The following is a 144,179-nucleotide window of genomic DNA, read 5'->3' on the forward strand; positions in this document are numbered from 1 at the left end:
GACAATCTACACTGACTTTTCCTCCCTGGGGGCTGAAAGTGGAGTTGTTGCTGAGTTTCAACTAAATGAGCCTTCTTTAGATCCAGATGCTGTTCTCCCTGCACCTTCTTTAATGCATGGCTTATCAAGTGAATTATATGCTGAGGACCTCTAGGGAGGGGAGCTGGGAAGAAAATATCTTTCTTCATGCCTGTCAGAAGGTAGGTCTGCCCCATTCAGGACTGCTTTGGTACTTCGTAGTCTGGAGCAGCTCGCTCTTTCTTACTCCAGTATGTGTTGGTGGATTATTTCAGAAAATTCAAGTGCTCCTGGATTTACTGCCATCTGTTACCAAAATTGTTCACTGTGCTGGAACTGAGAAATCAGACAGGGAGATGAGCTTTGCTGCAGGTGGGGGGGCCTGCTCCATGTTCTGCTTGCCCAGCCCAACCCTGCCCTTGGCCAACAGTTGCCACAGCCTGTGTAGATGAGCAAGCAGGATTTGTTTCCAGGGGATATACACTGTGGAGTTCTTGGCCTCTCTTCTTGAAGTGTGGTCTGACAACCACCGTCTGGACAAAAAGTCCTCAGCACTGAGAGCTCACTCTTCTCTCTAACTCACAAATGGTATACTCCAAAATTGTGCTTGTTTGTTGAGGTGTTTTGTTTTTGTTTTTTTTTCCTCAGAGATCAGTCATTTCAGAAATACCTGCTATTTTCTGAAAGACCCCCAAAAATGTGATTTGGAAACAAAGTTAAGGAGTTGAAAGATGCAGTGGTAACATAGGACAGATTTTTGGCTGAGGCTTTTTCAATAGCATAGAAATTGCTTCATCAACCAGATTTTGTCCAAAATGTGGTAGGTGGTTGTCCCTGTAAATTGTGAGGACATGATAGAGGCACCTTGGGTTCTTAAAAATAGTGTGCCAGCTCATACAGTTACTACTATAAAATGGCTGTGGTGGCCCCCTTCTTCCCTCTAAATTCCATTTCAATAAAAAAGCCCAAGTGATGAAAGAAGAAAGCTAGACTTTAGAAATTGGTTTTGGACTGAGACTAAACATGAGAAATTTTGTCTTGGATCTTTTAGATAGTAATATAGAAAAAGATAGTATTTTAAGACTAAGTTAAGGCTCTGATGTGTTTGGGTTTTTTTTCTCACAACTCAGTAAGAGTCTTCTGAGCAGAAGAGGACAGACTGTATTAAGATGGTTGATTTCAATGCAAATAGAGAACCCTCATGTTCTTCCATAGTGTCCTGAATTTGGTAAAAACGTGTTTTTTACTTCCCATTGAAAAAATAGCTTACTGTGCCAAAGACCTCTAAGTATGTTTAGATTTATTCCATTTGCACTCAGACAAGATGAGATACTGCCCTATTCCAAGAGAAGACCTACAAATACCAGAATCTGTGCAAAAATCAAGGAACCAATCAGTATTGTAATAAACCCTCTTGGTTTCTTGCCCTTTTGCAAGGATGGCAAGGAAAAAACCCTGTTGATAAATGCCTATGAAAGGCATTTAAATTATTTTGTTAAACTACCTGCAAGTATGTTGCCTTATATTATGCTATTGTGGATGGCATCATCTGGTGATGGTGGCCACTAGAGCTGCATCCTCTCATCAGCTCTGAGCTGTTCTGTGTGACCCTGAGTGGGGGCATATTGAGATTTTTTTCAAATAATCTTGTTTCTATTTAGAAGCAGAAATACGTAGCAGCCTTCTTGTGGACTTAAGTTTCCCGTGACTTCACTGATCTTTAGTGTGCTTTTTTTTTTAACTCCCACAGATGTTTCACTGTGTCTGTAGTTTGAAAATTACTACAGTCACTTTTATTACAGAGGGGATAAAGTTGATTCCTGCTGTCTAAAACCTGCCTGCATGGACTTTCTAGGTGTTCTCAGTGAAGGATTCGGTATCAGTAGTAGCGAATTTAGAGGGAAACAGTGCAGCTTCTGAGAACTTCACTGAATTTCTAACCAGTTCTCGTACTGAACGTAAAATGCCATAGTCTGTGGGAAAAAGAGACTGTTCCTACCTTCCAGTGCTTCCAATATTAAAAAAAATATATATAGATAGCTAAATAAATATATATATATATAAAAGAGAAAAGTGGTAAAGTAGCACATAAGTTTTTGCGGTAACTAGAGGAGACAGATGCGCTTCGGAGTGTTTCACCCAAGCCAATGCTTTCAAACTTGATTGGCGGTTGATAAACAAGGTTCAGAAAGTTTGCCCTTGCCCCATGGTACTGTGGTTAGACATGTAGCCTGCTATCTTGTGTCCCTGTACCTGTTCTGAGGGTGTTATTGTCAGCAGAATAATGTCCTATTTACTGGGTTTTGGAGGTATTGGGGACTTACCAAAGGGATCTGTCACTCCTTATTTTTCCTTCTTCTCTCCCAATAGCGTCTGGCTTGCCTTGGTGATGGAAAAGGTTGGTACATGGAAAATCCTGAGACTGACTGTCAAGAACAGTAACAGTTTGAGATAGTGAAAACCAGTTTCAAGACATTATAAAGAGCTAGGGGAAGCTTTCTGGGAAGGGAACTGAAGCTAACCAAAGAGAAGTCTGGACTATTAAATTAATTAGCCTGTCATGAGGTTTTGAAAGCAAAGATGGAGCTCTATTAGCATGTTGGCTTCATAGCAAGTGAGAGCTGGCTGGAGCCTGCTCATCTGCATGTAGTTTTGGGATGAATTAAAGTCTTAAAGCCTGTGGGTTTTGTTGAAAAATGACATTTTGAAAGAGGCAAGTTGGCTGCTAGGAGTCAGAATCAAAACAGAGCCAAAATAAGCTTCATATTTCTTAACCCCCATGTCGCTGTGAAGTCCAGACTTTCCCAGATGATGTGCAAAGGCACAAGGACTGAGCATTGAGAGCTGCCAGGTTTTAGTGAGAGCGGGGAAAAGAAAATAAACTACAGTTGTCCATTATGTAAATACACGGCAGGTATGAAGAAGACTGACCTAATTCAGACCTGATCATGTTTATGAGGGAAGGGAGGAGGCAGCTATAGAATAAGAAAATGAGGTAGGGATGTGAGTAAACTGAAAACTCAGGCTATGACTTCAGTGTTTGGCACAAGTCAGAAGAATAAATAAAGCACTGAGGTGGTAGGGGGCAGGGAAAAGAGAAGCGTCAAGAGTAGCGTAAACAGTGAGTCCCAAGCCAGCGTGCTGTGCATTGTGTTAGTAGGCATCAAGCTGGATTTGTGGGAAAGATGGATAATGGCAAAAGGAACAAAAGGGTTTGAATGGAGGGGACCAAAAGATTGCTGTGCTCCGGTCATTTTTGTACTCTGGTATGAAACGGATGCAGCTCCGTGGGACTTCAAAGAGGAATACTGACGTAATGCTAAGAGAGAAATAGGCTTTCTTTTTATTAGAAAAGATGCGGATTAGATAAAATTGTGATTTATATGATTCCATGTACGTGGGGAGCTGACATCAAGGGCTGAGAAACTAACAAACTAAAAAGGCCCAAAGAGAAACAGAACAGGATCCTGAGGGACTGCTTATTCTCTCCTGATACAAAATGATCATTAAGAAAGATAAACTTAATAAAATTAGGTAGTAAACATAATTTGGGGCAGATTGTAGCCAGCGTTGCTCATGACCTACTTCACGTACATGTGAACGGGAGATGAGCCTAAATGCCTTAGGATCTTCAACGCTGATAGTAGCAGCTCCGGGTAGGTCAAGCTGGAAGGGTGGCAGGCGTCCTCCGGTGCCTCTGTGTTCCTTTTCCAGGTATTGCTGACCTTTTCAGACGGTGAACGGTTTTACATGTCCTCCTGAAGAGCTATTCTGAGCATGGGTAAAGTTCTGCTTCAAGGTTGCTGTTGGATAAAGGCAACACAGCAGAGAGGGATGAAGGGTGTTAAATACGTGGCTGGATACAGTACTGATCCGAAAGGCAGGGAAAGGATATTGTGCCCAGCCCTTCAGGGGCTCCTCTTTCATGTGGCTCCTGCCCCTTGCTTCAGTAAATCTGAGGGACACCATTTTTTATTGTTTTGTGTTTTCATGCAATTTGATCAGGGAATGCGTAGTTCCTGCTAAAGAAAGAAAACTAATGTTCAGATTAACTCTTTCTAGGCAGGAAAAGCCTGGGCAGATCAAATAGCAATGCAAAATTATTGCATTGTTCCATCTTCTGTTTAAAAAAAAATATTATTTTTTTGGTTTACAGTGCAGGACATCAATTACAGGATACCCGGTATCTACCCTCAGAGTTCTTAGAATCGCTTGTGAAAGTTTCCCCATTACATATAGTCTTGGACCAAGAATCTTCAAAGTGAAGATCCTGAAGCTGTGCCAGCAGGCCCTGTTTCGCAGTTTTATAAATGCTTCCAATCATCACAAGCGTTGAATTCCTCGAACAATGTTGAGTCAGTATGACAGGGGGATAAAGTTGAGCTTAGAGTTCTTTTGATGCAAAGGTAATAATAGGGTGACATCTTAGTAAAATGTTAATAAAAAAACCAAAACAACTTACTGAAAAGAATGTGGTTAAAACGCTTAAGATTGGCAAAACCTTGTAAACTTATTGGGTAAGTTGTCCATGCAGAATATACGGGTAAAGACTGCACGTTACGTGTTTTGTGTGTACAATTACCTGTATACGTATCATGAATGTATTTAAAACAAGGGATTTAAAAAATTTAGATCTAAGCAAAATTTATTTCCCACTTGCTTTTACTGACAGCTGGGTGTCTAAACCTCATGATTACTGTCAGAAAGAGCAAACTTCACCACTGTCTTAGAGTATAGGTTTATTAATTTACACAAATAAAAAAAGTAGGGATGGAGGAAAACCTGTAGCTAAGATTTTTGAAAAGTTGGAAGTTATTTTGCTTTGCTCCAGGGCCATGCAAACTGTAATATGCTTGTCAGTTAAACTGGTTTGGGGTTGTTTACCCATTCTGGGCATCTAGCCAGCCTAACTTACAAAACTGCAATTATCATGATTGTTAGGAATAGTTCCACTTCTTCCCTTGGATTTCTTCTGCCTTGCTTCTTTTCTTCTTCGAGGAAGTCTTAAATTTTCCTGTCAGTTCTGAGGAGACCCTAATTTTCCCCTTAGGAGTTCCCACAGAGACACGGAGTCGCAGAGGCTCTCCGACAAATCTAATCTTTCCACAGAGGCAGCAACAAGGAAGAGTGTTGGTCCTCAGGATCAAATCCCTGCTGGCCCCAACCAACAAAGCTGGGTCTTGCTGCTAGGAGACCCGCAGGGCTCAGGGTTTTTTAATTTTATGGTTTAACACAGAATTTCTAAATATACATCAAATTTGAAGGCTGCGAGGCTTTGGCATTCACATCATTCCTCGTTTGTGGCCACACGGTTTCTGTGGCGCTTGACAGCAGTTGGTCGGTGAACGCTTCTGAAGTATTCTGATGCCCCTTCACAAAACATGAATCGAAAGGAAAGAACTGTCACCAGGTGCTGGCCACCCAGCAGCTTTTTGACTGCAAGTCCTGTGAGGTACCCATGGTTTGAAGGCTCTCGTGTAGCAGTGTCTACTGTGCTGTTGCCCCTGGCCTCACAGTCTCCAGGAGGAATAATAAGCTGTCTGGCTCCTAGAAAACTCAGCTCTTTCCAAATTGCCACTGTGGCTAGATGTAGATGTCTTTAGTTACCAAGGAGAGGATGTTGGAAGGTGCAGTTTCTCGTTGCTGGCGTGAGCTGGGGTCGCAGCTTCCTTGTTGAGAAAGCCTGCGGGGTGGTGATAGTGTGTTGATCTAGTGGGGAAACCAGGCGAGTCTGTAATCTTAGCAGTGTTGTACTCTGCTGTTTTATCATCAGTGATTTGCAGGGTCAAGTATGGCAGCAGTCCAGGCACAGGCGCATGGAGGCCTTTGCACAGCTCTTCGAACAGAGCTCCTGTTGTGCACGATAGGAAAAACAGATGTAAAAGATCTTTAATCTCAGCTGTCATCCTCGCAGAGGAGCTGCGTCTCTCTTCCGTGCGTTTCATGTAGCTTCTGGGTGGGATGCTCTGATTCTCCTTTGCCTGTGCAAGTGGTTTCAGTTTGTGAGGAGGCGGTGGTCAGAGAAAATCCAGCTCTTATCTCGCTTGTGCCTTGTACTGCTGGGCTGCCGTGTCTTCAGTGATAACACATTTCTGGGGAATGTGCCGTCTGTCCCTGCCGTTAGTGCTGCGGCTTTTCTCAGGTTGCAGCTGCTCTTTGTCAGTATGAACTTAGAGGAGCACCAGAGGAGTGAAAGATGGGGAAATAATGATGGCGTGTCAGGTTATTGTCTGGCCAGAAATTTTCTATCAGGGAATTTCCTGGATTCAAACCAACTTCTTGGGGTACAAAACTCTACTGAAGATTTCTGAAGTTTCTGAATGTAAAGTTGGGGACTCCGTGCATGTCTTTTTGATGCTGGCAAAATCACATTTATTTTCAGCCAACCAACCTCTCTCAGGGACTTCTGGACAATTTTTATATGGCTTATTTGTTTAATTATTTTTTGTGTATATATATATATATATATTTGGTTTTGAAAGTTCAGTAATCAAAATCAACTTACCAGAGAGGGAATTGAAAAAGAGAGATCTTAAGTGACACGCTGAGAATCAGTGATAACTTGTTCAGTGGCAAAATTGTGGTTTTAATGCCTCAAGAGTGTCAAGAACTGTCTGGAGGCAGTGGTGCTGCACCTCTTGTTCAGGAAGTTTTTTTCCCCAAAATATTAACTTACTGCAGGAGCATTGGATGAGCCTATCCTGCTTTTAGGAAGTGTAGCGAGGGAACTGAATGGCGTTTTGATATAGGCTAACCAGAGAGTTCCAGAAACTCCTCACATATTTTCAGGTTTTGAGGTAACCAACAGCATTCTTGTGCACTTAGTTCTTTTTTTTTTTTTCTTCTTATTGAAAACTACTTTTTCAACCAATTATGTTTAAACTATTTAATGTCTGTGAAGAATCTATTTGCTGAGTCATGATGTCTAAATCTGTAGCAGAATATAAAGGTATTGAGTGAATGTGAAAAACTACTTATCTGAATGGTCGGTAGTGACGCTGGGGGTATCCATTGTAGGGGAACCAGAACTGTAGACCTTGGGGCTGCATCTTTTTAAGGATGAAGTGCAATCGCCTATCTTCTCGTGCCAGGACTTTTCAGAAGCGCTGGGGGTCTGAATTATTTTTTAAGTGTTTATTCTACTTCAGAGCTGGGTTATGTGAGGTCTCCAAATTTCCTGCTTTACACCATTAGGACTAACAATTTGCGAAGGTCTTCTGTTGATGGAATTAGAAATAATTCTGCTGCTCCACAGACTAATACAAATAATTTCAGATGCTTATGATTCTAGGGGAAAATAAAGCTGTTCTCATGAGCCCAAAATGTCCAGAAGATTGTGAAGTTGTTTCCCCTGGTTTCTCCATCAGAATGGCTGTTGTGGTTAATTTTGTTTCAAGAAAATTGATGTCAAGACCTGACTTTTTTTCTTTCCCTTCCCTTGGATGCATGGACTTGCTTCATTTCCATCTAGAATACGATTTTTCTGTTAGCATGAATGAACATGTAATTCCTTCAGAACCTTTCAAAAATAGAAGTGTGACTTCAACTGTTCCTAGACAAAATATAATCCTGGCTTCACAGATACTTCTGTGAGTTGTTACAGCCCAGCTCTTGAGAATACAAAGTTAAGTTTGCAGATGTTTTGGCATGATTGGTCTTGAGAAGCCTACCAAGAAGCAAGCAGAAAAACTTTTGGTGGACAAGGTGAGTTACCTTTGCCTTTCTTATTTTGATCCCCTTGATTCAAGGGGTCATTGAGTTTAAAAATTCCCAGCTTTGCATTGTTTTAATTTTGTTAACCCTTATTTAGCATCCAAAAGAATACTTCCTGCACATAAGTTTGGGTTTATCAGGTTTCCAGCTTCAATCCCCACCACTCTTTCTGAGCATAAAGCCTGGGATGGTGAGGGCATGGTGGAGAGAAGAATGGGAAGAAACATGGGGATGAGTCTGTCTTTTGACATTTGAATGTGGTAAGAAAACTACATTATTTTGTCATTTTTACTTTATATCATGTAGTGCAAGCATGATTTCTGTAAATGTGTGTGTCTCAGTTATTCCTGGCTTAGCGGGTGTGTTTAGGTTGCATTTTTTTTTGTTGTGTGGTTTGGGTTTTTTTTGTTGTTTTGGGGTTTTTGTTGTTGTTGTTTTCTTTTTTTTTTAATAATACTGTTTGATTGAAGATCCTAGTCCTACTTGAGAAGCTCAGTGAATTCCAAAAACATTATATTTGTAAGGAACAGCATCTGCATTTCACAAAAGTTGCTGCTGGCAGCAGCCAGTTTGCCCAGCACGTGATTTGGTGACTTTGAGAGTGGCCTCAGTGAGTGCCTTTTCCTACTGAGACAGATGGTACAGTGTGCATTTAGTGAAAATTAATGAATAAGGGGGACCAGGAAAGACAATCAGGACTTTGAAGATTGTTTATATTCTAGATTTTGTCTAGCAATCATTACTTTTATCTCCAGAAAAACGTTAAGTGTTATAATGAACGAATCTTGGAAAACACCATCTAGGAAATACTGTTTTATTACAGCATTATGAGTTGACGTCTCACCCTGCAGAGTTATGTAGTTGCTCTATAGCATGTGTTTAGTAAGTTATATCCAGAGGACATAGTACAGATGTGTTACATTGGACCTAAAGGCTCATGCTATGTGCTGTTCTCTTGAGTAGGCCACGTGGTTACGTTTCAGTATGACTACCAGTGCCTGGATTACGCTTCAGCTTGATTGATTGAGGCAGATCTTGGAAAAAATGCAAAATTTCAAGGAGCTGCTGAGGCCAAAGCAATGTTTCAGGTACCTGTGAAAGGCGTGTATTTGTTTTGTTTAACTCTTGCAATCCTGTTTATCCTCGAATAAACAAATAAATCCTTTTTCTTTATGCTTTTTAACAGAGTAAAGGGTGATCCCTGTCTTACCCGAAACATGTGAGCTGATCTGTACTTATCTCTGTTCTGGGTGATTTTGTACTATCCAGCACAAGGTGTTGGGTTCTCAAAGACTAAAGCATGTGGTATTGCAGAGCCTGATGAGCCCACAGTTCTAGCCATAGAGGTTGTTTGGTGGAAGATGACTGGATAGTTGGAAAATGAATGAAAGTGGTTTGGTTTTTTTTTTTTTTAGAGAGTGGTTAAGGTTGGAAGGGACCTCTGGAGGTCATCTGGTTCCACTCCCCTGCTCAAGCAGAGCCACCTAGAGCAGGTTGCCCAGGACTATAGGACACAGGGTAATGGCTTCAAACTGAAAGACGGGAGATTTAGATTGGATATCAGGAAGAAATTCTTTACTGTGAGGGTGGTGAGACACTGGAACAGGTTGCCCAGAGAAGCTGTGGATGCTCCATCCCTGGAAGTGTTCAAGGCCAGGCTGGATGGGGCTTTGAGCAGCCTGGTCTAGTGGGAGGTGTCCCTGCCCATGGCAGGGGGGTTGGAACTAGGTGGTCTTTAAGGTCCCTTCCAACCCAAACCATTCTATGATATTCGGAAGTTTGAGTATCTCCAAGGATGGAGACTGCAGCCTCTCTGGACAACCTGTGCTAATTCTTGGTCACACTCACAGTAAGAAAGTGTTTCCTGATGTTCAGGGGGAGCCTTCTCTCTTTCCACTTGTGCCCGTTGCCTCTGGTCTTGTCACTGGGCACCACTGAAAGGAGTCTGACTCCATCCTCTTTGCACCCTCCCTTCAGGCATTTATGCACATTGATGAGATCCCCTGAGCCTGCTCTTCTCTGTCCTGTTAGAAACCTTGGTGGTTTCTAATTCCTGTTATTTGTTGTATTTTTCCCTGTGCAGGAGGGATGAGGAGGACCAAAAGAACTCCATCACCATCTTCTCATTTTGTATTGCATTTCAGAATCTTTGCACATCGAACCACTCTTCATCCTGTGAGTACCTCATGAGGTAATTATATTCGGGTTTCGTTTGTTTGCAAGCCTGCTGCATGACTTACTTAATCTTCCACTCATGTCCCTCACGAGTAAGACGAAAAAATAAATGCAGCGACCTGTGAGTGAAATATTCTCTTGGGAAATCTGAGGGGCTGTACAGAACAGGATTGTGGTGATCTTGTGCACTACAGGGTCTCTACCCGAGATACTTGTTCCCTTAGAAAGGAAAATTCAACTGTGCCACCTTCAGTTTAACTGAGCTCCCATGCTGTGTGACTTAAGGTTGCCAACTCAGCCTCTGCTACAGCCGTGCAGTAAGACAGCCTGTGTGGTGACAGCTGTTGGCAGTTCCTTAGGATGGAAAATCATATGGCAAACTGTAATTGAGCTAACAGGTATCTCCTCTCTCCTACTCTCTTCAGAAGCATATTTGTGATGTCCCAGATGAACATGAAGTGCCTCAATTTCCACCAACAAACCTGGGTAGAGCATTGGCTCCATTTATTGAAGAAAGTCTCTCCTGTCCGCTTGGCCAGAAATGTTTTGTTTGCTGCCTCATTCCCTAGATATTTGCCGTCCAATTTTATCCACTGTTTGGATAAAGTATGAAATATATCAGTGTAAAGTTAAGCAGTTTATAGCTCAGTATTATGTGGGGCTTTTTTTTTCTATTCTTTTCCAGTATGCCTGACTTTAAGAAATGAATCTCGCCTAAAAAGATGATTTAATTCCCTTGAGCCTTATTTTCAGAAGGATAATGGTGCAGCTTCTAAAGCACAGAAAACTATCTTTTAGCAATGTCAGCAATCCAGTGAAGGACTCACTGAAGGAAACTGCTTCAAATCCTGGCTTCATGCAAATTAGGAAGTTTGAACAAGGAAAAGACCTATAGGTGAGTTCAGCTCTTCAGATTACCCCAAAATACCTTTTGTTGTATTCTAGTTTACCCAGAGCTAAACCCCTTGCTCTGCTTTCTATTTCTGTTCAAGCTAAACTAAAGTGTCAACAGAAGGTGTGGTTAAGTGTACACAGGTGCCTTTCAAACAGTTCCAAGGAAATTCAACCTCTGGTGCTCTGGTACTGTTTCCTGACCAGGAGAAGAGTTCTCTTATTTACTTCCAAAAATAAACTTGAATGTGATGAAGCTTTTGTGGGGAAAGCGTACCCTATGGCCTCACTGCAGTCCAGTTGCCAGTGCTTGTCGGTTTGCTGTTTGCTATCACCTAGTTCAAGAAGAGAACTAGAATGTCATGGAGAGATTCCTACAGTGCGTTATTAAGGCTCCTTGATACAACATGTTCTCTGCACTCTGTAAGGAATGGGGCAGGCTGTGTAGTACAGGGATGCAATGAAGATAGCAGACAGTCTTGATGGGAGACCTGGGGGTCAGGACTGAGCAAGGCTAAAGCTAGCTGACATTTATATTCTGATATCGTTATTCAGCCACTGACTACTAGACTTCTGCCACCCAAACAGGTGCTGTGATTTGCCTTCATGCCTGAAGGAGGGAAAAACCTGCGTAATTTGTTAATAGTGTAAAGCTGGTTACTGCTTTTAATACAAACGTAGGGCCATGGCGCAGTGACACCAACAGCATATATGAATTGGTCTGAGGCAAGGACTTTTTCCAGTCAAGGACAGGAATTTACATGGTCACCAACTTATTCACATCTTAATATGCAAATCGTAGGCAGCACAGCAGGCTGACTGATAATAACACAAAAATAAAGAAAGTAGAATGGTTTTCTATTTGAATTGCCTGCACCGTCAACTGATTTAGTTTTTCTTAAATATCTCCAGCTCCAGTCTTCCATTATGGTGAAATTCTTTGATGTTTAAGGCAAGCGTAAGTATTCCTCCAGCTGAAATAGATGCAATCTACGCCTAAGTACTTCTTATGGATGCCAACAAAGGGATCTTTCTTACTATAAATTTGAGTCGAACTCCAAGAGGTTTAACATTACGGAACTGTAGATAGATAAGGTATCTTTCCTTCTCCCTTTCAATAAAATCAAATTCAACTAGGGAATTCTCACTTCACCACAGCGTTGTAGGGAAGATGACCCGTTTTTAGGAGATGGCAAAGAAACATTTACTGAATGTTCTTTTAGAACTGTAACAAAAATAATTAAGAGTAGAATAACTTCCTATGTGTCTTCTTTCTCCAACCACCTCTTCTAAGAGAAAACTTCTATGTCGTTTACAACAATAAATTAATTTTCAACTTCTCCTTTGAAGGAAATTGTTAAACTTATATAAGCTCTTATCAATACAAAACATAAATACTGAAGTTTTTAATTTGCAAGATTTGTTTAAGCAATTCTTACTTTAAAATCAGAACTGAAATGTCTTTGAAAAAGACAACTCTATGAGAGAACCACATTTAAAATGTGTTAAGAAATATTAGTTTTATTTAACCAGTTTTCACAGCTGAATATTTATTCTATAAAAACTTTACAGATTGTACAGTTTATATATAGTTCAAACTACTAGAACAAAAAAGTAGGTCCCACAGATGCAAAAATACTGTACCAATCCAAGGTAAAGGCAGATTTACACACTGTACAGCTCTCCACTGGGAAGGGGAGGTGGGTCAGTTCCAAGTAAAAACTTTAAAACTGTACAAAAATAAGGTTTGATTTCTTTTTCATTCTTCATAATACATTCAATAAGATTGCAAGCACAGATACCCAACTAATAATAGATATCTGCAGTCAGGAATCAATAACCACTCCTGAAAGGAATGCAAAATAGGTCTATTTACACAGGGCACTCTTTTACACCATACTGTATATAGTGTATATTTAAAATAATAAAAAAGCGTAGACAAAGAACATTAAACATCTAATTAAGGTAGTTGTTTTTTTTTTTAAAGGAGTTTTTTTTTTTTGCTTAATAGTGTGCCAAAAGAATTTTAACTTATTAAATAATATATTCTAAGTGAACCTAAACTTTATGAACATAAAATGCATTTTTGGTGTAATACATCAATTAAACCAGCAACTAGGAAAAAAAGAACCAAAACCAAAACCCAAACTGTATATAAAGTAGTATTCTCACCCAGCAACAGAAGCACTTATGTAGTTATTTAAAAAAAAAAAAAGAAAAAAAAACAAACAAAAAACCCCCAAAACAAAAATAACAAAAACAAAAAAACAAACCCAGAGAGACTATTTAAAAACCCACTAAAACTAACTTATAACTTAGGATATTCATATATAGATATTCAGTGATTCACTAATACTGCAAAACAAGCTTTTTTGTTGGTTGGTTGGTTGTTGGTTTTTTTTTTTTTTTTTTTTTTCCTTTCTTCCCCCTTCCATTTCCCTCCCACTTCCCCTCATTCCCCTTCCCCAAGAGACAGTGGTTTCTTCATGCTATCTGGGTAAGAATTCAATGTATTCCTGCCCCCTTCCTCCCACCCCTCTATACCTCCTCCCCCCCAAAAAGGAGAGCGTTTCCTTAGCATTAATCCTGAGCACACTCTCTTTTTGGGGATAGATGTGTGATTTAATCTTAACAGGGTTCAATTCCCCCAAATTTTAGAATGTTCCATTACTTGAGGTATTTCAACCTTCTTCTGAGACAATGCCTTGTATCTTAGCTGACTCGTTGGGCAGTGAAAGTAAGGGCTGGCTAATACCCGTTTCAGTTCTGTATTCTAATGAAAAAGAAAAGCATTATTCCAGACTTCCCTGCCACACAGAAAATAATGCAACACCATTCACTTTTTAATCCATTCTCTATTTGATACAGTACTAGCCAAAGATAACAAAAACTAGAGCCTTAAAAGAGATGTTTGGTAGTGCACTCTATCTTTTTTGTTTAGCTTGTGTGTGTGTGTCTACATACACACTCTCACACACATATTACATTATATATATATAAAAGACATATATATGCACCCACATACACTTGTGTGCGTGTATATATATCTATATGTAACAATCAGGGAGAAAGGAGTTTTGTTCAAATTTAAGTGATACAGTACTTTTAAACCCCTTGACAATAAAAGGGGTGGGGGGAGGGGAGGTCCACTCCTGTTCCCAAGCTGAGCAAGGAGTGAGTTTATATAGGATTTTTAAATGGGCATATTTTGTTTGCCCGGATGTCCAAGAAATACAATTCCAGTGTCAATGGGCATCTCATCAGAACTCATCAATTTTCTTCTGCAGATACTTTAACATTGAGTCCATCCCTTGTGCTGAGCCCCAGATTTTCTTCAAAACTTCACACTCCTTTTCATTTGCTTGTTCCAAGTCCACCTTCATGATATTACGTACTAAAGCTTTGGATTCTTCAAGTACCTAGGCCAAAAAAAAAAAAAAAAAAAAAAAAAAGGGAGTTGGGTTAGAGAACCGAGCAACATGTGCACTTATAGGTTTATATGGGCAAATCCTGAAGCTGATTATGAACTTAAGCTTATCAATTTATGGATATACTATGACCTAAGAAACGTTTGTCAACAGTTTCTCATAGAGTCTTTTTTGTAGCATCACACAGGACTTCCTTTGTCCACTGCATAAGAATGTGGAAATAACAAAAATCATAAAGGCATAACTATGAATATATGAATGCTTTTATACTGATAACTAGAGACAACTCCAACTCCATTTTGGTGAGGGCTAATCACTACTTGCCAGTAGTGCACACAACCACAAGTGCACTAGCCATTAGTTGTAAAACCATAAAGTTCAACATAATGTCAAAGACTGCATTTATTTCCTTAATAACTTAAATTACAATTCAAGATAACTCAAGATTTCTGTGTATCTGTGCAGTTCTCAGGGCACCTGTTTACACTGTTCATTTGAATAAGTTGGACTTACGCTACCATGTTAAAACCAAAATATATTGTAAAGAGGTCCAATACTGTTCTAATGTTCTTCACCACAATGTACTATGGCATATTATACAGTCAGATACAAACTTTAAAAAAAAAATCCTCAAAAACTCAGAAACAAAAAATACCTAAGAATGTGTTAAAAGGTGTTGCTAAATGTGGTCCTTGTTTCATGAAAATGGTCTTTTTTTTTTTTAGAAGGACATAATGATGTAGTCTAATAATACTTAGATTAATTCTTATTAATCTAATTATAAAAGTGTATTGTCAGAAAATAAAGGAGACTTACAACTGAATTACACGTGACAAGTTCCTTAATCCGAAGCATTACTTCTTGTGTGAACGTTCCTGGCCAAAATACTTGAGAGACGAGTCCTTTGGCACAAGCTTCCTGCGCAGTCAACTTCCTTCCACTGAACAACATTTCATTGGCCTGAAGGGATAAAAAGTTACTTCTGGTATGAAATGTAAATGAGACAAAACTCATTAAAGGAAAAATGTTCAAAACAAATAAGGAAAATGCCTGCACTATTTGAAATAGGTTTATTATAGCTCTTCCAACTTTTAAATAATAAAGACTTGCCTGCCTACAGATAGCTGGTTGGTGGTGTTGACTGTACTACGTCAGTAGTTATAAAAATACGGAGGCCTATGATTAAGGGTTAAACATGAAAATGGCTTTTGTCATTTCCCAGTCATGAATGTTCAATAGCGCCAGCTTTCTCGCAATATTGCTGACTTGATTAACTGTACAGGTGGTAATAGGTTGTAATGCCTGGCAGATCTGTAAAAGAGCAATGAATACATCAGCTTGCCCTTTATGATAACGTTAGTTGCAGCAATGATATCTTTGCTAAAAATCTACATTATGTGTAAAATCATAAAGATAACCCAGTTTTGGTAGTAGACCTCCTGGGAACTGTCAGTCTTGGTAGAAAAAAACAAGTTAAATATCTAGCAACTAAAATGTGTTTTAGTACTGGAAATGTTTGAAACTTAAATATAAGGTTTATTTTCAGTACTTTTCAAAACTCTTCAGCAGTAAAATAGCTGGATCATCTTAGAATTTGACCTATAAAACCCACTGAAGTGAGCAGGATATATTCCAATTTCTGAACAAATTCATACAAAATAAATATTTCCATTTTATTCAGGAGCTCAATATTGAACTGAATAAATCCTTTCAAAAGATGATTTAGCAGTCTTATTTAAAAAAAAAAAAAAAAAAGCCCAGTATGTAAAAGGTCTTGTATATAGTTTAAAGGTACAGAACAGAGTACGCTATTCTATGCAATAAGGTGACCTCTAGTTCTGTAAATCTTTTTGATTTGTAATTATCATACACTTCACTATTCATCAGCTTCCCCATTCAAACTTCCTCCTACAACTATTTATGCTTAAGCTTTAATTCTACCTTTAATGAAGTTTCTTATATAGTTAAACTTTTTGTTTGCAGTGACACCTGCATGGAAACAGCCAGTGAGGATTAAAAAGTCAGAGTAATTGTCAACCTCAAAAAAAATATCACTTTTACTGTTTCCTAATGACTAATTTACATTGAAAATATGACAAACCCATCACTGGACTCTTGGAATACAGGAAATAAGGCTCTTACAAAACACCCAAACCTGACAGGTGTAGCATTTCTGAGGACAAAATTCTGAGGTTTTTTACGTTTTCTAATACTGGAAATTTTGGTAATTACTACAGCAACTTTCTGTTAAGGATGTCAAGTTATTTATTTGCTGTAGATGATGGTGCTAGCATTGCCATTTTACACGTGAAGAAATCCGAAAACTCGGAGGTCTATTACTTGCCCCTCTGTAAAGAAATACAAAGGCTGGGTTCTACTGGCAGTTTGATTGCTGACTCCCAGTCCATTACGCATGCAAAAAAAGAGATATTTCCTCGTATCTTTTACATAAAATTTATCATCAGGACATCTGTCATAAGTTAACATGGAAAGTTGTGATTCACATATATTAGTTTAAAAAAACAAGTCTCAAACTAAAGGTACAAATTATATACCCCTATAGTTCTGCCTTCTGTGAAAGCAAAATCAAATATACAAAGTTCATTATCACAACTATACCTTCTAATTTTCCAGATTATATATGAATGATACTAACCTGAAACACTAGCCAAAAAATGTGATATACACAAGTCTGTCTAAAAACAGGAATCATTTTCTCCTAAGGAGAGGTGGAAAAAAAAAAAATCTTCCAAAATAATTTTAAAAGATACTTAACATTTATATCAAAGATCAAAACGTGAAGTCAATCTAACTGGGAGTTAGGAAAGTCAAAAATTTAAGTCAACTAGGAACATCTATGTAATCTTCATGTGTCTCTTTGGTGATAAGAATAAAGATGAATGCTAGAAAACCTTAACAATTTTTTTTTTCCTAAAACTCAATAGCAACTGCTGAATTCTCCCAAATGTGAAAAACCACAAATGATACTAGTGCAGTTACCTTATTTCTCCCAGCTGTAACACAGCATGAGCAGAAAACCTTACATGAAATGAGCACTCCAATTAGTGTTCTCAGTTGACAGGTTTTGAAGGGGAATGGTTTGCTCTTGCATCTTCACTTTTGATCTACACACGCTTCGTGCCAGAGACCCACTGCTAAACAAGTTTTAATCATATAAACATGCCTTGTATCTGCTGTGAAAACTAACATGGTTACTTTCCAAGAAATATAATCATGGAAGCATAGAATAGTTTGGGTTGGAAGGGACCTTTAAAGGTCATCTAGTTCAACCCCCCCCTGCCACCTACAATGAGCAGGGACATCTTCATAGAATGGTTTGCAAGGGACCTTAAGGATCATCTGGTCCCAACCCCCCTGCCCTGGGCAGGGACACCTCCCACTAGACCAAGTTGCTCAAAGCCCCATCCAGCCTGGCCTTAAACACTTCTAGGGATGGGGCATCTACAGCTTCCCTGGGCAACCTGTTCCAGTGTCTCGCCACTCTCACAGTAAAGAATTTGTTCCTGATGTCCAATCTGAATCTACACGTTCATTTAAAACCATTACCCCTTGGTCCTGTTGCTACTCTCCCTAATAAAGAGTCCCTCCCCATCTTTCCTGGGGGCCCCCTTTAAGCACGGGAAGGCTGCTCTAAGGTCTCCCTGGAGTCTTCTCTTCTCCAGGCCGAACAACCCCAACTCTCTCAGCCTGTCCTCATGGGTGAGGTGCATTTCTGTGGCCCTCCGCTGGACTTGCTCCAACAGATCCATGTCCTTCTTATGTGGAGGGCTCCAGAGCTGGATGCAGTACTCCAGGTGGGGCCCCACCAGAGCAGAGTAGAGGGGCAGAATCACCTCCCTCGACCAGCTGGCCACGGTTCTTTTGATGCGGCTCAGGATACAGCATAATTGGATAATAATATGGCATGTGGATAATACAGCAATAGAAATGAAGCTAATATTTCATTAATATAAGATTCTTGCTAACAACCTTCATTTTCTACTCAGTCTGTCTTTCTGCTTTCAGAGGAACACCACTGGGACATCCTCTGGCCTCTCTTTTACAGCAGGTGCGTCGAGACTCATGGGGACCATTTGTGCAAGCCCACAGGCACTGGCTGCCATGGAGCACCTCAGCTCTTTTGCACTATGATCAGAAGGCAGCTGGTCTCTGGGACACCCAAGACCCTGTCTGTGATGTGGACTACAGGCACTGTGGAAACGTGTATCCCTCGGGACTGACAGAAAAGTATAAGAAATATTGCCAAGTGTGTTAGAGACCAACAGGGAAACCCCATGTGTGAAGAGTGATCATGCGGCTCTTCGTATCGAGGACCAGAAAACCAGTCCAAGAACTCCACAGCAGACACGCAATAATGCTATCTCCCCAAACAGACATCATCTTAATCTCTATGTATTTCCAAAACTGAAAAGCCAAGTTTAAGAATCCCTCTAAAATTCTTGGCATTCCCGATATAGTATCAGTTTTGAATCCTAAGGTCTGGGCTTCAGATTTCCTGAAATAATTAACTCTGTTGAACATGTTCTGGGAAAAACCCCTGTATGACAGACTTGCTCACCAGCCAAGACTGACCTGGTAGGGAAGACATTTCCAACAATCTTGTGATTGAAGATTTTTTATGTAACTGCTGATGATAAAAAGAATGCACTGAATCTGACTCACAAGCGTTAAGGGTGGGACTAATATTGCTGAATTAATACATTTCTAGCAAATTTTATGATGCATACAGAGGCCCTAATTCTTTCCTTTGTATGATATTTTAATTTCTTTTCCCCTGAACGTTTCTCATGGCACTCATACCATCTCTTCTTTCTGCTGGCTTCTCTCTCCCTTTTATAGATAGAAAGCATGCTACTTCATCAAAATTTTCAGTATAGATTCCGAATATATTTCATGGAATCTGCTGCTTAAAGTCCAACTTTGTCCCATACAGCATTGACAGTACTGTACTGCAGAGGGTCAAGGATAGTATGAAGACAGTGGACATTTTTTTTTTCCCTTTTGCACTGAATATTATGGAATTGTTATCACTGGAAGCTTTCGATTTAAGTCTTTATATTGAAAAATGAGAGCATTCACAAACACACATGAAAGAGTAGACTAGGGAAGAGCTTCTTGTGTTTTTATACTTCTAAAGAAATGAGAAGTAACAACCACAAGTCTCTAAAAGACAGGAATGGATGGAATGGATGGATGAATGGATGGATGGCCAAATAAAAAGGGAAAGGAACAATCAGTAGTTTGAAATATGCTAAGATATTAAAGATACTCTTATAACTCTTAATTTATTTCAGTTGCCTTTTCTGTTCTCTTCTAATAACTAAATCCAGACATCACACAGTTAGTCATTAGATCTGTTCAAACTGATGCCTTTAATATATCAAAGTCTGTATTTTTAAAATCAATAAATACCTACAGGGAAAAATTGGCTTTTATAATAAACAGTAATTTAGGAAAAACAGGTGTAGCTACAAGCACTTGTTTCATACTGTTACTATTCAACTTCAAATTGGAATGCAACATAGGTCTAACAGTTTTCAAGGAACACAGCATAAAAAATCGTAAGCAACATGAAAATAATGTAGGTAAGAGATTTTTAAATAGCTTTTTGTTACATTTGATTCTTCCGTCTAATTGGGAAGCAAGAAAAGGGATAATCAGTAACACGTGGCTTATACTTTTAGCAACAATGCAAAGCGTTACTTTTTCTTTTTTTTTTCAATCCAGCAATACTGTAAATCGAGTGCAAGACTGAAAAAAAAAAATCCTTCTCAGAGGTGATTTAGACTGAGTATTTCTTGCCCAACACACTAGTGTTAAACACCAGCAGAGATCTACAAAGCAAGGAAGTTTGACGTGACTTCTTGAGAACGAGTGCATGAAAGCTGAATTACTTATTTTGCATCCTGGCATGAGAACACTAATAGCTGGTGACACAGGGCTCTGCTATGCAGTGACACTGAGTGCAGACCAGCCCATTCTCTGCTACACGCTAATGCTGTGCTGAATGCAACACACCGGTGGCTGGTGCTCAGGAGGCATCAGCAGGGAAGGTGTGTCCTGGTATGCAGGACATAACCTTTCTGCCACCATCAGGGTTAAGGGTGCCCATGATGTGGGATTAGGTCCCGTGCCTGCTTTCTGCTCTGTACACGCTGGTGAAGACTATATTGTAACATCATGGAGTAGAGAAGCTATAAATACTGGCTTCTTGGGAAAGGTTTTCATGAGAGAAAGAAAAAATAAAAGACAACACAGCAAAGGTAAAAAGTCTTGAAATCATGCTGGATAAATTATCACAACTGCATCGTGAAGCTGTCAGCCCCTACCCTGCAAGCTACTTACAGAAGCCAGGCCCATTATCCGGGGGAATGTAAGGGATGAACATCCGTCTGGACTTTGTCCAAAAGTAGTGTATGGTGTCTGAAACCATGCCTTCTCGTTAGCCCAAACCACATCACACAGAGGCAATATAGATGCTCCAAGTCCAATGGCTGGGCCATTTACTGCTACAATGATAGGCTTCTTAAACTGAATAAAAGTATTCACAAAATTCCTGAAGAGAAACAGAAACATGCATTCACTACATATATAGGAAGAGTAAAATATACCAGCCCTTGAAAACTCAGTAATAATTCATCTCCACAGTAACATCACTTTCAAAACCAACCTGATAAAACCTTCCACGATGAGGTGGTTAGCTTGGTGGATGAGGGGAGAGCAGCGGATATTGTCTACCTAGCCTTCAGAGTGAGGTGGCTCAGCACTGTCTGCTGTAAGACTTTCATAGACAAGCTGTTGATGTATGAGCTGGATGAGCAGACAGTGAGGTAAACTGAAAAATGTCTGAATGGCTGTCCCAGAGGCTGGTGATCAGTGGCATGAAGTCTAGTTGGAGGCCAGTAATTAGCGTTGCACCCCAGGGGGTCAGTGATGGGTCCAATACTGTTCAACAGCTTCATTCATGATCTGGATGATGGGGCATGATGGGGGGATGATGTACCCTCAGCAAGTTTGCTGATGATACAAAACTGGGATGATACAGTAGGCAGTCATGCTGCCATCCAGAGGGACCTTGACAGGCTGGAGAAATGGGCTGACAGGAACCTCATGAAGATCAACAAGGGGAAGTGCAAAGTCCTGCACCTGGGGAAGAACAACCCCAGGCACCAATATATGCTGGAAGCCAAACAGCTGGAAAGCAGCTTGGCAGAAAATGACCTAGGGGATCTGGTGGACACCAAGTTGAACTTGAACCAGCAGTGCGCCTTTGTGGCAAAGAAGGCTTAGGTATCCTGGGCTGTATTAGGAGGATTGTTGCCAGCAGGTTGTGGTGTGATCCTTCCCCGCTGCTCAGCACTGGTGTCCAGTTATGGGCTCCCCAGTGAAAGAGAGATGTAGAGCTGCTGAGGATGGTCTGGCAAAGGCCCACCAAGATGACTAAGGGACTGGAGCATCTCTCATGTGAGCAAAGGCTGAGAAAGCTAGGACTGCTCATCCTGAAGAAGAGAAAGCTTAGGGGGAATCTCATCAATATGTATATATAGCTGAAGGGAGGATGCAAAGAGGATGGAGCCAGGCTATTTTCAGTGGTGCCCAGTGACAGGACAAGAGGCAATGGGCACAAACTGAAACGCAGGGCATTTTCCCTGAACATCAGGAAACACTTCCTTACCGTCAGGGTGACCAAACAGGTGTTGTGGATTCTTCATCCTTGGAAATATTCAAAACCCCTGCCTGGCTATGGTCCTGGACAATCTGCTCTAGGTGACCCTTCCTGAGCAGGGGCAGGTTGAACAAGATGACCTCTGAAGGTCCTTTCCAGCCTCAACCATTCTTTGATCCTGTGAAAGCCTAGCAATTCTCCCAGCCCAGAGCAGCACAGTAATTGGGCAGGTGTGGATTTTACGCCCTTCCTACAAACACCAGCTGATACGGTGCTTCTGATATATTCACATGTCTCACAGCCCTCTCTTAGATGAGGCTGTCGTCATACCTCATCTCTGGGCACAAAAACTGTGGTTACAGCCCTGCTTGGTCTTCACCGTGTTTATATATGACGTTGCTATAAAGTATCTACCTATGTGTATTTTTAAGTGAAGGTATAAGGTATATAGGTATAAATGAAGATGGACAAAGCATTAATGAGGTTCCTTAAGGAGTATTTCTGGACTTCTGGGAGACAGCTTTTCTTAATAAACAAATCTGCCTTTTTAAATTATGAACAAGCCATAAACAGCAGAGCTCCATTATCAGATACCACACACCGTTAAACTTCCCCTCCTCGTCTCCCTCTCTTGATTGGCCATAACGCTATGGGTGCTATGCTATTAAGTTACAAATGCATATTCTCATCCTCATTATCAACACAAAGCGACAACTCATTCTAGTACCCACAAAGCATGGATGCTTACATGCTCCTCTGTTCTCAAACAGTAAATGCCTTCAAGAGCTTCTTAGAAAAAAGTAAGCGTGTATGTTTGTACACGTGTGTGTACACACGCGTTAGACCAAGTAGAGACTTCCAAAACCTCAAAGTTGACGTGCAGATATTTCTCAGTTAATAGCTACCACATATAATGAAGAAGTTGTCCATATTTACTCCAAGTACATAACAAATTCTTATTAGAATACAATGTACAACAGTTGTCAGCACCTGTAAAGCATTCCTTTGCTCTGAATGACAGATGATCTCTCATTTCATTATTAGATGCTGAAATACTGGATTTCTATCAAAATTTTAGAAAAGGGGGATTTAGTGGTAATTTTGCTCTTTATCTGTGTTACATGTTTTTATATTTCTGCAAAACAGGACATTTTTTACTATATTGCATCCATCCCCAAAGGTTATCGTGTTTCTTAACTCATTCTAGTGAACTGTAATAGATGAATGCAAAAAAATTTCTGGAACGGTTTTATGTAAGTCATCATACAAACAACCCATCCAGAGACTTGACAATAATTTTAATCATGTCTGAATATTCCAGAGAGGACCATGTCTAGCACATATATGAAAAATGTCATTGTTATATTTGAAGAGGGGGTTCGTAGGTATATTAAGTTACCTTTATCCATTTTATTAACAATAAATAATAGGTGGCAAATCAGGCTTCTGGAAGAGCCTGAATTAAACTGGTGACAGAAGCTCAGCGTTAAGAGACTCTCTTCCCTGACCGCATGTGAAGTCACTGCATGAACAACTTCTACATGGAATGATTGAAAAGTTCCTTTAAAAAAAATAACTATTATCATCTCTACAAGCCAACTGTGCCTCCAATGAAACAGGCTTTACACGTTACAAGGCCTATTATAGGGACTTGAATATTGATAATGACAACAGAATATAGGTGTTTGAAGGAATATAGATACTCTGGAGGCATACAAGAGCTAACAAAAGAGCCTAGGCTCGCAAAACCAGTGTTCAAATGATAAGATACTTGTTTGTACTGTTAAAACATGTCTTTGAGATCCATACGTTTGTCCATACGCATTCCTCTAGTTTGTAGTAGTTCAGCTCATTTTGTTTAAACGTTAGGTTTGGTACACAGTACTAGGATTATGTTCACTAGTATCAATCTACTCTAAAATATCCATCATTCCACTGCTCTGAATGTACCATATTAAGTTACTCATTCAATGCACATCTTACAGTTGTGTGTATTTAATTTGTTTTCCTGAAACTCTATGGCTGTTTAAGTCTTTTAAAATTGGTTTCAACTGGAGGAGTATTACCATACTACCAGTTTTCACAGTTAAATTTTAGTAGTAAAAACAGTGTTGCATGAAATGACAACCCAAATAGAAAGGGACAGGGAGTATAAAGAAGTGCTGCGCACTGTATCACATAACAAGTGAATGTCTGAGATCTTGTTGAATTAGAGGCTTTTGAAATAAAAAAGATAAAACAAGCCAGACTACATGATGGAAGAACACCCACTCAGACGACTGAAGATAATTTTACATACCTAATAGCTTCTGCCATCTTAGTGCTTTCCTTTTTTCTGTCATCTGTTAAACGTCGTATAAAATAAATAAAATCAAGACCACAGCAGAAAATGCTACCAACTGCACTGAACAGCACAAGTTTACTGTCATCTGCAGCTGCTGTGTTCAGTGCACTTTGGACTTCCTTCATTACCTGAAAAAAAGAAATAAAAAGATCAAAAATTCATTAGAATGTTTTTATTACATCATTAAAAAGTAGCATACCGTTCTCCTCTCCTCTTCCCCCCATGAGATCTCAATCTTCGACATCTTCAGTTTTTCCTTAGGATGCACTCAACCATCATATTAGAAAAGTTAAGTTTTTTCATTATCCCAAAAAAAGAAAGTTAAAAAAAGTATTAGAAGCTTTGCATTTCAAGAAAGTAATTAGACCAAGATAATGAAATCATTAGGAAAAGATCTATTAGATGTTATCTGTAACTAAAGCACTCATTCAGCATTTCTGTAATTTGGACAGCAGATGGCATATGTAACCAGTTCAGAAAAAACAGAACCTTAATTCAGGCGAAAGCTTGTTTCAAGTTGCACTTCATGGATCACCACGTCTTACAAGAGACACTACATCTAAAAGTTCAGATAACGTAGTTAAAACTCAACTGAATTACACTTAAAATCAGTTGTATGCGTAACATCTTGCAGGCAGCAACCTGAATGTTGTTTCATGTATGTTTGTGGCTGAGTAACAGGCATGAATGAGGCAGAGACTTAGAATTCCCTCAGCACCCTTCCCCCCTCAAAATCAGAATCGTTCTGACCTCTGGATTTAGTGAATTATTTTCAGATGATTTTGTTGATAGCAGAATGTGTGTGAATCCGTCTTGTTTCCTGACAACAATGTCTCTGTACCGGTACGCACTCTCCGTTTGTCTCACGCTGAAACGTAGCCTTTTATCGAAAGGTTGATCTCTCCTGTCATCAATAAACCTTCGTTTGCTGGCTGTCACTCCTGTTACAGATGTCTGTATGTTGGTTGTACCATTGGCTGCTAACGCTTCCATAAAGGTGGATGTACCTGGAAATAAGTAACATTCTAGTAATTACATTTTATTAGCTTAGCAGTTTCAGAATCCCTATTAATGTGAAAACACTCAAGTCATACTAAGAAAACACAGTAAATATGAAACTTAGACCCCTGGAAGTTACTGAAACGTTATACTGTGCACAGAGCAAAACTAATGTGACAAAGGGGTCCAACAAATTCATTTTACAGTTGTTTGGGAGAAATACATTTTAAATAAGCCAAACAGACCGATTATATATTTATTTTTAGAAGGAAGGGAAAGGCTTATTTAATACCAATGCACTTCAGTAGGTTAATGCTCTGCTTTTCTCCCTTTCCAACATCTTTAAGTCATCTAACAGCATCACGATTGCAAAGAGAAGGCAGAAGCCTTTTGTTTCAAATGCCATGAGAAGTTAATACATGGAAGAAAATGACACCTACAATAAGCCAAATAAAGAACTTGATTGATGGGATCATGTAAAGCATAACAGTCTTTAAAGGAAAATGGAAATGAAGAAATACAGACTATATTTCTGTGAGAGGGAAACAAGACCCATGCAGTGATTGTTATTTTAATGTATTCATAGACAATGAGATATTTCTCAAGTCTAAACAATTTTTGCTAATAGAATTGGCAAATAGAGCACTGTGTCTTTCTGGTCTTTTTCCCAGTCACTTAAATAAACAGAATTTGAAGGCACACAAGTAAACAGGTCATTCCTCACGACACACAAAAGGGACAGGTTTTTCTGTACTCCACATTAGAAACATAATACCAAGTAATTAGCATTCATAAGAGAAAATAAGAGAACATCTTGGACCTATAATCCATCTGTATGTTAAAGTCTCCATGTAAAATCTCCACAAAATCTGGCAGATTAGGGTAATGGAGTATGTGTGGGCGGAGGGGACAGTAGGGTTAAAGTGTTGGGCAAATGTGTTACAGGCCAAGATAGGAAAGTTCTGAAAGCCTTTTCCTGAAAACCGAGGTCTGAGACTTTGTTAAAATCTACTAGAAACCCACAGCCCTTATCTCACAAACAGGTACTACAGAACTCAGAACATCATGCATATGATTTCTTAAAAAGTACAGTTAAATCAGGTATAAATTGTTAATTAAATGCCATTGGTGGATCTTACTTAATTCATTGTTATCTTTCTGAAGAAGCTATATTTTAAAAGTTCTAATAATATGCAATGCTATGTTTTTGGGGTTTTTTTTTGTTTGTTTTTTAAACACAAGATACTTCCAACACTTGTGAGTCCAGTGAAGACATTAAACAGGCTTACCAAAATAACTGGAATATCCCATATCTTCACATTTTAATTGTATTCAAATGTTGCTTACTTTGACCCATATGAAGTATGGGAGATGTATTAAGGGAAAGACTAAGGAAATTAAAATTTAGAACATTATATGTATTTCTATTATATGTATTTCAGAGACTTTCTTCAGATGTAAGTGAAGTCTTTATATCAAATACTTTATAAAAAATAAATCTTTGATTATAAATCTGTTATGATTAATTAGGCAAGTTGACTGTCCAAGGAGATATACAATGATAAGGTTTTATTTTACTTTTTAAAGTCTTTCTTGTTGTATTAGTGGTTTAATCCTCTTACTATATCACTTTTTGTGAAATTAAAAACTCGATATTTTTCAATTGTTTAAAGTGAAGAATAAGAAACTGAATTCAGTTTGTGATCAGTCTCAGAGACAACAGAGGTGAACAAAATGAAATAGAAATTAATATTTTACATTGTCACAGAAGCTTCACATTTGTTCCTAAATTTTTCAGGGCTTATCAAATTCCTTTTTTCATTTCAGCAGAGTAAATAAAAATTTGATTCATACAAAATATGAAATTGATGAGGGATGCTTTCGATACTTTTCCCTCATAAACCACAGCGTGTTCCCTTCAAAGGGAGTTTGCAGGAACACCAGTGTTGCCCCATATTTCATTAGGAACACAAGATGAAATGGTATCACTGGCTGCAACAGTTTGTTTTTCCACAGGAAAGGTAAATTAAAACAACTAAAATCACCTCTGATTTCTAAACCCTGATATAAGATTTTACGGCTTCTGTCCTTGCCATAGTGAAAAAAGTGGAGAACAAGCACAATAGACTAGACTAAACCAAAAAAAAGCATCAGTAAACTTGTGTTAGAGCTTTGAGTAGATCTTTTCCCATGACTCATACTTCCAAAGACGTACTCAAATACCAGAAAATTACTTTTGAGATGTAAGAGCAAATGATTATACACTTTGAGACACAAAGCTTTTGGCAAGAGAGACCAAGACATAAACACCACACACCACTTTTCATGCTTATTGAATTATCAAGAAACCTTCCCAGTTTTTATATAAACTCTGTCTGCACTTGTCAATAGTGGCAGTTTCAAACCACAAACAAAGGACAGCTGCAGTTCAGAGAAGAAATCTCCTACATCCAATCTTGTAAACACACTTTTAGGATACTTAGACAGGAATCAAAAACCTGTCTGCTTTAGAAACCGTACCTCTGCGCAGGGAGATTTGGCCACCCGGTACGGATTAGAAAATGGCACCGACAGAGTTAAAATACATTCATTAGTGTTTGTCGTTATCATTATAAGTTGGTGACCTTCTACACCTTAAATCGTAAGGGGCTCTTTCTTTTGATACTTGGTCCTCAAATGTGAAGATACAACTCAGAGACACAGAGCAGTACTTCATGCTATATATCAACAGGCAAAGGTTGCATCACTGGACAGTCTTGGACACGTGCGGCAGCAAATGAGGAGGAAAATGAAAGAAAAATTGCCCAAGAGAATTAACTCTGATCTCCTCACATGAAAATTTTGCATTGAGGTTACTTATTTTCAGGTTAATTACAATTATATTTTACAATTTTAAAATATAGATTTCATAACAAACCAAAAGCAGTTCTGCATTTTAATACGTTAGTGGTGATAGCGTGTCAAAGACAAACAAATCACCACAGCCCTCTCTTTTCAAACTGAGCCTTCCAAAACCACTAAGGGCTTGGAAAAAGACACTTTACCCTGGATATTGTCAACTAATGCAGAACTATGTTTGTTTAAGAGGTAAACTAACAACTCTTATAGTTACAAGAAAACCCCTCCCAACTGCAAACTGTTAATTAATGTGATCTTCTCAAAGTATGTCAAAAGACATACTTCTACTGCGCAGAGCTTCACCGTACAGATGCAAAATGAAATTAGGAGGACTACTTGGTTTTGCAGCTGCTGATCAAAACCTGAGAACAGTCACCATTTTCATGCAGCTGCTCTCAGAGAAGAAAAAAAAAAGCTACAGGCAACAGATAAGAAAGGAACTGGTCTTATTCAAAAGGAAGAATGACACAAAACACAAAGTTGGAAGGGGGCAGAATAGCGAAGGTCATCATCCCCATTCCAGTGTCAGAGAAGACAGAAAAAATCCACCTCTCCAAAATATAAGGGGGATAACAATTAAAATGCACAATGCTAGACATCTAGATAAACAGAGTTAAAAAAACCACACCAAGTAAGACACAACTTCACAACAATCCAAAAGTTACAACTCTTAGCTCCTCTCTAAGCTATTTGTGCCTCACTGTTACTGCCTCCCAAATTCTGGAGAAGTTCAGTTTAGCTTATGTAGGAAGCCTGGAGTACAAACACTCCCCTCCTTGCAACAATAATGGGGACACATCCAAACAAGTGCTCTAACCACAGCCAAGCCTCTTGCGTAGGCTTCTTTTCCAGTATGCACATACTAGTGGTGGTACTCTTAATTCAAAGGTTTGTCTGACGGAGTATGCTGTTTCTGAAAGGCTTAAGACAGATGTCCAAAGAATGAGCATAAGAAGATGGGAGGTGTGAATGGTACTGTCTGAGTATCTTCCCAAACTCCAGCCACCAGAAGTTTAACGATTCCTAAAATTTGCATGCCCACAACCACAGGATGCACCCAAGTCATGTAATTAAATCCTTATCCCCCATGGGATTGTCCAATTTACTTTTGAAATCACTTCCAAAGTATCTTTTTGCAGTAAGTAGCAGAGCTGACATCTTTACTTTCTTCATCCCTTTCATCACATCCTTTCTCCAGATTGATTAGTCTCAATCTTATTCGCCCTTTCTTCTTCCAGAAGCCAGCTCAAGCCCATCATTCTTCTCCAGGCCTCTTCCTCTTCTACTGAATCTTGGAACGGGTTCCAAAATGGCACACAATATTCAAGATGGGGATTTATAACGTGGCATATTTGAGCCTTCTCTTGTCCTCTACTCCTTTTCCATAATAACTGCTAAACACTTTTTTTTAAAACTAGCTCTGAGCAGGCGTTTGCAGAAAACTACCCAAAACAAACCCCATGTCCTTTTCCTGAGCAGTAACAGGTAGCCAGGAACCAGTCATTGTCCAAGTTTTATGTTTTGCTATAGGCATAGTTTTGCATAGAAGTCTGTTTTGTCCCCTCCTCCTTACTTAGCATTCATCTACACTGAAAGTAATCTCTCATTTTAATCACTAAATCACTTGGTATTTTCAGATATATCTGCACTACTCACAAGGAGCTTCAGGGACCCTCCCCCGCACCGTTCCCATACTCTCACACGCCAACCATGTCCTCTCCCACACTAAGTGACAAAATGGTTAATAAGCAGCATCCCATTTGAATAAGCAAATGAACAAACACCAGCAACAACAATTTCTTAAAGTGTTAACTGCAAAAATAACACTGTAATTGTAACTGATTAGAACTCAAGTACTGAAGAGGGAAAAATATGATCTGCAAAACTGATTAAGAAAAAAAATAATTAAAAGAAAAAAAAAAATCAGTGGTAGAAGTAAGATGCATTTTTTCCAAAGTCCTTCCTATATTTTCACTGCTTTATAGTCCCCTGTATATATAATCCACAAGACTTCACATCAGTTGTCCATTGCATGTTGCCTCGTGTTCTCCTTTTGCCTAAACAGTGGTGTTTTGCTACATGTTCATATGTACTAACAGGTTCTAATTGTAAACACTGTTAAGTTTTTCCACTCTTAACTCTGCACTACCTCAAATATTTCACACAATAAGACACCAACCCTAGACAGTGATACCACAATGCAAACATAATATATAACAGCTTCCAGTAATTTTTCCACCTCTGCTTCAGCAATTACACAGCAAATATTTCATAGAACTGCAGTGTATTGTCACAGATTATAGAAATTCAAAATGATGGTTCCAAAAAGCTATCAAAAGCTTACGTGCTCCACAAAGCAATACTATGTATGTGCCCATTTTTTGTCCGACTGTATGTATTTACAGCACTTAAATTTTGGAATCAAACAAGAGTTCCAGCTTCCTTTGAATGGCACTATGAATATTTGTCAGAAGGAAAAAAAAAAAAAAACAAACCTGAAAAAAAAAAAAAATAACTGAATCACCTAAAATATTGTTTTGCTCTGTGCTTCTGAAAGAGTATTAGTCATTTACGAAAAAAAAAAAAACCCAACATTTTACTTACATCCTTCCAGGATATGGTGGTGTTCTGATGCAGTGCACAAAACAGTGCTACCGATACCACCAACAAGCTACGCATAGCCCAGCATTAGACAAGGCATCCCCAAAGGCGCCTGGGAGGAGAAAGGGGTAGGGAAAGGGTGATACTTCTTCCAATTATGGGCTGCTGATCAGTGTAATACCCTGCCACCAGTGTCGAAATGTCCTCACCGCTCTTGCTGTTAGGAGGGGGGTGTGTGCGCACTCACTTTATCTTTTCAAATAAAGCTAACCACTTCTTGATTCTGTTTCCAGGAAATAGTTACACAGGGAACCAACTAGAGGTTCTTCAGACACCTTCTGTTGGTTTTGCAAATACACAGTGAGTGGAGGTTCTAAGCACAGACTAACAGGCAAATCGTTGTGGTAGTACTTGGTGAAACATCAGCAAGAGGTAACTACAACTCAGCAGTTAACAGTGGCTGTCAGGCTTGACTGTCAATGTCTATCTTCAGTTCCCAAAAAAGCCACTTTCTCATGCTTTCAATTCCTCTTTTCCTTTTATTTTGTATAGGTGTTAATTTTAAATGCTACTTTGAAACGCTGCTCCAATAAAATCTATGTTTCTTACAGGACACTGTGGTGCACAAAATTAACACGAGGAGAGAAATACACACATGTACACTTGGTAATACTTCTCTACTTGATTAAGAGTTTTTCAGTCCTACACTAGTTTTCATCTTGGCTGCCATGCCACATTTAGAGTAATACAATAGCCATTTTTTCCTTCTGTATATAGTTTTCTCTGTTTCTTTAGTTATTTACAGCATCAATCAAATATATTTACATGTTTGCAACGATACTGTTAGGAAGATGGCAGCATTACTGGTTGCGCTGGACATATGTTATACACTATTTAATTATTTTTACTTTTGAATGTTTTTCCTTCTCAGAGCATTAAGCATCCATTTAAAGATACACTCATAATGCCAACCAAAAATGCAGCTAATCAGAACATAAAATTCTAGTACTAAAAGTAGGCAATCATTACAAGAGAAAACAGCATCTCTCCAATCAAGTTAAATAGATTTACCTTAGTCTGACTACTTTAAGTCATATAAGTGGAAATAAAAGAAAGTTTACATACTTCAAAAAGATGTGACTAACAGGATACTAGGTCTAACATTTAAGACCATGTCCATCCATAGAAACAACAAGGGTAACATTATTAGTGTAATTTGGCAACAAAGCTCTTAAAAAGTCTGATTAAGTTTTACAACCTTCAAAAAGGAGTTACGTATTTTTATGCATAAGGTATTATTAAGTAATCTTTCCACATGCTGTCTTACAGTGGAAAAAAATGCCCCCCTTCCTAACAACTGCAAAAGCCTTTCCAAATACTTCTCCATTCTTATTATTTCACTGGAAATATATAAATTAACATTCCTCAAATGAGCAAATCCTTTTTCTCCCCTTTATCATGGCATCAGGATAAATTAGGATTCCTCTATTCTCTCCTTCCACTTCAGTTTTAAACTCATTTTGTAGTGATTTTCTTTCATTGAATCTATAGTCAGGATACTACTAACAAACAGAAACAGCGCACATGATAATTCTCACCATTTTAGCTGTTACTCAAGGTGGCTGTAAGAAAAAAAAAAAAACAAACAACCAGGTCCTTCTGATATTACTCCAATCAAGTAACCCCAGCCATATTTCACAGTAGCATGTACCAAAGTATTTGATGGGAAAAGCAAAGAGTTAGTTCTATTTCTTTTTTCTCACAAATCAACGCAAATAAGAAAAGCCTTCCCCGAGTTACAGACTTCTTTTTGAGGTCTTTTAACACTGGAAACGTTTCATAAGGAAGAACTCTCCTATCTTGTCCTTTGATATTCTCGGAACTGTAGGTTATGATACCGCAGTGTTCATTCAAAATGCTCTCAAATTTGAGAGCTAAGTAAGGACGTCTCTTGGGGCTCATCTATAGAGGAAAGCTATTGCAAAATAGGCTAAGGTTTAAACTCGAAGTATATCCAGCTATTTCACACTAACTCCTAAGGTGAACACATTCTATATTAAGAGCACTTCATTGCAATTTAATCCAATCCCCAAAGTGATCTAAAAAAAAATGGCTCTCTTGATTGGGGAATAAGAGTGCCCTAATGAAAGGCTAGCCTAGAACAGAAACTGCCAAAAAGACATCCCAGGCAGTTTCCTGTATAGACACGATCATATACACACTATGTACATATGACATAATTCTTGTAAGGACATCAAAACTTTCTAAATCATTTTAGCTAAATTATTAATGAGATTTAGATAGATGGGCATAGCATCACTATGTTGGCAGAATACTTTCATTTACCTTCTTTTTGAAAGCAACATATCAATACAATAAGTATTGTATGTGTAACATACTATGTGTAACACTGAATGTGTAACATTTCATTCTTATCACATAGATGAGTCTTTAAATGCCGGGGTTTGCAAGCGCTCCATTCACAACTGCTCACAGAAACATTTGGCATTTCAATGCAGAAAAGCAGTAGGCAAAGAGGACTAGAGGGCTTTCAGGGGATCAAGACACCAATGTGTACCTATAGAGCTTTACAGGAGACTCCAAGCTCTTGAGTATTCAGAGTATTTGAAGTGAGCATCCCTGCTGAGAAGCATCATCTCTGGTTTTACAGACCTATCTCAAGGAGGCACATGTGCCTTTCCAGCCACTCCCTGCTGTCTGTCATTAATGGAAGATGTCTCGACCTCCTGTGGGACATTCAGCAACAGGTTCATTAAAAGGTGGCCAGTGGATAGATTACCTGAAGCCGTATGAGCTTGCAGCAGAGAGGCCATCTTCCAGTACACAAGTGCATACAGATGCGTGCCTTAACATGGCTAGCTACAGCCTATACTTGGGTAGCCTGAGATACATAACGTTGCTGGCTGCTGCCAAGACAGGCAATCTGTTGTGCAGCAGCACCCCCTTATCAGAAATTACTGACCTTGGCAGAAATAACTGGCTGGGGTGGGAAGGGGAAGCACAACGGAGGCCTCTCTTGAATCTTCACTTGAGTCTTTTGGGTACCTTTTAGAGATAAACGGCACATTCAGAAATGCATGTGCCAAGCAGGTTCTTACTTTTGATTCTGAGGTGCTCAATGGAGAGTAGTCTCCACTGGAGAGCCAAGAATTTGAGCCAAGACGGTTTCTGAAAGACCCTGCCTTTAGGCAAAGCACACAACTGCTATTTACGCCACATCTAAAGAGGCATTAGGCATTCACAAATTGTTCTAGAGGTAATCTCTCCCCCAGTTTTCCCAATATTCTGGGAAAATAAGCCCACGTTAAAAGCAGGATGATGAAAGGTATCTTTGGGTATCCCATGCAACAGATGCTGGGCAGTTACATGCTCTGAACTGAAAAAGTGATTCAGAACAGTGTATCACCTTGCCAAATTTCTCCTTTTATATTGTTGGAGAGGAATAAAGCCCAAATACCACCTACCAGCAACAGCTGAAATTAGGTATTATAGAAAGGAGTAAGTAAATACAACCCGTGCTCTCAAGATTAATCTGATCTCTCCTTGCTTTTGGCAACACTAGCTAGGATCAGAGGGTATGTGAGTACATGCTTCAACTGGAGAATTCATGATTATCCAGAATTCCTTATTCTTCCTATATTACATAATAACAATAATAATAAAAAACAACCAAAAAACCCCCCGAAAAACAAAACTAAAAAACCAGAGAAAGTTCTAAAGTCAACACTAGGAGACTTCTGAGAGTAAAAGACTTGCATCAGATACTTCGCATGAGGAAAACATATATGATACCCTTCCTCAATTAGGCTTTGTCCTGTATCACCCCAGGCAACTACTAGAAAACACAGGAGGCAATTGTCTCCACATTGTCTTGCCCATCATCTTGCCCCTCATCACACCTCGCAGCTTGACCCTGAGTACAAATGGTGTGGTTCTCCATATTGTGGGATTTGCAGAGGTAGCAAAGATCTTGAACGTGGATATGAGTCTTGGAAAAATGCCCACCATAAGAACAAGTTTCCATCAAATTTTGAAATCAAGAATATAATGGTAAACAAGCAAATCAAAAAACCACGCCCATGATAAATCACAAGAAAATAACCAGAGCTGAAAGCAGTGACCAGAGAAGGCAATGCTCCAATCTCAGCCAGCAGCTGGGAGGAACTGGAGGCAGTGAGCTGCCCTTACACAGCAGGATGGATCGCACAGGCATGGGTAGCGTTTGGGTGCGTACTCTTCATATCGCTGAGGAAAGCAATCAGCTGCTCTTTAAGACCTTAGTCTTTTACAAATATGACAACAGTCAATGAAGTAGAACAGTCTATCAAAGGGAAAAATCTCAGAGGCAAAACCCCTAAACTGATAACTCCATAAAACACTAATTAAGTATTTAACACATGCTGCCATGCATAGAAAATGATGCAGAGCTGCTAAAGTGGCTTCCCTCAGGCTACAGAGCAAGTCAGTATAGAAGCCAGGATTATTAGTTACAGGTGGTCCCGATTCCCAAAAGCTATTTTCCCCTGTAAAAATCTGCTTTTATAGAGTACTGTCTTTTTTTTTTTCTTTCCAGAAATTTTATGTATCTAGATTAAAATACAAGTAGCAATACTGACACTATTGCTAGTCAGAAGAGACAGCTAAAGAAGCAAAGGAATAAGCACTATATGATATTTAAGGGGGACATATTGTTTCAGCAGCATCAACATATTAATATGAAACCACAGCCTCTAAGAAACTACAAGGACTAACATTAGGAGGCTGAAGGAGAAAAAAAAATAATCAAGAAATTAGGAAGTTACAGATGTGGCAGAGAAAAAAAAAACCCACAAATACAATGTGGTTTAAGGCAAATTTCAGAACAAGCTTTAAAAAAGACAAACCAGTGAAGATCTATCTCAGAGGGTAGGACTTAGCAACTACTATCAATCAGGCCAAAACCAATGAAGGCTTAGTTAGGTACCATAGTGCCTGTTGCTACACAAAACCAAGAACAAAGTATATCGTATTTGATGCTTTAAATCACAGTGTGCAGCAGTCTCAGAGAGAATTTTATAGCTTGTGTAGCTGGTAATAGGAAAGTGAGGTTTGTTTGACTATTTGGAGATGGAGGTAGGAACACACAGGAGTCACACTAGGATGGTCATAGTTCAAGTGTCACTTTGTAGATTCTTTGAAAATGTTATCACCGCAAGTGCATGGAACAACATGGGTCCACAACCTGGTAATTTGAGAAAGCAGAGGGGGAAAAAAAACCCAAAACAATCTCCATTTGAATTTTGGGCTTGGGAATTGTTAGAATTCCAACTGGTGCAACTCCAAGTCCAGTGCTGGAGCCTCAGATGTTCAGTGGAAAGTTCATAAAGCTGTGCTCGGACTTACATTTACTAAGGGGTTGTTCATGGGTGACGGGCTCTGAACATCTTTAGATACAGCAGACTCCTAAAATACCAAATCTTGCCTTAGGAAACAATCCATTAAGAATACACAGAGAAGCCAAAAATATCAGATGAAGTCACTACATAAAAGACAGAAGAATTACTATTAAGTAAAGCAAAGATCGCGTACACACAAATAATGGGACTAGTACATAACTAGTCACAATTGTGAGCTCAGTTTTAATTTAGAAACCATTTAAAATGTGTCACAGATGAGACAAAATGATAGATGAATTGCATGACTGGTTGTTTCCTGAAGCCTGCCAGGGACCCACCTGTTCAAGTCAGATTCCGACCACTAAACAAAGAGAATAAAGAAAATAGAAACAGAACAGTATCAGCAAATGGAATTGAAATTTAATTTCTACCAAGATGAATGCTGTACAAATTTAGATAAATGTGTTATGTAAAAAGATACTGCTTTAAATACCATTTAGACAAATAGCAAGACACCCCAGTCATAAGGAAAAGGTGTATAAATGGAACTAAACTTATACAATAATTGAATTATTTTCTTCAGGAGTGAGATGTAGCTTCAATTAATTCCACATGGTTAAACAGGTCAATAGGAACTGAGGGGAAAAATAGAATATGCTATACTTACAAGAAAATAGGAAGTAAAGAACACTGGGAAGAATACAGGGAGATGCTAAAACAGATAAAGAACGGTATTAGAAACGCAAAGTAAAACTCTAAAGTTCTCATAGTTACAGATGCTAAACACAAATTATTTTTCCAGTGATAAAAAAAACTAAGAGAAAGGAGAATTAGACCAAAAATAAAAGAGTGAAATGTAGTGTAAGTTACAAAGTCAATTTAAAATATTAGTGGGGACACCAGCATGCCATAAGAAACCAGGAAAGATTTATAATGAGTATGAATATATTGTACGTATAACAAATGACAGACTAAAAGGTTTGAAACGTGGCAAGATTGCTGACTTACAGTAAAAAAAGAGAAACAGACAAATGTGATAGTCTATATAGGAAATGTATCATAGTAAGTGAAATACCTGAGACTTGCTTGCTTAAGGACTAGCAAATTTGGAAGGTAACTTGAGTAATAAGACTTGTATTGATGCAGTTTCAGAGAGTTGGAAAAAAAAAAACCACTTTAAAAAAAGAAGCCTTAAACCTCTGCAGTTTATTTCTGTTTATAAACAGGACTGCCCTCATAAAGTCATGTTTCAAAAGTGCCCTTCCAATTAAAGACTGCTGGGAATCGAATGCAATGCTCAGGAGAGCCATACTGGATACTGCAGGGAGATTTCATCTTCTTACAAGACTTCACGCATTACTTGCCATATATTTTACCAATATTTTGCAGTTTCATACCATTCCAAAACACACAATCAGAACCCTCCCTATCATGTACACTTACATCTAATGTAAATTTCAGGATTTTAAAAAAATGTCTCAACACAGGAGCAACTCTATTTTGCTCAGCATTGAAGCTGTACACATAGAATTATTCTCAGTGATACGAAGTTGGAAATGCATTGAGAAGTAAAAAATTTCTATCTAAAATCAATTTTACATTATAAGATCATGAAACATGAAAGTTTCTATTGATACCAAAAAAGTGGAAGTTAGTAACAACAAAGATTTCAGGATTATTGTATGCTAAAAATGGTAACATTCTGTCATTGGGAGTTTGATATACAGAGTTATAATAAACTCTGCATCTCCATTTGATCTCAGAATATGTTGCCTTATCACTAGTACTTTGCCATAAGGTCAATAGCAAAGATATTGCTTATAGTTTTCTATTATTATCTATACATCAACGTATTGGTGATTTACAAACCCAAACACTTTGTGCGTCTTTTGTTACTACAGTAGATCACTTTTCCAATATAACTACATCATAGAAGATACCACACCATCAGATATTTCCCTCCCACAGCTCAGTTAAAATACTACGGAGATCTCAAAGGAGTTTATCTTCAAGATGTTCTTTTCAATCGTTATAATTAACAAAAGTGCTGCAGTGGGATCACCTTACTTTTTCAGTAATTCTTAAACAAAATTATATGCTTACTGAAATTTCTAAAAGAATGAATGTGGTGTTTTGTTAAATGAATAAATAAATAAATAGAAGGATTACTCGCCCCCCGCCCGGTCCTTGTTTTTCAAACTATATAAGAGTCTATGAGCAAGAAGCAGCATGATCACATGCTGGCTCAGATCAGACCAACACTGCAAATGTATAAACCAAGTTCACCCCTGCTATAAGGGGAAAGAAGTCTACCGCACGTCTGTCCTTGGGCTCAATTGTTCTTGCCAGCAGACTGGCACTCCCTTTAGCTGCCAAGTTCAGAAAAATCAGCCAAGGAACTTCCAGGAACCTCACTGTAACCCTGTGATCTGGGAAAGCAGCTCTTACAAAATTACTTATTGATACTTAAGTACCAATCTAGTTTACATAACATGAAAATCAAGGTTTGTTTCCCTTCACCGCTCTGTTTCTTCTTTGTATAGTCTGCCAGACCAGGAACAAGTAATTCATCACAGGTATTTCTGTCTAATCCAGAAACAGGGCAGCGGAGTTCCTTAATACCTTCCCTCCCTTCACTGATACATCTGCTGAACAATTCCACAAGAGCTTCCAAAGTTAAACAAAATTTCAGTTTAAAACTATTTACCATCATCAGTGTTTTTAACTCATTTGACTTTCCTTTCCCAGTCAGTCTTCAGTAAGACAACGGGAATCCTAAACAAAATTTGCAAAAACCATTAAGTATAGTTCAACTACAGCAAAATATCCAGGCATATTAGTGTTTTCCTAATCTAGGTTCATTATTTGGACAGAAATATCAACTTCTGACTAAGTAGCAAGAAATGAGTAATAAACTGACATAAACAAATGAAGACACGCCAAAAAACCCACAAAACCTGGCAAAATTAATTTAGCTGCAGGAACAAGGCAAACATTTTTGCAGGGTGCACTGGGTTAGCTTTTGGCTTGACCAGTTCCTGAGTGCTGCTGCTGACCAAGCTGGGCAGCGAGAATGTGTGGGAAGGGGGTGGTGGAAAGAGAGCACGGGATAACGGAGAGTAACGTGAAAAGGATGTCTAAAGAGAACAGCAATGCATTTCGCTCAAGTTTAAATAACATACTGACAAGCAGATAACAATTATAGAAAAGAGTAGGTATTTCCTCGTGCAAACCATTTAATTATGAGATCGAGTCCCAGTATTGCAAAATAAACTCTAACGCTACTGACTTATCCACATAGGAAACTGGCAGGATTGAAATCATCAGAGAACAGGTGTCATTGTAGTGCTACCTGCTCTTTCGTGCTCCGCAGTCTAAAGCATTTAAAAAACCCCAAACAAACAACAATCTGCTGTGAAACTATCTTCTAATATTTCAATAAACATTGAGATTATGAACTAATTTTGCAAGCATAAAGTAACCTGTGGTTTAGAACAGATCCGTGGACTAGTTTATTTACACTGTAGAAAACAGCCCATGATGTAAACTCTTCAAACTTTCCCAAATGGAAAAATCATGAGAAAAACTGTTGCAGGTATCTGCGAGGGAAATACAGCACACTTCATTGCTGTCATCAATTTATAGTTTATCAATAGTTACCTGGAAAGCCAAGAAATGAAAAGAAAGTTGTCACAGAAAAGAAAATGGCATCAGAAGCAGATAGGGTGTCCCAGTAAGGCATGAGCTAGAGCAGGAGGCAAAGCCACCCGTCTGCTGAGGCTGCCACAGCCTGCAGCGGGACAGAGAACAAACAGGGACAGTCAGAGAAGCACGACTATTCATCACCTCCTCTTCACAAAGAGGGACTTCCCTCCCGGCTAGGTCTGGGACTGTCCCTACAGCACAACTTCTGACTATAATAAATTCTAAAGCAAACTGCATGGAACAGGAAAGGAGACTAACATTCAAGCTGAGGCTCCAAAAATCAGTCTAACCAATGCTCCAGTAAGTCCCTGGAAAAGATTGTTAGAGAGTGCCCTAACGTCTCTGAGAATAATATTAGCGCAACACGTACTCAAAAAGCTGATTTGGGATTGTTTAGTTGCTGACTTTGCCAGCCTTTTGAAGGACACAGAGAACAGTCCAACTGACACAGCCTCTAAAGCTGCTGGGAAGGTTGTTTTTTCTAACCTAATGGCTACGGTAAATAGTAGACTTCATGTCAAAACACATTCCTTCTACATGCCATGACGTGCTGCCCATCATTACCAGCCCACGAAACACCTTTGTTTTCAGAGAGAGACTCACACCGCACCACTCTGGGTGGTTCTCTCACGACTGCTCCTTCCAAAGACAAGTCTTTCACTGTGTGTCACTCTGTGCATACCGGCCAGCAAGCAAAGACCTTTCCTTCCCTGGTTAAGGTTTAAAACATTAAGTTTTAAAGTTTAACATTTCCCCTTCCATTTCATCTAGCTTATATAGGTTCCCTGTAACATATGAAAAATGCATACGATGACAACCATGAAGCAGGAAGCATTCAAGAGCAGAGGTGGGCAAATAACGGATTTTGGCTCAGAGGTCGAGCTGGGGACGCAACAAAAAACCTAAACAGGCTCTCTCCTGTTTTCAGGTTTACTCCTTCTATGTAGTATCTTTCAAACTGTTCTGAACCAAAATAAAAATGCTGCTTTGAAACAAAGTCAGATGTGTATTTAATAAATTAGACTCATTTGTAAATAGGATTCTGCTCTTCCCTGTTCTAAGCTGTTTTTGTTACAATTTCTATTGTTAAAAAAAAAATGTTGCCTGTATCCAGTAGTAATATAATTATGGCATTTATTACTAGAGTTAATGCAGTAGTTTTAATTCTTTTGCTGTGTGAATCTGAATACGTGTTATTCATGTTACTTGTAGCAAAGATAAATAAGAAACATAATAAAGTTTGCAAACACTAATACAGCATTAAACTCACTAGATTCTCCTTGAGGAAGGTTAAAATTGAAGCAGAACAAACCCAGCACTATATCCTACAGGTCGATTTAAAATTAATCGTTACTTTAGTCCCACATGCATTTAGCTGAAAGCCAGAAATGATTTAATCTTAAATTCTAAGATCGGAAAGACATTTCCCTTATGTGGTAAAGGGAAGCCAATGGCTTGAATTCAAGCCTGTGCTGTTTCAAGATCACCCTTTGAAAGGGTCTGTCCGTGATTTCACTCTGCTTTGGTAGCTTAAAAAGTTATTCATGTCAGTGGTCGCAAGACAATTGGAAACAACAGCTTCTCACAATTATTTTCCTTCCAAAAGCATTGGAGAAAACCCCCTCTCCCTGTCAGGATTCCTCTACAAAACCCAAAGCATTTGTCCCCCATGGGCTCACTAGTGAGCTGGTGCTGATCGCCCTGTACAGTCGAACTACACAACCAGGCAAATAACCAGGACTCGCAAGCAACAAAAGTGAAGTATGGTCCATTTAAAATAACACACGTACACTGCCCTGTGTTGCCATTCCACCTTATCGTATGCCCAGGAGGTGTCTTTTAATGTTCTGATGCAACTAAATGCTTCAACAAGTAAATTCAAGCCAGACTCTGAAAGCAAAATGAGATTCCCCCATTTTGTAGCCCTCACAGGCAAACACGGCTCAACCAACAGAAAACCAACCATCTCCAGAGACATGTGAATTATTTTCACTGAAAGTTTCCCTCATTAAAACTCTTTTCTCCTGCATCCTTGACTGGCGAGAATTATCAGTATTTCTGATGACCCAAGGGCATCTACAAAAGCAGATGGCATTCTGACTTTATTGCACTTCCTGAAACACCTTCTGCTCCACCAGATGACCGACCCTCAGAGAGAACCTACCTGGATTGTACCGTTCCTTGCTTTTCTCTCTGCACAGTGACACAACAGCTACTACCCTTTTTGCAAGCTGGCACGTTCTTTAACGACGGAGCTACAGGTGTTTCCCAATGACCCTGACAGATTCCCCTGCACGTGAAAACGGTTTGACTGAATCAACAGCAGCATCGGCAGAGCAGTCTGGGGGGAGGAGAATGGATCAAAAGACAAAGGTCTCTTCTAGCCCTATTTCCGAGTATTCTGTGATGCATATGTGATCACTATGTAGCATTTGTGATGCTATGTAGCATTTATGCTTTTTTTGTCCTGACCTAAAGGCAGTTGCTTTTCACCAAGATGGAACACAAAGACAAGGCACCTGAACTGATGGTATCAGGTGCAGATTAGCAAACTGTGGACCACGACAATGGGATTCTTAGTTAACTGCTGCTTTCAGTCCCGACGTCTGTGTCTCTGCCTGTGTCCTGGAATGAACCCTGGGAGGGGAAAAAATCCTCTTCTGTGGAGATGCCTGAATATTTGTCTGGGAAGCCACAACCACAGGTCCAATATGTATCTGTACGTCTGCCATAAAGCTTAAGGTCTCATGCTATGTAAGGTCTTTTGCAAAAACATTCCTATGGATTGCAGTGTCCATTCTGAACTGATCATTTCTGCCATGACCTCACTGATGTGAAAGTTACTCCTGTTTCATACATTATTTTTAAAGTACTTCCAAATCAGGAGACTGGACTCTATGACTGGGTATAAGAAATGATAACCTTCTAACAGTTTCAAAATAAGGATGAGAAAAATAGCCTGTGGTAAGAGGAAACTTCTAAATGATCAGATGAAAACTGACAATTCCCTTTTCTCCAAGGGTAAGGAACATGAACAAACAGTCATTCACCAGGGGAAATGGCTAATCTCCTTGGTTTCAGCACAACCAAAATACTATCTAAATTGAATACGAGTGCTATTATTGGATAAAATTTGTGCAATACCTTTTGGACTGCGCAAGAGAGTTTATGGCCAACTCTAGGAGTCATTCTTTGAGATGACCTTCTGCAATACCTGGTGTTAAACTAGAATTTGGCAGGGTTGCTGCAAAAGAAGTAAAGGCAGTCTGATTCCTCTGATATTATTGACCTTTAAGTGCAGGCCATAGTAAAATCACCTTTCCCCCTAATGTCGAGGAGCCAGGAATATCTGATAAAACAACAGCAAGAGTGGATATAAAAAGTTCAAGAGTACCATGTTTCCCTGGCTTACTGCATTTATTGAGGGTGGATGACAACAGTTACTTTTTGAGGTTTTTTTTTTTCCCCCCGTTCTTGGGCTTTTTGCAATGTTGCACTTTTGGCAGTGTTTCTGCAACTGCCTGGTTTGTCCAGGGTTGCCCACTGTTACTATATTACTTCTGAATGCTGAAAGTTTGGATGCTGATCATCCAAAGCACATTGAGGGGTGGGGGCAAAATCAGGTTTTCTGTGAGTCTCTTGAGGGGTTTTGGGTTCCTCCTTCCCCCCCCCCCCCCCCCCAAATCAAGCATTACTTTGTCAGGGAAACACCACCGTGAGCCAAACCAGTGTTCAGTAGCCAAAGAAGAGCTGCAGGAGGGTCTTCCACCCTGGCAGTGATTTTGGCCCAGTTTGCAGGTGCCATCCCAGGCTGGCAGGCAGGAGAGGGTGGGCTCCCTGCCAGGCAGACACGGGAAGGATGCAGCAAGGGCACAGAGTCACTCTTCTACAGCGAAACACGGGATTACGTTATAGAAGGATAGAAAAGGCTGATGAAATTCGCCAAGAAGGAAGGCGGTGGAGGGGAAAAGGAGCTGAAGCAGAAAGAGTCCTCAGCTGTGTGCCAGCAGAGGCAGCCACAGCTCGTTGTGATTTGGTGAGCAACCCCTTCCCCACCTGGTCTGCAGGCAGAAGAGCCTCGGCTGTCCCTGCCCCAGCCACCGCAGCCTTCCCACCACAGCAGGGGCCAGTTACAAAACTGACTCCCAGCAAAAAAAAAATAGAAAAAAAAAAAAAAAAGTCATTTAAAGAAGCCTCGCTAGTGGGTGCAGTATTTCTATGCTGAGGAGATCCATTCACTGAAAAGGAGACTGCTTCCTCTGCCTTTACTATTATGTTAGTAGGAAACATTTGCTAGCACCGTTACGTTCGTTTCCAAGCCAGACTGTTAAGTGTAGGCGATCTTCAGACAATGTAATGGATAAAAAATGAAGAGGTTTTTGCTGAGTGTGCACACAGTCAAACATTTTCAGAAAGACTTAAAAGGTGGCCAAGTCTGAACAGATTTTAACATGATAGCAAAAGCACATCTCTGACACAAAGGCCAAAGCTGTGTTAAACAGCAAATCATTGCACAAAGGCTTGTGTGAGGAGCAGATGATCCCTCGCCTTCTTTGACAGTTTAGATATTCAGATAGCAAACTCCTGAGCAACGTATGACATTCTCAGGATATGGGAATCCCTGACATGCCATACTTTTCTTCCATATAATTCCCTCTGATGCAACCCCAATATTCACCACAGAAGTTTCTGCTATTGACTTTTTCCATTAGTTTTCCTTTTCCTTTCCTTTATTCTTCTGGTAATGTGTTTAACTTTGGATGACAGGTGAAGAGCTTGAGGTTTCTGCCCTTCCTCTTCCCAAAGGGCTAAAAACTCAAGCAAATAAAGTCTCATCACTGTTCCCAAAGTTTAAATACTGCAAGTAAGATGGCTAAAAACAAAGCCATCCCCCACAAACGTGACATATAACAACGGTTCCCTGCTGCATTTTCATTGGAAAACTACCCATATTGCTGTCCACTGCGAGTTAGTGAACAGTTAGTGAACTGTGTGAACAAACACACACCAAAAATTCCATGTAAACTTTTTTTTTTGTTTTAAAATTTCTTCCTGGAAAACATGTTCCTTTATCTATCATATTAAAAGAGGTTAATTTGCACTTTCCATGTAAACTTTTTTTTTTGTTTTAAAATTTCTTCCTGGAAAACATGTTCCTTTATCTATCATATTAAAAGAGGTTAATTTGCACTGAAAATTGCTCCCTCTCATCTGCTTAGCAAAGCTGCATTTATGATTCAAGAGAATCAACTATTGTTTAATTCGGTTTTTACATTTTTTTTGCCAGTGTAATTGATTCTTTTACTATGTGGATTTTAGTATTGAACTTCATTAAAATAATATAACATTGGCCTATCTAATTTACATCTGCAACTTCTATTTCAAAAATTGCTTCTGTTATCTCTTGGCAAAGACTCGTTTCTTGGTTAATTTAACAATGTGACCAAATTAAGACCTATTTTCTTTTACAGAATACAAAGTACATACTCTTAAGTATTACTATAAAACAGCAAAAGTGAAATACAATCAGACGTAAACAATTAGAAGCACACAGACATTTATGTGTATAAATGCATATATGCATATATTGCAAGTTCCAAGTGCTGAAGTTTCGTAAATAAATAAAATAATAAAAACCCCCAACACTTAAGAGTAGTCCATGAACACCAACACGAGATTTAGAGCAAAAAAGGCCAATGCAACTTGGAACGCGTTAGCCAGACTGTAACCTTAGGAGACGAGAGAGCAAGAACATCAACATTATGGCAGTCCTAACCACTACAGCACTGGAGCATAGACGGAATATTGCTTCTGTTGTGCTTGTAACAACTGCAATAAAATTGATATAACAGAATCGTGGGAATTTCAGGCAAACACATTTGGTCAAACAGAGTGTTTGTCTATAGAATTCCTTTGGTTTATAGCAATGTACAATGTTTTGAGAGAAAGATACATAGACAAAGAAAATAAATACTCTCTACACTTCAAAATACTTGTCTTTTAGCTGTTAATCTGTTTCACAAGTTAAAATGTCTAACAATAGTTGTAAGAGGAAAAACCCAAATACAGTCCCTAAACCAACTACAAATACTGACATCCTCGAGAAATCTAAATATTTTAAAGATGGAACCAAGACCAAACAAGAAAGTAAAGAACATCCTTCTGTGGGACTTCATGCTAAAATTAACTGGCAGAGAAAGGGGGCTGTGGAACAGCAATCATCAGATGAAGCCCAAGTATCTTCTGCTCAGGAAATTTGGGTAGATTTGGGGGAATAAGCTTTCAAAGTACAAGATGTTTTGCTGAAATTTTTACTCAATGAAGCCTGTGGCGCTCTTGTTAAATGTTCCTTGTCATCTTACAGATTTTTACTGTTTAAATCCTTTCAAGTAAGCTAGAAATTAGAGAGTAGCATGTTTTCTGCAGGTTTCATTTCTATCCCGCCACTGTTCCCTATGCTTTTTCACCTCACAGCAACTGAAAAACTGTTTTATACAGAGAGGGCAAAAAACAGACAACCAACCAACCAGTCAAAAAGCTAAGAAACCTATTAGTATCAAAACCCAAAACCTTACTATGAGAATTGCACTGAAAGTCTAAAACGAGAAGACAGAATGAGTGAAGATAACATAGAGATAAATAAAAAGTTTAAATCTGAACTTAGTGTTGAGGTCAGGTAAGTGTTTTTTTGTCTGAGTAGCAATAGCATAGGACAGTATCATAGTATCTGCTCTACTGTAAAAGAATAAACTGACTTTAAAGAAAAAAAAATCCAAAAAGCCCCTAAAACTCATCTGCATGTCTTGACAAGTGAAATGCTGCTTTTTATTAAAAACACAAAATAGAGCTTTGAAGATATATTAGCTCCTTTATGTAAAGATCACAGTATGGTAAACTATCCGAACAATTATAAAGCAATTACTGACCATAATTACACCAACTTTACTTTAATGATGAGAAAATCAAACACTGTCCAGTGAATTTAATGAATGCTCATACTGGAAATGAGCAAAAAAAATCCTTAAGAACAAACATATCCATATGTCCCCATTAACATAAGATGAGCTATGTGATACTGAAAAAGCACTACATTCTTGGCATTTGCTTATTTTAAGCCAAAAATCTAAATCTCAGGAATACTACAATTAATTACCCATTATTGTAGGTTACTGAAAGAAGCATGTAAAATTACTAACTTTATATTCTATAATGCAAACAAGACAGCTCTACCTCCCAGATGGAACCATCTATTTTATTTATATTACGTACTGAAACTAGGTCCAGAAAAGTCATTTCAGATGTGTCATGGGAAAGCACTGATGAGATGTTCCTAAAAAATAGTGGTCAGAATCCCTTTTTAAAACATGCTACATTTTACAGGCCACAAATCGTTCAATGATTTGCTACTGAGCCTTTCTCCCACCAGAATGAATTTTGCAAGAATCACGTGAGAAAACCACTAGAAGACTAAAAGAAACGGAAAGAGAGAGCAAGAACCCTTAGTGTCCACAAACAAAATTACTCTTCACTGAATATAACTGTCTTCAAAAAACTTAAGGATTTAGATCAACCTGATACTTTTGCAGCATCTCCTACCAGCCTAAACAGCTGTCTTAATGACTTCATACTGAGCTGAGGTCTCCGGCATGACCAGACAACAGAATAGTAGAGAAGCAGAGATTTTTCCATGTACTTGCAGACACAGTCTTAGGGGATCTTATTATCCTTACCTTTAATAACATGCAAAAAAAAATATGAAATAACAAATTTATCAAATTCTGTAGAGTCTTAAATTTAAGGTAGAGATATGGAGATTATTACCTGTTAGATTTAATCATGTTATTAATTCAGAGCAGCAGACTCGGACAATGAAATTTGAATTCTCCCTAACTTAGGCAAAAAAAAGAAAAAACTTGATCCTAGAGTCTGAACAGTACATTTTTTGAGCAAAAGCCTGTTACACTGACAATAAAAAACAAAGAATGTGGCTTAAAGAGGATTTCGTCTAACTCAGATAGAGTAACAAGCACAGCCACGATTATTATTTATCACCTATACACCACATAAATTCCAAGCTAGTTTGGATATCTGTTACATCTGCAGCAATGCTGATCCGTGACTTTATAAGGCAGGAGTCTCTGTTGTGAGTTTTATAGGGCAGGTAATATTAGACGTACTTAATGTTAGACACATTAATGTTAGGTTTGTTCTCCATGTCATCTGAAATACAATTCTAGTGCCACAAATTACACTATCAAACAAACATGCAAAGACTTCTTAGAAAATCCAGATTTAAGAATTATATTATGCCACTCCCCTCACAGGTGCCCTAGAAGGAAGCTATCCCACTACAGCCTTCACATAGCAATAGTTATGATTTGCCACTGACAAAAGCAAAAGCAAAGCTGCAATTGCATGCAACCACAAAAGGCCCTAAATTAAGTATTTCTGGTCAGCTGAGAAACCAAGACAAGTTTCTCATTTGCACAGTGAGCCAGGATACCTTTCTTGTCACCATCCGGTGTCAAAAGTACCACTCCACACTCCAAACTTTCCAGACTAGAGAAACTACTACCTTTTAGAAAAGTATATTGCTTTTGAAGATATACTGCCCCTTCCTTCTGGCAAAATGTTACCTCTTACAGAACTATAAAGATCCTAGTAAATATGCTGTGACAACTCATGATCTGCAGGCTGTATTTAAATTTCGAGACGTGCATTTTTATTTGTTAAACTGTTGCACATACATTTGAAGTCAGGTGGCCTTTATTGGTAGGTATCTCGATGAAAAGAAAATAAAAAGTACAGGACAAACCCTACTAATTATTTTTCTTAAACACAGATAATTTGTCATTAAATTTAACTAAAATATTCTAATCCTTCTGAGTGGTGACCTTGGGAAGTGGGTGTTTAAAAAGCTTGAGGTCATATTTACCTTGCAAACCTGAAAAACCCCACACTGGCTAGATTTGTCAACTTTCTAGAATATGTTTAAAACCAGTAAAAGTCAAAGGTTTTTAAGGAAGTCTCAAGGTAACTCTTTATTACTCAGGACATCACATAGGTGTACAAAAGCAGTCTGTATGTGAAAAGCATGTAGGACAATAAGACAAGCAGGTTTTTAGGATACACATGCTGTTTCTTTAAGCCTGCAACAGGAAGCCAGAGCCCAGATGGGAAAAGTTCTTAGCAGAAGTTTACTTAACTGAAGCTCTGCCAATTGATAATTAGTGACTTCATCCATTATACTTTTTTTTAAAAAAAAAAAAACCCAACCCTAATCAGGTATTTTGTTTGAGCACAAAAATTTTCCATATTTCTGTACAGTTATCAAACAATATGGAGCTAGATGATGACTTCCTTGTATTATTTCAAGGTAGGAGTGATAAAAGTAGATAAATATGAAAGTCATCCATTCAGTACATATTCTAGTGTTATATAAATTTATGAGATATTTTGAGAATGAGTATTTCCCCCTACTCTCTGCATCACAAAGCTTAATTCAAATGAGCAGAAGCCCGGTAACAAGGCTACTAATTCATGTAGCAAAGTTTAAGTGATTTATAAATCATTTACCTTCACAGAGAAAAAGAGATTAAAATAACTATGGCACTGTTTTAAAAAAAGTATGAGGATTGCTACCTGAAGCAAATACAAAATATAAGAAACTGCCTGTTTTCTCCTACAAAGTCATAGTCCAAAGAGTAGGAAGTATGTGGGAAAATAAAGCATTGTGACTGTGGTATGAGCAGAAACAAGCATAAACCCAAGTTATTCAAACAAGTAGCGCATAACTTTTTGTAAAGTCTGGAGCTAAGAATGAAACAGAAAGTGCAACTGATTCAGCAGTGTCAACTACTGAAATTGCAAGTCACTGTGCAATAAAAGAGCCGGTGCACTACAAACACTGGGAAGGATTCCCACGGAAAAAAGATGCGCTGCAAATCACTCCTCCTCCAAAACCAGTACTTAAAATAACTATAATTACAGAGTTCCTTGGTCGAAACATGTAATTAATGCTATCAAAAGGAAATCAGACCAATAAAGTCCAACGCTCCAAAAAAATTAAAATAAAAGTATGTGTGGAGAAAAAAAAAATTAAAAAGGAAGAAAGAAGTGAATTTGCTGTGTGTCACCTGACCAGACTGAGCAAGCAATCCATTGTAAAGACAACATCTACAGATCTTGGGCTGCTAATCTCCTGGGAGATCTTTAAAATCTGATAGGCAAAATATTTCACATTGTAGCTGATTCAGGAACAGCACCCACTTTTGCTTTTTACAAAACCTGATTAAAATGCGAGGCAGTCATAAATTAAAGCAGCCCAAGGTCATGCTTGATAGAGGAGGGATGGACAAACCTTACCTGGGGCAGTTCAGAGGCTGTCATCACAGGCAGCCCACCCAGAGGACATGCAAAGATCTTCTCTGGGAGAGGGGGCCACAACTTAGCAGCCCCACAGGCACCGCTCCTCGCCACAGAAGAGGAAGGTGGGACAGTCACTGCAGCCCAATCCTGCACCGAGGCAGTGAAATGCTGGGCCTTTCTTTCTGGTGCCTGTCAGAAAAACCCAAACCACAATCTGGCAATCTCACTGAGAGGAAAGAAAAAAAAAAAAAGAAAAAAAAAAGAAAGAAAAAACCCACATTTTCTTTCCACCGTGGTATAATGGTGCAGTAGATGTAAATAGGGTATTAATAGGGTACTAAACTTCGCTGTGAACCATGTGTGACTTGTCTTTAGCACCTTTTTAGCTTCACAAGGAGAAAGTGAGGAAGTCTGCAGAATCTAGAAAATCTCACAAGTGCTAACATCACCCCTAAATTTGAGAAACAGCAGAATATGGTTAGGAAGTCTTGGAAGGTAATCATAGCTCCTGGACGAGACAAGTGGAAAAAGGTATGCTGTGACAGATCAGGAGTGTTACTGGGGCAGTGGTTACAGGAACAGACTGGGGGGGCTGATGCAAAAAACACAACACTTGAGTATTACGCTTCCATCTGTAAATATACTTGGACCACTCCTGTCATTTTTTCAATAAAATTTTGGCTCCTGCTCTTGGCTGCATGATTTTGAACACCAACCCAACACCCAAGAAACACAAAACCACCACCACAACCACCTCCACACACCTGTAACCAACCTCTACAGGTTGCTTGAAATCAAGTAAATGACCTAGTGATAAAGGGAAAAAAAAAATAAATAAGAGAGAGATAGGGTAGAGGCTTTTGGCACTGGTGGCATAACAAGATAAGAAATTATTGCTTAAGGGCAATAACCATTGAGAGGTGAGAGAAGCAAGGTATATGAATAGTTGAAAAAAATATATGCAGAAACATTATCATTTATACACTATCGAATTAAAAATACTTTTCAAGTACGAAGGTCTGCCTTGGGCCCAGTTCTAGTCAGTATTTTTTGTGCAAGACTTGGATAATGGAAGAGCAACAATACTCATAAAATGAACAGATTACATCAAACTGAGAGGACTGCAAACTTTCAGAAGGGGAGGACCACATTTCTAAATTATACTGCTGAATTTGGAAGACAGCTTGAAAAGTGAATTTTTACCTGTATGGGATAAAAATAAATCATGCGCTAAAAACAGGACTATGAAGCAGAAAAGTTTATTGGACTATAATCAATCACAAAGTACACACCAGTTAACAATGTGATGTAAGAAACAAGGGCAAAGCCCAATTCGGAGGCACATTGGAAGGAAACTTTACATATGAAAAGTGGTGATGCATTCTACTAAGTACTTGTGAAATATCTTGTACTAAGTACTTGTGAAATATCCAGTTTTGGGCACCATACCTAAAGAGAGATACTTTGGACTGTCTAGGGTTGTTCAACAACGACAACAGGTTTAAAAACGAGACATATGAGGAAAGGTGAAAGGAATAGGGTCTTTTTAGTCCATGAGAGGAAGTAAGTACAGAGATCTGACAGCTGTCCTACAGCATGCGCAAGTCAAACATGAATTGTTGGTTGGAAGAATCGCTAATGAATGGCATTGGCTTAAACTGTATCAATTAAAATATATTGGGGAAAGAAAAGGAAGAGGACTTTTCCAATCAAAGCAGCATGAAAGGTGAGTTAGAGGTGGTTTAATCCCCATTACAGATGTATTTTAAGAACAGGTTATACAACCCCTGTCAGGGAAAACAAACACTTGCTCAGTTCTGCCTCAGTACAAGGATGGACTAAGCTGATCAACATCTTCTTTAGTCCAAGCTGCAGCCCTAACAACAGCCCTGAGGTTTCTTTTTTTTTTTTTTTTTTTTTTTAAAAAATCTGCTTTCACATGCATAGTCCCGGTTTCAATGCTGTTGTAATTTGAACAAAGGCCAATGTTTATTGCTTCAGTGACACATTATTCTACACAGCTCTTAAGCTTAAGACGTTAGGTATTTCTTTTAAATGGAGAAAAAGTGTTTGAGTAACAAGCTTACTATAAACACATACCATCTTGCTAGTTTGAAGCTGTCGGTAGAAATCCATACCACTAAAGACAGAGGCAATGGGGGCCTTAACTCTCTAAGAGATTTAAACCAACTCCAAAACACACACCACAGAATTCCCATCTGGTAACAGCATCTACTTGAGGTGCCCTATTGATTTCTCAAATTCTCTAAATTTGTAACAAAGACTGTGAGGTTACAGGTCCAAATAATTAAATTATTTAAACAGTAACTAATACTGAACAAGGTTGAATACAGTTTACAAGCTTAATTTGACCATTTGATGAGGTAGATGGAAGATTCTCATAACTGAGAAATTCCCTCTTCTTCCCCCCAAATCAGACTTCCAATGCTGAAAGTTTACGAGGAAAACCAAAAACTATCCAGATTTTAGTTCCTGCAGTCTACATAGGATGGCCTGACAAGTTAGAAAGAAGCACCTAATGAGAGCTGATGATCTTACTCGTGTTGTATTTAATGACATAAGGTGTGGCTGTACAGAAGCAGAACCAGATTATTCTTGGAGATGAACCCAAAAGTTCACAATGCGGTAGCGAAGCACTGGAACAAGCGTTCCTAAGAGGTGTGGAATCTCCATCCTGGCAGATATTTTAAACAAGCCCTGAGCAACCATCACAAGGATATCCAAATGCCTGATGAGAAGCAAAACATTGGATTACCTGCTAGATATTGGTAATAGAGCTGAGTAAAAAATAGGGACATATTTTTCTGTTAAATACTGCCTTTTAAAAGTTGTTTACCGTCTCTCTTCCTGTGACCTGCTATCATATTAGTCTAATGAAGTCAAAAGTTATCTTCCTTCATCAGACAGTTCCAAAAAGTCATATTGACTAATGGCCCAGGCCACATTTTGCTGGGTCTGAATTATAAACTTCTTGGTTGAAGTTTTGAGTCAGTTACTTCCATTCTTGTCATCCAGAGGGACACAGCTGCTAATGTGAAGAGTGGAGATGGCTAAGGGAAATCACCATTAAAAAGACTGTCTTAGTTTAGTTGAGATATAAAGCAATCCTTCCACTGATGTAAAACTCAGTTCAGAGGTTTTTATGTTCATGGATTACATACTACCCGTATTTGAAGAAGCTGCTTAGTGACACTGCTTGCTACTATGAGAAGGGTAGCAGGTTGTTGTATTGTGGACCTCAGAGTTACCTCTGTATCTCTATTCACTGTAATAAGGGCTTTTGCTCAGTGAAGAAACCAGCTCTTTACTACTCTCCACCACTTTACCAGATGTTTTTAGCAGGGGAAAAAAAAAAGTAAAAAAAAAAAAAAATCTTTTCAACGTGCTCTACATCTGGACCATGCTTCTGTAAGCAGCAGTGCCAGTTTCAAGATCCTGCTTTGCCCAGTGCCCGCTGGTTTCAGCCCCTGCTCAGCCCCTTTAAGTGGGCTGGCAGAAATTAAAGGATATGGACAGGAACAAGCAGCCAAAACCATGGAGTGATTAGAGGGACAGACAGAAGGAAAAGAGACGTGCAAGCAGGTGTAGGAAGCACTCCTACTTAATGTTTAACCACAGTTCTAAATGGGGGAAAAAGTATAGCTGGCTTGGGCTAGGCTGCCTACTAGAAATCTCTTGGCTGGTGTTTCTCCTTTCCCTCAAGGAAGCTGTATAGACTGAAGATTTTGAAGAAGCTGCATGCAACAGGCAGAACGAAACTGGGGAAGACACTTTAGCAAGGCACAGGAAAAACCACTTAAACACTTTCTAGAGAGAAAAATCTGGCAAAAAATTTCAGGACCTTTCCCACCTTTAAGAGGGCCCCGTGCAGGGAACCTGAGGATATTCCAGAAACCAACTTCCAATAATTTGAAGTCTAAAATATTTTCCTTACATTTGCAGAACTTCATAGCCTAGATAATGCAAGGAAAAAAAAAATGCAGTGTGTTTAAGAGACTTCTATCTTAAAATCTATTCACATTGGATCTCCCTAGCTTGGACCTCCTATGGGAATCTTTACAGGCTACAGCTAGGCTTGATGCACATAAAATTCAAAAATCTCTCTGGTCATATTCTATTCCATAGGAATTGCAACAACAACAAAATATTCCACAATAAGCCCACAACAAAACAAAACAACCCCAAGCCTTTTTTGTTAAAAAGGGAAACCACAAAAAACCCTCTATAATTCTCTTGCATTCATAAAGCCCCTTACGCCAACTCAGCTTTCACATGCAAGAGAAAGCCCAGAGTTTATGCTACAGAAGTTTAGCGAGGCATCGTCTGAGCCCACCTCTACTCTCTTCCTCAGTTGAGAAGGACAGTAAAGGAAGAAATAGCTAATAGTGAAAGCAAGCCCCTTAGCAGGATGACCTCAACAGAAGTTTTAATAACCAGCCTACACAGTTTTTCACTGTCGGCATACTCAGGCAATCAGGGAGGCATAACAATCTGCATGGGTCTTGGCGGGAGGAGCAGAGGTTGCCAGAAGGAAGTGTTTGGAAAGCACATTACCAGGGCTAGGCTATGTGTACATGGCTGAAACATAAGCTGCTTTTCTGCAAGCAAGCTCTTTTAATAGGAATCCAGTTTATTTATTTATTCAGAAGCAGATGGCATCCTCTCAAGACGTTATGCAGAACATGACACACAAAACAAGTATTTTCATCTGAGCATATTTTTTCTAATCAACTCCCTGCTATTCAGCATTAAATGACAAACAAAAATTTAGTCTCCAGAGTCTGGTAATACTCTAGGCTAACTCAAACTAACCCAGGATATAGCAGTAAGTGATGAAATGTAATGACTTGTAATACACTAGACCACAGAATAGATGACCTCAGTGTCTTTTGACTTAAACGTTATACAAAAAAAAAGCATTCCAACTGCAGGGAAAAAAATTTACAAATTGCAGCCTCCGTGCTGATGAGCACATTTGATGGACGAATCCCATGACCTAAGGTTAGTCAGAAGTGCCTGTTGCAACTTTTTTTATTTATACAAAGGAAAACAAGAGGCAAGGAATGCTATTATAAAGCATGTTAGTAATACTGCCATGCAACCACTGTATTGTAGGGTTGTGTATGACATTGCTGATAGCTTTCATGTTATGTTTTTATGCAATTCCTCCTGAATCATGACCTGTAATCACCATTCACTGCAAAGCCTAAGCAACCACTACAAAGACTTGTGGAAGGATCTCATGTTGAAGAGACTACATACAGACAAAACATAATTTAGAAGGAAGCCAAATACTATGAAACAGTCCCCTCTCATGAACCTCCCTGCTCCACACCTCAACTCCGAGACCACCATGTGCCACCTTTAATAAATACTACATGATTCCCTTTTAATAGGGAAGTCATATATACCCAAGTGTGTTGATGTACAGAGGTTCATTTACCACACAATAATGCAATGCAGTACACCAAAAGTGACTCATCCTCCCATTACAGCCTCATACAACACATAATTAAAATATAAGGGACTCTCACAAACTAAAGTAATTTTAGCATTTTCTGCATTATTTTCCAATAGTTTAACAATTTATTTGTTTTGCTTTTAAAGAAACATTGCCAACAGCTGCTCCTGCGCACACCGTCCCGAGACGGATAAGCCATTGCTCAAGAGGGAACGGGTCTGGGAGAGCTGGTGCTGCCAGGCAGGGCACACCATCGCTGCAGGAAGCATGGGGCAGCTGCTGCTAGCAGCTTCCCTCCTACAAGCAGGACCTTCAAGCCTGGATCCCTGGGAGGCAGGTCAAGGGAAGGACTTCAGGACTTAAAGCGCATTCGCTGCTCAAACAGTTCTCCATCTCCTTTGGGAAAGGGCAGCAGACTGCAAAGGTGGTTGGATCCTCTGCGCCCAACTCTACCCGTGTGCTGCCTATGGGGATCAACTCTTAAGTACTAGATGTTAGAAGAAAAAAGAAATTGGATCTTCTTCCAAATTAACTTCATCTCAAGGAGACTTGTATCCAAAGTTCTCATGATCAAGAATGATAAAAGTTTGCAAAATCATAGCTGTATTAGTAAGAAATTTTAACATCCTATTTCTCATCTTATAAAGGTAAATTGAATAGGTATATATAAAACAGTTTAAGTGTGAATACTCCATTTCTTACCAATGACTTACTCTCACTTTACTTTCTTGTGTCTGAACACGGCTAAGAGTAAAAAAGCAAAACTTATGTTTTGTTCAAATGTGTAATTCTTATTTTTAGAACTTATTTTTAGAACAGTTTGGGCCATTATTATTTGGATGACTTTGCCTAACTCAAGTGCCCTTGAGAAGATGAGCCTGCATTACTACTTTTCCCCTCTCTGCTTCACCTAGAATGCTGAAAAGACTTAACAAGCATGCAAATATTGTTGGAGGTGGCCAAGGAAACTTAAAACTTAAATTTTTCATGTTTGTGAAATTTTTCTTCTTTAGTTTTTGATATTGAAGTGGATGCCCAGACAATTTCCAAGCATTGCCAAACAGACTGATTTTGTGTTGTCTCTCCCAATGTGGTAGTGCGTAACTAAGACAGTGACTGAGAACCCTGAACTCCAATAGCTCCATATGAAGGAGCCAATAAGCTTCAATCTTCCTCCTTGGTCTGTCCCTTCCACAAATAACCCTATGGAAATCCAGCCAACTAACAGCTCAACATTAGTGAAAACCTAGCAAACTAGCTGGTAAATTCAGACCTATCTGCACCTCTTTTTGAGGTGCAAAAACCCCCAAACTCTGAATGTGCATCTCTCGAGATATGAAGATTTTTTTAAAATCATTTACCCCCTCACCCATTATAACTGAAAAATAGTGAAATCAAGGTAGTCATTTTTTGTATTTAGTCTTTAATTGCTTCCTGATGAGAATAAAAGCCCCCTGTGTAAACTAGGGAGCTTACAATTCACCATGATTATGAAAATTCAGAAGTGGAGGAGGACGTTACTTCCTCCTTTAAGAGAAGAAGAGAGTATGCTCCCATTCTCATCCCTTCCTCTGTTGGGCTTCACTTTATCTAACTCTAGATAAAAGTTTCTTTCCATGAATGTAGAAATACAGTAAACAAAATTTCAATTGTATATTTTTCTTCACAATTCTTCACACCATTCTTCCACTTTTTTGAAATATATGATCTTATTTTAAACCAGTCCATTAAATGCCTAAGCATAAAAAACTTTATCACTGAAATGGTACATTATTTAATTTCTTGATTTGATCATTCTGCAGTATCTAAGTGATGTAAATGAGACTGATTTGAGGTACAACATTGGGCAGAGCACTTCTAGGATCTCACAGCAATTTCTGAAAAATCTAAATGTAAAAAAAACAAATGCCAAACCAGTTTACCTACCTAACCTCACCCCCTACAAAAAGTTGTCACTCCTTCTAAGTCAAGCTGCAGTACAATTAGAGCAGAATTACAAGAATATCTGTGAAAACTGGACACATACCAAGGAACTTACTGACCTACAAACAACGTCTGTAAAAGCGTACAATGATCACAGAAATATCACTCTGCAACCAACAGAAATCGTCCTTAACTGCTGAGGATCGCCAGGGATGCTGGAGTATCCCAGTTTTCATCCAAAGGCTCCAAAAGCCTCCCCAAGGGTCTTCCCTAACCCTGACACAGTGCTGCCAAACTCACCCCTGTGCCGATCCCTCCTCCCTGGGCAGGGGAAGAGCAGGTCCAGTGGTTTAACAAGGGTGCTGGCATCATTGCAGCACTCAGCCAGCAGACAGAGAAACAAACGAGCATATACGACCAGAGGGGGAAAAAAAAAAAAAAAAAAAAGATAGGAATACGTAGTCAAACTGTAATTAACACCTATCAAAAATTGTCTCAGTATAATGGATTTTTCTTTTTGGAGTCCTCAAAGAATACGAAGCATATCCAAAGAATATATCAAGTACTTATAGTAGGAAGATAGGCTAATATTTAAGTATATTAAACAAAATATTAAAAAAAAAATCAACACATAAAAGACTGAAACATTTGAAAATGTGATCATCAAGTTTAACTGAGCTGTTGAAAGATCATAGCATAGCTTATTCTTATGCTGGATAAATATTAAAATATTAGACAAAATTACAGCAAAATTATAGAGATGTTAATGCTATGTCAACTACAGACCCACTAAGAGACTGTTATACAGGTTTATCCTGAAATAAATTTTATTTAGTATTACCTCCACCCTTTTTAACCTGAACATATGTAAGTATATGGTCTATTTGTATTACATTACCCTACTAGGTTTGTAATTTATAATACACAGTAGTGCAGTAATAATTTCTTCATATTACACTTTAACTGAAAAAAATTATCTAACAATGTGATAAAAATTAATTTGTTATCAGGCTTCATACCAGGAATTTGAAAATAGAAAACAAAATACTTTTAAAAAAGCTGGGAATAAACGCAACTTTTTTACAAGAATTCACTGTCTTCTCAAAAAGAAAGCTCACACAATTGCAATTATATCTTTTACTATTTTGTTAAGCAAATTTGAGTATTACTGACGCACATAAAACTTTTAATAGAGCACGGAGTGCTCCTCAACATTTCATGCATCAATCACTAATCTACTAATATATCTTATTCAATTATAAGATGGCATTTCAAAATGGACTACGCCAACAAAACAATAACCCTTAACTACGACATGATATAACAAGAGTAATAATGATTTTTTGAAGATGACCACTGTGCCAGAGTAAAAAGTAATACTAGAATAGAAGGGAATTAAGAGCAAAATACCTTAACATACCATTATAACAGCTCCGTTTTCTTCCTCAAAGTGACACAACAAGACAAAAAATAAAGATCAGCTGGCAATACTGATTGTTTTGGCTTGTATTACTTTACCAGAAGACTTGGAGCTCAACCTTTAATGTTAGCTAGCTACATCTGTATTTGGAAATGGAAATCAAAAGAAATCTGATTTCCAAAAATGCAGAGCATCAGCACTTCCCTGTGAAGTCAATAAACATAATAGGTATCTAAACCATCAATTGAAAAAAAAAAATTAAAAAAATCATACCATTGATTTGTCGTGTGTCTTAAAGGCACTTATGCTTGAATAATTTTACCCATTGCATTCAAAGCTCATTAAACATAACATGCTTGTTACTTTTTCCTTTTACTTTATGCCTTCTAAAGAGTTGTTGAATCTAGCATTCCAGAAACAGAAAGAAAACCTTTGAAATTAACATTTCCTCCGATACTTAAGAGCAGAAACATCAAGTTTCAGAAAACCTTCATTTCAGAGTACTTATTCCAGCATAGGTCCTGGATCCTGATGACCCATAGTTTGGGCAACCACTTCATTTACTATCATTACTATCTTATAGTACCCGATAATTTGAGAAAACCCATTATCTCACTGTATAGGTATTACAAAATACATATTTTTAATTAATTATAAGACGATTTATTTATTTATTTATTATACATACCTTTTTTAAAATAGAAAGCTTCACACTTCCTGCAAGAACATAAGCAATATGTCTAAATTTCTTTTTTCTCCATCTCATGTATTTAAAAAGGTTTTTGTGCTGCTCCATTGCTCGTGCTCAGACAGGTCATTTCTAAAAACACCCCCCCAACCTAATTGACTATACAGGACTCAATAAAGCTGATGGAACAAAAAGCACTGTCAACGTGCAAAGCAAAGAAACAAGAAAACAAAATGTCTCACTAGCTTTCAATAATGGGAATGAAAGATGTATTCCCTTCAGATACAGGATTTTTTTTATTATTGTTGTTTTATAACCTCTTTGTTCTTGTTGTACCAGCTTTCATCAATGGCTTGGCCTCGATTCTCGAAGTATGTTCTGGAAGTTCACCTGGACGCTTCTCACAAGCAACTAGTCTGAGAAGGCAGCCAGCCAGTTTCTCCACTCCCTCCCATTCTTGCCCATTTTAAAAATGATATAGCATTCGAAGTTGAAATTTGAAGGACAGCATCAAAGACACGATGCCAGCCAACACGTATTCACCGATTCATTATACACCAAGCTTGAATGAAGAGTAGTGACAAATGTGTGTAACAGAGAAACCTTGAGAACTTCTTTAGTTCAATATTAAGCCAAGTCGTCTTGGAGTTGCCCTCAGCAGTGTTTAGATATTCCTATCTGAACAACTACTTACTTTCTTTAGTTGTCTCTTTCAAGGAATATTTCCAAAGAAAATAAATGACAATCTGTACTTCTTTATTCACTGTTTCACTGAGATGTTCGAAGAACTCTTAATAAAATAGTAAGATGCCCTCTCTCCTCTTCTTCTATGTTAAATCTTAGAAATTCCCAGTTTTCAGATGTGTTCAAACAGAGAATATTCTAATTCAAAGCACTAGTGTTTATGATTTGCCTTTGTTTCTTAAAGGCATCTAAAATATAATACTTTAAAGCATTTTAAATTAAAAATATTTACTAAATAAAAAACAAAAGCTTTTTTATGCATTCTAAGATTTCAAAATTAAGAAAATAATTACTAGAGCAGAATTAACTATTTGATAATTTGTGGCCTAATGCATTTCAGTGTATGTTCTTAAATAAGTTTACTATATAAATGGTATATACAGCAGCTAATTTAGATATGTTTGATTTGAAAAACTGCATACAGTATCACAAATATACAGCTTCTGCATTTATTTTCTTTTAAATAGCCATTTCCAGCTGTTATCCAGGCAGCTAGCTTTAAAAAAATAAATAAATTAAAAATCTCAGTTATGCATCTCCTTGAATCTAACCATTTTGTCTCTTTCATAAGCATTGATGGAAAAAACCTCTAATAGTTTATTTACTAATTCTTTCTATGATATTTTATCCCACCTGTAACAGTCTCCCTATGAGGATGTTTTCTTGACTGAAGGTTTAACTGTACTCTCATCATATCCCTTTTTTATTTTAAGTAGATTAAGTGATCTAGCCAAATCTTCCCTGAACTATATTACGATTGTTTTGGTCCATTTTTTATGGATTTTTGTATCAACCTATTAAGATTAATCTTCTTTTCAAGAGAACACAGATTCATAATGACAGTTTTACATAGCAAACATACGTTCCATCCACTTCACAGACTTAACAGTGATGGGAGCTGTAATGATTGAAACAGCAAGAGACTAAAAAAGTTGCTGGTTACTCTGCCAGGCCCAATCGAAAAGGGTACCGCATTGGTATTTCTGATTGTGCTTCACATTTCTGCTTTATTATCAAAAGCTGTTCTGAAGTTCTACAGTTTTGACAACGGTGGAAGAAAAAACCCACAATCTAGCTCAACACTTTTGTTCTATCACACACTCTGATCTTCACATTTTCTCTGCATAGACGTATGCAAAGTAAGTTTCATTTGTCTTTTTTTTTTTTTTTTCTCTTTGCTTCATTGTGCTTCATCTTTCTTAAGTTTTGACAGGTATATCAAACACGTCCTCTGAAATTACTTTTCTCTCATATTGGTACAAGTACTGTAGGAGGACGTAACAGCTGAGTAGTCAAGTGGTATGTAGACTACAGATCCTCAGTCTGTGTAAACTGATGCAACTTCAGAAGAACTGCACAGCTACAAGCATTATGTTTACCCGTGGGCCTGCAGATGTAATAGAAATTTCAGTGAAAATAACAGGTGGTTTCCTATCAACTTGGGTTGAGCATTTTATATCCAAACTGAGAATTTCTTGAGAACTTTCTTTCCCCCACCTCCTTTTTTTTTTTTTTTTTAAAATACGTTATATCCAGAGTTCACATTAAAGGTTTTTCAGGGACAGAATTAAAACAAGGAAAAAGCATATCTTTGTCTCCCTCCCCAGGGACACATCCTCTCCTTCATTGTCGCTTCCAGAAGGCTAATAAAAATGAGCCTGTCCTTAAAGGAGCAGTTGGTTAGGCCCTGTTATAACCTGGGGCTGGGGAAGCGAGGAAAAGGAATGGGACCACTCTTAAAAGTTTTACATCAGTTTAGCATCACCAACATAGCATCCAACCGATGCATCTAGGCTCTAAAGTAGTGGAGGATGGCAGAAGGCAGAAAAAGCAAGAAACCAGTCACTTACGCCTTACGTTCTTGGGAAGACAGCCTTAAAACTCAAGCAAACCCTGCACTTAAATCCTGCTTTATTATTATGATAATCAATTGACATATGTCAATATGGCCTGGAAAATGAGAGGTTTTCAGAAGAAGGTCTCAATCCTGGAGCACCACGTAAAGTCACAATAATCTGTACCAGAAACTGCACAAGCAAGGGGGCCAGAGACAAAAAACTAGAACAGCATAGGGTAACGGATCAATTTTACATGTAATACAGACCATCCCGTCTACCGTATTACTTAACACTTTTGTATTTATATTAAGCTAGAAAATACAGATAAACAAGAAATTGGCAGCAATTCAGAATATTATTTTAGTTAAGAGTAAAGAAGCTGAAGAACTTGAAAATGACTTAAGAGTAATACAGATGGAAAATCTGACGGTAGGTTAAATTGTTGCAATGCAGTACATAAGGAAAGTAATAATGTGAACTCTTAAAGAATAGAATCTAAATAAAATGTAACTTCTGAAGAAAAAAAACACACCACAGGTGTCTTTAAGGTTGATTAAATGAAAACTGTTTTACTCTTTACTCTTAGTGATTTGTTAAATGCATACACAATAGAAAAAATACAAAATTACACACTGCTGCGTTTGACAAAGAAGTTTAACCGGCAATTTCAGAAGTTAGACAGGCTTTACAAAGGATTTTAACCTATTTCAAAGGCTTTTGTTTGCACTAATAAAATACTTGGTTACTTTCCAGATCACTCAGCAAAGATCAAGCCACCATCCAAGTGCAACATACAAACACACTCAAAAAGGAAGTTCCTGTCTTAGGGCTATTTTTGGAATCACATTTTACTACTTAACCAAAACAAAAACAAACAAAAGGAGGGCTCAGAACTGCTTCTGTCCTTCCAGGACACCCAAAAGAAATCCGACAAACTGTAACACATCACACCAACTTTCCTTCAGTTCTACTTGTCCGCTCTAATTCACACAGCAATGAGCTCCTGCAACTCTCTGCTCGCTTTTGGTTTTTGAGAGGATTATATGCCTAACTTGTGGTCCATCAGGACAATTAATGTGGTTCACACCCAACACACCTTTGTCAACTGCTACACTCTTCCCATGGGACTCCTGAGGGTGGCCTAATGAGCTGTGCTAGTGACAGTGGACTGTTTCTCATGTAATGCCGAACACCCAGGCACATACAGGGAGAGGGAAGAAAGTACCTGGGAGAATTTATCTGGGAGGGAGCTGGGTGAGCTCCCCTCACCCTAAGGAACAGAGAGCGGCTGAATTCCTTTCAGCTCGGCTTTGTATTGTATTGAGAACATACATTTCTCCCTGGTTCCAGTAGCCTCTGTAAGCGCTTCTACGCTTGCTTGGTTCCTGTTGAGACTAAAGCTACCAGACACTTAACCAAACAACAGATACTATTTTCCTTGGGTGTTAGAGTGGATTTTTGGTTTTCTGAATCTGTGGTTTTTAATCCCATAAACTGCTCGGGGTAAGGGAGAGAAGAGGTAACAAACAGAACTTAAGTTCAATCATTTTTCTCCTGATGCCTGGCTTTTCTTTTGGTGCTAATACCATTGTTTTGAGATAAAACCAGCAGTATTATCCAACTGAAAAATCAGCAGACACACTTGTTCCTTGTAGGATGAAATACTACAATCATCTTTGTATTGTCAGACAGACAATTGCTCCTGAAAGTTATTAATCTGAACTAATACGTGCAAGGAGGGAGATGTTAATGCCACTGTGCATGCTGGTGGTGCTTGTCTAACAAGTGATGTAGTTAACTCCATTTCTTGTATTTCTTCTCTTCCTGTATGCCAGCCACCAGCCTGCCTTATTCTAATTATAACAACATATGCAGCTAGATTTTGCGTGCTCATTTTTATACTTTGGGCTTTGCATGCCTTTCTGCCCAAAATCTCCCTTCTTGTGGCATTTATTCTCAATTACATCCACATGTTGGACATTGTTAGATGAATAAAAACTGTAGCAACTACAGGGTGACCAAGAAAAAAAATACAGCAAGGCAACTAGAATTTGCCAAGCAATAGTATTCACCTAGTTTATGATCAAGTTTTGCAGAAGGTGAACAATCAATCCGATCTTTTATTCCTTTCTAAAATTGCAAGACAACTCCTCTCTAGCCTCGTATGACTGACAGATTAGATTCCCTATACAGTTTTCACTTCTTGTGTACTCTATTAAATAGAAGTTCCCTGGCTATTTATGAGTGTACTACACCTAAAACTTTTGCAATAAAATTTCTAAGCTAAGTTTTTATTCAATTTTGATGAAGGAAGCTTTCAAAAACTTTAAAGGTATCAGAACCTATTGGTAGACATGAAATCACTTTTTTGTTTTGCCTAGCTTTGAGTAATATGCATTGCTTGTAGGTACCATTAACAACTTTTCAACAACACTCAGTTTTTTGGTGGCATTTTTCTGTTTCATTCATCCACTTAAGGATCGCTTCTATTAACTTTTAGCAGCAGCTGGTGATGACCACATATTTCAACAAAACAGAACCCCAGCAACGTTCATTCAGTGATCTATTCCCACTTCTTACATATATCACCCTCCTTAGACTTGTATGTAGTATATTACTCCACCAACTTGTTTTCAAGGCCAAGCCTTTAAAATATGAACATTCAATACAATGATTTTCTTTGTTTAAAAATATACTTTGGACAGCAGCTAGATTTTAGTGTGCAGAAACCACCAACTCCCAGAGCAAACATTACTGTTATTTTATTCCCCTAGCGCCCCTACATATTTGTATAAATATTTTCTAGTTGCCTTTTCTGAGACTGTAGGAACTTTGGAAAAAGAACTGCATCATGGCAGTTTGTCTCCTGAATAGCATGACTAGGTGTTACAATAATACTAATATTTCCTAGTAATTGCAGTCATGGGATTCTCCTGTGCATACAAGTTTTTTTCATGGTGTGTACTCTTATTAAAAATTCAATTAAAAATGAAAAATAAAAAATCAAGGCTGGGAAAAAACAAACAAAGAACAGACTAAATGCTGAAGAGTTGCACTATCCTGAAGTAGGACTAAAAAACCAACATGACTCACAATTCGAAAGTAGTCATAGCAATAATCTCAAAATTAGAACCACTGTTTTCATATTAAAATTTTAAATTATTTTTCAATATTATTTTGAAAATATAAATCAAAATGTAAGTCACCTGTAATTAAAAAACTTGTCTACATTTTTTTGAAGTATATGTATTTTTCTAGAATCTTTCAAAATTATGCTTTCCAATTAGTGATTTCTGTTTTGACTGTGTTTTTCCAATGAAAATGTTTTGATAAAAAATTTCTAAACCAGCTCAAGTAAAAAGTTATTTTCCAAAACATACTTTTGTCTTCCTGACAGCATCCTCCATGTGGAAGTAGGAACTCTTAAAATTAACAGAAGGTGTATGCGGAGGAGGTGGGAAGTTTGGAAAGAGTGTTCCGAATGCCAGATCTATCATCTGTATTACTAATATGTCAGATCTGGTGCGTATGAAGATAAAAGTATGAATTTGATGATGCTTCTGTAAAATGAATACATCTCATGATGTATGATTCCTGAGGTGGTGTCAAAAATGTGATGAGGCGTCCATTTAAGACAGGAGGAATGTCCTGAGTAAGGAGTGAAACAGGATGCTGAACCGTGACAGCCCCACGCAGGGGAGGGAGGGAAGCATTGATTTACTACATTTTAATGAATAGCAGTGTGAAATTAAAAATAAAAACAGCAAGGAGAAGAGTGCAGCTTTAATGAAGAGACAGAGAATAGGTCAGATCAGAAAGCTCCACGGCCAAGCTAGCTCTAGGAGACAGGGCTGCCTCTCTTGTCTTCTCTCTAAATAAAGGTCCACTCTGGCCAAGCAGAATGGCTGAGTTGGAGCCTGGGTTTCTGTGAGAAAGATATCTGCCCAAGAAATCCTAAAAAGCTAGAAAAAGAAACTGATGTCAGATATAAACACAAAGTATTCTTCTTTTGCAACTTTGTTTCCAAGTTTTATAATCAGCTAATTACTGTGTGATTTGTATGTTACCCCCCAAAGTGTTGCAGATGAGCATAACTGCCTGCAAAGCTGAAATAAATTTGGATATTTGGCATCCAGTTCCCAGCAGCACAGCTCAGCTTGGGGATTGAAAAGGGTGTTTCAGAACAGAGAGGGAAAGCCTCAGTTAATGCACTTGAAATAATATCCCTCCTGTGGTAGATAGAACGTAGAAACACATTGTATATTTTTGAGTAACCACATATTGTGGCTGTCTCCTTGGCTCTCCTGTTTTTTGATCTACGCCTTAAGGTCATAGGAAAAGGTAAGCATGATGTCATATTGTCATCATCCCTAGGGTCATTCGGTAGCTTTCAATTTTAGTTGCCCAGACAAATGCCTATGAAGAGCTGAAGGAGGTAGTGGCAGTTGAAGAAATTGTAACATCTCAGCGAAACAGATAAATGCACCTCAGCTACTATTTGCTGTGTCACTACTGTTCCGGTGCACGTCTTTCCACTTCCACCTGATGCCCTGTAACTGGGCCCTTGCTGTACCGTTATTACCAGAGTGAAAGGTTAGTGGGAATGATTTAATCATTTGTGGTTACTGATTTACTCAAGAAGTTCCTATGTGTCCCATTTTTTTTTCTAAATGCCATAAGGCAAAAAAACAGGATGCCAAAGGCAGCACTTACCAACCACTTCACTAGGAACAGCACCATACTCCAAAATGCATATTAATTATCGCAAAACCATCACAAGCGCAAACACACTCCTCTACCTCACCTACTCAGAAAACTCACATACTGGCATCTCTTGAATTTTCCCCTCCAGCTTTGTTTACATCCTCTGAGATTTACATTCCTTCTTTAGCCCATGCAAAGGAAGAGATATTCCTGGCATCCGTGTGTGCATTACCATGGTTACCTAGTTCATCTGCAGCAAAATGGGTTGGTCCATGACCTGACACCACAGCTCCAGGAGCATACTCCTCCCTTGTCCACTGCTTTGCAGCCTCTCCTGCTGCAGCTTTTTTTTTTTCCCCAGAAAATCTGAAAGCAAGCAACAGTGTGGCACCCAACACAAAGTATCCCAAAGTCTTCAACACATTTTTGTGCCTACGTAGTTTGTCCGTAAACATGTTTTTTGGCAGGCCCAGGTCCTTGGTTTTCAAGCAATTTTTCCAGCAAGCCAGCATCAATAGCATACCTGCATATTTTACCTGCTGCATATTATTTGCAGATGCAGTATTACACTTGAAAACGTAGCCCCAAAAGCATGCTTAAGAGAACACGTGTGACTACACAACAACCCGGGTCTGTCAGGGAAGAACAGAAGTTTGGGGCACAAGAATGAAGTCTTAAATGAGGGTCTCACTTGACTGGGGTAACAAACGGCTTCCTCCAACAAAAGCAGTTTGGGTTTCATTGGTGTCACAAATTTGTCAGTTTCTTCAGGTTGTACTGTAATCTACTGAGACATTAACAAGCCAGGCATCAAACCTAAATAAACTCTCAATATCAAATGAGGTATAAACAACAAAATATTGATAAAATATAATGAAGACAGAATTCAGTCCAGGCAGAAGGCATATATATCTCCACAACTGGTTCAAATTTCACTGAAACAAAACTAACCAACTTCGGTTTTTAAGCAATGTCATTTTCTCAGTTTTTTTTCCCAGGCAATATTTATAACAAAATAGATATGTAAAATGTTAGGAAGAATCCCCGCTCACCTCATTCATCTGTTGCCATAATTTATGTTTCTAATATTAATAACAAATTTGACCTATTTAAAGAAACTTAAAGCAATGATATAATCTCTGGAAGCGGTACACGGAGTATGTGTACCACACAATGTCAAGGCAAACACAGATGTATCTTGTGGTGATTCTGAAAACACAAATACCAATGAATCTCTGCGAGGAAAGCAAAAGCTGGCAAAATTCGAAATGGCTTTGTAGTCATATAGTTATGTAAAATAAAGTTGTGAAGTTCTCCAGACTTGATTTAACATGGCTGAAACAGAGTGGGTAATTTGTTTGCATCTGAACGGCAAATAAGATCAGTCAAATGAAAAATGTACACAAAAATGACCAACTTGTGCACGTACCTTTTCCATTTATTGTTAATGCTGATGCAATTGTGGCTGTTACTGGCACTGGCAACTGTGGCACTAACGGATGTATCCTTGGTCGGCTCCCCATCCTAGCACGCTCTGCACCAGGTCCTAATAAAGCTCCCACTGGTTTTTCTGCTCCTACTTCTGGTGCTACAGAGTCTTCTTGATCCTGCTCTATATGGTCCATTTTTTCCGGGCTTTCATTCTGGAAGCCATCAACTGTTGTCCGGCTCTTAATTGGACTTTTGGGCACGAGGATTTTAATACCTGATTTTGCAAGGTCCATATTTTTCCTTCCAGAAAGAGATGGCGAATTGTTTTTCCGGAACTTCTGGGTGGCAGAAAAGAGTTGACTATTTTTTGACTCATGGTCTTTACCCATAACTAAAGATTTAGTGGATGTCTTTGAAAAAGAACTATTGGTAGATCTAGAAATTTGTTTTCTGGCATTATTTGGAGAGGTCCTGTTTGTCCTGGTTAATGTGCTTTCTTTCTGCTTTTCATTGTGGCGCCTGTTAAATTCATGTATATATTCCTCACAATTAACAAGGTGCTGTTCTGGCTCCCATGTATCATCTTCACTGTCGTATCCTTTCCATCGCACTAAATACTCTGTTTTTCCCTTCTTGTTTTTCCTCTTGTCAACAATTCTTTCTACCTGTTAAAAGGAAAATTCAACATTAGACATGGGCAGATATACAACTCAAGTGAGAAACCTGAATGCAAATAATCTGTTAAGTGTAGACAGATTTAGAAATGCTCTTGCAGTTTTGTAATTTTGTATTGTAGCTCTATAGCTTACTGTCTTTCACTGCTGACTGGAAATTCCTCTTTAAACTTCAGACTGTTACTTCCCTATCATAAAAGATGTTCTAAAATATCATAATTGTTCTTCAGTAAGTATTTTGCATGCACAAACATCTGAATATGACACATCACAGTTGACAATCAGCACTGGCCCCAGCGAAGTTTTGACACCAACTTCAACATAGATAGGATTTCCCTCTCTGAATACAGAGATCACATTTAAATATGCTGTATAAATACAGTAGGTTACAAAACTTGTCAATTTGATATTGTTTGAATAATTTGCTTGCTTAGCATAAGGCATATGTGAGAATCTCTTACCTACAATGAGCTATCCCATAGCTACCAGGCACAATATGGTACAGCCCAGAAATTGGGGCAAATACAGAAGATTTTTTTAGAGGCTGTTCTTGTGAAAACAGAGAACTTGTTTTAGCCAGAGTCTTTGATAGACATACTTGAACAAATTACCACGCCTCACTTATCTGCAAATAGAGACGATATTTATGTCACGAGTATTAACCATGCACATGCTAAAACTGCACGTGGGACCCACAGGCTAGAGGAATTCAGGCACTGGGGTAAAGCCGACAGGGCAGACAGCAGCAGCTGCAGGGACAGAGGCTCATGCCTCGTACCAAAACTCATGCCAGTCATGCTAGTCCTGCAGAAGGGGAATTCTTTTACAGAAAGAAAGATGTAAGTGCAAGGCTAGTCTTAGGATTTTCCCTTTTTATTTCATTTTTCCTACCCAGGCTGATCCTTCTGGTAAACCCTCCAGCCCACTTCAGTTATGGGACCAATACAGCTTTCTTCCCCATCTCTACCTTCCTTTTGGTTATTTGAAAAAAAATAAAAAATAAAAGACGGTGGAGGGGGAGCGATGGGACTATCACTTACCAATTTAAATCCTAGCCCCTCATGAACAAAGACCACACATGTAAGCTAAGATCACATGTACCCATGTACCTAGGAGAACCTCTGAAGACCAGTAACATTTACTGGAGTGGCATTAACCGAATGGAATGTCTATGGAACAGTTGGAAGGAAGGAAGGAAAATACGGGTATGTATGGTATTCACATATATGATTCATTACCGAATCATGACTGTTGACAACAGATTCTCTTAAAAGTGCACCTCAGTTCAATAAGTGGCATGTTATCATAATGTACTGCCTGGTTTTCAACAGTGAGGTTAAATGATTAGTAGTATTATAATTGGAGCAGCAATATAACTACACATGCTACAACTTCATGGGATACCCTGCAGGTGTTGTACTATGTTGTCCTGTCATTAGGATGTTGCACAGCTGTTTCCATAGGTCTTAAAAAAACCCCACCAAAACAACACCACACAAATAAAAACCAAACACAAACTAGCTCCACCTTTACCTTGTTACTCAGTTGCACAATACAATACATTTTATAGAGAGTAATGCAATATAGATTGTCCAAATATTAGATAAACTGTTAAAATTTTTATTCTGGTTATTTAACTTTTTAGTAAAGTTACTGAACTTAAAAAAAACCATGCAGCTAGAAAAATGAAACTATTCTTTTTCCATGAAACTGTATTTAAGAACATCTTAACAAAAACGCTACCTCAAATAATAAAGTTATTATGGAGAAATATGCCTTCAAATTTGTTTCAGTACAGACTGAGTAAAAAGACCTTCAAGTATTAAGCCAGAAATGTTAAATTAAAAAATAAAACCAAACTCATGAATCAAACCTGATATATTGTCAAAAAAGCCGTTACTGCTATAGTCTTGGTTATCCTCTCTCCCCGTCTTGACCTTCTAAGATAGATTTTAAAAACAAGGTTCTCGGAGAAAGATCTCTAATACTAGCAATGTATTTTTATTTTCTAGCAGGAAATCTTTGTAACAAACAGCATCGATTACTGGGCACAAAGTTCTACTAATGTCTTTCAATACTGAAAGGCCACCCATTAAGGACATGCCCTTTTCAGGTAGGAAGCCATCCCTCTCATCCAAAAAAACAGATACCTTGCAGAGATAACAGATGAACTCTAGAACATGAGATGCAAAAATCCATTCTCAGCCCGATGATTTATAAAGCAAACAGAAATGCATAAAGAAAACAATTATATTTAGCTGTATTGTCCAAGTCTGCAACAAAGCCTACTTTGACATTGCTCTTTTTGATTAAAAGGAGCCTTTTTTTTCCTAACCTTTTAATTCTTCTTGAAGACACCTTATTTCTATTTTATTTACAACACAAAAATTATAGCAATTAACTTGCGATACACAATTTATCATGTGGCTTCAGAGCTTTATTGAGGGACTTTTTGGATTGCCTCAGCTTCATTAGTCTAACTCCCCTAGGACCACTTGAAAAACTGCTGGTGATAACAGCTACATACATTTTTCTCATGCAGACTTGCAAAGAGGAAACTAGAATGCTTCCACAATGTACAAAGAGTTCGGGTATAGAACAGGAATATTCATCTGGAACTAGTGGCATATTTAAACTCAATTTCATGGCAGAGACCACAAACTTGTACTTCCTGTTTCCTACTGAAAAAGAAAGTGTGCCCAAGTCCATTTCTACTTGGATATACCAGTGGTGACAGAACATGAAATATAATGCAAGACACCTCAAAGTCTTATGTTAGAAGATACTAATGACTTACATCCAAATATTAAAATTAAAAAAGAACATGACTGGGTGGGGAAAAAAAAGTCTACGCTCCTACTTCCCAACACATTGGTTATGATGCGGTTTGATGATACAGCTAACCTGTTGGAACAGCTAGGTAACATCCACACGGGCAGTATTGCTTCTCCCCCCACTATTGTTATCCTGGAGCTAAGCTGGTGCTTTTCTGATCTTATGCCAAGTTAGTTCAGAGAGTTAAAAACTGGCAGAGTGCCCCTAGGCACCAGGGTAAGAGCTAGACCACATCCGCAGCCGTGATCACACCAGAAATACTGGCGACAACTAGTTCATGCCAACTACCATTTCTACTTTGTCCAATCCCTTCTGCCACAGGGTAATATTTATTTTTAGTAATTAAGAAGTTCTGTACTGCCAGGATTTGCAGCTAATGGTTAGTTTTCAAGTGTTGTGGAATAATCAACACAAAAAGGAAAATTATATAAAAAGGAAAGACAAAACGAGGGTGAGGGAAAGGTATCAGGCAAACTATCTGGGTGGCAAAAGATAACATCTCCCGGTTTATTTTAGCATGCTAAGTTATCACTTTCCCCACGTGGGGTACTGATCAATGACACTCAAAAACTCAGCCTGCAGAAAAACTGACAGAAAGAAAACGCACTGTTCAGAGGTATAATCCAACAGCGGAGTGCCCAAATTACAATCCCACACACCACAATTATACCTGAGATTTCTTATCTATAAAATGGTAAAGTTCCCTTCTTTCCATGAATGTGGTGAGAATGAGTCATGTTTGCTTTCTCTCCTTGAATAAGCAAATACTTTGATTTTAATTGTTTTTATTAACAAAATATACTGCATTTATACTTTTTGAAGAAATAGACAAGAACAAGGTAAGGTTGGAGGCCAAAGTGCTGTTTGGCTACAGCTGCACCAGGTGAAAACAGCAACATTGCAACTGCTCCTCCCTGTCCTGCGCTCAGAGACAACAGCAGCTCCTCCCCATCTGTCAGCACAACAGATTCTGCAATTATCCCCTAATGTAGCTGTCAAAGTGACCTGGTTTAGATATTAAGAATACCTGAGCTAATGTTGGCATCCTGAAATAACTGGTTTGGAGAGCAGCCACATATGCGGTATTTCCTGACACATCTAAGAGGACTGCAACTTCCAGCAGAGGACAACAAATACCTATGGGCAGGACAGGTACAGTAATCTCTTCATTCTGCTATGGTCAGAAAAAGGACATGCAACCTTAATCCACAATGAAAGACTATAGTTCAAGTCAATCACAGTAAGGATGAAACTCAAGAGGATGTTCTCAGTCTAATGTATTGTAATTTGGGCACATTTGCAAACTTTGTATAAGGCACACTCTGTGTGTGTGTATGTGTATGTTTTATATATATAAAGATCATACTTTAACAGAAGATTTGAAGAGATTAAACTAAAAGTACAGCTGTCAAGGGGGGGAATAATAAAACAGCAGGAGCAAAATAAACATCTAAGTAAGCATGTAAATATTCAAGGAGCACTGCCTTTCCCATGATGTTCCTCTCTGTCCTCACATTCATGTCAGGCTAAAGTAATTTAAAGTTAACGGCATAGAATCTATTTGATTTTATACTCTTATCTGTTGCCTGCAAAATGTAGGAGAAGGTTTTGTTCTGTTATCTGAAGGCTACGTTTACATCAGTGTTTGTGTTCAGAGCAATAGTGCAATTTAGAAGCAAATCCTTCTCCCCTCCACACTATTCCCACTTATTGTCCAATAGTTTCGTTCACAGACCAATTTTTGTGTAAGTGATGTGGTTTCTTTATGGAGAAATATAAACTGGAAATGGTGTTACCAATGCAATGGTGTTATCTGTCATGCTTCAACCCCTAAGGGGGCACACAGGTCCAAGCAAATAACAGCTCTGAATGCTTTCAACACGCCTTGTGGCACAGATATTTGATCCCGAAAGGCTCCACTAAATCTAGTCCAAAATAAAAGTGCTGCACAGCGGAATGTGTAGAGGTGGGGGTCACAGCACCAACTGCTTCACTCTACTGATTTTCTCCAGTTGAGCCAAATTACTACTGTAGACATTCCCCAATTCAGAGACTAAAGCTAGAATAAATGCAAGTCTCAAGCATGTTTGTGCTACACGTGAACAGTCACCCTTGGTTAAGTTGGAAACTATTCCACGTACAAATGGGACCCAAATGATCATCCATAAGCAATCAGCAATGTTTATGAATGACTATATCCTCTATTTATTAAAATCTAGCAGAAGTCAGTGACAAGCAGTATTCAAATACTTCTTATTGTAAATAAAATAAATGCATTTTTTAATATAGAATACAACTAATATATAGCAGTATACAACACATGAACTCACTTAACGGTGACAAGTTTTGCTTAAGGTAAAAGGAGAAAGTAGTTTTGGGAAGACAGTTATTCAAAAACAAATTTGACGAGGATGTCAAAATACACCCGAAGGTCTGCAAAATATGCACTAAAATCTTCAGTGTACACATTTTATTAGAAAACACATAATTTCCAATAGTATGACTTAACACCAGTTCAGAACATTGTTCACTGCAGTTAGCATGGGCAGGTAAATTTTAAAAACAGCTTAATACACATACGTTCAGAATACTAAAACCATGGTATTGTACGGTTTAAGTTCAAATAATATTAAAAAAAATTTACACTAGGATACCATATAAATCCCAAAGTTAATCTTCACTGCAGCTCCATGTTACTCCATTTGCATTAGCCTGGCAGCCAACGTAACCCTGCCACCACACGCTCCTGGAGCTGACTGATTTGATTAGCAGGACAGAGTGATTGGATTAACAGTTGATGAACTGTTGTAAACTGAGCCGCTGCATCCTTAGGGGATGACTGGCCAGAGCGTCTATATGGTACAGGACTCTCTGGCTATGGTGACGAATGTATTACATATATATTGTTCTAGAAGCCAGAGCTGTACAAAATAAACAGGGATCAGATGCAGGCAGATTATTGTCTTTCTGTCAAATTAGCTATAGCAGATGATATAGCTTTTGTGTTACTTTGGTGACAGCTCGGGGATGAGGGATGATACCTGATCTGGCCCAAGGCCTGCCAATACAGAGTTCACCCACTCAACCGTCTTCTGGCAATTGGGACCAGCAGGATAAGTTCATACAGGATCATCGCTTTACAACCTGCAGCTGCTCCCAGCCTTCTTTTGAGGAAGCCATGTGTGCAGTGAAGTTGGAACACATTTATGTGTATGAGCAGGCGTCACGTGAAGGACTAATACACTTCCGGTGGTCCTTCAGGCTGGCAGTGCAATAAAGAGAACTGAGGATCTCAGCCCTCCTTCCAAAAATTAAATAACTATGCTAAAACAAATATTAAGATTTCTCTTTTCCCCAAGCTTTTTTTTCAATCAAAGACTATCCATTCTTTTAGGATTCCTGGGCACAAGTCATGCAAGAACTAACTTCGTGGCTATCCGCAACATTCAATTAATATACCGGCCTGCAGGTCCATAATTAAAGTTTTAATTCACCCTCTGTATAAATTTCTAATCAAGTTGCCTATAAAAATACAATTGTCTCAGTCAAGCTCGTAATTTATCATCAACTTTATGACTTATATCCTTCCATAGTCTTAACAAAGACAATAGACAAAATAATTTAATTACCACATTCTCATCAACGCCAATAGTTCTGGGGAATCACAGCTGTGGCATGTGCCATGCCTGGCTGCACAATCACCTCCTGAAAAGGCACTTTAGGAAGTTTTATGCCTCGTACTTAACATTCAACAAACTGAGTATCACTGTACCTGCACTTCCTTTATGGTCTATTGAAAAATACAGCTTGCAATCAGAAAAAAAGATCTTAGTAGGAAGCCTTTTCCATGGAGGACACCAGGGAAACAGGTGGGGAGGGAGGGCCTGTGACACAGTCACTTTGCTTTAGAGAATTAACTCACTGCAGTTTGCTTGAGTTTTACTTCCTCACAAGTCACCACTGATGACTGATGCTAAAACAACATCACAGATCTTTCCAGATACAATTTACATAGAAACAATCACAGCAAGTTGCGGTTGTGGTGCAAGTTACAGCCTACTGCAGAATTTATCAACTGCTTTACCCTAATTATAGTTATCTAGATAATGCAAAAAAACGTTAGAAAATCTTACTCTCATCAATTCACTGTTCATAACTGTTCTAACCTTTTGTTTACAAAGAGGTAAGATAGACTTACATATTTTCTATTTTGCACAAAAGCAGAATGGAAATACATGAAAAGCTGTTAATATCTATACAAATACTGAATATAAACAAATGCCTGCAACAATGTATTCTTACCAAACACACACTGTTTTCCTCCTTTTGAAATAAGAACAAGGAGCATCAAATAGGCTTATCTTCTTAAATGGAAATGGCCTTAATCAGAAGAAACTGTTAAAAACTACTAGCATTTCATTTAAGATACGCATTTTGCGCAGTCAAAGCTATTACATATGTATTACTGTGTGATTAAGTTATTAAAATTTTTCTCATCACTAGTTACTAGAAGATCTCAGCATCACCCACACATAGAATTCCAAAGGAAATTGTTCCCATCTTCAATTCATTTGTAAAAGCTATACCCAAGGAAGCAAATCCTGGGTCTTTTTTTCCCCAGAGGTAAATATTGCAGCTGTGCTTGTCAAATTCTGTTGCTGGTATCTCTCCACTGCAGTCATGAAAAGTACAGGTCTCAAACTTGGTGCAACCAACACTATCTCAAAGAAAAAAATATAGAAAACTGAAACGTATATTTATTATTGGCAACTCTGGCAACATGAAAGACAAAATTCTCACCAAAGATGATCATGTTTTGGGATGTGATAATTTTGGAAAATGTAGTAATAAATTAAAGCTACCTCACAATAAGAGCTTCAACAGCTTGACTGCTATTTACTTAAAGGACAAGGCCAATAGAAATATTGGCACTTTATCCTTCAGCTAGAATAACACAGAGTAGCAGTTGAAGACTTCATCAACATTAAGATCAAGACTATAGACTTTTGCTTTCAAAGCAGGAGAAACTGAACCTTTAACAGTACTCAATTACAAAGACTCTATAAAGACAACTGACTGATAAAGACTCAAAATATTTTATCTAAAGACTGTCATAAGGAGAGAGTAGGTCACAGCAAAACTGCACTCCAAATACGTTAGAGAACACTTTATCACAGGATGGATGAAGAGTGAACTCGGTATGCTGTACTTAATTTATCAAATTCCACTTAATTCTACAATAACACTTTTATCTACCAACATGAAACAAGGCTTTTCAGCAGGCTACTGCTTGCAGAAGGGAAAGTGACATGCATCTGCTACCGCATATCACTTGACCAAACCTCAGTAAGAAGGGACACAGACCTCACATAAGGTCTTATAAGCTTAGCAGTCTCTTCTTCCTTTTTTCTTTTAGAGGTCCTGAGGTGCTTGTCCTAAATAAAGGTAGAAGCGACAGCTTTCTTTGGAATCACTGCATCCGAGAAGGCACAACACGCACTTACCAGGCTCTCTCACCCTTGCACCAGAAGCTTATTTCAGCAAGACATAGTTCAAGCTTCTGGATACAAGACCATGACTGCATTTTTGCTTTCAAATACAGAAAAACATACTAAACAATACCAGATCATAGTTACAAACATTATTTACTGGCTCTTTCTGTATTCCTTACCTCAATTCCAACATGTCCTAGAAGAACGTACTGATGCTGTATGAGCACAGGTCCCCAGTCACTCTGCCTGCAATATGACTTCTCTCAATACTTGATCTAATCCCATCTAGAAAAGCTGGTGATATGGAAATTTCCCCCAATTAGTCAACCTCAATGCTGCACAGCTGCCTCTTAGATCTGACATTCTGTTTCTCTATGGGATTTATTAGTAGATGAACTATTTTTCCAGTAGGAAAAAGGCATTTCTCTGTTTTAGGTCTCAAGTCCCTCCATTTCCCCAGCTTTTAGCCTGAACCTAAATTACTGCTTCTTATTTAACACCACTGCAGCTTCCATGACTCTGCTCTCCCATTTGCTTTTCTGTGGGGTTCAAATAAAGCTGTGGGATCACTGGTAACTCTGCACGGCAAAGATTCTTCCAGCTTGCAAAGTTTTGAAGTTTATTTGTAAAAACCGGGAAATTTTATAATGGTCTTCTAGTGTGTACCTTTCTAACAAAAAAATAACAATATCAAAGTACATACAAATAAGTTTGTGATCTTTGGCACATAATTAACTTTTTACTAGGCCCACACATGACACAGTAGTAGTGTGCCATAATGTATGTGCTCAAATGACTTTCTTATTTCACCAGTATTTGTAACTTCAAGGGGTCCCTAAGCCTCATCCTTTCGTCCTTCAAACATGCCAATCAGAAATAAAACTAGCCTATGTTGTATCACTGTTTTTAACATGCATATACCTCCTGCTGGCATAATTTGTATGAAAATATATTTCCAATAATTATGATTTTCCCAAATGTATCTAATGCTTTAGGCATGATACATACTTTTAAACATCAAATTACTAGTCATTCAACCTAATGTATTACATTGGTACCACAAGTCCTGAATCAAAGGGACTGATGCCTATAAGAGTTTCTTCTATTGTCTTTTGAAAATATGCGCTGTCTTAAGCTCCATTATTTACTGATCCTGTGCACCACCAGTTCATACATGCATACTAAAAGTAACAGACACTAGATATTAATCTGATTACCGTGATGTTGGTTCATAAAATATGTTGTCCCATCACAAAATCCCTCATGCTCTGGCAATGACAACAAACAACACTAAAAGCAAGGTATTTTCGGCTTGGAAAATGGCAGCTTCATTAACAGCAACTTGTGTTGAGGTAATTAAACTCATTTTTCAATAATTCATATTTTTTTAAAAAAGCTGGCTAGCAGCAACTTTTCTATTACATGGTTAACAAGAATTTCTGAAGTAATAGAGCTATAAAAACCTGCTTCAGAAGAATCTTCTATTCACTATCCGCTGGAATGAAGTAAGATCAGGAAAGATACAAGTAATTTCCAGAATCAGGTAATAAAACAAAAAAAGTGATTTGTTACTGAGAACACTTCTTCTTGACCATTATTTTTGTCCAGAAAACATCATCTCAAAATTGGCTGTAGCATGAAGTAGCCATTCCACTCTTCATAGAACACTTAAAAACTATGCCCTTTAAGGTCACAATGCAGACACTAAACAAACCTAAATTATTTGTCCTGAAAATTTTGCCAATGCTCTGTAAAGTCTGTGGAAAGCCAGAGCTTGTTCCTAAAAAGAACCATGGCTGTAATCTTCTTTCAGGCAGAATTGGCACGGCACTACAACTTGTTAAAGAACAAAGGAACCAAGAGTTACCTTCTACAAGCACAAGTTTCTTCCTCTACTTACATTCAAGTCTTTCCCTCTGTAGACATGTCATATAAAATAATCTGTCAGCTTTCTGTTATTACTACAAAAATATTGTAAGTAAACTACCAAGTGCTGTTTTGCAGAGGAAGAACATATTTTTCTGTATTTTCCACCAGATACGGATACTGTATTGGCTTTCAGTTCATCCTCACCCACCCACCGTACTCAGTTCTAAGATAACACTTCATCTGTTTTAAAGAGTAGTTCTTGGAAAAGAAAAAAAAAAATCATCTCTCATGCCATCTCATCCAGTCTCAGTTGCCTTTTATTCCATTCCCTGTGTTTGTCCCTGTCTGAATCTGATACTGCTATTTGCAGTGTTTTTCCTAATCCCACATCATAGTTTGGTCTCCAAATAATGCTTTGAGAATCGTTTTCCTCATCATTTTATACTGTAACAGCATATTAAACCATTACTCATTTCTCTAGTTTCAACACTGAAGTAATTTGTAAAATACTCTGCAAAATAACACTGTTTTTATTTTTTAAAAAAATAAAAATCATTGCGTTCACTTTAATCTATGCAGCTGTTTGTGGTACAGTCACTGATCACAAACTGTTTTTTTATTATCTAGAAAGCATTTTAAGTTAGGCCCAAACTTTTCTTTTTGCTTTAGTTATGTGTACAATTTCACTGACGGATCTCAAAATATTATTTCTATACTGTATAGGCTGTAGAGAATAAATGACTGTTTCACCTCCTTGTTTATGAAACAGACAAATTCACTAATGTGTCCATGGAGAATCAAGACTTAAACACGTAATACACTGGTATCTATTTTCTCCTTCACTATGTCTTTTCATACTTAAAGTCAGTTTAAATATGCACTGTAAGCATGAGCACTATTTTACTTAAGAGCTGTTTTTCATATATAACTTCTTAGCATTATTGCCCTTTCTCTGTTGAAAAAAAAAAATCACATTCAAACTAATGCCACAAATAGAATGTAAAAATTATTTAAAATTATCATCACATTGCAACATAAGCATTATTTGCGGATTGCCTGCACTGAGAAACAGTCATCACAGGCCAGTATCAACAGTGGGGAGTCACCCTTCCAAAATAGCTACTGCATCACAAAACACCTTTCCCTGCAGAAGTAACGCCAGTGGGTTTCTTTGCACAAAGAAGTCATCAAATTCAGGGAATGCTCAGGCAAGGTCTAGCATGTTGGTCTTCCAAACTTCTAGCCTGGGTAATCCCTGCCTACATAAAATAGAAATAGTTTATTTAGAAGCAAGTTGCCAAATTCCAGGGATATGGCATTATACTTATTTTGTCATAGTACAGTCCCAGTAACATTGAAATACAGAGTCATATTTCACTTTCTTTCAAATTTGACTGGAAGGACAGGTGAAAGTTCCTTTCTCCCTACACATTTATCGTTCTAACTAGCATTATTACTGCATACCTATACTGCATCCAAAGACTTTATGCTGCAAATTCCTTGCCAAGAGTCCATCTGTTTCTAGCAATAGTCACATTTTTTGAAAATCTTTTGAATTCAGTATCTTCTTTTAAAACAGATCGTTTCCCTTTTTTCAGGTGCTGGTAATTAATCTAGTCAACTCTTGGCAATGTCTGGTATCACCTGTAAATTCAAAATAGCTTGTGGTTAAATTGAATATGTTTTAAAATGCATCTTTTAAAAAGATTTTTGCATACTAAAGGTCTTTTGTGATAGTTTTTGATAGCTTTCTTAATACTTTAGCACCATAAAGTACAATTAGTGCTGCTCAGCACAGCATTTAGTTTTATCTCTACAGTTATTCAAGAATTAAACTAAATTAATTGATATTGTACGGTTTCATTGGTGCAACAGAGAACAGAATTGAATCTCTATAACAAATGTACAAATTTAGATACAATCCAAAGCACTAATGATTTTGTAATGGGATTTCCTGGAAACTGTGTCGAAACCACTGTACTTTGTCACGTAGTTCATGAGCCTGCATCTTCCTCATCTTGGTACTTAAGTAACACAGAGGTTCACCTTTTTCCTTGCTATTTTTATTATTACTAATCAGTCACCAATATATTTATCACTAATTAATTTGCACTTTGATTCGAAGGCTATGCTTTTCATTATATTGAGTGAGATTAGTCATTCCATCAGTGTGAGAATTTTTTTTGAATCTGAAATCACACAAACAGTTAAGCATTAAAGTTAAATAACCTTTAATAATTCCTTCAACTTTTTTTTTCTTTTAAGAAGTGCTTTCCTCATAAAATGTTTTGGTTTTTATTTTTTTTTAAAGGCATGTTAGTAATGCATGTACTACATTTCTGGGGGAATATAAGATTTATTTAGGTTTTTTTCCCCTCAACAGATGAGATCCTAAAAAACCCCTTTCCTTGTTCTTGTAATCCTACTCCATGACAACAAACACCTGTGTTGCATATTCTGTTGAATCTGGAACAACTTGGCTCTGTTACTGTAAAGAACATAGCTGATTCCTTCCTTTTCCAGAAAGTAGCAATGTTATGAATTAAACTGGTGGATGGATCTGCCTACAAATAAATACATCCAAAAATGTTTTGGTTTTCAGCTGGTTTATTGTGTAATCATACGCCTATGTGATGGAAGTGGGACAGAGCAGGAAAAAAAAAAGTGGAGAAACAGGAGTGGTGAGTTTTTCTGGAATAACGAGAATGTGGAATTATGGTGAAAATTGCTGCAGTTCTGTAGCAGCATGGTTTATATGGCTTTGTCATGGACACAGGAAATTTAACCCAGAGTCCCTTAACCTGAAGAAAAAAATAATCAGAGATGAGGAAGTTACCTGAAGGAATGCATTATTTTTGGAGATTACTTGAAAGACTAAATACTGTTTATATGCATGAAAATAATTACAAATTGTATATAAGCATCAAAGATAATTAATTGCAAGACGAAGAATTCTTAAAAACTAATAATTACATTTTGTAGAATACTGGAAAGTGTATGAATTAAAACCTTCCAATTTCTTGCTTGCATGTTTTGTCTTTCGCTCCTTGTTTTTGGAATGTCTTCAATTACCTGAGGTGATATCACAGTTTTGAAAAGTTCATCTCATTCAAAAGCTTTTCTACCCAAAGTCTTTAATCATTTGTTTTATGACATGAATCTTTTCACAGTAAGCAAGTACAATGTGGTGTCAAAACAAAGGATTAGGACTTTGTCTCTTCTATGTATTCCTTACCCTGACTGCCTGTTTGAAGAAGTCTTGCTATCAAACAACTAAGAGGATAAGTAAAAATGAAACCATCCCAACCCAGAAAAAAAAAAATAAATGCAAGGAACCTATATTAGTACTCCCCATAAATGAAACAAGGGTTATGTAAAAGTTTTAATATTTATTTTGTAGGCACAGTGTCATTTTAACTTGTCATCTGGCATTTAGAAATAATTATTCAAGGACCAGATTGGAATCTTCATTCAGAGAGCTCTGTTTCAAAAAAACTCCACAATGTATGACTGTTTCCAAACTAGAAAAGCATTTAAGTGAAGCTTTTCTTTTTTTTTTTCTTTTTTTTTTAAATCTAGATATTTAGATGTCAATTTCTGAATGAAATTATTCTTCTTGACACTTACAGGACTCTGTGACATCTCACTGGAGTGAGGAGAAAGGGAAGTGAAACAGATTCCTCCTTAATCCTGAAGGATAAAGTTACTGATGAATGTGAAATTTCATTTAAATTTCCACTATACACAAACAGCGAGTGTCACTTTCAAAAAGAAATCTGCGGGAAAACAGGTTATGTCTTAAGGGATTTTGCATGCATCTGTGTGTGTGTACCTTAGAGACACGCTGCTAACAGTACCTTAACTTTTAATGGGATGGTGTTTTTTCCTAGCCACCAGTCTATAACAGGATATGAAAGAGATAACGCTTTCACAGACCAATTACTGCTAGAGCGCACATTTATATTGCCTTTTTTTTTTTCTTTTGGCTGTTGCTCTCATAATGTTAAGCTCTTTTGTTGTGTAACGTGTGTATTAGAAACAGTGTAAGTTTTCTTCTACTGTTAGTCATAATATAACTGTTTCAATCTACCTCCTTACACCCTAAAACACTCTGCAGTTGTGCCGGTTCTCTCTTACACCTTCACAGCTTTCCAAGTGCCAGGATCCTGTCTAGACCAAGGCATCCAGTTTGCAGTCTACATCACCATTCCTCCTCCCTCCCCCTCAAAAAACCAAAAACAAAACCCCCCACATTCACCAGCGCTTGCTTTTCAGTGTTTCCTCAGAGGGTTTTTCCAAGGCAGCACACATTTATAGTGGAATGCTTACTACTACTGTTTTGGATGTGACCATCGGTTTGAATAAGGGGGTATTTGGATACCAGGATGGATAGTACATCCACGTTATCAGATTGACTTACTAATACTTGGATCTAGCAACAATGAAGACTATAGTTTGAAGAAATGTGACGTGTATTTATGTAAAAAGGGAGGGAAACTGAGAATTGAAAATACTGTCACAAATTAGGGAAGTCATTCTAATAAAGTGGAGTAAGTTCTTACTTGAAAAAAATGTTAAGACTTAAAATAACAAAAATCCTACTAAAAGTCACAACCAAATTTAGATGAATTCAGTTTGACAGATAAAATTAGGAGAAATAAGATGGAAACGGCTGACCATGGAAGTACATTTTTCAGTATTATTTGTCATTTTCATAATGTTAATTGAAAATAATTTTAACTGTTACTGATTATTGGGGGAGAGGATTTACTTTGTACTACACAGCAGTAATACACATATAAACTTAAATTGCTGTGAATCTCTATCAAAGACTTTGGAGCCAGTTCTGAAGAATGGAAGTAGTAATATCCAGAATTAAAGAGAAATCTTCCAAGACTTTCTTAAAACTAACAGCTGAAATTAAGGTTCTGCTGACTGTATTTAGAATTTAAGTGTCTATGGGATGGAAATGCTCATGTTTTATATGGGTGGGGATAGACAGACAAGACTAACAACTTTACAACCTAACTTCCTAGAACAGGTGGTACTCTGAGGGACTTGTTTTTTGAACTTCTGATATTTACAAGGACTGGTAAGCTGAGCTACACTATGTGTAAAACTGAATTCTCTGCTGAAACAGGCTTTAGATCTCAAAGCCTCTAGACACATCTTTATGAGAAGTGGTGTCCTTCTGAGTTTGCTTTTGTCTATTTTAGGTCACCCCACCTCCCTCCAAGACAAATTTAAAGCACCATCTTTTTTTGCACTTCACAGTGCCACAGGGTTCTTGCTTTTACAACTTATCACAAACATGAAAATGTTGAACTCTGGGGACCAGACCTTTTTCTAACCTGGAAAACACAAAATACAAATGAACTTTTAGAAGTTTGTTTGAATTCCTCAAGTACTGCATGGTATAAACCTGAATACTATCCATATCGCTTGTGCAGTTGTCTCTCCATCTTTTCTTGAGGTCAGATGATCTCAAATGATAAGCACTATCAGAAGTTTTTAGCTGTTTCCCAAGAAGTAAAAACTCGAGTCCTCAGTACAAGAAGGACATGGACCTGTTGGAGCGGGTCCAGAGGAGGGCCACAAAGATGATCAGAGGGCTGGAGCACCTCTCCTATGAGGACAGGCTGAGAGAGTTGGGGTTGTTCAGCCTGGAGAAGAGAAGGCTCCGGGGAGACCTTGGAGCAGCCTCCCAGTACCTAAAGGGGGCCTACAGGAAGGATGAGGAGGGACTCTTCATCAGGGGATGGAGCAATAGGACAAGGGATAACGGTTTTAAACTGAAAGAGGGGAGATTTAGATTAGGTATTAGGAAGAAATTCTTTACTGTGAGGGTGATGAGGCACTGGAACAGGTTGCCCAGAGAAGTTGTGGATGCCCCATCCCTGGAGATATTCAAGGCCAGGCTGGATGGGGCTTTGAGCAGCCTGGTCTAGTGGGAGGTGTCCCTGCCCAGGGCAGGGGATTGGAACTAGATGATCTTTAAGGTCTCTTCTAACCCGAACCATTCTATCATTCTATGACTCTTCAGTTTGGGGAAGAGATCAATGAGGTTAAGATGTATATGAAATGATTAATAAAAAACGAATAGGAAGTATTTCCTGTACATCCCAAAATAACAACAAAAAAAGCAGGGGATACTTAGTGAAAAAAAGAATTAAAAAATATTATATTTTTATTTAAAAATAAAACCAAGTTGCAGAACATATTGCCACATCGCATAGTGGAGAGACTAGAAGAGTTTATGAACCATAGATCCATTATAGATCACTAAATACTGAATGCAAACCGTAGCTCAGAAAGCTCTTAAATTACTGTTTCCCAGAAATGAGAAGGGTATGTCAAAGGAAGAGTCACTCTGTGCTTTCTTACTATCCTTTATCTGTTCACTACTGTCATTTAAAGACAGGACAGTACCTTGGTGGATCTTTGGGATAGTCCAGTAAAGCATCTCTTACATCAAAAGCCACTCAGTGTTTTTAAGTAGAAAGATGAGGATTAATACTTCATTGACAAGAAGGTAAAGAAGATTTATGGAAAAGCCAAGGTCTCCAGCAGATCAAGTGCTTGAACTTGAGTAGTAGCCCTAATGTTCTGTTTCATTCAGACCAGTGACACTTTAGAGTCAGTGTTACAGAGGCAGTTTGGAAAGTATAGACAACATAAAGATAAGTGCTTATTAAATTTAAATGTTGTCAGCAATTTTAAAAATGAAATATTTTCTTATCAGTAAGGCAGTTTTCATTAAATCAAGGTTTCCATTGGGAAGTTCAATTCTCCTGAAAGTTTTATTTTCGCCAGTCAACAAAATCATAAGACGCTTCTTTTATTCTTTGTCTGATCAGAGTCGGAACATCTCAACATGATGTTTAAAGCAACTCAATGCACTCTGCTTTAATGTAATTTAAAACCAATTTAATTCCTTTTCCCGCAAAAATTGACATGATGGCCTCTCCTCCGAGCTCCTAAAGCCCTCATTCTTTTCAGAGGATCACAAGCCCTTCCTCAGAAGATGATGCAATTCCTCACATTATGCAGGCATGCCTCCTACCTGCCTGTGCGGGAAGCACAAGACAGACATAACTCTCAGTGCACTCTGGGAGAAATAACTTAGCCAAAGATCCTGGTTCATTTGGGTAAATAATGTACTGAGGTTCCTAAATGATCACACCCCGAAGATGATATGACACAGTGGTGAAATGCAGGTTGAAGTATCAAAAGTAGCTGAGCTTCAACATCCCCAAGAAAAGATGAGAATTTCTACCATCAGAAAGCTAATTTCAATTGACTTCCACCAAGAAAAAGCCCCTCCATCCTCTGTTGTTCCAACCAAACCCAAACAAATCCTGTTTGTCAGAATTTGCCTGTGTTGGAGATTGTAAATTTAAGCTAGCTCTTCACAGAAATGCTTTCAGTGAGGACCCACCCTGATGTTTGAAGGTTAATTAGCTTCCAAGAGGGCAAAGCAGAGGACACTTGAAAACATGTAACACACTTATAGCAGAAAGCAACCACACAGGTAAAATCCAGATTACCCCAGACACCAAAAGTGAGGTGTTCTATACATACACAGCCTGCTACAGTCTCCGGATTTAACACTCTCAATGGAATTCAACCATACCCTACAGCAAGGTGATATTCAGGCAATCACATAGCTAAGATACCAATGCCAGAGACCTGTGGTAATGCAAAAGCCTTGCTTACAAATTAAAACAAAAGAAACCACATAAGCCTTCCACATTTCCATAACAATATGTGAAAAATACCAGCATAACTAAGACAGTGGTGTCTAACACAATGATAGGAGGTACTTTTCTTCCAGTAGGGACACTGGTGCTAATTTAAACAGTCCCTGCTCTTCAGACCCATTCCTCCCCCCCCACTAGCACGAGTTTTTTAGCTACACAATGAACCAGTCTGGAAAACAGATCAAGCTTTAAAATGTCCTAATAAAGAAAAAAGTATTTTAATTTGTTTCCAGTATCATGTTGTGCCATTATTGCTCAAAAGCTTTGCCACGCACAGGGGCAGGAAGGAGCAGCCAGGCATAGGAAGAACTTTTCTGCCTTTTGTGGCACCAGTGCTAACTTATGCCAACATAGCATCAATTTTAGCTGTGATCTGATGGAACAGAATGACGGTCTACAGATGCTTACAGGTAAGGTATTATGTCGCAGGTAAATTATAAACTATCACTGAAACAGGCAGTCATAATTTCACTATTACTCTTCCCCATACCTTGTATCAATTATAGGGATATTGCAGCTCCCGAAGAATGACTTTAATCAATGGAAAGCAACCCGTTCCAGGCAATAACTGGGTTATTTTTATTCTTTTTTGGTTTTTATTGGCTAACAGGCATCAGAAAGGCTTTTTGAATTCCTTTGAAACCCAGAACTCTGACAGTAACTAGATAATGAAACCGAAACAGAGAAAGGTCTTCTTCAAAAAGGGAGCTGGGTCCAGCTCAGAGACCTTGTTGTTGGGTTTGATGGCCTTTGCAGGCATCAGATATAGTTTCTACTGAAGACAGCTCTTCCCTGGAATTGCAAGCTCTCTCTTCTGCTTGACGTGATTTGACAAACCCGATCAATGTAAGAAGAAATGTAACCACTCAGTGATAAATCAATCACAACTGTTCTTGTGCAGATACCAAAATGTCCAAAGACTTCTTTGAGTGGGTCATGGAACATTTTGTCCCACTGTCACAACATACTTTGTCTTACAGCCTGTTTTTATCTTCCCTCTTCTCCTTTCCTCTCTTCCTTCCCACACTAATAACCGAGCCCATCGAAGATTAACTAAACGATCACTACAATGTTCCTACCCATTCAGCAAATAAAGCCAAAGCCTTAGAAAGGTCATTTCGTCACATCACCTAGCCATTTCTCTGGGTTTCCTATAAGGGGAGTTTCATGACAACAACTGAAGTATTTCTGACACAGTCCTAACTCTTCATACGTCCAAGGTGTCCCAGACCCTTCCCTCGAGAATAGCATCTCAGAGGGAGAGACATCAGGAATCTTTTACCCTCTGTACCCTCAGCTAGTATAAAACTCACCAGCTCTCCGAATTGCCTCACCAAGAGATCAGCTCATCAGCAGCGCTCACACAAGGCAGGAAACTGTAGATCGCGATGGGCCACAAGGGAAACCAAAGAGAGTCCCCCGCTCAGCTCAGTTTAAAAGCTGCAATGGAGATGCACCTTGGAGTTGTTCATCTCCACCTCCTATTGTCTGGCTACACGGGCCCAGCCCCCGGTCATTGAGGACCTTTTCAAACCGGGAGTCTCCTGACTCATGAGTCATCCTACACTTTGCTGGGTAGTTAACGCCACACTCCTCAAATCAGCTGAATGAGTTTGGTGGGGTTTTTTTTAGCGTTGGTTATCAGAAAAAACCCTAACAACTGCATACAGAGAATAAGAAAAAAACCAAACCACACCAAATAGAAAGCGAAATTTAAAGGAGAAAATAAAAGAATGTTTCAGGTACTAACAAATGGGCTGGAACAAAGGTCAGCTAGCTCTTGCTCAACCTGCTCTTGAAATTTACTTTCCCCACTCTATCCTTCTCTTCATCTAGCCACTAATCAAATTAACTATAACTCAAATTTGCTCCCACCTTCTTTCCTGCTCTTTTTAACTGCCCTGGACACTCACACAAAATGGCAATGAATCAGATCAATTTAGTGAGAGCTGCTTTCTCCAGCTCAGTTCAATGGTCTTTTCACTCCTCTTCAACCATATCTGCAGCTTCCAAAGATTCAGAGTCCACTTTTATTTCTCTCTCTCATTACATTTTGGGAACAAATCCTTTATGATTCGGTTTGTTCAGTTCTTTCTGGGTATACCCTTTCCCGTTGCACCAGATAGCTGCTTTAACGAGAATGAATGAACTTGGAGGTATGGGAGCAGCAGAATGGATTCACTGGAAGAAAGAAAAAAAACCAACCAAACAAACAAAACTAAAACCACCACAGATTTTAATCCTGGTTTAAATCAAGGTTTTCTGCTTGCTTGAATCTTACGTTTTAACAGCAGCTGCATCCTACGTTCTAAGGAAAGGCGCATTTTCATTGGTCATTGTTGTTAAGTCAAAATAATAAATGCCACATTTGAACCAAAGTCGGCAGGTCTTGCTGAACAGGACAATACATCACTCACATTTATTAGTGTGATGATAGGGTGTGAAAAGATTTAACTGATGTTTTATTCAGCAAAGAAATGGACCATTCTTAATCCTAAAAGAATTAAGGAAACTGAGTACCCAGGGGTTTATTTATAACTTACATGAATTTTTATTTGTATGTAAATTAAAATTTAACTACAGTGCATGAAGTTTACTTTTCTGATTGTTTATTTTAGTATTATTTAACTAAAAATAAAAATATGTTATGCACTTAAATACTTGGTTGTTTTGGATTTTTTGATTTATTTTTTTTTTACGCAGCATGATTTCGTTATAAATTGTTTTGAGAAAATAATCAGTAGCAGGGAGCTAAACTTGGTTTTGTGCTTAAAGATTTTGGAAGTAATATCTTAACTCATACCTATTCTTTTATTTAGGCAGGAATATATAAGACATTGATTTCTGAAATCCAAAATGTTTTCTTAGCTTTATAAGTTACTCAATTAATTGAGACAGTCAAATAAGCCAAAATCAAGAAAGTATCTCTGTGCATCTATAAAAATTTTGCTACTACTGCTAAGAATGGATTAGGTACTTAAATCTCAGGTTTACTTAAGCTCAGCCCATGACTGATTCAGTGATGTAATTCTGTGGCAGAAAAATTACACAGTAATTTATACTTTTCTGTAGTTTTCTGTACCTTGCCACCTTGGTACATTATAGAAAGTTCAGTCTTTAACAGATATATCTGTTTCTCAATAAAGTTAAATACTTATTTACAAATACTCCTAGCCATATCATCACATATTCAGAATTTTCTATTAATCTGTTTCTTATTTGTTTATCTAGCACAATATTGTTACTTTCATGTTCTGTCAAGAAGAGATTTTTTAATTCCTCAGACTCAATTTTCTTACAGCTACCCGAGAGTTACTATATCTGTTAAATATTATTACTTCACTGCCTAAGCCTCTCTCTCCAGAGAAAGAGAAGTTATAGTAGTAAACATTGGCTAAATTAAACTCAGACCAAATTCTAAATTTAAAAAACAGTTTCAGCCAATTTTTTAGACTAGCAGTGGGGATCTGCTAATGCACAACAGCTGGGGACAGCTATTTAAATCTAGGAAATGAACAGTTTAATTAGGGAAGTATGTTAAGGAACATGAGGAGACGTAAGTACAGGCTATGAGGATTCGTTCAGATAACCATTTTAAGATCGGGGAATCAACATATGCTCCTTTCACATACTATTATAGAGTGTATCCGATACATGTACATCCCTGTAACTGCTTCTGGCCTACAAATCTACATACATACATGTTTCAGACATGAAAAAACAAACAATTTTTTCAGTGTATCTTAAATTTTTTTGGAAAAAAAATATTGTCTTTTAGAAAACAGAAGTGGATATGCTACTACTTAGCAAAGCACCAGCATTTACTTTATTCTGAACAGTTTCCAACAAACTCTCCTTAGCGTGGATCCAGGTACAATGGATCTAACAACAACAATATGTGCTTTCATATTTAAAGACTGGTGTGAGAGCAAAGGGTCAAAGGTAAATATATTCAGTTTTAACCACTGAATTTTACATTTAGTGGTGTGGTTCAATCACGCCAACAGAGTTTGTGAGATATTTTGCTGACTACCAACAGTGCTCAAAATCAGCAGAAACAGAGCTTACAGTGACACCGGAGGAAATCTAAAAAAATGCTCAGCTTGGCACCTGCCAAACAACTTGAAATCCTGCTGGTAAGCACTTAGTTACATAGTAGATCCAAAAAGATTGAAAATACAGTAAGAGAAGGAAAAGAGTAGAGAGTATGAGAGGGTCAACAGAAATGAACAATAAAGAGTACACTCTGAAAAAAAAAAGAGCATTATTTAAAAGACAACTCTGCATCTCTTGCTGTGTTCAGTTCTCAAGGTGGAAGAATAGATGGTATTTTTTTGTAAGTGCTTAAGGAAATAATGTTTGAGAATAAGGATTCAAGCAGAAGGGAAGAAGGAACACTGTCTGTGAAAGAAGCCAAGTGAAAAAAAAGTGAGGATTAGGATAGAACAAAGGATACAAAGGTTTCAGGTAGAAAGTACTGTACAGCAGTAGTTCCATCAAAAAGACAAACAGGTGGCTTTTTATATAAACCCCAAAATAACCTGATCATCATCGTCCTCTACAGTTTTCCAAAGAGCAGTAAAGCACAAAGCGAGTCAAAAGGCCACCTGTCATCTTCTCAGCTCTAGCTGCTTGTCCCCCCCACAGAGAGCAATGGACATCATGAGAAGATGGAACTCCCCACAATGAACTCCTGTTCCACACAGTTCCTTGTTCCTCTGCTTCAGAACAAAGTATCCTCAGCCCAGCATGTTGTTCTGCTGGGCATTGTCTACAGAGCTACCCCCAGGCAATGCAGGATTAGACTGCTATTCTGTAAGACAGTATCAAATAGGTAAACTGATGGGGGGCTGCCTTTGGCTTATCATTTCTAAGCGTCTACCTGACCTTGCTCATGCTGAGGAAGTCCAAATGAGTCCGTTATGTTGCTTTGTTTCTCATACCAGGGAAGTGTTTAGACATATGTTGGTTCACAACACAGGGTGAGAAAATCATGTGCCTGAAACATTAACCAGTATTCGTATAGAACTGTGTTTCAAAACAGTTGTTTTAGGCATTTTCAAAGCAGGCTTATTTCTGGAAATACCAACATGTATGACTGAGTCATGCACATCCCTTGTGGTTGTTTGAGAACTGCTTACTGATATCAGGGGCTGTCAACGTATTCTCAAAGTCAGCAAGATGCAACCAAAAGGTACCAAGTCCAAAATGCATGGAGTTCTTTTGATGTATGGCATAACCAGGATATTTGTGAGAAACATTTGTGCTTGTGTGTTCTTGGGAATATGAACAGAAAAATTTACACACAGATAGCTGTGAACAAAGTACTGATTATGTAAAATGTGGCTGTCTGAAGGAGACAGAGGCCCTGAGGTGGAAGGTGATTTAAATGAAAAATTCCTCCCTCAGTGATGACATCAGTTTTTAGCATTTTGTTGGGGACATGTGGTGGTATGCTCCTAACAATGTTCTGATGTCTAAGCCTTTTCATCAGTGGGGTAAGGGCTTTAAATTAGATCTTGACAGTCACAATTTGAAATCCATCAAGGCAGAAAACTTATAGTTGTATAAGAAAGACCAATTTTTGTGTGGTCAAGTAATTTCCAAAATGAACAGCTAAAAGGGATTGGTAAGGAAGCAAAAAAGATTAGAAACTGACAAAAATCCTCTGGTTTTATTTTGATATATCTATTAAGAAACATACCCCCCAAACAGAAGATTTTACTGTTAGAAGAGGTGCAGAGGACAAGCACTGCTGCAGCTGACAGTGAATACACAGTTCTGAATTTATGTGTAGATTAGCACTATGTACCATGAGAAAAAAAGTAGTCTACCGTCTAATGTTACTGTCAGCACTCTCAGAACTGCTATTACCAGGACAACAAAGAGACCTTTCTCTTTTCATACAGTTGGTTTTCAATTGCTCAGCCCAATTATAAAATCTTGTGCTTTTACAAAGTAGGCACCAGAGGGAGACCTGCACTTTAGTTCAACTATGAAATAATGCTGGCAGGAGTCATTCAAAAGTGGACAATCAAAGCCTCTTGGCCAATATACCTTAGGTGGTTCCAGGTGAAATTGCGGCTAACAGGAACACTCAAAGAGGGACTGGTGCTGGCAGTCTTCTCTTTTTTTAATGGACAAAAAACCCTAAGAGTGTTCCATGAAGAAAAGTAGGTTCCCAAATTTCAGGCTGTAGATGAGCATACCTCACCCAGTTTGGATGCAGCTGGGAAAGACCTGCTCTTTGCCATGCAAGCCCCCAGCTTATCATCACATCCTGCTGACAGTTATACCAATTCTCAAATCTTCTGGCTGAGCTGCGTATATAAGTACTCCCTAAACATGTCAGTCAAAATAAGCTAGATCAGCTTAAGTAATTTAAATAACAAATCTTTCCTAACATGGCTCAATTTGACCGAATTGGATTAGGGAGAGCTCCCATGAGCAGCTCAGCCAGCAGACCAGAGAGGGCAGTAATCCCAGGTAGAGGGCAGTGATGAATGCTTTGGGGTGGACTTGCTTTTCCATTGACCAATCTACTGCCAAAGGTGGGCTGTAAATATATATGTTGTAGGCAGGTTGCTATTGTTTTCTAAGCCCGATAAGAGACAGCAAGAAAAGCTATATGGACAGGAAATATACTATTCTCCTAAAAACAGGTATAAGTTCAAGTGGGGAAAGGCAAGGGGCAGCATCTCCTAGGAAGCAGGCAAGAGCCCAGAAAATGGATGTGTGCACACGGAGGCGAGGACACTAACTGAAATCCATGTAGACAAATTAAAAGAAAATCATTATTATGAATGACAGGTCTGTTGGTATGGAAAAAACTATCAACTCCTTACCTATTCAGCTGGATACAAGGTTTATACGTATGATAATCAAAAAAGGTATTGATGGGAACACAGAAATGCTCACTACAAGTGCTCCCCCTACCCCATATTTTTTTTTTACTATCCAAAGGGCAAAAAAACATCAACAAAATCATCAACTCCTCATATGCATTTCAAGTTAAGAAAATTATTGAACAAAAGAGAATAAGGAGCAAATTCTAGAAGAAAACCAAAATTTGACTCTGCTCTCTTGTGATAAAACAACAGGCAGTCTTAGTCAATACATTTCTAGAAAGTTTGGTTTTCTAGAATTTGGGCTTTGCTTTTTTGTTTTAAGTAGATACAACTCAAGTTTTTAATGAACAAATTCATTCTAGATGCTTCCACATACAAATACAACACCATTGCTATTTCAACTACAAAGATATTATGCCTGTAATGTAATTTTGCATGCTACTTCAAAGACATCTCATTATAGGGGAGTTGGTAGTAAAATAATGTGAAATTTAAAGTTTCCTTACAATGTCAGTCTCTTTTAGAAGCTATATCACCTCCAAATTTGCCATCAGCTTCTGAAACTCAGCAGATTGAACTGTCCAAGGATGCTTTTCCACAGCTGCATAAAGCAATACTCATGGGGTTGCCAAAATTTAAAATGAACTTCCTCTTGGAGAAAATATGGCCTCAAACTAACCCTATTAAGCAAAACAGGAGAAAAAAAAAATAGTGGGGGGTTGTGAGGGAGAATTTTCAGATGGATAAACTCCCTAAACTGACTTTGAAATCCTGAGTGCCAGTGTTGGTAGAGAGAACATCCAGCTGAGGAGGTGCGGGGAAGGCAGGATATCAACGTACATTGCCTTGGAATTACGTGGGAATCTCTAGTCCTTGAGAAGAAGGACAAAGAGGAGGACCTACGCATGCCAGTAGCATGGTTTTTGCTCATGGCTTCTTACACTTCTCTCCTGGGCACACCAAAAGGGAAGTATACCTTCCCATTGAATTCATCGGAAAGGGTAGATTAGCTGTGCACCTTCTAGTTCTCTTTTAATTACGACTGCAAATGGTTTTCTTCCCTGACCACAAGACCCACGATCCAGTCTGTGCACAAATTAGATACAAAGAAAGAGAATTAAGAACTCACAGGCAACCATAAATCTGGCATTTCCTCAATCTAGAGTGTTTGAATTTGTGACGTAAATAACAGTCTTTTTACGACTTGGTATAAAATCTATAAAGAAAAAATAAAAAAGAAAAGATGCTCAGACATAGCCCTTGCCCAGAGAACTCACAATCTTCCTCCTTGCAGGAGTGCAAGAGTTTTATCAGATTTATCAAGTATATATGAACAAGGGGCTAACCTAAATGTGGTTTGTTTATACGCACATGTCTTTATCAGGCAAGCAAATGTAATTATCTCATAATTTGGTGGGAGTTGAACTTGAAATTTGTCGGGGGGTTTTTTTGTTTGGTTTTTTTTTTGGTAACACATATGCATTGCCAGTTAACTGTATCACAGTGCAGACTGGGTATAGTTTCAATTATATTGCATCTCCTTTTTTTGGTATCAAATAGTCTTTCTAAATAGTGCCAAATGAATTATTTAAAAAGTATCATGAACTACCAAAATATGCCCTACCATAAGGAACATTTGTGTGCATGGCTACACATCCTAGTTCATTTCCATGAATAATATTCAAAGGTACTCTGGCCTATTCTCTGTCTGCCACCAAATCACCAAGCAAGTTATCATGAAATTCAGTACATCGTGCCTGCCTTCCATTTTCCCCACAAACCCATGAGCACAGGCACAGGGAAGTGGTGGAAAGAAAAAGGATAAGAGTAGGCTGGACCAAATTTCACCATTTAGATAGATACAGTGACTATACTCACTAATTGCAAAAGTGGAAAAGAAACAAAATTCACACAGCTTTGCACTCTGTGCAATTCATAGTTGTTTCTCCTATTTGGGTCATGTTTTCCTATAAAGCGTGAGAAGCTACAACCACGTTACAAGGAAGGGCATGGTAATTAAAGAGGCAAGATGCTTGTTTTCTTCCCAAAGGATGTAATAGACACTTATGTACATACACAGAGTAAGCAAGCATAAACTCTATAGCATGACCCAAAGAAATCATATAGAATTTAGATACACAATACAGCATCTCAAGAGGTGTATCACAAAATAACATTCAGAGATTGCCACAAAGAAATACCTAGATATGTAAGCCTGTCTACTAAGTGATGCCCATTTTTAACATTAAAATAGATTTTCCTTGATACATCATTCTCCATCATACCATCTTTGAAAAATGAGATATTTTAAATCTAAGATAAGTGTAGGTCTTGAAAACAGCATTTCATTCCTTCAAATATTTTTCAATAAGATCTTAATTACATTACTAACATTTCTTGTGAACTGAAGAATCTTAACTTGCAAGACATAATTTAGGAACAACTCTACTCTTAGAAAGCACTAAAGTAATTCAGAGACCTTTATCATAGTAAACAAAATCACCATTCAAACCAGAAACCTCTAGAATTCAGGAAATCAAATTAAAGATTTTCTGATAAAGATTTTAGATGCTGAAGTTAAACATCTGAAAAAATGCAGGCAAGCTGAAAAGCTAGATATTGAACTCAAACTCCACTGCAAAACTGCTATTATACTGGAATAAAATTTTTAAAACCACAGAAGTGTTCAAGAACAAACTTTTGGAAAACTGTACCTGTGCCATTCGCAGAAAGTAGGATTTTATATAGAGTCTTAACTTTTTTTTTTCCCCTTGATCATAACAACCTTCATTCCACATCCAACTCCAGCTTTTGCCCACAATTACTCTGATGCAATAGTGCTTCTGGAGTTTAACAAAATAGAACACAGCAGGTAGTGACAACAAGAGACAAAAATCTATATCTGAACTGTTAAAACCAATACAGAAATTGCATAAAATAAACAAAAACGGCAAAAAAAAGGTATTCTGACATATTCACCTCTACATTCATCAAAGAGAAAGACTCACTTAGTCTTTTTTACACTGTTTATGAAGTAAGTTGAAGACTAAGCTCAATAGCTGTGACATGGTTAAAAATAGCTGTACGGCTTAAGCACAGCAACTCATACTGCTCCACAGGAAGAATTATTCTCCTGGTCAAAATATTTGCCTTTTCAATGAGCTGAACTTTCAGGTCATCTGTTAACAATGTAGATTCTTTCCTGTCTAGAAGAACTATATTGTCTCTCCTTTAACAAATAGCAGGGTATTGTTCCCAGCTGGTTGCTAATTCACACAATTATCATGTAAAAATCTTTCAAAATCCTATATAGAAGATCTATGTATTGCTTGGATAATCACATATTTTGATTTAATAAATCTCATACTTAATTCCTCTGTCTGTGTAAAATAAATTTAAACTCATCTTTCTTATGTCCTCTCCCCACAACCCCAACCCTCTCTTTCTCTTCTCTTTTCAGCCTTCCCTTCAAAAATACAGATGCACATTACAACTGAGAACAGGGTGCCTTTGATGCTGAAAACACTTCTGTCAGATTTTGTAGATGACCTGTGTGAGAAATGATCTTTCAGTTTGCCTTCCTGTAAAACAGATAATTTCACTCCAAAAATCCTGCATCAGGCCATTATATTGTGCTTGAACTAAAGGCATCTTTTTGGAAAAATTCACGGCTTTTTATTGCTGATATATCCAGAACATCCTTAAATAAACTGTTCTGACAGATAACTGCCTTCGTTTTTAAATGTATTATATTTCTAGAAGAAATACACCTCAGTTCAGCTTTCAGCTCCTGTATTTTGTCATACCATTGCCTACTATACCTAAAGGACTGCTCCTTCTGAAATCTTTGCCCCATGTAAGTACCTATAGGCCATCAGTCGCTTCCCAAACTTCCCTTTGCTAAACTAAATAGACTGAGCTTCTCCAGGCTCTTACGATACACCAGAGTTTGTTCACTTACTTGTTTTTAAGGTTTTTAATTGTCCTTGGCATGTTTTTCTGAATCTTTTTAAGGTTATCTAGGTTTTGGGGTTTTTGCATCTTAAGCTCAAACAAGATGTAATTTTCAAACATTATCCCACCAGAGCTATACAACAAAATAAAAGGACACTTAATTCCATGTGAGATCCCCTATATCCATGCCAAGGGACTGCACTGTGCATTTTAGCTATTGTATCGTATCACTAAATTACTCCTTTTCAAAGTACTACTCTCCTTTCTACATGTATGATTTTACTGTCTAGACAGATATATTAAGCTATATTAACATATGTTGAAATGATCCCCATTAACTAAGTATAGACCATCCTTCACGCTTACTAATCCATCAATTTTTTGCATGTATGCATTTTACCAGAGATTATATTCTACTTTCCTCCAGATCATTATCCAAATCCTCAAAGCAATGGACTGTGAAGAACTTCTATAAAATCCAACATGGACGTCCTTCATCTATTACTGCTTTATGATCTGTCAATTAACCAGTTTGAAATGTATTTAATATGGGCCATGTTGACTTACCAAAGAGCTAGGTTTTAAAAATCAGAATATCATGCAGTACGGTATCAGGTGTCATGAAGTTTACTATAACTACAGGAGTATCTTTGTCAACCAAAAACTTTTAGCCTCAGAATAAAGAAATAAATACAGACAAGTTCTAATTGTCATGAACAGCTGTGCAAGCAGTGACTCTGCTCTCTTCAGTTTTCTGCTAAACAACTTTCATTTCAGCCTTTCCACAGTTCTTTCTGTGATCATTATCAACATGTGCAGTCTAGTATTTATGTTATATCCTGGCCTATCCTATGTCATTTACACTTCTACAACAATTAAAATTAAACCAAAACAAAATACGAACCCCAACATCTCAAATATATTCAGTTGGTTAGGGGGTTTGTTTGTTTGTTTGAAATCCTGACTCCTGTAGACTAAAGAAAAAATTAAATTTGTTTGTTCCTACTAGAGTAAAGAAATATTTTGTGTAAGTCACTGTAAATTTTTAACACAACATCCAGATTTTGGCCAGAGTTCAACAGTATTTTGATGCACAGCATGTTTTTTAAAGGATCATAGAATAATATTTTTCTGCCTCTTCTCAACTATTATTGTCCCTATCTAGTCAGCACATGTCATTACTAGCATTTTTTTGCTCTCAATAAGAGATTGACAAAAAGCTTATGATTAGTATCTACAGCTAATAGCGACTACTGCTCACGCAGTAGTGAATCTTCATTTTTTCTCTGAATCTTCATTCATTTGAATCGACACCTCTGCCTTACTATGTTATGACAGTGTCATACCCACCCTACTGACTTGTCATTGTAAGAATTACAAATGGCCTGGGTAACTTCTACTTTTTGAAATATAACAAATATAACTTTGAGACAAAATTGTTTTCCTTATATTTTCAGTGAAATTTGTATTACATTATTTTTAGGAAATCATCTTTCTAGAAAAAGTGATTATATATTCTTGGCCTGTATCGGATAGAGCAGACTCAAATAAGCCACAATAACTATCAGTCCTGATTGTTTTTATGGAAGTGACCTTATATGTCATTTCGGTTTTGTCAGATGAGTAAAACTGAACAGAACAGAATTTCTTATTCTCAGAAAAGTACAATGAAAGACCTGCACATATTAGAAATTCCAGGAAAATTTTATTAATGAACGCCTAATGTAATCACTCTGAAATAACAATGCATAGTTTCTTTGCATCTAGACATTTAAAGAAAGATTCCTCTATCACACAAATTCCAGGAAAATGTAACTTTATAAAAAGAAAGTTCTGACCTCACAGAACTTTCTGAGGCAACTTTGTATCCCTAAGCGTACACTTTGTTCTGTTGCTTTTATCTTGCAAATAATCAAAAATAGAAGGCAATGTTTTAATTCTAGCTTTCTGGGTATAAAAAACCCCAATGCCTAGGCCAGGCTGGCTGTTAAAACAATGTCAGACTTGAACAACAGAGGAAAAATGGAAAGGGCAATAATAATGGCCTCATTTTATAATTTGATTCTGCTCTTAATAAAGTGTAGCACTCAATAAAAACTGGCACAGTGGAAGTATGTTTGACTTAGTCATTTTCACATAAGTAAAGTGTTTGTTGTTTGTTTTTGGTTTTATTTTAAATACTTTGTTGGCAAGTAAATAAATTTGAATATATTGGATTGAGTTTACAGACAATGATCAGCAGAATGTTTTTTAAACTGTCTGTAATCTTGTTTTGTACTTTTGAATTATTTATTTAATAATTTGCATTTTTTTTTAAACTAAATGAAGGATCAATGCCAATGGCTGGTAATGACATTAAGTTGTACAAGTTTAGAAGCAAAGTATAACTTTTAAAATTGTTGCTACTTGCACCTGTTAAAACAACGAGTCACCTGAATATACATTCACGCAACCTTAATTTTTGTGTGCTACACCCCTGAAATAACCAATATTTTAATCTCCTTTATGTTTTCAAACTGTATAAAAATGCAGACTACATTTGTAATAGGTATATTTAATCTTTTTAATAAAAGAAAATTGTCTTTAAAATGCTTAATACATAATGCAGTATTATTTAGAAAATTTAACATTTAGAACTATTTAGTTCTAACATTTAGAATTTACATTTAGAAATAATACATTTCTTAATTAAGTATTAGCTACACATAAATAATTGACAGAATATTTTTGCTTAATATAAACAAAATAAGGGGCCTACACACACACAGAACTGAGAACATTGGATTTGGGGCACTTAAACTACTTGACTGCTTTCTAAATTCTCACTCAATTACTGTCTCTATGTTCCCAAATCCTGCCATAATACATGGCTAGCCTCGTAGTCTTTAGTATTAGTAGATATTTTTATTTCCTAACCAATTTTTATTTGTATATTGGAAGGAGTTAAAGACCAACACAGTTTACTTTCCTTATCAGCTTTCCCACCTTCACATAAACACATTCAAAGTGAAAATAATTTGTTCCTGCCTGTGAAACTGAAACCAAAAGTAATTAAAGCGTAAGTTTTTCCACCCAAAAGAAATTGACAGCACTTATACTTTGAACTTTAAATCCATTGGAGGGGCTAAAAATAATCTTTATGAATATAAGCACTTTAAATTAAATGCAGCTTAAAGTGAGCTCAACTACAAGAAGACATCCTGTCCCATCCCACTCCTGCCCACTGCCCACTCAACGAATAACAAGAATCCTTAGACATAAATTATACTTTTAACTATGCTTGTATGTCACCCCCATCTTCAGGCCAGGTTTGCACAACAGCACCAGAGCATCATTATAATGTAATCAAGGTAGACTGGGAAAAGAACCTTACAGGGCTGCAGAAGTTTCATTACTGGTGTGGCACACTAAAAATAACAAAAAGTTTAACCCTAGCAGTTACAAAGCTTGCTGAAAGTAAAATCCACGGAATTGCTAATAAGTAGCAGTTTTGTAGTACCCAGAAGTAAGTGGAATCCCAAATTGTTGCAACCACGAGTTTCCCATTTTCACATTAAAAACGGACCTGTAACCAGCCACTAAAACTATACAGCACAGTGTCTTCTACTCTGCCCAGGACCACCCCATCACTTGGCGCAGCCCCTTTTCTCAGGGGTGCTGCTCCTCGCCCCGTCCCTGCATGGTGCTGCGTGACCTCAAGGTGCAGTCCTGGGACACGGGCTCTCTGAGTCAGCACAAGCCAAGGGCAAGAAGCCGTGCAGCCACATGCAAGTCAGTCCAGCGAGTTGATCCAGCTGAAAATTAAACATGCAGCTCGACAGATTTTTTTTTTATTTTTTTTTAAACAGACCCAAGTCATTGCTGCAACCATCCCCCGACGTCTACTCAGTTTTTTTCTCCTGTCTCCCTTCAGCCATGCCTTATATTCCTGCTCCTTTACTTGAAGTGGCAACTCTTGGATTTCAACCTGAACCAGTCAGAAAACTGCCAGAAAACTATTTCTACAGAAGCAGTGGACAGCCTTCAGCTAGACAGGCTTCCTTAAATGGCATTCACCTGACCCAGCAACACAAATCAGTTTCATGGCAAAGGAAGGGGGAAGAATGAGTGGCTTGCTGGAGGAGGCAGTGGTGGCAATGACGGCAAGCACTTAGATTTGCAGTACTTAAATTTGCTTAAGCTGTAGGGAATAGAGCCCTCAGCCTCCCAGCTGAAAGCAGACAAGGAATATATAGTCACCTTCCTTAGTATTTAGTATGTTTCAAAACTAACTTTTAAACATCATGCCACTCAACAAAACATTAACGGAAAGAAAGGAAAACTGACACAAATGCTGTCAGGATACACAAACTTCTTCCCCCAGTCTCAGGGCTCGCTCACTGAGGCTGTTCTGTGGACATCACTTGGTGGCTCAACAGCTCCAATGACCTTCCACACCTGCTTCGTCATGCTGGCAAATATGCTTATGGCCATGCACTGAACCAGACTGAGGGACTGATTCAATCAAATAAATGTTTTTTGGAGCCAGTTTTGTTTGTTTTGGGGGTTTTTGTTGTTTGTTTGTTTTGTTTTGTTGTTTGTTTGTTTTTAATTACACCAGATCGATTTTCCAATCCTCTTAACATGTGGCCAAGCTGCTGTTGTGGCTCATTGGAAGGAACAGCTGAGTGGTCAGAGGAAGGACCTGCTGAAGTCAATGATAAAGCACTGCCACCTGAACACCTTCTGAGATTTATTGCAAAATGAAGTAAAATACAACAATTATGGTTTAAAACCATAACTTGATCAGTTACTGTCACTCAGAGAACAAACCTTAACTTACACCATAATAGCTCAGTGCTGTGCCTAAGCGCTTTATACTTCGGCAGCACAATCCCTTAACAACGTTCACCTACTAACACAGTTTACAGTCCCAAGGGAAGGCCTGTAATGAATGAATGAAAAGTTGGGTATTATCCTGCATTAGCTTCAGAAGACAGTAGAAAAAGGAAAAAAAACCTCAACACTTAGGAGGTCACATTTAAGTATATTTAACTTAACTGACTAAATTAACCCAACTAGCCTTTCTATACCCCTTTGTAGAAAAAGGGGATGAAGTCTGATGACCTTCTAGGGGAATTTCGCTTAGATGGACTCAATAGCCTTCTGGATGACTCTCATCACTGATTACAGAGGATATCAAAGATAACATTGCATGCTAGTTAAATACCTCTCTGCAGTTAGCCCCACCAAAACCAAACCAAACCAAAAACCAACATAAAAGTGAGACAGGTTTGTCTGTAGCATAGCATCTCTCTATAAGACCCAATCAGCCTGCTCTATTTTATTCTAAGATGTTCTGACAATATTTACTTGGTCGGGGGGAAAGGAAAAAAAAAAAAAAAAGAAAAGAAAAGAGAAAAGGCTTTATTCAGCTTGTCCCTTGTCTCAGGGATTCAAACTTTGTTAGGGAGATGGGAAAATGATTAGCAATCATCTCTGAAATATTCAGTCTGAGTGATATACTCAGTGCTAATTATGACAGAGGAAAGAGAGGATTATATTTTTCAAGACAGCATTCAGGTGTCCTAATGATGAGATTCTCCATTTTTCCCTAACAAGCCCTGCCTACCCATCTTTCCACAAAAGATAAGGCAGTTATAGCAGGATATGCCTTTCTTCCACTACATAACAAAGTTATAGTTTCTTGCTCAGAAAAATAAAAATCTTCTTTACTTTACAATCAATAGACAACTGATTCCACACTAAAAGTGCCCTCTTCTGAACAAGTCAGGTGGAAAAAGATTTTTCTGGTGGTTTGGCTGAAAACAAGTGAGACAGGTATTGGGAGCACACTGGGAAGGTAGAGCTCAAACATTTGATGAAAAGGACGAATGAATGAAAAGGGAGCATTCATTTAGTGAAAAGCAGACCATAAAACTATCACATAGTTCCACAGTCCAATCACTACTTTCTTCTTCCCCTCCTCATAATTTACTATGTCTCAGTACACTTTAAGACTTTATTTAGCATATAAAGATCTAAAATCCCTTCCCCCAAATTAATCACTTCTATTCACATCTTAGTTGAAGCTTCATAAATATGAACAAGTGTACAGAACAAAAATGAAAGAGAGCCAAATAAAGCATTACTAATGGAAAGGATAAACCCAAATATATATATATATATATATGTATGTATGTTAGAATAATGACTCTCATTCCCATTATTTATGAAAATGTCCATCATGAACAAGCAAAAAAGGCAAAGGCCATTACTTTTACTTGACAATAAAATTATTTTGTGTGCATGCAAGGAATCAGTTTTGTTACATTTAATAGCTTTGATTAGAGACGTATATGTCCAAGTGCAAAGGATTAAATTCTTTAGAATAAACTAGGTTGTAACCACTTGAGTAAGTACTTTAACATTGAATAATTCAATTAATATTGAATATATTCAAATAACACACAGCAATAAAGACAGGAACTTCCCATTTTACAGGCCAATACCAGTAAAGAATGATTAACTAAGATCTTCACTTGCACTGAAAAAAAAATCATCTCACATTATTTTAACTGTAACTTAACTGACAGCTGTCCATCATTCATTGCTTTTTGTGAATATCCAAAGGTATGAAGAACTAGAGCACAACAAACAACTTTATCTGGATAAATGGAGGAAAATAACACAGGAATAGGTATAAATGAATAACAGTAAAATTTCATCTGTCACTATGGGTGGATCAAGGCCTAATGATCACAGGGACAGAAACTATGACGTCCTACGACGTCCTCACTAAATCTATGTTTTGCCACTAATGGCAGCAGAGATAACCTCCAAAACACCACCTTAATCAATATGCTTTTTCTGCATTGCACTAGTTTCAGGGCCAAACTGAACTTAAAATTGAAATTGATCCTTGTAAAGAATTGGTTTTAAAGATAAGGTGTTGTAATGATTTATCTCAATAAGAATTTTTTAAGAAAATCCAATAGAAGACAAGCAACCCTGCTATTAAATTTTTACTGATAAGAAAATAGAGAAGCATTGGCACAGTTTGTACACAATTATGACACATGTATCCTGATGATGAAAAAATAAGCATCTTTGTGTGGTTTTAAAGATTTGTGAAGTGGTAATCCTTCAGATCCATTGAGTTTCTGTAGTCACGGGCATAAGCTGTCACATCAACAACTGTTTGATGCACTGACTTCCATGTTTTAACACTCCTACAACGTTCTATCTCAAAGAAGCATCCTTAAATACAATACTTTCCACCTTCTCATTCAGAACCTACTACTTTATTCTTGGGCAGTTTAAATAAATAAGCAGAATTCTCAGGAGATCTGATGAGTACAATGTGGGAAAGAGGAAAAACATATCAATTAAGGACCCGCCCTGACAGAAGAGAGATGCCTCTAACATGAGTGAAATAGAATCTGAAACACTGATGGATCTTCTGCAACAGGATGCTACCTTATTTGCCATCAGCATCTGGGAAAAAATTCTTTGTTGTTATTGATCATCATTCCTTGATGACCTGGGTAAAAATACAGCTTTTTCCAATATTAATTCTCTGGAAGTCATGCCTCTCAAAAGGCATATGAAATAAACTCATCCTAGACTTCTGTATTACATTGTCTTATGGAAGTTTTTTCCAAATTAAAATGAAATAGAGATCAAGTGTCCTTTACTCTCCCACTCAACACATACTCTTTTGTACAATCAAATCAAAACACAAAGTACAGAACACTAAATGTATGAACCAGACAAAGAAAAGAACAAATTTGAAAACAATTTGTAAGCTGGGCTTTAACCTTCTCTAGCCACGTACATACACTGTAAACAACCTGGCGTGCACCGACAGTTTAAATTTTAACTTTGAAACTTCTGACCTTACTATATCATAAGTGAAAATTGATTGACTCCTCTAAAACTGCACTAATTTAAAACTTCCATTGTCCTTTGGAATGTTTGGACATCAAGTTATTCCTTCAGCCGCAAAGGACGGTGGTGAGCTGTTCCTACAGACACCTCATTTTTCCAGGGGAAGAAGCTCTACAGCGTCACTTTCAGGAAGCATTAGGAATTGTTTAGCTGGAAATGCTCACTCAACTGACTGTCTAGTTGCTTTGAATACATCTATTTAAAATAACTATATTTATGATCTAATTCCACAGAAAAGTACACTAAGAACAAAAGCTCAAGGTTCTCAAGCTGATGTAAACATCATTGGTTTTACTTTCTTTCTGTTTCTTTGTTCTTAGAAAGCACTGTTAATCAAAGATCAAGTTTGGTCCTTAACTGTGACCCAAACAAGCAAGAAAAAATGTGCAAGCCTTGAAAACATGAGGGGCCATCTAAGAGCTACAGTATAGAGTTACTGTGTGGCGAAAAGCCCACAGAGAAAAAAAAGTCTCTGATTTTTTTCTTTTTAAGGAAGTTTTCTGTCAATCTTCCTAATTTTAGAAAGATTAAACGCCAGTAAATCTATTATGATTTACACTTACACTCCCAAAATAGTATTGATTTCAAATAATGAGATTAATTCCTAGAATTATTATTACAAGTGCTATTACAATTTGTTTTATTCTGTGGCCATATTCCTCTCTCTAAATTTTCTAGACTAGGAGTCTACTCACACAAAGCAGTTAGCTAGACCTCATTTTGGGATACAGACCTTAAGCACATGAAGCCTCCACTGAAGACTTTGCAGGTATCTAGTGTGTACACTGCTGGTGACTTTAGATTTCACTCAGAGTTGGTGCTTCGGTTTTGTTTCATCACATACGCTACCAACCTCTTCTTGAAAATTAAAGTTCAAGTTAATACAGTGTTCAGTAACAGCAATGTATTCGGTGGTTATGACTCAGAAAAGACTTGTACAAACGCCTTAAGCTCTACCATTTGACCCCAGCGAGTGTTTAGAGAAACATTGTTGGAAGAGAAATGATGAAAGTTTAGCCCAACGAACAATTGTGTTAACACAAGTGAGTGACCTGACAATCATACTGTACTCCCACTTACACCATGCCCTGCCACGATCAACAGAAACACGCATGCCATCGCTCTTCCCACAGATGTGCCAGCCTTTGCCCAAGACTGCAGCCGCGACCCTCCAGCAGATGTACGCAGGGAGTGAAGGTGGGCCCTGATCTGGGGAGCTCAGCTCACGCTGCTGGCATTCAAAAACAAGGCTGAAATCTACCTTAGTCCCAACAAAGCCAGCCACGAACGCTCCCAATGATTACCGCTGGGCAACACTTCCCATTTTTTCCCTCTACAGTAAGACATTATGGACCTGTGATAGGAATCCGGATGCTGAACTGGATGGATCTTTTGTGTCAATGCATATAGTCTTACATTCTTGTCAGTACATATAGTCTTACATTCTCATTACTTCTCAGAGACACAATCCCAGGTCTGTTAGTTTTAACCTTGCAAGTGACCTAGCCACTACAATATGATGGAAGAGTCACACTGTGCTAGTATGAGCTATCTTTTATACATATAACCGGGGAAAATCAGGTGCTGAAATCAAAACACAACAGAAGAGCCTGATTTAGCAACTAGCCAACCTATAATCCAGCTAACTTTCCCAAGTTACTTTGTTTTCTACACTTCATATTTCTACATTGTTACTGGTAACAAAAATGTTATCAATATACAGATGATGTTTCACTGAAGACCTGCATTTTATGGAAATAACTTCAAAAACTAAAGACTTCTGAATACCAACTGAATACACCATTCAACACATGAGTGTCAGGGAAGTATTTTGGAGTTAAGATATATTAATTTCAACACTGTTAAGAATGTACCTCAATGGTTCTCCTACATACATATTTACAAAATAGACACCTAACATTTTTCTATGATAAATACATCACAACATACTTCCCAGAACTTGCTTTAAACTGTGGCATTTTCAAACTAGAGACAAATTTTTTATTATTCCCTAAATCAAGCAAATTTCCATAAACAAGTCGTTTACAGGAAGTGGACATGCTTAGAGAGGTATTTAAATTTCTTGGCAAAATCAAAATCAAGAAGTCAAAAAAAAGAAAGAAGAGAAAAAAGTACATCTCCTTCCTTCCTTGTCCAGCCAAGATACTCAAAAAAACCCTATGTTTTGATTTTTCAGATGCTACTATGACAATCAGCAAAGACTGAACATGAAGACTTAATTTACTTAAAAGCTGTGAAACTTTCAGAAACTGTGGGGGCAGAAGAGTTGGAAAGGCCCAACTACAACTGTGGTTAGGCCACTTAAAACACACACCTTATCTTTCCCCACAAAAAAAAATGAAACAAACAAACCATCAGACATAACGGGGCCAAGAAGGAAGATTTGATCAGAGCTGTACTAATTTATTTTATGTGGTGTGATTATAAAATGTGAAGCCTCCCTGAAGAATCACAACAAAACTCATAGCTAGAGTAGTTACTTTATTTCATTATTCAATAAAACAAATATATAGTTAAATGGTATTGAGAAAATAGTTGCTTTATTTTGCATTTTATGCTAGAAAGTGGCTTCAAAATCATTTGAAAATGCAAATCTATGGTTAAAAAATGTTGGTTTGTTTTTTTTTTTAATCCATATCCATTCTATGTGTTCATACATATTCAAAGATTCCTTGAAAAAGATCTACAGCAGGTCACCATTAAGGGACACATGTAAATCTTCTGAGGATGTTTACGAAAACAATAAATATTCTTGCCTTTTGTAGTGTACTGAACCGGTAACACGCCCATTTTCTTTTCCTCTAAGTAATATGGAGAGACGTTCAAAGAAATTATTTCAAAGAACAAAAATTCTTGTGTGTAAATATTAAAAGCCCAACAAAAACTAGAAAAATAAAAGCTCTTAGAGAGATACTATGGCCTCGGATAATACATTTGATAATGAAAAATACAGAACTTTCATTTTTAATATATTTTCTGGACTAACAATATACTGTTAGAGAAAGCACATAGTATGTTTAATATAAAAATTATTAATGTTTTACTCAAAGATAAACTGAAAAAAAACCAACCCTGTGTTTATTGACAAATAAGGTTATCACATGACATCCAGCCATCCAAAACCTCAAAGGCACAGAAGTAGTTAACTTGTGCATCCCTTGAAAATAAAGTCTGTGGAGCTTATGCTTCCAACAGATACCCCAAAATAATACATTGCCCAGTAACACTAGATTTGGAGTTTATTACAGAAGAGTAGGAGTGGTATTACAGGCCTTCATATCACTTATATCCACCAGATCTGCACATCCAGTTATCACACATTTATGAAGTCATTCTGGTTGTCAAAGTTTTGTACCAAATACGGTCTTTACAAATGTGGAGTATTTACTCAGAGGGAGATGAAACTGTAACTGTTAGTAACTTATTTTTTCCACTGCTTTGGCACAGGTCAGGCATGCTGCAGCAGTCAGGGAGAAACGAAGCTGCACCTACTGAGAAGTCAAAGAGGGACACGACATCGCTGACGCTGTTCCAGCTACACCAACCTTCCTGAGGAACAAGGGGCTGTGGCATGTCTCACTAAGTCCTTTGTGTCCAATAATTTATCCTCATTCAAGAGGTACTGAATGTCCACACAGTGGAAGCAACCTTCTGCGACAGTGTAGTGTTGTAAGGTGGAAGTAATTATTCCATAACTCTAAATGTGACTGGCAACACATCAGCCAATCTTCAATTGACCAAAAAACTCAAGAAATAAAATCACAGTCTGCTGTGAAAGACAGACACTGTGAACGTAAGAATTATCATCAGAGCCTCACATGCTTTGTGGATGGGGCACCTCTCCTCCTCTCCTGCTTCTTCTCTCTCCCATCCTTTTTTTCGTTGATGGACATGGACAATTCAAAGCAAGTTACACAGAAAAAAAAAATATCTTAATACACCTATTACATATACATGTATGTACAAAACAGTTTTGTGCATAAAAACTGCTAAAACATCTCCATATCTGTGAATCATTTGCGATCCTACACAGGACCCAGGCAGAACGTCACTCCATTGGCCGCGGGTGTTGTAGCTCTGGGAGCAGCCCCAACAGGAGCCTTGCCTGGCCAGCAACACTGCAGAGGGCAGGGCATGCTGGAGGAGCCCCTGGGGGGCTCAGGCATTTCCCCGGCAGCAACAGCAGAAGACGGGGCACCAGGCCTCTTCGGTTCTGTCTAGAGCTCTGGGATAGGAGATGAGAGGTAACTCAAGATGGTGAAAAGCAAGGGACATGGAAAAGAGCCGAATTTCTTGCCCTAAATGTGGTGGCTCCATTCCTGCAACACTCTTGCATTAGCGTTCTGGTTTAAAGAAGTGGAAGTCACCAAAGGGGGATGAATTGCTAATCCCCAACTCTATTTTAAGTCAGATGTACAGTTCCTAAGGGGTGGAAGCAACACAAACAAGTCTGATGTAAATTTCTAATCTTGTTTAGTTGGCTAGGGTTAGTGAAGCAAGTCTTGTCTCTTCTGAAACAAGCAACAACTTTTGCACCACTTCTTGTCAAAGTGAAATCTGAAAGGTTCAGGCATTACAGCTCAATGACCATAGGACCCCCTTGATGAACAAGTGTCACTCATTTAATCAAGACCTTAGGAATCAGCACATCAGAAACAAGCAGCAGAAGACAGATCCCAAGATATTTTGGACTTCCTGCAAAACAGGTTGAATAAAACCAACGCATTTCAATTAGGGAAAAATGGCTATTGCCCAAACGGGCAGTTCTAATCTGTTGTTAATAGCAATGTTTCATCAAATAGCTCTAAGAAATTAGAACAAACTCCAAGCTGCGTACTGTAGATAATGGATTTACCTTTTCAGTTAACTTAAGCAAAACAAATGTTTAAACTTTCCAGTAAATGCACATAAATTTGACAAAGATTTGATCACTTCAGTGTTTCTAGGGCTGTGGGACAAACTCTGGTTTTAAGTGGGTAATTCCCATGCAGTATCAAATTTTCAACTAAATGACAGCATTTCTCCTTCAGTTTTCCATACTCTATCATTTAAAAAACTAGCACAGTAGCTGAAGAACAGCCCACGGGATCACTTTTTTTTGAACTTGTGGCCATTACTGTATACAAAAAGTTGAAATTTTCATGGAATACGTGTCTTTGGATCTTACTTATTAGGTGATCATACCTGACATATAGCCTAATGCAAGGCCATAGAACTTCAGCCCGTTGCTCCTGAGATTAGTTTCAGTTTATAATTTCATGGTATCTGTATAATTGTATGTCAAAGGCTTTAGTTCTAAAAATAAAACCAAAAATACTGAATCATCACTGGAAGTGAAGTATCACCTTGAGAATACTAGACATCGGGATGAAAAAAATGCATATGCATTTTGTAAGACACTTGAAGAAAGAAAAAAAAAAAAGACATTTTCCATTCTATAAAACATACAAAAATGTATAATTTTGGACTACCGGACTTTAAATATGTTAACCTGTCTTATTTTAATAGAAATTGATTAAGTCACCTTAAAACACCAGGTTTACAAGTAATGTCAAGGTGAAATACAGAGTGAAGAAAAGACATCGATGCACAGCTGCACTTGCAAAGTTCACACAGTTTTGCTTGCTTCTTGGCAAAACCCAGTAAAAATGTTTTGATATGAGTAGCAATCACAGCCCAAGCCTAACTACAACTATGCAAATGGATCCAGTGGGTCATGTATACCATCAGCTGTAGCAATAATTCTCAGAGGAAAGATGGAAACATAGAATCATAGAATGGTTAGAGTTGGAAGGGACCTTAAAGATCATCTAGTTCCAACTTCCCTGCGTTTCAACCCAACCAAGAGTTGGTTGGTTGATTAGATACAATCTCCAACATGCAGAGAACTTCAATATATTTCCACCACACTTAGTACAAAGGAAAAGATATTAAATTTTATCAGAAGGAGACTCTTCCAAACTCAGCACAGCTTTAGAGTTTGGCTACCAACCACCATTTGGTACTTCTGACCTGCTGGCTAACACACTGCTGTCCTCTGCTAGCTAACACACTGTTGTCCTGGGGAGTACTTTTATGGGATCACTTCCACATTTCATCAAAGAAATTTGTCATGCCAACCATCATTCAGGATGACTTCAATCCCAGACATCACTGCAAGAGTCTGCCAGAGGAGGTCAAGTCATTTGACCACAGAAAGAGCAAACATAGTTTGCTTCCAAATGAACCTTGTAAATGAGGTGGGTACCCTACTTCTAATTACTCTGGTAAAGATGATGAGAATAAGCAACAATCTTTGAATGTGTGGGAACCAGTCAGTAAAAGCAAAGCAAACTTGTCACAGTGTAAAAGAAAGTAGCCCTACTATTTGCCCAAGCAGCTGTACAAAGGACCTTCCAAAAGCCACAGTAACACTGATGGCAGCAGGCACCAGCAAAGAAAGATGCCATAAGATGTCAACGCATATTGAAACAAATTTTTGTGGAAAAAACAAACCAACAGAACCTTTTCTTAGGTTTTCCTTTACCTGTCTTGTTCATCAGTTTCTCCATGTCTGCCCACCTCACTAACACATTGCCACTTGAAGAATGAAACTTACAACAGAAAAACTATGTTACTGACCTCACCCATAGAGGTTGGCAACATTACTACTTGTTTCACTTTCCATCTAGTAAAAGAGTCTCTTCAACGTTCTTTAATACTTTCTTCAGGTCACCTGCCCCCTCAAAAATAGCAGGTAATCGTTACTACAACCTCTAAAATGCTTGGGAAAAAATGACATACAGGATATACAGCCAGTCCAGCAAAGTCACCCTTCCAGCCCATTAGTGTGTTTCAAGGTTTCAATCTTTGAATTCCAGTTCACTGGCCTACAGTTCGGCTCCCTCTCTCCAGAGATGATATCCAGAGTAAAATTAAAAATCATTCCATGCACAACAAGTGAATCCATAAAGATTTTTTTCCCTTAAAAAAAAGAAAAAAAAGGAACTTACCTTAATTTTTATTGTTTATAAGAGGATTTCTCATTTGTATTTTGTAAGAACCATGACACATATCAGCAGGAATAGTTGGCATTCATACTTAGCCTAACAATCGCAAATAGATTATACACTTTTTTCGATCAAGGCACAAGATCAAGAGTCAGAAGGAAAAATGGAGGTGTAACAAATGGCACTGGATTTAAATCACCATGTTCCAAGAATATTGTATGGCATGAATTACAAAGAAAATATCCATGAAACAAGTAAACCCCCAGTCAATAACATGGGCAGTTCACAGAAGGGTTTAAATTACCTAATATTCCACATTCCAAGTCAACTTGCAGTTATGTACTTCCCAAATTAGTGTTCACTACATTTAAATTATTTATTATTTTATGATTTTCCAGGCATGGCTATAAATTTCATTACAAGACAAAACTTGTCAAAAATGAACAGCAATTTAGACCAAAAAAAAATTGCAGAAGAGACAGCTTGACCACATCCGAGTCCAAAAGCATTAACAAGTTCGGCATCTCAAATAAACTTTGCACTTACACAATTAAAGAATGCGTCTGACTTTCAAAATAAAAAAGTAGTTTATCACTTCAGGTGTTTTGCGAAAGAGGCGTTCACCCCACGGACATCACATGCTGCCTGCCCAGCGAGGACAGCCACGCTCAACAGACTACTGAGCCTTTCACACCAGTCAACATTTTGAACACAATTTAAGACAACCAAGAAGAGTAATGAACAGTGGTCACTCTTAACCCCAGTCCAATGTCCAGCAAATAGAATTTTTCAGGTCATTTTTTACGTCTATCAAAACCACTACCCCATTGTCCATCTTTGATTAAATACAGCAAGACACAAAGAGCAAGTATTGGCCTCAGGACAGTCTATGGGCCCAACTTCACAAACCTGACAGAACTTTTTCTGAAGTCAAAGCAAGTTTTTGGCAATCCTTTCACATGCAGAGCGGTCCCTAAATTTCTCTCCTACTTCCAGGTACGATCCCTTCAAGATTGGCTTAAGCCACATTATGAGGATGGGGAAACTTGCCGAAGCAATTAACCATGACTTATTTGTCTTGGGAATAGAGGCCTTTGGTCTTCTAGTCTATCAGTTCAGCACCTCCACTCGGCAACCAACTTGCTTAAAATATATGCCCACCCGAGGCACCTTTCACTGGCTTCTATGGGTCTGTTCACCCATGGCAGCCCAGACGTAACTCCATTAGTGGGAGATACACACACACCAACAGTACAGTAAGACATCTTCTTCTGTCAAGTGTCCTGAAGGCTGTCTGTCTCTCTTTGACCTTAGCCTTCCAGCCTCTGGATATAAATATTTTTTTACAGAACACTGCCTGGATGCACATAAACTATGAGATAAAAGCATTTTTGATTTTGGGTGGCTACTTCTTTACCCAAAAGACAAGAATGGCTCCAAAACAACAACGGCTTTTCACTGCCAGGGATGACTTCTTGTAAAAATAAAAACAAGGAAGTTAAATCCAAGAGAACCATAATGCTTTTCAATTAAGGGCAAGGATGTGAAATTGCCACACATAAGACAGGAAACTGGAAGTTAGGCTATCACCTCGTTCCCTTCTTCACCCCAAAACCTTCCTCTCCCGTCAGCACACCCTTTGGCCACCTCCCGAGCGACGAGCGAAGGATGGCGTGTCGGAGCCTTAACTTTCAATCTTTTTGGCTTCCTTCGGAACCTTAACCGTATCGTTAAGAGCACGAAGGAGAGCGGAGGAGTTTAAATTTTAATATTTTGCATCACCGCAGCTTGCTGCATGGCCAAGGCGCAGGATGGTAGCACAGGACTTTGGTATGGACACGAATCCCGGAGGAAAACCCCTTCTGCCCTCCTCGCCTCTCCCCCCTCCCCCCCCGGACACATGCAATAACTCGGGTTTTGCACACAATTTTTTTTTTTTTTTTTGCACACATTTTTGCACACCGCCGGGCTGGCACTTCGGCGTGCTCACTCCCGGAGGGAGACGCGGCTGTCAGCGCTGCTCCCCAACATCCAGCACCCCCCACACACTCCCCCCCCCCCCCCCCCCCCCCCGCCTTTCTCCTTCTCCTTCTGAAGTCAAAGTGTTGTGTGTGAACGTGGGGGGGGTGGTGGAGGGGGAGCGCAGGCCACGGGTAACACTTTGCCGTCTCCTCCTTTCAGTCACATTTCCGTCCTCCTCCGGCAAAACTGGGGAGGGAAGGGGGGGCGGGGGGCCAGGCTGGGCGGGGGGGGGACGGACGACGGACACGACACGAGACGACACGACACAGCCACAGGCCCAGCGGGAAGGGGCAGCCGCGGCAAGTGTGGGTGACAAGGCGGCCGGGCTCTCCCGAGAGAGCAACAAAAAGGCGGGTGGGGTGGGGTGGGGTGGCCCGGCGGGGGCCGGGGGTGGGGGGGCAGGGCCGGCTGCTTCGGGGGCTGTTACCTCGTAGAGTTCTTCGGAAGCCATGCTGGGGGGGAGCCTCACAAGGTGGAGTTGGGTGCCGGTTTGGAAATACTTTGTTTCAGTTGGTGTCCGTGTGGCCTCCTCCTCCTCTTCTTCTTCTTCTTCTTCTCCCTCCTCGTCTTCTTCTTCTTCTTCTCCTCCCTCCTCCTCTTCCCCTCCTCCTCCTCCTCCTCCTCCTCCTCCTCCTCCTCCTCCTCTTCTTCTTCCTCCTCCTCCCTGCGCGTCTCTCTCCAGCGCAACTACCAGCTCCGCTCGCTAAATGCCAGTGAGGTGGTTGGTGCTGCTGCTGTTGCTGCTGCTGCTGCTGCTGGCGGCGGCGGCGGCGGCGGCGGCGGGGCTGCGCGCACGGCAGCTGCGCAGCTCGCTCCCCGCTCGCCCTCGCGCTGCCTCGCGCAACAACCCCCCCCCACCACCAGCCCCCCCCCCGCCCCCCCCCCACCCCCCCCGCCCCGCTCCGCTCCGCCTCGGGCGGGCCGGCCGGCCGGCACGCACGCACGCACGCTGGCGCGCGCACACACACACACACGCGCACACACACACGCGCACACTCACGCGCGCACACACTCACTCACGCGCGCACACACTCACACGCGCTCGCTCGCGCACGGCGGCGCACCAACCCCCCCCCCCCAACATCCACCCCTCCGAAGCCGGCTGGTTCGCTCGCTCCTTCCCTCCCCAGGAACACTAATCGAGCGCAGAGAGAGCGCCACACGCAGCCACTCCGCCCCGGCTCCAGCCTTCTCCCCCCGGGCACCATCCTCCTCCTCTTCCTCCTCCTCCTCCTCCTCCTCCTCCCGCTTTGATCTCCCATTGTCTGCTCGGCGGCGGGGCCGCGCCCCGGGGGAGCGCGGAGGGCACGGGGCCCACGCGCGTGCGGGACTTCCCGCAGCTCCACCACCCCCCCAACGCTCGTCCGGGCCCCTCCTCGCGCCCCTGGGCCACGGGCTCCGGGCGGTCGCCAGCCCCTCAGCCTCCGCTCGGCCACCGGCCTTTGTAGGAGCAAGACCCGTAACCCGCCTGCAGACGTTTCTCCAAAGCAGCCGGGTGGAATGCCTTGGCCAGGAGAGAGCGAAGGACGTGGGTGAATCCACACGGTGACCAAGTGGCCCTCAACAGCAGCAGCCAACAGCCCACGCGTGGCTCACGTCTCCCAACTGGCCACCTCTGCGATGTTAGGAAGGCCCCACCAAGGCTTCCCGGGTCAACGAGAGAGTGGCCAAGTTGTTGCCTTTCACAGACATCCTGGTGTGAGTTACACCACGCAACTTGTTCTTGTCACCTTGTCTGTCACCTGGGGGTGCTTCACCAGGAATTGCGCACATAAGGTGCCGCGCAGTAAACCGTTAACTTGATGAATTGAAGGCATCGTTGTGCAGAGGTAGATGTGATGAGTTACTTCTTCAAGGGCAGCTTCTACAAGATGGCATTTCTGGTCTCAGAAGGGCTGAAGGGTGGGACAAAACCAGCGTCAGGACAGGAGAGCCTTACTGCGCATCCTCTCATACCAAGGCGTTTGCTCGGGTGAGCGCTTCCCATTCCATACCACACTCTGCCGCAGAACAGGGCAAGTTAAAGCAGAGTTCATCATGTTTGTGTAACCAATCAACCCATTGGCTCAACTAATTTTTGATCAAGTTACCTCTTATTTTTAGTTTTTTGCCAAAGTCTTTCAAAAGCGTTTCTGGAAAGCCAAGAAACTCCTCAACATTCCACTTTGATAAACAAGTTTTGGACCACTGTCCAGCAGGTACCCAACTGGAAAACTATCCGTTTGTGGGCTTTGAATGATTTAGGTAGAAAGAGCTGGAGATTCCCTTCTCAGGCTTGGTTAACCTGCCCATTCTTTGTGACAAATACATCACGTCTCCCAGGTCAACATCCTTCTTCTGGATAACTGAAATTCTGGTATTGGACTGCTAGATGGACATCATTTTTGCAGATAAAACATCTAACAACTTTCATACTTTTCATACTTCCCTCATTTCCTAACTCATCTATGAAAAGGTCAGTATTTAAACCACTTCTTGAGGTCTTCAAGAGCTAGGCTTCATCTAAGTGGTGAAGAAGGGAGTCATTCAGCAACAATAACAGGATCACTGACAGAAGGACAGGCCTATGTATGAAATGGAGATGGTTAAGGTCTAGGAACTCTGTGACTGCCGTCTGGAGGTGAGCATTTAATCACGGTTCCTAAGATGTCTGAATCCTTTCTGAGCTGTGCTCAGCATACCATTGTTGTGGTAGCCACCCTTTGAAGGACAATCTTTTAAAGTAATTGGTACTCATGTTTTAGCAAAGAGATGGCAGCAGTGGTTGCTGAAGGTGTTACTTGCAAGGCATAAGAACAGAACATCTTAATTTGTACTAAGGGTCTTAAACCAAGACTTAGGCATTTTGATCTTCTGATGACTATAAAGGAACACAGTTCATCAGTACTGCTCTATTTTTAGTTCTTCAAGGAAACAACAAAAGCTCAGAGTTATTACTAATTCTTAATGTTTCAACCACACTCCACATTTCACCTTCAGTAAAAGAAGTTCTTCTTTTGCACATATTCATTGCTTGCGTTGCCAATAATTCTTCTTTGCCTTCTATTCTAACCTTTTGTCCTTGTTGCTTTGTAAGACTTTTCAGGAGAATCAACCACGCTATTCAAAAATACCATGCGACAGTGCTATGGTTCAAGCATCTGAGAGGTAGCAGGTATCATGACTGGTGCCCAGGTTCTGCAATTGGATTTTGCTACACTAAGTTCCATGAGAGCTTGTTCTCATCTTGCTTTTTCTAGAAAAAATCAAGTTGTCCAAAAGTTGTATGGTGAATAGTCTAGATCACTATTTCCCTCTTGTTTCTGAAGCTGTTTCGCACTTTCCTCCTTGAGGCAGGGTGTGTGAATTTTTAACAATATTTTGGTTATTGAAACCCGTCTTCCTGACAACTTCCGAACTGGCTTTACTAACATTGCATACAAATGTTTCTCGTAGAGAAGTTGTATGGACTACAGTAATGGAGCAGTCTAGGAAATGTGGAAAGCCAGGCTAGCTTGAGTTCTGACAGTGGCAGCAAATGTTTTTAGAGGTGCTTGAAACAGCCTCGGTTAATCCAGCTTTGGAAAGAATCAGACGATGTCAGCCAGGCAGGAAGTTTTGCCATATGCATGCAGTGCTTCCAGTTTGAAGTGGACGACTGCCTATAGTGGCAGTCCTGTTAAAGTCAGGAGAACAGTCGTTCTTCTGTTATCAGAACGCAGAATGTTCTAATTTATGGGCAAGGTACAGACCATGGAATCAACTCCATTTTGACCTCACTGCATGCCATTGTAACATCTATAAAGGTCTTCATAGATGGTGAAATAGCTGAATTTGAAATAGTTGTGGTGGTAGGCCACAGCTGGCTGAAAGTTTACAATTCTGAAAATATCATAGAGATCTGTATTAGATGGGCATGGGTCTACGTCACTGGGATTTGCTCTAACCAAGGGATCGCAGCCATATTTGGTATGCAGATATTTATCCGTAAGATCGTAACTCTTGATAATGAGGTGACTATCAGTAATTTGTGATCGATTATATTAAGGTGATTATCTGCCTCTTAGTATTTGGGAGTAGGGCTTGTAAATGAAGCATGTAGTAGTTGAGCTACAGTCAGTGATTAGCTAAAGGATTTCAAAAGGTAGGATTGATATGGCTAAACGTGATGGTCTACACTGTAGGCATTAACATCTGATCAAATCATCCGCTGCTACTTTTTCACAGTCAACGAAAAGCTAGTCAGCATAGTCAATGGGATTCACGGCATGCTTCGTCTCATCCTAAAGTAGATGCCTATGTCTGGTCAGATGAATTGAAGCCTAAATTTCATTTATGTTGTTGACTGGATTTTTACTGATTGGAAATATGGCACCTATTCTGCAACTGCCTAAAGATATGTGGGATTAATCCTATTCATGTTTCGATGATCCAGGCTTTCTTGATCTAAGACAACTGGATAATTGAAAACTCTATACCAGCCAAACTATGTTGACAGATTACGTACAAAATATATGATATCGCTTTGCACCTAATATTTTTTCTTTCCTATTTTGATCCTATCCTCATTTGTCGTCCTCGTAACACCTAGGATGTGGCTCATCCTTGCACTCTGATATTCTCTGAAATTTCTGCCCCTCTTCATTTCCTCACCTCTTCCTCATCTCCGACTCTTGTCTTCTAAGTGGTCTGAGATGCTTGAAGTTAAGAAGAAACAAAAATGCTAGAAAAAAGCATTTCTTGCAATCTGTGTCTATACTTTGAACACAGAGCTGAGAACTATGTTTCCTACTTTGTAGTGGGGGCAGTTTAAACAGAGGTTGTTTCAAGCAGAAAGAAGGGTTTAGTTCTGTGACACATTGAGGAAAATGGGATCACCCGAAGAAACAACTGTTAAATAAGGTTCTTCAAATGCAAGTCTACAGGAGAGAGACTCCTGATTCTCTAAACTACCAAGACATTACTTTCGTTGATCTGGAAAACATTGACTTTTAGATTAGATTAAGATAGTAACATAATCAGATTTAAAGAACCGAAGAAAAGAATGGTAATTATGCTTGTAGTAACAGATTCTTGGTAATTTTGGTGGACTGACACAATCATGTCTAGCACAAATTCTTGCTTTCAAAGAATGCTAGCAGATACTCCATTGTTTCCTTGTGGACTTCAATGATAGTCTCCATGTAATATTTTTTTGTAACATCCATTAAATTTTCTTCACCATCTGCCTGTGAAATGAGTTTTTATTGTTATCCATCCTCTACCCATGTAGAACTGAGACACGAAATTAAAGTAAATGTTGTCAGAGATGTCCGTTGATTTCTGCTGTTCAATTAGAGAGGCCTAGATTTAAGTACCTAAGAGAATATAGTACTTTTTATTTTAAAAGTAGCATTCTTATTGATATTTGCTACAGGTGAAAATACTAGATGTTTCTGTAACTCCAGCTGGGTACCCAACATCTTGAATTGAGTTTTCGAAGTATATATAGAAGCCATCCATGACTACTATGTTTTAAATGACTTGCTTACTATGAAATGGAAGCTTTGTGACAGAAGTAGGACTAAATTATAATCTCATGGCATAAAATGCATGCTTTATCTATAGGACTTGCTTTTCTCTTCCTGAATTCTCCTGCCTCTTCCGCTACCCACCTTTCTAGTTCTGCAACACGTGAAACTAGAATCTTAAGTACAACAGCTACCATCAGTACAGAGAAAGAGACATAGATAGCCCTGACTATGGGAGCCATGCAGTCACTGGTAACAGAGATGACATTAATGTCTCTTTACATCCCTGGTAAATCTGTCTGCTACACATCCCTCTTTTATTCCTAGAGGATGCTCTGTGCCTTGAAAGAGGCAAAAGCTCCAGGAAAGAGACAATGCGAACAGCTGATTGGAGAACACACACATAGAGAGTGAAGGTGTACAAGTATTACCTAACTTTAAAAAAGTTTATGTTTAAAAGCCCCAATCTGGAAGTCTAAAAGAAAAATAACCTCGTACAATCAAATTGCTCACCCTTTCAGTTCACCCTATTGGTCACCAGCGGAGTTTAGATGTTTATACCCACATCAGAGATAAAAAGTTTTAGCTACTTTCTTGAACTCCTTGGCTCTATCCAAAGTAGCGCTGTCTTACCGCTGGAATGCAGCTTCCCTTGCCTTGATGAGGATGAGAACTGGTTTATGAAACAGCTAAGAAAACAAAATCCGAGCTTAATAGTTGGGTTGGGATGGGAGCATGGAATGAAGCCGAAGGGTAATGTTATCCTTACAGAACAGTTTAAATGGCTGATCAGCCATAACAGTTTGCTCATTCTCATAGGCAATGTAATGATCATTATGAAGAGTACGTTACCTGAAAATTGAATTAGGGAATGTCCTCTTCAGTTTTTGAAAGGAGGAATCATAAGCTAAGAAAGTAATAGGTTGAAAACTGATGTAAATTTAGGTGCCATGTCTGAAAAATAGCCATTCTTTGCTTTTCTCTGGAATCTGTAATTGACCTTCTCATGACTCAGTACAGTTTTAGTGAGTAAGTATGTGGAGAATAGATACAGCTGAAATTCTGTGTTTTTATAGAGAACACAGAGTCCTACAGTTTTTTAATGAAGTAGATATTCCAATATAGCTCATGTGGGATATTTGTTCATAGAGAACTCCTTTTTTCCCCAGATATTACTGTGGTATTCGCAGGTTGACTTTTTCAGAGTTTAAAAATCTCCAGCATTTTTTTTTCTCAGCATGACATATCAAGCCTTTTCAAAATCCTATAACCAGTATTGCCAAGTGAAGAGAATGTTAGTCCGGGTGGTAAACTGTCAGCTGTTTTCCGTGATAAGGACATTTGTAGATATTGAGAAAGAACAGGGTATTCCTTCTGATAGTTGTAGAAAGACTAAAGACCTTAATTTTTTTTTCCATTGAGATGAGAAAAATAAAAACTTAACTATCTTTTCTTCTTAAATAACTGAAAAAGGGGAAACTGAAAAATGCAGAGAAAAGCTATCTTCTAGAGCAATAAAACTGCATTATTATGAATAAAGAATATGAACTTTTTTATCTAACGGTTGAGTTTTTGCAGATCAGAAATGGGTCAAAGATCTATGTTTTTCTTTCAGTTTCAAGGTTCAACCCTGTATTTTTCTGTGACTGGAAGATTAATTTTACTTTAACATGGTGATGTCAGAGTATCAAATGCCTGTTGTGATGTCTCAACCAGGGCTGCTGGTGGAATGTTAAAGGTTGTGATATTTTCTTTCCTCCAGTTCATAGGACTGCAACATAACTTCTGAAGAAGATGATGAAGAAACAAACACACATGGGATCATCTGCTTCGCTGTGGTCACCTGGTTCTGTGCCTGCCTCTTGGAATGCAACATGCCCTGCAGCTTCTGGGAATATAGATGTAGATATGTGGCATCCAGTGCTTGATTTCCCATGACTGTGTAGAGAAGGGTTTTCCATATAGTGGATTAAATTTAGACTTTCTGTAATCACCACAAAGTAGGTTTATCCAGTCTGTTGCAGTGTAGTCTAGTTCTATCAGTACTTACCAAAAGTTTTATTCATTTATAAGAATATTATGCCAATCGGTTAGGCTTGGTGCTGGAAAAACTTTTCACAAAACTGTGCAAACTGCCTTTCAGCATAGGGAGGGGAAAGTAAAATGTCTGCTTGAGTCATCATTACACTGCAGATTTGACCGTGGATTCAATATAGCCTGAAAAAATCCAGTGTTACCTTCTGTAAAGGAAAGGGTGCAAACAGTAAGGAATCTTTAGTGAGAGAATTAATGCCTTTTCTTGGAGGTGGTTCGTGAACAGTTCCTTTTTGGGGAAGCGTGTTCACGTCAGTATATAGCTTAGTAAAAGTGTGACAAAGTGGAAGAGGAAGTGGTCTGAATGCCTTTCATTTTGTTTCCTTATCTTTCTCTGAAGTTGTCTGTAGGGCTTACTGATTTGACTGGTGGTCCATAGGTGAATTAATGACCTTTTGCAACAATGGTGGCGATACAAAAGATCAAAACTGTGCCATGGCCTCTTATTCAGCATCGCCATTGGAAATAAATTTATTTCCTAGGGGTAGACCATGGCAGTATGATCTTTTAACATAGGAACTTAAGTCAACCTGGCCACTCCCCTTGAATCGGTTTGCAGATGGAGGTTTTGCAGCTGAGAAGTAATGGATCTGAAATTGCAGATTCATGCAATTTTCATCTTTTCAGGTAGCCCCCACTAACAAACGCTGGCACACGCAGTCAATAGCCTTGTTGTTTAGACTGGCGGCACTGGAACAAAAGGGCTTTTTCCAGAAGTTTGCCTGAATTAGGATAGGCTGAATTCTACTGGATTTGCTCCGATAAATTTTAGCAGCTGCTAGCTGGCGATCTTTTGGTATTGTTCATTCAAGTTTTGCTGTCAATAGATAAGGGTAATTCACTAGTAAACACTTTACTAGATTTTGCCATCAAGCCTCTCTGTCGTCTTGAACTGTGTGCATTGTGATTGCGTATTAGCGGGGCATGGATGAGTTTCTGTCAGTCTTTCTACAGCAATGCAATGGGGAATGGCTTTTCCTCTGGAAGGTCAAGCATTAACACAGACAAAATGTCTATCATTTATCTCGGTATTAATAGCTTTATGTTGTAGCATAATAGTCATTATTCTTAAAAACAACAAAAAAATGTTAATAAAACAAAATGGTCTGGAGTCATGTCCAATCAAACTGAAAAACTAACTAAATGCCAACCATGTCAGTATATTTATGTTTGCTTGGCTCACTGAGATCCCAACAGAGATCACTGCTGTAGTTTGGAAGGAACTCTTGCTGTTAAAAGTTCCCTACATCTACCTTTTGTAGTCTCACCCTTAGATTGCTACGCAGCAGTAAGGAAAAGAATTGAGCAAAGGAGGTATGAGGATACTCCAGTGGGTACTTCCTCAAGGAGTCAAGCAGTTGTCAAGCGGTATTGTTGGCCCATCCCAATAATGTGAAACTACAAAAGCTATTAAAAGAAAAAATATTTTTCCTGAACATTGTTCTGGGGAAAAAAACCCCACCCCACAAACTGAATCTTCTAATGTGAAATATTCTTTTAAAGAATTTGTCGAGGCATATATTCACCTTGAAAAATTGTAATACAAATGGTTTAAAGTCAGCAAAGATAACAATGTAAAAGTGTCTTATACTAGAAAGTGTCGAGCAACATTAACTGTAGGCATTGCTATCTGTATTGGCTATAATAAAAACAGTATAACATAGCATGTAATGCACTCCCCAAAGATACAATCTCAGATCAACACAGGCATGCGTAAACACTACATAGTATAAAGATTTTTGAAAATAAATATGGGATGATTCCATTACTCACAAATAGCACAGTTATGAATTAGTCGTACAGGTCACCTCAAATGAATGTAGAAGATAACATCTTTATATATCACCTCATGGAGTTACACTTTTTCTATATAATACCAGAGAGGAACTATTTGAAGAATATTTCCAAAAAATTGAAAAAACAGTATTGCAATTGTTGTCTGTATCTTTTGAATCTATAAAGGCTGCTCTAATAAACTTGACTGCAATAGTCCAAGGTTCAGACAAGATGAAGACTTAAGAGTAATACCTGTAAAAGACCTCAGAACTACTTAAAATTGTTTCTGTATTTGTAGGATGTTTTAAAGTGCAATACAGGATTTTCTACACCTACAAAGGCTGGAACACTGGCACTACCCAGAGGAACGGCCTTTTTACTCAAAGCTCTGGAGAATGAATGGCAAGGAAAAAACCCCTATCAACCATCAAAAATCTATCACAAATCAGTTATATTTCTATTAAAAGCATCTTAAGTCCAGAGCAGAGAACAGTGACTGTTCATCATCGTGGCTCTATTCAGAGAATCTGTCATGTGGAACATGTCAAGGAAACTGGAGATGACATCACAGAAGAAACTTCCCTGCTTCCGCATGAAACAGGGGAAGCCAAGGGCTCAGGGCCTACTTCAAATCCTATTCTTTTCATTAGTTGTTCTTGAGTATACTTGAAACATACCAAAGAAAACCATCAGTAAGTTGCGTATAATAAAACAAAACAGATTTTTATGCTTTATGGACATACTCCATTAGTCAGGTGATAAAACTCTCATTGACTTCAAAGGGTCAAAGCTTTATAAAGCAACTTCTAAGAGTCAGCAAAACAAAATTTTGCTAGAGAGAAGTATTCATTCTTGGGCAGAGAATGTTTACGTATCCATGGGTAATAAGCTCAAAAGGTTTTGGGTTTTTTGCAGAGAGCTGTAAGTGTAAGAGTAGACAGCGGAGTCAGTATCAGCTTTTCCCAGAATCCTAACATGTCGTTTTCAATGTTACAGGAGTGACTTCACCTCTGGCTCCTCTCTGACTTGTCTGATCCTGGGCTTGTGTTTGTGTGCAATCTTGCTTTTATTTTCAGTCAGGAGGCAAGCGCTATCTTGTATATACTAATGCCTATCATCCTGCAGATCTGACTGGTTTCAGGCACCTGTTTTTCTTTTGATATTGACAAACAGCTCCCTTAAAAGAAGGCATCTTTATTTAGCAGTTGGAATAAAGCATGAGAGAAAAGGGGAATTTAGAAACACCAAAGAGCCTAAGCACAGATTTAGTCCAATTTTGGTTAAGGTCCAGCTGGAACCAATCCACTTCATAGGGATATGCAGGAATAACACAGTCATGCTGATAGTCATCAAATGGCTTCTCACAATTTTCCCCCCCAAGGACAGGCAACCTCTAACAACTGACACCATCAACTCTGAAAGAGCATCTCAGCTCAAATGACCTGACTTACAAGAGTGAGTTTAAAAACCAGTGGGGATATTACTGAAAGTAGTACTCCGTTGTGGGAATACTCTCATCCACGGAAGGTTAACCCAGGTGTTCACATGTATGCATCTGTCACCTGGCTGGAAGTGAAGATGCGCTTCAAAACCTGAAAGTCATGTGTCCAGTACCTTATGTATAGTATAGAAACATCATATTAAGGACAGATCCAAATACAGCACGAAAAATTATTCAAAGGCACACCCACATTTGTCACAGTCACATTCCTATTACATTGTGTAAGAAGAAAACAATATCTGGCAAAAGTAAAATAAACAGAGGCACATGAATGAAAGAGAACTGGTTACAATACTTTCACGTTTATCTGATATTCTAAGGTCAGTTAAAATATGTGTTGGGTGTTATCATGGAAATGTCACATAAGGAAATATAATACTAGTTCACTTACAGAAAGTTGAAGAGGAGAACAGCTGTAAGTATGTCCTCAACAGAGATGAAACAATGCAATAGTTGTTGAAGATAAATATATATATTTTCAAGGTCTGCTTTCCACCTTCTTATTTATTCTGTTCCATAGAAGTCTGCTAGCTTTCATCATGGGTACTTTCTCAGTAACATGAAACACTTGCATTCCTGATGATGAAAATATAGCAGTGAACAAAGTAAGTAGGTTTATTTTCTGTCCAACTGGTTGAGGAGAATTTTCAAACCTGTCAGCTAATTTGGAATCTCGGGGGGTGGAGGGAATTTATGAAGGTGAAGATTAATAACCATCTTCTATGCTATTCCTGACACACTGAAAAATATTTAAAACAGTGTTTGCATAGCTGTTAGGATCCTTGGGTTTTGAAGAGCTGCCTAAGGTAAGAATTTGTCTCGCATTTTAGGATATAAAGAAAAGAATTTTTGTTTTCAGCAGAACACAAACCTCAAAGCAAGACACCTATGCAGACATACACAGATTTTTCCTTCTACTATAAATAGGCTTCAGCATGTAAACTAATGCCCTGCTGATTCAGGCTTGCTGAAGAAATGCAATTTCTATTAAAATCTTGTTAGGGAATTATAAATGCTTTTTTTGGGGAAGCAAAAACACAAAAATAAGAAGTCCCCACATAGATATTATTTCAGAAAACAAGCTCATTGCTGAAAAGAAGGAAAACAATTCCTCTGGGGAATTTCAAGTTCTGGCTGTTAAGTGCCCACTAAGGTAAAGGTTGGTAAGAAGTTCACATTTTTGGATTACTGTCAATTAGCAGTCAAGCGAAAACTTAATTTATTTATGAGGATTCAACTAACATGAAAAATCTGAAAGATCAGCAACTGTGCTAATTGATAATTCTTGTCATTTCTTGGGGTGTGGGGTTGTGGGTTTTTTTATCACCTTGCCTTCTTTGGTACTAATCCTGAGTTCCTGCCGTTTGTAAAACAAGTCCTGGTATCTAGATTCCCGTTGGCTTTGTTTAAATTTATTCTCTTTTCTCCTGCATGCAACAGGATCAAGTGAATGGATCTCTACAGTTTTTCCATTAGTGACAGCAGTAGAGATATAAAAAAGACTAAGATTGGTCAGCTTTGACTTCCATTCGGAGTTGAACAGTCCTAGTCAGATTTCATTGTGAACAGAGTTTTCAGGCCCTTCTAAGTTTTGAGGACATCACTGACTCCTTAAGGCCACATTTTTGTTTCTGGGCTTTTGCAACTGGCTGTTAGTCTCCTTTAAATCGCATGAAATTAACCATATCTTTTCAATCCAAAGAGAAATAATAACAACAACAACAACAACAATAATAATAGTAAACAATAATAATACTCTACACAGAACAAAAGTTATTTTTTTCCAACTGTGATTTGAGGGATAAAAGTTCCAGATACTTTCTTCCTATTCACTTTAGACTGTGGCATCTTAAATAAGAGGTGATAGTTGTTCTGGTCTCAGGAACGTAGCCCCTTAAATTCTAGAGCAACTCAGTTACAATTCAGGATCCATTAACAATGCCGTGGAAGCTCAGACTGATACCACATCACATGATTTTGCTCAGAAAGCATATTTTAATTTAGTTTAATTTATAACTTCAAGTGGATTAAAGGACATATCTGTTGGTTTTTTTACAAACCTAACCAAAGAATTAACTGTTAAAAAAATCCCTTTCAAATCCATCCTGGTATATATAATTTGTTACTAAGACTCCTTTCACACTGTCTTTTTTATAATTGTGCTATGTATAGAGTGACTTGGGAAATACGTAGTAGAGATTCCCATCACTGTCCGAACTACCAAGTCGCTATACACCTACGCCCAATAGCTTTGCATTTCTGGTTTTCAAACTGTGAATGATGTCAAATTTGCTCGTTAGAGATTTTATGTTGATCTTTCTTTTCTCTTCAGACATAATCTCCAAGTGCAGGTGGGCATGACATGTTCACCAGATAATGCAATGCATTCATAGAAAATAACGACACTCGGCAAAAAAAGCCTGTACGTTTTTTTCTGATACTTTCCTTGGAACCTTTGCTAACTCATTCTGTGACACAGTGGTACCCACAGAATGTGCTCTTGAGTTACAGCTCAAAAAGGCTTTCAAATGTGTCAAAGTCAAGTTTTTTTTCTTCTCATTAAGTGAGCATTTACTCACTTGGAGCCACTACTCTAGCAGTGGAACTGTCTTCTAAAACTTACTAATATTCACAAGTACTTCCACTATCATTTCAGAGGGCCTCCAGTAACGCTGACAACCTGTGCAGGTTGGTGTAAGTATTTTCTTCCTTATCCATGGGTAAGTTCACCTCTTGCTCAAGCACTTTACAACTTCCTCAAAATTGTTTTCACAGTGTTTTTGTTGTAAGCTTCTGTAATAATGAGATAGAGGGTGTTCTTTTGATCAATACGCATTCAGTTGCAGTGATCCTCCAATGTCTGCCACAAGATAAACATATTAAATCTGTATCACGTAAATCATATATATCACATATAACAGTTTCAAAACCACAACAAAATGAGCATCTTCCGCAATTAACACGCTAGCACAAGACTGATGGAAAGAGATGCAAACCTGCAATCCTAAGTCCTAAATATGCCTCTTCTGCTGGATGCCAGTGCTAGCAGCAAAGGCTGAAGTGAATCAATCCCATTGCTCTGTCTTAAAAACAAAATATCACTAAGGCCTAGAGCCTCGCAATTACAGTTTATCCAGTTAATTTTTGGCTCTGGAAATGGAAACCAAACCTTCTTGGTTATCACTATAAATTACTTTTTTCCATCTGCAATATCCTTTGAGAACACGAATACAGCTCTCTTATCTGGATAAAAGTGGGAAAAATAAGTCATACAAACAGCTCAAAATCATTTGATCACATGCATGATCAACCTCACAGGTTCAAATAGTATTCATCCTACTCATCAACCTGCTTGGCTTGGTGATATCAAGAGTAGCAAAGGGAGAGTCCATGTTGTCTGTTCCAGTCTAAAGAAAATCACTTATGTCACGACCAAGTTATTTGTGCAACTAGGTGGTTGAGTATCCTGCTATGAGCCAGGCTGTGACCAACATGACAGTACTGCCATCACTTATCGGTCCCCTGGGTGAAATCAGGTCTGGTCTACCAATGCTACTAGCCTGATAAGATAATTCTCAGAAGTTGACTCTGCAAATACAGCTGCCAGTCTACTCCAGTCAAACTCACTTTACGCAGGTACACAATCTCCGAGTAGATACGCCTGTACAAAGGAAGTGTTTCCTTTCTGAGTTTGTTGATTTTGAATTTAATTACAAACCAAAGTCCACTTCCTATAAAGGCAGAGCGATTCTGTGACTTGGGGTCATCTTTTGCAAGCCTTACACGTTTTCCCTTGCCAACTGTCAGAAATTTATTAACATTTATACAATTCAAGCAAATTCTAAGCACAGCAACATAAGCTCTGTATATGGAATTTCAGGTAATTAATATTATAGTTATTTAAATAAGATGGCTAGTACTGAGTTTTCCCCTTCTCCCTCAGAGTGAAAAAGAAAGTACTATTGCATTACTTGTACTGGTACAGAGATATTATAATTAATACAATACAAAGAGTTCTTTTTGCTTTGCAGGTGCCAATAGGCAACCTCAAGGGAATATTCAAGAATCCTTGGCGTGTTTAGAGTTTTATTGCAGGAAAACTGCATGATGTAAGTGCCTTTCATTTCACTCTCTTTCGGCTGTGGTGCCTTTAGTTGGCCTGGTTATATATATAAAACACACATGCCTCTTTCTCCTCTTTCCTCAGCCTTTCTAAAATACTTAAGCAGAGATTCAAAACAGCTTGTGTACTACTACACATGCACAGAAAACATTAAAAGAACATTATGAAAGTTGCAAAGTCAAAAATTCTAAGTTGCCTTAATGGAACTCTATTTTTATAGGCATTACGATACTGCCTTTAGTTATACAATTACATACTTCTTGTTTTTCCACAAGGAAATTTAATTCTGTTTCTCAGAATGCTTATTTTACAACTTTCATAATCTGTTAACACAGACTTTTTCTTTTTCATTTTTCTAGAGAATTAAAGAAACAAACAAAACTCCAAGATCTCCTTGTGTGGCATCATACAGATTGCAGTATTATCGTTCATTAGCAGGGTTAAAATTTTTAGTTACAGAAAGGAGTAACCATTAGTGAGTAACAGTTAGTAAGCTATCCACCTCCTTATGGTCCACCAATAGAGGGGAAAGAGGGCGTCATTTCAGGGTTGGTGTAAGTGAATGTAGGACCAGGCGGTCAAAAAAAAATTTGGGAGTGGAGGTGTCCCCTACGTTCCCATCTGTCTCTGCTGCAGCTTCCGCCATTTTAACTGTCATTGACATGAGTAATCATGCAGCAACACAGTAAATCAGATCAGCTTGCTGATCTAACTGAAAGTCATCTCTGCGAAATGGTACGTTGTGTCTGATTAGATCTGCGAGCTGCATCAGCTCGTACTGTGGGTCCATCCTCCTTAGTGCTGAAGCAAGACAAGGGCAGCCAGAGGCAAGAGGGAAGGCACGTTCGTCCTTTTCAATGGCAGGGTGGTCTTAAGACCACATACTGAGATACCCAAATGTTAGTGAGTTTCACAAATACTTGCTGACAGCAGAAGAATGTTAACAGTCAAGAAACTTGGGTTCAGGTCTAAGCGCTGCCAGGGTGTGATCTAGTGGGCAGAGGACTTTGTTCACCACACCTGGATGTTTACTGTCCCCCTCCACTCAGTTCTGTCTTGCTAGTCCTCTTTTTTTCTTCATAATCTTGGTATAGTCTCTCTGTTGCTGACTTCTTGCCAAACTAATATATGTCTTCATTTGCAGGATTCTTCCTGCGGCTCCAGCTCCCCAGTCCCCATTCTAAGTTTTTGGCTGTGGCTCACAACCAGTTTCCTGCTCTGGTCCACATGCTTAGCCATTCCCAGGCTACTCTTGCCCCCCAGTTCCCAGTTCTGTTTAATTCTCTTCATGCACACACGATCACAGTTTCTTCTCCCAGTCCCGCTATCAATTTCTACCAGTTTTTTGCCCCTTTCATTGTCCTCCTTGCCAGTTCCCATCTCCCAGTCTTTCATTCCTCCAACCCAGGATTCTTGCTCCAGTTTGTTCATTTAGTTAGTCTCAGGATCTCCTTCAACTTCCCATTCTGTTTCAGCCTTCCCATCCCCTAGCTATCCAAGTCCCAAATCTCCATTTCCTGAAGCTGATTTCTTTTTCTTAATTTGCCAATAACAACAACCAGTTGCCTGGCCCCCAGAGTCCACCCAAACTCCTCCAGTCCAAGCTTCTGCTACATTTTTACCCTTTCAGACAGATTGCTTTTCCTTTCTTTCTCTATTTCATTCAGGTTCTTACTCTAGTACTGACTTGGCAGTATGAGAACACCGACATCATTGAGGAGAGTCATCCCGTTCTCAGCTCCGACGCCTGCTCCTGCAGTGCTCGTCAGCAACCTGGAGCGGCAGTGGCAGGGATTGTCCAGGTCAGCACCTCAGTGCGGAAAGACTCTTAAGAGACTGTAGCTGTCAAATTGTGGCTGCGTGCTGCTGTAGCCGTGTGCTGCTGGGCATGTGCGCAGACTGGTTCTCATAAAAGGCTTATCATTGTGGCAGTTCATCAGGGAGATTACAAAAGGCTCATCCCTGACACAAAAGCTATGTTGCTGCCACCTTTTAAGTCCCTCACCCACATTAGAAATACATATGAGCATCTCAATAAAATAATTCTAGCATTTTAAGCAGGATCACGACAATTTAAAATAAATGCATTGAAAAGAAGGCATGACGTAACAACTGGTAATTCATTTATCAGGCCCCTCAGAACAAAGTTAAGAAAAGAATGCATAATATATTTTTTCCAGTGAGGTTTAGAAAAAAGCTGCTTCGTAGTCATCTAACATTTGTCACTATAATGGTGAGAGGGAGACATTCCATTAGTCACTAATAAATAATTATTTTACTTTGGAAATGTTGTATAACTGTTTGTCACAACAGTTTTGTTTCTATTTTAAGAGAGCTACATGCTAACTTATTTTGTTTACATTTGCATAGCTGAGAATACACGGACTGCCACTTACTGCGTTTTATCTGAGAGATGGTTTCTTAAGATGCATCTTGGCTTCTTAAGATCTTGTCAACTTGAGTCTTGTTACCTGACTGTATCCTAAGTGTTTGTCTACATGGGAGAAAATTGCCCTTTATATGAATTATATCAATTGCATAGCTATGTATTATAAGGCACTGTCTTATAAGGAAATTCCATTTTGGAAATGAAAGAGTGCGCATGTTTGTTAGCCCAATAAATTATAGCTTATGTGATATCTTTTATTAGAGTCTCTCTAATGGCCTATAAACCCATTAAATAATTTCAAAGAAATTTAACAGAAGCGTAGAGATCTCAGAGTTCCCTAAAATGTAGTGGAAATCAGCAGGAAGTTAGCTAATCCCATCACATTGCTGATGAGGGAAAGACATGGCGGGGATGGTTAGGGATAAAGGACTAAAACCAATAGAAAAGCAGGCTTCCTTAGTACTCCCCTTGCTCATGAAAGAATTTATTTCTACATAGCTTAACCCCCATCTCAAGTTACGCAAACTAAATTTTAAAAAGTCAATTTTTTTTATAGGCAGCCTCAGTAGCTGCTTGACATGTTCCATTATGAGTTTGTTTTCACTTGCTTGTTATTTTGAAAAACCGAAAAGCCATCTGGATTCAAATTTGGACTTACCATTTTCCAGAAGGTCTGTTTCAGTTTGAGCTTCTGGGGGAAGTTTCTTCTGAAACAAAATATAAAACCTTTGTGGTTTCTTTTTCCCCTGTGTTAGAATAAAACTAACTAACTAACTAGCCATCACAGTCCAGTAATTTTGGGCAAAGAATTAACTTTGGCAAAGTTATTGCTCTTCCTTGGAAAATTCATCCAGTAATTATTAGGCCAAATGGCATTCTTTGTAGAAGCCTAGAGAGAGTTGCTAGCTACGTATGATAACACTCTTCTGTTTCACAGTTCCTTTGTGTGACTTCCCCTCCAAAGCATCTTGGCACATTCCTGCCCGAAGTTTTAGGAAAATCTAAATACTAAATGAAACTACGGCTCCTTGTTGTTGTATGTATTATATACGTCTACACGTAGAAATACTGATAGCAGGAAAACAATCACTCCTTTGCTGTCAGTGTTTCCCTAACATTAACTTCAATTCTGTATTTTTTGATTCCTCCAAATTTAAGGTCTTTAATAGTATTATTGATTTTCAGGTATTTTAAGTATAGGTGCGGCTCCCATTCAGGAATAATGTAAAGAACCACTGTTTAGGCTGAACTTTAGCAGCTAAGCTTTGTGGCAATCAGTTTCCCTTCTTTTCAATAACGTGGTGTTAATGAGGATGTGCAACTGGGACGTACTTGTGGGATGTCACATGGAAGCTTCCTGATAGATAGTGGATGGTTTAGATCGGTAACTGAGGCCATCTGAGACATCAGCATATGAATCAGACAGCTGAGTAAACTAACCGAGTAAACTTTTTGTATGTGATAACTTTTCCATCTGAGCAACTCCTGGAAAGCTGGCCCAATGAAAAAACAGTTGGTCCAATGAAAACTGGATGTCACAACATTAGTTTTACTTGTACACCTGCTAAACTGCTGTGGTTTACATGATGTCAGTCAGCTTTCATGCAGTTTAAAACGTATACATATTTTATTGCAATTTTTAAACAGAACTGTACTAACTATGGAACTAAGGAAGGAAGAAGAAGCCTACAGACACGCATTAATCAAGCAAAGGTGAAATGCATAACTGTGAAGGTTCAGAAGGTGTATGTGCCAGCACAACATCACTTCAGTACATGAATTCAGGTTCTGCTGCTCGGATCTCCAATCATATTTCAGCTCTGCTTGTTGCCAGTGACTTGAATTAGGGTAAAAAACCACAGTTTCTTCTTTAACTTCAGGTGATGTTGCTGGTCCAAACAGTCTCACAAAGAGTTGTATTAGCACAACCTAACTAGCCGTGCTAATACAGTGCTCCTATGCAAAAGCAGGAACAAACGGCCCAGGGCAGGGGAGGATAAAACCACTTTAAGCTGGTTTTGCCACCATGAGAAAGGTTTGTGTTCTAAAGCCTAAGAGCGACTACAGGAAAGATCATAGTAACTGACAGGCCATGAGGCAAACATCTCTTGATCATTGCAGTAACAGAACTGTATGGGGGAGATGTAGATTCTTTACTTGATTTTAAATGGATATTATTTAAGAAAGGGACCTTAGCCCCTTTGGAGTAAATATGAAATAGCTCCTTCATACTGATAGGAGAGGCATTGAGAGGAGTCAACAGAAATGCATAGAGGTTTTCACGCTAGTTTTTGGGGCTGAGATAACCTGTCCACCCCAGTGTCCACCTACCCTCCTTCAAGGTCTATCAGTTTTCCAAACAACTTCACTATCAACATGGAATTTACAGTGTTCTCAGTAATAAAATCAGCTATTTCCTGAGGAGAGCTGTATCTGAGGAATGTCTGGACTAAACGTCCTAACATTTTCCTGCAGAACAAAATGATTCATTGTCTGGACACACCAGTTTTCAGTTATGTATATACTTCAGAACTTCAGAACATATTTAAAGTTGAAAGATGTTGTACTATGGGCATTGCGTATTGGAAGTGGCTTAGTCAATTTTTTGCCAGTAGTTCTGCTTCAGTCCCTACTATTGCGATTTTCAAGACAATGCACTTATGTATGTAAATCAAGCATCTTGATTATGAAAATAAGTTCCTTTGAGCAGAAAGGCAGCTGAAGCAAATTATCTTAAACTTGCACTTTTAATTCTTCCCTTCCCTAGGCACAATAATTTTCAGAATAATCTGGATATGCACATTGATTAGAAAGCATTTTGAAATATTGGCTCTTGAACCGGAATCATTGTTTTCAGGGCAAATGTTCTTGAAAGAGCCCCTGCAGAATGCAAACACCATATATAAAAATTCTTTAAAAGGCACTGCTGAGCAAGACTCAAATTCACACTATCCAAGTGCTGTTTGGGTTTGATGGCTTCAGCATGTTACCATAACCCACCTATTTGTTCTGGTATTAGCCTGTCTGCAAACGCTTTGGGTTGTGACTGGACTCCACTCCTGTTGTACAAATTATTTTATTTGGGTCATTACCTGGACTTGACTCCCCTCTTATCTCTTCTCAGGATCTTTAAACATACTGCTTTCCCTATGGAATTTGGAGTGCTGTGGCCAGACTTGAAGCATATAATTATTCTAAGAAGGATCAGCATTAAAATTGGGGCCAAAATGTACAAAAAATATTAAAATAGCTATGGCAGTTTGATGTCACATGAGTTTTGTTTTTAGAGTGTCATGTTCAATCTCAGTATTTTACCATAAACTTTAGCTGGATCCTCAGTAGGTTGGAACTGTAGTACTGCAACACAGAATGCAAAAGATATACATAATCACCACAATCCAGCTTTGTTATATATGCTCACTGGAGACAATTACATTAGGTACTTCTGTAATTTGTATAGTTACGTTACATATTTAACTTATATAACATGATGTGATACGAGAATAGGGGTAGGGAGAAACTTACTTACTGTTGCCTGATAGGATGGTCCTCACTGATGTGCTCTCTCACAGTCTTCCTGGGGAATAATGTAATAATCTACACCGTTTGTCATACAACAATGAGATCCAAGCTCAGGTCTGCGAGTGCAGCACCATTTTATTCCAGTATTCTTCTAATACGAAGTATCCTTCAGTTACGAAGAAAATTATCTGTCTTCAGACGGATGCTTGGTCTTAGCAGGTTTTAGCAGCCATTTGAATGACCTTCCTTCAGTTTTGCAGCCTGTTGCCATGATGCTGTCTCATGTCTAGAGAATACCCCTGAATATCAGCAGTGCCTTTGCAGTGTATCACACCTCCCCCCCATGGACTTCCATTGCAGTAGTAGTGAAATGCCTCTATCTCTAAATATACAGGTAAGAGGCTCCATGAGTCTTTGTCTCCTGGATCCAGAACAATTGTGGATAAGATGCATCAAGAACCAATGAGGGGCAGATTCTTCAGAGGTTTGGGTTGCCCAGCAGACTATGAAGAAGTGTGCATTTGAAAAGGGAATATGCATAAGAGCACACAAATAGGCTAGAGCATGCAGATGACTCTTTTAAGTGTGAGTTATATCAAACTGAGTGGGATGAGTGGCTGTTTTTGCCTGTTAATGTCTCTGATCAGATGAGCACAAACACTAGTGCTAATGATTAGCCTTTTGCCCTTGGCTAGCAATTTTCCCAGAGTAGCATCATAACGCATGCAGTCTCCAGACCAGCCACACGATTTGTTTGGGACAATTACATTTACATTCTCTCCTGAATAATATGTGGCTATAGCCAAGCACAAAGATAGCAACATTCTTTATAGCACCCACAATTTTGACAAAGCAGTTATCTGTTTGCTCCTGAACTGTGTCATGTTTCTTTGCTGGTATTTCTTAAGTGCCTGTCGTGGTTTAGCCTCAGACGGCAACAAAGAACCACGTGCCGCTCGCACGTGCCTTCCTAATAGAGGAAGGATCGTAAGAAAAGGCAAGACTCTTGGTTTGGGACAAAGGCAGTTTAACAGAACAGCAGAGGGAACAGGCAAACAACAACAACAACACGGGTAGGGGAATATACAAACGCGATTACGGCACCGCCGCTCCCCGCCGCTCCCGACCGGCCGGCCCCGGGACGCCCCAGCCCGCTTTTAAGCAGCAACTTCCTGTCCCCTCCCCCGGCAGCTCAGGGTGGGCGTGGCTCACATGGCATGGAATACCAGGGAAAATTAACCCTATCCCCACCGGAACCAGGACATTATCCACCCCTTATTCCATACCATCTATGCCATGCCCAGCAGGTTCCAATGAATTGCCACCACTTTCCCCTGTTATATATATATATATATATACACACATATAATGCCCTTAGTTTATGGGTCATCCCTCCAAAGTGTCCGTTGAGTTCTTTTAATCCACGGCTTTGGGCTCCATCTGTTAGAACAGTCTCTCAGGGCAGGTGAGATGCTGGGTGGTGCTGGTCTGTTGCATGCTGTATTTTTCGGAGCTTGTGACTGGTGCACCTGGTGTGGCTCATGCACGCGGTCCGTGGGCTGAAGATGTAGATCTTGAGGAAACTGCTGGGCGCCAGCTGTTGAGATCAGTTCTTATCCCATCATCCCTGTGCCTTACTTGTAGTACAACTGATAGTAATTATAGCAATGAGGACATACAATGACAGTGTTACTTAGCAATTAACAGCACACAATCTGATTCATTGGCTATTCTCGCCCAAAATCAGATCCCCATAAGGTACACATCGGACTTCCCCATCCTGCCGCATCACCCACCAAGTGCACCCAGGTCCTTGAGCAAAAGCAATCCCACGGATGGGTTTGCCTTTGCCTGAGGCAGGAGTAACCCAGACTGTCTTCCCTAGCATATTCTTCATGTGCACTACGGGGACTTTATCCCCTTCTACAGTACGCGGAAGTTTTGATTGGGCAGGGCCAGCCCGATTGTTAGATCCCCTGGTGTTAACTAGCCAGGTAGCTTTTGCTAAATGTGTATCCCAGTGTTTGAAAGTCCCACCACCCATTGCTCTCAGTGTAGTTTTTAACAGTCCATTGTATCGTTCTATCTTCCCAGAGGCTGGTGCGTGATAGGGGATGTGATACACCCACTCGATACCATGCTCTTTGGCCCAGGTGTCTATGAGGCTGTTTCGGAAATGAGTCCCGTTGTCCGACTCAATTCTCTCTGGGGTACCATGTCGCCACAGGACTTGCTTTTCAAGGCCCAGGATAGTGTTCCGGGCAGTGGCATGGGGCACAGGGTATGTTTCCAGCCATCCAGTGGTTGCTTCCACCATTGTGAGCACATAGCGCTTGCCTTGACGGGTTTGTGGCAGTGTGATATAATCAATCTGCCAGGCCTCCCCATATTTGTATTTCAGCCATCGCCCTCCATACCAAAGAGGCTTCAAACGCTTGGCTTGTTTGATCGCAGCGCATGTCTCACATTCATGGATGACCTGTGCAATAGCGTCCATGGTCAAGTCCACCCCTCGGTCACGAGCCCATCTATATGTTGCATCTCTCCCTTGATGGCCTGAGGAGTCATGGGCCCACCGAGCTATGAATAGTTCACCCTTACGTTGCCAGTCCAGATCCACCTGAGCCACTTCAATCCTGGCGGCCCGATCCACCTGCTGGTTGTTCTGATGTTCCTCCGTGGCCCGATTCTTCGGTACGTGGGCGTCTACATGGCGTACTTTCACAACCAGATTCTCTATCCGGGCAGCAATATCTTGCCATAGGTCAGCAGCCCAGATGGGTTTGCCTCTGCGCTGCCAGTTGCCCTGCTTCCACTGCTGTAACCACCCCCACAGAGCATTTGCCACCATCCATGAGTCAGTATAGAGATAAAGTACTGGCCATTTTTCTCGCTCAGCAATGTCCAAAGCCAGCTGAATAGCCTTCACCTCTGCAAACTGGCTCGATTCACCCTGTCCCTCACTGGCTTCTGCAACCCGTCGTGTAGGACTCCACACAGCAGCCTTCCACTTTCGATGCTTTCCCACAATACGGCAGGACCCATCAGTGAACAGGGCATATTTCTTCTCATTTTCTGGCAGTTTATTATATGGTGGGGCCTCTTCTGCACGCGTCACCTCCTCCTCTGGTGACATTCCGAAATCCTTGCCTTCTGGCCAGTCCATGATCACTTCCAGAATTCCTGGGCGACTGGGGTTTCCCATTCGAGTTCGCTGCGTGATCAGTGCAATCCACTTACTCCATGTAGCATCAGTTGCATGATGTGTGGTGGGGACCCTTTCTTTGAACATCCAACCCAGCACCGGCAGTCGAGGTGCTAAGAGGAGCTGTGCTTCTGTACCAACTACTTCCGAAGCAGCTCGAACCCCTTCATATGCTGCCAATATCTCTTTTTCTGTTGGAGTGTAGCGGGCTTCGGATCCTCTATATCCACGACTCCAAAACCCTAGGGGTCGACCTCGAGTCTCCCCTGGTGCTTTCTGCCAGAGGCTCCAGGTAGGGCCGTTCTCCCCGGCTGCGGTATAGAGCACATTTTTAACATCTTGTCCTGCCCGGACTGGCCCCAGGGCCACTGCATGGACTATTTCCTGTTTGATTTGTTCAAAAGCTTGTCGTTGCTCAGGACCCCATTTAAAATCATTCTTCTTCCGGGTTACTTGATACAGAGGGCTTACAATTTGACTGTAATCTGGGATATGCATTCTCCAAAAACCCACAATACCTAAGAAAGCCTGTGTTTCCTTTTTACTAGTTGGTGGAGACATAGCTGCTATTTTGTTGATCACATCCATTGGAATCTGACGGCGTCCATCTTGCCATTTTATTCCTAAAAACTGGATCTCCTGCGCAGGTCCCTTGACCTTACTTCGCTTTATAGCAAAACCAGCGTTCAGAAGGATTTGGACTATTTTACTCCCTTTCTCAAAAACTTCTTCTGCTGTGTTTCCCCATACAATGATGTCATCAATGTACTGCAGATGTTCTGGAGCTTCACCCTGTTCCAGTGCAGTCTGGATCAGTCCATGGCAAATGGTGGGACTGTGTTTCCACCCCTGGGGCAGTCGATTCCAGGTATATTGGACGCCCCTCCAAGTGAAAGCAAACTGTGGCCTGCACTCTGCTGCCAAAGGGATTGAGAAGAATGCATTCGCTATATCAATCGTGGCATACCATTTGGCTGCCTTGGACTCCAGTTCGTACTGCAGTTCTAGCATGTCCGGCACGGCAGCACTCAGCGGTGGCGTGACTTCATTCAGACCACGATAGTCTACAGTTAGCCTCCACTCTCCATTAGATTTTCGCACCGGCCATATGGGACTGTTAAAGGGGGAGCGAGTCTTGCTGATCACTCCTTGAACCTCTAGTTGACGAATCAGCTCATGGATGGGAATCAGAGAGTCTCGGTTAGTGCGATACTGTCGCCGATGCACCGTTGTGGTAGCAATCGGCACCTGTTGTTCTTTGACCCTCAATAACCCCACAACAGAAGAATCCTCCGAGAGACCAGGCAAGGCAGACAACTGTTTAACTTCCTCTGTCTCCAAAGCAGCTATGCCAAAGGCCCAGCGGTACCCTTTTGGGTCCTTAAAATACCCTCTCCTGAGGTAATCTATACCAAGGATGCATGGAGCCTCTGGGCCAGTCACAATGGGATGCTTTTGCCACTCATTCCCAGTTAGGCTCACTTCTGCCTCCAGTACAGTCAACTCTTGGGATCCCCCTGTCACCCCAGAAATACAAATGGGTTCTGCCCCTCTATAGCTTGATGGTATTAAAGTACACTGCGCACCCGTGTCCACTAGAGCCTTATACTCCTGTGGGTCTGATGTGCCAGGCCATCGAATCCACACCGTCCAATAAACCCGGTTGTCCCTTTCCTCCACCTGGCCGGAGGCAGGGCCCCCCTAATACTCGTCATAGTATCCATTACTCACTTCTTGCAGAAATGACTTGGAAGTTCCTTCAAGAGGATCAGAAGCAAGATCAGGCCTTCTGCTTTGTCTGGGGAACGGCCCACTGGAAACTGGGGCGGCACTTTTCCTGGAGGGATCCCCTTTTGTGGTTGTCCTTCCTTGCAACTCCTGTACCCGTGTCCGCAGGATCGAAGTAGGTCGTCCATCCCACTTCCTCATGTCCTCTCCGTGGTCCTGCAGGTAGAACCACAGGGTGCCTCGTGGTGTGTACCCTCTGTACTCTCTCTCTTGAGTGGGGAAATGCCTGCTTCTAATAGCTGAGATGCTGGCCCGTGCAGGTGGGGAATAGAACATATTCTCTTCAAGTTGCTGGACCTTCCGCGACAATTTCTCCACAGCTGAGACAAGGGGGGAAGAGAGACTTTCTTCATATCGCCGGAGCCGGCCAGCTACCTCATCCACTGTTGGTCCCTCTTCACCTTTCCATTCCATTACTGCCAGGGAGTTGGCATATGACGATGGTGCGCTCCGTACAAACTTCCGCCACATGGGCCTTGTGCATCGCACCTCATCAGGGTCTGTGGGTAAGTCGGCATTGTCCAAGTCATAATAAATCATCTCCCGCACGGCTAATTCTCTCAGGTACTGGATACCTCTTTCCATGGTAGTCCACTTGCTTGGCTGACATACAACATCCTCACTGAAGGGGTACCTCTCCCTCACGCCTGACAGGAGTCGTTTCCAGAGGCTGAGGGCTTGGGTCTTTTTCCCAATCGCCTTGTCAATGCCGCCTTCCCTAGACAGGGATCCCAGCTGCCTGGCCTCCCTACCCTCTAATTCCAGGCTACTGGCCCCATTATCCCAGCACCGGAGCAGCCAGGTGACAATGTGCTCGCCTGAAAGTCGGCTGAAATCTTTTCGCATATCCCGCAGCTCACTCAAGGATAGGGATCGAGTAATTATCTCTGGTTCTGCCTCTTCCTCCTGCTCTCGTGATGGCCCTGGTTCATCATCATCTCTTACTAAGCGAACTGATTTCTTTGTGTACTTCTTCTTCTGTATGGGGGCAACTGATACCGGCACGGGTTGGTTTCCTGGTTCAGTGGCAGTGGCTACCACGGGGGTTGCAGTAGCCGCAGTGTCCGCCGCAGGGGTTGCAGTAGCCGCAGTGTCCGCCGCAGGGGCTGCAGTAGCCGCAGTGTCCGCCGCAGGGGCTGCAGTAGCCGCAGTGTCCGCCGCAGGGGCTGCAGTAGCCGCAGTGTCCGCCGCAGGGGCTGCAGTAGCCGCAGGGGCTGCCGCAGGGGCTGCAGTAGCCGCAGGGGCCGCCGCAGGGGCTGCAGTAGCCGCAGGGGCCGCCGCAGGGGCTGCAGTAGCCGCAGGGGCCGCCGCAGGGGCCGCCAGTCTGGTTTCCATCTCTTCCCCTTGAGGGTGCTGCATAATTCTGAGCAGTGCCTGGTAGATACTGGCCAGGGCCCAGCACAGCGCGGTGAGTTGTGCCTCTCTAGAATAGCCACAGCATTTTCCCTTCAAATATTCTACCACTTTATCAGGGTCCTGTAATTGTTCAGGGGTGAAGTCCCAGACCATTGGAGGTGAGTAGTTCTCTAGGTACCTGCCCATGCTCTCCCACATGCCATGCCACCCCTGACTATCCAGCCTCGGAGCAGATCTCCGGGTGGTAGTCTTAAATAGTTGCTTAACCCTAAACAAGACCTGGAACGTATTCAGGAGACATAACACTAGGAACACGCTGGTTTGAGTATCCCAAGGATATTCAAGATTCTCAAAAGCTGTCATACCTGACCCGAAGGAGAAAAGGGAGGCAAAAGGGCTGGGGAAACTATTAACAAATTCTGAGAGACAGTGTCCAATGTACGGACAGGACAACAAAACCACATAAACACCCCAAAACAGCCGTCTGAACAGTGATGTTATCATATCATAAACAGATATCGCACAGGACAGCAGAATGATAATCCTCATCCCTCTTCCAGACATGGTAAACAGCATCGCAGGGAGTACATAAGCCATATAGGAATTTATGTAACACAGCCATGAGAACAAACCAAGCAACATGATGACCAGTGACTATTTACCTAATAAAATAAATGCATACAAGAAGAAAAAAAAAACCAAAACCGTTTTTTCCACGTTCTAGTTGGATTCTGTCGTTATCTCAACCCTTCGGGCCCCACGTTGGGCGCCAAAAAGGACTGTCGTGGTTTAGCCTCAGACGGCAACAAAGAACCACGTGCCGCTCGCACGTGCCTTCCTAATAGAGGAAGGATCGTAAGAAAAGGCAAGACTCTTGGTTTGGGACAAAGGCAGTTTAACAGAACAGCAGAGGGAACAGGCAAACAACAACAACAACACGGGTAGGGGAATATACAAACGCGATTACGGCACCGCCGCTCCCCGCCGCTCCCGACCGGCCGGCCCCGGGACGCCCCAGCCCGCTTTTAAGCAGCAACTTCCTGTCCCCTCCCCCGGCAGCTCAGGGTGGGCGTGGCTCACATGGCATGGAATACCAGGGAAAATTAACCCTATCCCCACCGGAACCAGGACAGTGCCACAACTTCTAACCCATGTTTACTTCTCCGTCTCCATCACTCAAAACTGAAAGGTACTTGAAAAAAGCCTAACATGGAATGATCTGTATTTACAGTAAACCAGGATTATTTCGAAATAATAGAGAATGCATTTTTGTGAGCAGCCTTCTGCAAATTTCCCAATGATGACACATCTGGGAGGACAAAGTAGAAGTTAAGGCACAATCCTGGGATCGTTGCCAACATACACACGAGTATCAGGTGTGTATCATAGTTGCCATAGTCACTGAGTCAGCTTCTATACTCTTTGCTGTAGGTTCCTGCGTCTCTTAGATTTTTACGTAAGTCTTCCACAGGTTCCACGACTACAGGTAGCATGCAATTTAATGGAAGACTTCCTTATTCTTATGCTAAAAATATTTGCCATTAGAATGTTGATATCAGTCATTATCACATTATCACAGGGATACCTGTGATAACATAAGAAGTTGGAGTGTACTGACTGACCTCTGTAGCTTATTTATAGCCTTCTGACACAATTGAGAGGCCATGATTCTAAGTGCAGTCATAACCCTAGAGACACTGAGGAAGCATGGGTCCCTTATGTCATGAGCATGATGTCATAATGAAAAAAAAAAAGAAGAAGAAAAAAGGGTTGAAGTGAAGCCAGGCATGATGATCTTCTGTCCATGTGCTCAAATTTGGTCTGATACTGAAGAATCTAACACAGAACTACAGGTGTAACCTTTGGGATATAGTCTCTGACTTCCTTTTCTTCTTATCTGCTCCTATTTTCTGGTGTCCTCTATCTTTCTCATATTTTGAATCACAAACAGAATCTGCCTGTCTTCTTCCTCCACAGTCTCTTCACTCCCTTTGCTACCAATAAATACCCTCCTCCCCAACCTATCCTAACTATTTTACTTCCTTTGCTCCACTTATTTGCTATCCACACTTTTCTAATACTTTAGTCTT

The 144,179-nt window shown here is 39.2% G+C and overlaps 1 protein-coding gene and 1 long non-coding RNA gene across 6 annotated transcripts; one reads left to right on the plus strand and one right to left on the minus strand.

Moving 5' to 3' along the window:
- Positions 1-6,432: 6,432 nt before the first annotated feature.
- LOC134511661 (uncharacterized) lies at positions 6,433-19,322 on the plus strand. Of its 3 annotated transcripts, XR_010069941.1 has the most exons (6): positions 6,433-7,722; positions 7,829-7,991; positions 8,695-8,819; positions 9,815-9,922; positions 10,592-10,801; positions 18,252-19,322. It is a non-coding gene; the product is annotated as an uncharacterized LOC134511661 (long non-coding RNA). The 3 variants fall into 3 exon arrangements; XR_010069940.1 differs by having other exon boundaries at positions 6,433-7,991; XR_010069942.1 differs by having other exon boundaries at positions 6,433-7,991; positions 9,815-9,906.
- Positions 12,333-115,444, minus strand: CDYL (chromodomain Y like). Of its 3 annotated transcripts, none has more exons than XM_063325976.1 (8): positions 115,274-115,441; positions 68,452-69,118; positions 36,818-36,862; positions 25,007-25,263; positions 24,212-24,384; positions 20,592-20,802; positions 15,042-15,185; positions 12,333-14,216 (listed from the first exon to the last, which is right to left on the minus strand). In XM_063325976.1, the coding sequence occupies exons 1-8, from the start codon at positions 115,295-115,297 to the stop codon at positions 14,058-14,060; spliced, it is 1,680 nt and encodes a 559-aa protein (XP_063182046.1). In that variant the 5' UTR covers positions 115,298-115,441; the 3' UTR covers positions 12,333-14,057. The 3 variants fall into 3 exon arrangements, with proteins under 3 accessions (XP_063182046.1, XP_063182051.1, XP_063182050.1); XM_063325981.1 differs by lacking the exon at positions 115,274-115,441 and adding an exon at positions 36,489-36,511 and having other exon boundaries at positions 68,452-68,488; XM_063325980.1 differs by lacking the exon at positions 12,333-14,216 and adding an exon at positions 19,334-19,409 and having other exon boundaries at positions 15,075-15,185; positions 115,274-115,444.
- Positions 115,445-144,179: the final 28,735 nt, after the last annotated feature.

Source organism: Chroicocephalus ridibundus, chromosome 2 (assembly GCF_963924245.1).
Source record: "Chroicocephalus ridibundus chromosome 2, bChrRid1.1, whole genome shotgun sequence".
In the NCBI taxonomy this organism is placed as follows: domain Eukaryota; kingdom Metazoa; phylum Chordata; class Aves; order Charadriiformes; family Laridae; genus Chroicocephalus; species Chroicocephalus ridibundus.

Excerpts from the sequence above, each read along its gene's own strand:
- CDYL (XM_063325976.1), bottom strand. The coding sequence starts at position 115,297 with ATGGCTTCCGAAGAACTCTACGAG. Across the intron at positions 20,803-24,211 it reads AAGATGGCAGAAGCTATTAG|GAATTTTGTGAATACTTTTA; the intron begins GTATGTAAAATT and ends GTTTCTCTTCAG. Across the intron at positions 14,217-15,041 it reads TTGTCACGTGTAATTCAGTT|GTACTTGAAGAATCCAAAGC; the intron begins GTAAGTCTCCTT and ends TTTTTGGCCTAG.